This window comes from Vicugna pacos, chromosome 5, assembly GCF_048564905.1.
Source record: "Vicugna pacos chromosome 5, VicPac4, whole genome shotgun sequence".
Lineage (NCBI taxonomy): Eukaryota > Metazoa > Chordata > Mammalia > Artiodactyla > Camelidae > Vicugna > Vicugna pacos.
The window spans coordinates 8921704-9043599 of record NC_132991.1 but is presented as its reverse complement, the minus strand read 5'-3'; the positions used below and the strand labels follow the sequence as shown (position 1 = coordinate 9043599).

General features: G+C 37.2%; 1 protein-coding gene and 1 long non-coding RNA gene across 4 annotated transcripts; one reads left to right on the top strand and one right to left on the bottom strand.

The window, feature by feature from the left end:
- The first annotated feature begins 7231 nt into the window (after positions 1 to 7231).
- EPB41L5 (erythrocyte membrane protein band 4.1 like 5) lies at positions 7232 to 109102 on the top strand. Of its 3 annotated transcripts, none has more exons than XM_072960826.1 (25): positions 7232 to 7425; positions 12706 to 12893; positions 20412 to 20516; positions 27701 to 27743; positions 28732 to 28810; positions 29802 to 29846; positions 30027 to 30079; positions 33004 to 33124; positions 33256 to 33343; positions 34113 to 34201; positions 36826 to 36895; positions 41256 to 41425; positions 41672 to 41778; positions 42874 to 42901; positions 48784 to 48826; positions 49252 to 49367; positions 69560 to 69723; positions 73125 to 73222; positions 82138 to 82266; positions 86804 to 86868; positions 90652 to 90742; positions 92350 to 92424; positions 97208 to 97249; positions 97624 to 97742; positions 104912 to 109102. In XM_072960826.1, exons 2-25 carry the CDS (start codon positions 12714 to 12716, stop codon positions 104976 to 104978), a joined length of 2187 nt encoding a protein of 728 aa, XP_072816927.1. In that variant the 5' UTR covers positions 7232 to 7425; positions 12706 to 12713; the 3' UTR covers positions 104979 to 109102. The 3 variants fall into 3 exon arrangements, with proteins under 3 accessions (XP_072816927.1, XP_015095993.2, XP_072816928.1); XM_015240507.3 differs by having other exon boundaries at positions 97621 to 97742; XM_072960827.1 differs by lacking the exons at positions 69560 to 69723; positions 73125 to 73222; positions 82138 to 82266; ... (4 more) ...; positions 97624 to 97742; positions 104912 to 109102 and adding an exon at positions 52739 to 53802.
- On the bottom strand, positions 96701 to 104916 carry LOC140696328 (uncharacterized). Its single transcript, XR_012072494.1, has 2 exons — positions 104779 to 104916; positions 96701 to 97771 (listed from the first exon to the last, which is right to left on the bottom strand). It is a non-coding gene; the product is annotated as an uncharacterized lncRNA (long non-coding RNA).
- Positions 109103 to 121896: the final 12794 nt, after the last annotated feature.

The following is a 121896-nucleotide window of genomic DNA, read 5'->3' as shown; positions in this document are numbered from 1 at the left end:
TGAATGCTAAATGCGAAACTTATTTCTAGAATTACTCACACAGCGGCTGTGTTTGGTGGTGGGTCAGTAAAGAATGAAAAGGGATTTAGAAGATTAAAGAATGTCTAATGAGAAGCTCCTCCTTCGCTATGGCCACTGCCTGGTTCATCTCTTCTCCCAGCACCGGCCTCTGAACTTTGATATTCCTAACCTGAGATCTTGTCAGTCTAAGTAAAGGTCATCTCTTTATATTTCTGAAGTCAGCTTGCCTCATATATTCCCCGAGTGCAGTTAGGTATGCCATTTTACATTTGTAAGAAAATTTCTCGGAGAAAATATGAATGAGTAATTCAAGTAATTTTATATGTAAAGGAAAGCAAAAGTAAAGGTTTATGATTATGCCATGCCTCTGTTCTTATGTACATGATAATAAAACTTCAAGCTGTATTAGGAAGATATGAGAGTAGTTGCAAAAGCCTCTTCCCCATGCCCCGCCCCTAAGGATAGTGCCCCTCAAACCAATGGCAACCTCTGTTAAATTTCTAGTACTTTCTTCTAGGGAAAAAGTGTTGCACAAGCATCTGTGTGAATATATACATTTTGTTAAGGCCAAAGGGATTGTGCACTATGTTTTGCAGCTTGCTTTCTCATCTTGGAAATATTTTCATATCAGCATACTCAGATCTACCTCATTCTTTTTAATCACTGTCTTGTACTCCATCGTATGGATAGATATACCATGATTTCATTTCTTGATGGACACTTGTTTCCAGTTTATACAGTGTTGAAGTGAACATCCTTATGCAGATATTTTCATTAATCATTGCAAGAATATGCATAGGATAAATTTCTAGCAGTAGGATTGCTAGGTCATAGGGCACTTGCATTTTTAAAATTTTAATAATTGCTCTCAGAGAAGATTATATCAGTTTATGCTTTCACCAAACATCTAAGAATGTCCATTTCCCCACTTCTTATTAGGACTGATATCAAACTTAATTTATTGGCTCATCTCATACATGAAATAATATCTTATTTTGACATTCATGTATAAAGAGGTTAAGTAGATTTTCCTGTCTTTATTGATCTCTTGTATTTCTGGTTCTCTAAATTCCATATTGATACCCTTTGCTCACTTTTTATCAGGTGGTTTTATGTTTTATTTATATGAGATGTTGGAAATTAAAGAAATTAGTCATTTACAGTCACATATGTTGCAAAACCTTTTTCTTGTGGTGGTGTTTGTCTTTGACTTCATTCTTATTTGGGGTTGGGAGGTATGATGATGTTTTAATATTTTTATAAACAAATGTATTGATCTTCTCCTTAATGATTTCTAAATTTGGGGTATTTTTGCGAAAGCTTTACTCTAACTCCTTTTAATGTTCTGTCTGTGGCTTAAGCTTTCTTAATCACCATCCAAATAACCTACTCATACACTGGGCCCTTTTGTTGGAAAATAGGCCTTTAAAATGTGATGATTCTCTCTTTAAAGGAAAGTTGAGGTTTAGGTTATTTTTAACAAAACTCATATGTAAACCCAGTTTTTTTTTTATTTGTTTGTTCATTTAGTTTATGTAAAATTAAATGCGAGGGGAGGGTATAGCTCAGTGATAGAGTGCTTGCTTAGCATTTGTGAGGTGCTGGGCTCAATCCCCAGTACCTCCATCAAAAAATAAATAAATAAAAATAAAAAATGGTTAAGGTGAAAAAAAAAACCTAAATTAAAAGAAATCCTCTTATGTACTGAAAAAGGTACAGAATCACAGGTTTTAAGAGCTGGAAGAGATCTCAGGAATCATCTGTTCTAATTACCTCATTTTATAGATGAGAAAACTAATGCCGAGAAAGATTGAATACTTACTTGTCCAAGGGAGTTAGTGGCAATGTGGTCACCACATAGTAGACCATATGGTCTCCCAGTACCTTTGCAGACTCTGGTATCAAGCAATAGTCACAGGTGTGGGGCAGTCATCGAAAGACCTCCTTACTCAAAGTGTGACCCACTAATGGGCAGTGTCAACAAATTGCGAGCTTGTGGGTCATGCAGAGTCTCAGGCCCCACCCCTGACTTGAACCCTTTAACACAAGCTCCAGATGACTCATGTGCACATTAACTTCTAGAAGCCCTGAGCCTTGGCTCCTTCTCTTTTCTTCCCTTAAGTCTCTCAGTCTCATCCTGGTTTCACCATTAGGCAAACCTGATGGCAAAATGTTTTCACTTCCGCCTTTCTATTACTCAATATTATGAACTTGCCTGGAGCCATGCAAGGTTTTCCGACTTTTTTTTCCCTAGCAGGATAAAGGAGGAGTGTACACCACCAGTTCTGTTCCAGGTAATTTGAAACAAAGTAATGCATGAAATATGGATTCATGAAACATGAATGCTTAGGTCTTATTTCCTGAATTTCCAGAAGTAGGGAAAAGCCTGAGTGCTTTGGAACAAGAAGTGACTTGTCTTCAGTTTATCTTTCATGTTGCTTCTCCGCACACCTCTACTCCAGCCATCCCCCATTTTTCAATTGGCCTATGTGGCCAATACTTTAGTATGAATTAGTTTAAGGTCTTACTCCTCCCAGGAATACTTGCAAAGAGAGGAAGGGTGGGCTTTCAAACATGAGATTCTGGCTAGAGGAAGATTTAACTGAGTAAAGAGAGCATGAAACTAGGCCGAGGCCATGATCTCATTCTAGGCCGTGGTCTCATTCTGTCTTCTACTTGCAGCAGGCAGGTATTTTTGTCGCTTGATCTGTAAAATTTACATTATCTTATACGTAGTATTGTGTTTTTGAAAAAATGTTCAGGTATTTTATGTAAGTCTCTATAACGATGCTGTGAGGAAAGTGGTATCATCCTCATTTTATAGACTTAAAGTTGTTTTAGATCTTTATCTTTTAGCTTCTGAAGTGTGGGCTTTTTGCAGTACACTCATAAAATTCTCTTAGTGGTGCTTCCTGGTAAGTGTTTTAATTTATTTGATTTGTGCACATTTTTTGACTAGGTCGTGCTCGCCTACGTCCAGTGTTTGAAAAACAAGTTCTTCACGATTCCCACTCTCCCAAGGGTATTTTCTTTCCAGTGGAGCCTTTTGGAGGGCAAGGCTGCTTCACTCTCTAGGAGGACTGAATCTCATATCGGAACTCTCTCTGTCCACTCTACTCAGCATACCTTGGCATGAATGGCCCCCACCAGCGTGGACCAATTCAGAAAAGCTGACTAAGAAAGTGAAGAGCTTGGCAATCAGGATAAGGGGAGAAGATTTTGCAGACTTGGGACCAATAGCCTCAATTATTTAAAAGGTTGTGATGTGAAGGAGGGATTGTTTCTTCTTGGTGGGCAGAAGCTGATTTATGATGAAGATAATCAGGTTTAAGTTTTAGGGCTCCTTACTTGTATGGGTTCCTTCCAAGACCCTGTATCTAATTTTGAATCTTTAAGTAAATTTGTGTTATTTTACATAAGCTCTCTCCACTCCCTCCACCAATTGTATGATTTTTAGAACCAATAAAACCTAGATCTCCCCCTTTCTGTGACTCCAGAGAGCAAACTAGGACCTGAAATAGAAGCGGAAATCTAGGGTGTGGATGTTAGTTCAATAGAGGAAAATCTTTCCATGGCCAGGACTATTCCACCAAAAGTGTGTTATTCTAATAAGCACTTTTTATAGCTGATCCACAGTCATTCTTCCTAACAACACCCCCTCTCTCCTGCTAATAGAACTTGGATTTGTTCAGGAAGTTAATGGGGAGCCCTTAATCTCAGAGAGAGCAGGCCCTTCCCTAAGCCCCAGGAGTGCGATATAATCAGTCTAAACCAGTTACGGTATTCTCTTTCCCTGTGGCCAGTAATTAGTCTAAGTATGGCAGATAATCCAGTTCTGACCAGTGAGACTGCTGGTGGGACTTCCTTCCCTGAATTAAAAAGACAAGGCTTCAGGAAAAGAAGACCTTTTTCTTTCCCTTTCATTTCTGAAACTCAGGTAGGGGAGCTGGAGATACTGCACCTGTCCTGTGGCCAGTAGGCTAGAAGTGTAAAAACCATGGTCAACATACCAAGGATGGCAGAAAAGAAAAGGAGTTTATTTAGCATTGTTGAGGAGCTGAACCAATACTAGGCAACCACCTATCTTTAGATTATTTATATTAAAAAAAAACTCATTTATTTAAGCTACAGTTAATTGTATTCTTAATCACTTGCAGCCAAATCAAGAAGATAGTCTTCTCTGTCTCTGGTGGGAGGCGATTAGCAGACTAAAAAGACACTACAAAATAGGAATGTTGCAGATGGTATTTATAACTGGGAGAGAGAATATGGGGAGGTGATGAATTGTTATGAGGAATAATCTTACACGATTAGAATACAAACAACTTCCTATGATTTAGGTACTTAGGTTTCATTCCAGGTCTTCATATTTCCTTCAGTCTATAACCATCTTTCTCAACCAATTTCTCTCACCTCAGTGACAGCCTCCCTCAACCCTACTCTTGATGGGAGGTAGAAAAAAGGATTGAGCAGAAGAGGGAAATAGGACACTTTCTCTAAACCAGTGTGCTATGCAATGAAGACAATGAAGTAGGTTTATAAGTACTGACAGAAGATGCTTCCACTGTAGATCAGGAAACAGAAAAATTACAATACAGCTTTCACTGTGAAAACCCTGGATAATACTTGGAGGGAAACAACACTTGGTCGACTGAGGGGATGGTGCTCAAGACCGTACAGTTTTCAAATCAGGGTAATCAAACCCCTGGGGAAACATGAAGGCTTTCCAAAGGGTAGTTAGCTCAGATAGTTGTTTTTTTTTTGTTTTGTTTTTTAACATTTTAGTAGGGAAAAAAATGTAAACTCTTACATAAAACAGAATAGTTTTGTTTAGTTTAGATAGAAATGAGCACTGGGCAGGGGGAGAGGAAGGGGAAAGGAACAACCCAGAAAATGGAAGTGAGTCTGCAGTCAGGAAAAAGGACTCCAGAAATCTTTACTTTCTCTAAATGAGGGCCAGTAAAAGAAGCCAGTTAAAGCGCTGCAGCTGCGAATGGGAGGGGGACCTGGTATAACTTGACCCAATGAACCTGCCCCAAAGGGGATGGGTGTGCCAGAGTACAGGGAACCTGAGTTGTCAAGCAAGCAAGCAAGCAAGCAAGCAAGCAAGCAAGTAATCAATCATGAAACCAGGATATAAAAACAGGAAAAAAAAAGGAGCGGCGCCATTTTTTCCTCTCTTGGAATGGCCCGCTCCCAATTCTCGGGAGTGTACTATGTTCTACTATTTTTTTTTTCACTAATAAAAATCTTGCTTATATCATGCTTTCTATCTGTCATCAAAATTTCTTTTTTTTCGGGTGACTAAGAACCGAGGTAATTCTTATTTTCCTTTTCCCGGTAACAGTTTAATGTACCTATTACCTACTTCAACCCATGGCCCTTTCTTGTTTCATTTATAGGTCCACCACTTCCCTCCCTCCCATGCCATCATCATAATCACTGCTTTTTTATTGAGCTAAAGTTCAAAGATGACCACCAACAATCTCTCCCACCCCTGTGCATCCAAGCTGCTCTCCCATGAAGAACTGATGTAAATGTTCTATAATTAGATTTTTGTGATGGCTGTACAACTTTTTAAATATGCTAAATGCCATTAAAGTGTACATTTTACATGGGGGGATGTATCATAGCTGAATTACATCTCAATAAAGCTATTTTTAAACAGTAGAGAAAGAAAATTTCTCTAATACTCTTAAAAGAAAAAAAAAAAAAAAGAGGTGGAATCCTGTTCCCATTCCTTTTGAAACTGGTCTGGCCTTGTGACTCACTTTGACCAATAACAGGCTACAGAAGTGACACCGTGTGACTTCTGGGCATTGCCCTTAATAGGCCTTGAAACTTCAGTTTTCACTTTTTGAGAGGCCTGAGCCACTTCAACTAACTTACTAGAGAGGCCCAAGCAGAACTCAGGTGGTCTTTTGAGCCACCCTCGCTGAGATGTCACACAGATGAGTGAAGCCATTTTAGCAGCTCCAGCTCCTGTTGAGTTGCCCCAATCAACGCCACACGGAGAAGAGACAAGCTGCCCCTGCCAAGCCCCACTGTTCAGTCTTGGGCTGGGGGAGGAACAGGCAGTGTCAAACCCTAGGAAGGGGCTCTATGAGTATTGGTCTCTTCTCCTTCCAGCCTAGGCCCTCCACTTAACCCCCCCCCCCAGTGGCTCCCCACAGCCCTCAGAGCCTGACCAGGGCTCAGGAGCCCCTTCACCTCACTCCCTCTCCTCTCTGACTTGGCATCTCCCAGGACTCTTCCCTTTGCTCCCTCGCCTTTAACTACATTGCTTTCCTTGTGCAGGCCACGCACTTGGAGAGGCTTCTGCTATTTCCGCTGCTCTTCCACAGGGCCCCCCTTTACCTCCTTTAGATCTGCACTCAAAAGCCACTTCTTACTGAGACCTTCCTCCTGATCTAGCTAATCTATCTAAAATCATACCTCCTCACTCACTCTCCCTATTCCCCGTTTTTACTTTTCTCTTTGTTATTTAGCAATGCCTAACACTAATGGCTCACACTAACTACTAATACTAGTAATTAGTACTTAATTTTAGTAACTTATTTTCTGTCTCTCCTGCTAGCACTTAAGGCACAGGAGGGATCTTTTGTCTGTCTTGTTTCTTTGTTGCATCTCCAGTGTCCAGAAGACGACCTAGCCCATCTCAGGCACTTCCATAAATTATCTATGGCAAGAATGAATGAAATGTTCCCTTGTCACAGAGGTTCTCCCTGACCATACTACATTAAATAGATATCCCCTACTTCCTGTTCCCTGCTTTATTTTTCTTCATGATACTTATCGCCATTTGGCATTTTTTTTTTTTAAACTGTCTTCCTCCCCACCGCAATGAAAGTTCTTTTAACAGCAGGGTAGTAAATATTTGCTAAATGAATTAATTTTTGAACAACTGAATAGATGAAATCTAGCAGCACCTGATATTAGGCTCAGTCTGACAGCGCGAAGTCTCCTTACGATAGTACTAATTTTAGGGGCCCTCTGCCAGAGTACACTCTCCCCGAAGGCGGAGGTTTGATAGCCGGGACTGGGTTTCGGCAGCGCCCCTTTAAACCAGCCGCAGTCGCTGAGCCTCTAGCACTCGGGCCAGGTAGGGCTGGCCTGGCATCGCCCCTTTAATCGGAGTAAGGCAATTTCCGGGGCGGTGTCATTGCCCGTTTAAGAGAGGAGTGCTCCGCCTTCGAGGGCGGAGCTTAGAGGGGGCTTTAAGGGGTGGGCCGGCGGGCAGCTGGGGTCCGCCGGCGGATTAGCACGGGGTGGGCGCGCGCCTTGGGCCGCCATTTCTTGGTGTCTTCCGAGGAGCCGCCCCCTTCACAGCCTCGCGTGGGACCTCTTCCCTCTCGCGTCCGCGCCCCGAGCCCCCTTCGCCTGCGCGCCGTCGTTCCAGCCCAGGTAAGCGCGAGGCCCAGCAGCCCCGGCCTCACAGCCCGCTCCCGACTCCCTTCACGCCCTGCTTCCCACACCGCTCCGGGGACTCCTCCTCGGCCGCACTGGGACCCTGCGCTCGCGACTGGTGCTGCGGCCTCGCCCCCGGACGCCCCCCTCCCCCGACCGCCCGGTGCTTCCCCGACTGGCCGGCAAAATATTAAACACGCCGAGAGGGGAGGGGCGGCGGCGGCCAATGGGGCGAGGCCGCCGAGTTTCGGGCGTCTCCGTGCGCGCGGCGGGACCGGAGAGCCCCGGGCGAAGCCGGTTAATGTGTGCGGGACCGACCTCGCTTCCCGGCCCGACCCTTCCTCCGGGGCAGCGGGGCGAGTCTCCGGCGTGGTGGGAGGGCTGGGGCGCCCTTCACCTGCGAGTTGGCGGCTTGGTATTCCAGCTGGCGAGGTGGATGTGGCAGGTCAAGGAAAAAACACGCTTTGGATTTGTGTCAAGAATGCACTTGGCGGGGCTGATTTGCATTTGACTAAAATTTAAGTTGTTTGAAAACTGAGAGGCAGGTGTGTTCCCAGGAGTGAAGAGGTCTCCAGGACCCTCCCCACCCCCACCCGTGGCATGGGGCGGGTTAATGATGGGCTCTTTGGTGCGTAAACTTTAATTGTACCTGTCACTATCTTTCTGGTTACTAAGTCGTGTGAATTCTACTTTAAGAGCAAGAACACCTAAGTCTTTTAAACTGTTTGGTAACGTGTTGAATTAATATCAAAAGCTTTCTTTTTTTCAAGAATTAAGGGAAAATTTTCCCATAACTCCCTTGCTGTCGTAACTAACTTGTTGCTGAACCCTACCCAACATAGTAGATTATTTGTACATAAACTAATTTGCAGGGTTTTCTCCTTTTGTTAGGTGAACTTCATCAGAAAACGGTATGTTTAACTTTGCTGAATTATTGTCTTACAGACGTTTTCTGTATTGGGGTTACTGAGACAAAAGATACTAGGATCTTTATAGTGTTTGCTGTATGTTGGCATATTGCTTTATTAAAAAGCAATTGCTTGCCAAAGATTGTGTCCACCGGTCATGTATGAGAATATGCACACTTTTGAGTTTTAGATAGGTATTTTTTTTAAACTTGAGTAATTTAGGTAATAAATGGATTACTTAAATTTGCATTTTTAGGGTTGTAAAGGAAACCCTTCTTGTTAGTTCATAGCTGAAAAATTAGGAATAATAGATTAAAACTGGTATTTAAAAAAACATGTAAACCTACCATTCAGAAATTCCATTGTACTATTTTAGACAAGTTCTTTCCTGAGTGCATATTGTTGTGCTAGCTAGGTCATAGTGGTGAACAGGGCAGACTGGGTCCCTGTCCTTGCGTCTCAGTGGGGGAAATACCCAGTAAAATAAACAATTTGGTAGTTAATTACAGTTTCCTTAAGTGCTATAAAGAAAAGACTGAGGATACTGAAAGGAGAACCTAACTTAGAAGTCGGGGAATGCTTTTCTGAGGAAAAGACGTTTCAACCAGAAATCTGATGGTAGCTGTGTGAAGTAGGAGAGGGTGGGGGAGAGGTGAAGTTGAAAAGGAACATTCCAGAAAGATGGAGCAGCTAAGGTGGGAAAAAAGGCCCGCAGTGAAAAATCACTCTGAGTCTGAGTGGAAGGGTTACTAGAGCAGAGTGAATAGAAGGGAGTGGGCTGCCAGAAGGGTTAGGGACGGAGGAGGAGCTTGATCAGGGTGCAGGCCATTAAAGATTTTAAAACAAGGATCAGATTTGTGGTTGCTAAAGGTCCGCTGCTGCAGCGGGAAGAATGAAAGTGGGAATGTGGTGGTGCGGGCCGGGGGTGGGGAATAGAGAGTGAATATGGGAAAACTTTTTTAACAGAAAATTCTAAAAACTTACGACATGTTCATATATTATTACAGAAGCATTAAGTACTTCCATATGGCTCTCTCCAGAGCTAACCCCACTTAACAGTTGCATGTCCTTCTAGTCCTTTTGTGTGTGTATAAGGTATAATAAGGGTGTGTATGTATGTGTTCCACCGTAGTGTGGAATAAAACTATATTCATTTTTCTGATTTTATTTTTCACTTGTACATTTTGTCAATGTGTGTATCAGCTGTACTTTAAAAACAACTTTGTTGTATGCCATTGTATGGACCATTATTTAACTACTTGCATGTTGATGGACATACTGAAAATTTTCTTAAGGTAATTATGCCCTAATAATTCTTGTTTCTACAACTTGGAGCACACGTGGGAGTATTTCTTAAGGATATTCTACCAGAAATAGAATTGCTGTGTGAAAGAGTATGCACATTACAATTTTTGAGTATGGTCACATCTTCCCCCAAGTGGACATTGTGTGAAGGGTGACAGTTTTTCCCATATCCTTTTCAACACTGGCTACCTAGAATCTTTTAAATAAGACTATCTTATTTTTTAAATTTGGATATCTTTGGTTACTGTTGAGGTTGAACATCTTTTTAAAGAATATTTTTATTGCTTGTCATCTTTTAGAGCTTGTTTCTTCATATCTTGCCCTTTCTTTTTCTCCTGGTTGTTTATCTTAATGATTTGTGATAGTTCTTTATTAAATTACATATTAATCCTTCAAAAATTTTTTTGCAGAAAAAATTTTAAAAGCCCTTCACCCTGTTATACTATTTGGTTTTTTTCTAGTATTCAATTCTTTCACTTCTTTAGTTCATCTGAAATTTTTTTGTGTGTGTAAGTCGCTTTCATATTTTTGTAAAAAGAACCTGTTGTTTGTGGTGATGAGTTTCATAGTTCAAAATACATAGTTATTAAAATTATAAATCAGAAAGAAGCTGAGTTTTTCCTTAGGTTAACTCTGCTTGTATAGTGAGTCTGTTTTCAAGGTGTAGAATAAGGTAAAAGAAAACTTGCTTTTATAATTCATTTGCTTCCTAGGAACCACAAATTTGTAGTACATTTTGAACACTTTTTTCCCTTAAGGAAACTTTATTATGGAAAAATTCAACATATACAGAAGTAGTCAGAAGAACATAATGAGCCCCCATGAACCCATCATCAGCTTAACAGTTATTGGCCAGTTATCTGGCCAGTTTGTTTCATCTCTCTTTCCACTTAACTCCCTTCCTTATACCTTTCATCTAGCTTCCCTCAATGATAACATCTGACAATTAAAAAAAATTTTTTATTTGAATGAGGATCCAAAATAGGTCCATACATTGTGATTATTTATGTGTTTTAAGTCTTTTTGAATCTGTAGTTTCTTTTGCATCTCTTTTTTTCTTTTTTTACCCCCTTGCAATTTCTTGAATACACTGAGTTCAGTTTTAAAATTCATTATGTACATTTTCTTTGTATTTTCTCTCAGCATTTTTTAAGCTATGATCTTTGATAATTTCTCATCTCTAAAATCTGAGTTTTACATGACTCGTTCTTTAATATAGTAGAAAGACCAAGATTTTGAGTCAGAAAATCAGAGTTTGAGCCCCTCTTCACTATTTACTAAATAGCAGGCGTGGTCATTTGTTTAATTTCTGCGACCGTTTGTTTGCTCATCAGAATAAGAATACTTTGGGGAGTTTTTCTGAGTACTGAGTAAGATTATTTACTGAATGTTTGTTGTGCTTGATGAAATGTGCTGGGTGGCTAGCTATTCAAAGTAGGAATTTTGTTATCAGGGATCTTATAGTAAAGGAGACAGGCATATAAATGAATAATTAAAACCTGATTAGTGAAGTAGAAAAATATTTTCAAGGTTCAGTGGAAATGTGATGGTGGGAGTTACTAACTAGATATCAGAGAATGTTTCTCAGAGGAGGTTTGGTGGAGTTAAATTAAAAGGAATAAGAGATTCTGTGACATAAGGGTGTTATAAGTCTGGGATGACAAGTACTACCTTTTCTAGGCAGCTGAAATGAGACTGGCTAGCAAGATGCAAAAGGAGCAACGCCTGAAAAAAAGAAAAAACCCTGCAGAGAAAGAGACGAGGGCCAGATGCTATGTATTACTGCTTTGAAAACTGAAAAGCTATCTAAAATTTTTACCTGTTTTCTTCAGATATAAGCAAATGAATTTACAAATGACAAGTACCATGACTTTGCCAGTTTACCTAATTATGTGGAAATATTCATACTTGTAATATGTGTACAATAACTTCGTACGCTTTTTCATCTGATAGTATTATTTTAAAATTAACCTTTATTTTTGTAGGTTTATAAGGGTATCTAGTTGAAGAGCTCATCTGATCTGAAGGCTTCTTACATAAAAGAGCATTTTCCTGAATTCTCCTTCCTCCTCAAAGCAATGAGTTCCATGTTTTAAATAATAAATGCTACTTCTTGATTTTTAATTTCACTAATTATTTGTTGAATTCCTACTAGGCAAGATTAGTTCTTGGTTCACACCTAACTCTACTATATACTTCCTTTGAGTTATAGTTACTTTATGGTTAAAGTTAAATCAATATTAGTGTTTATGTATTATGACTAAATTATTAGCTGAGTCATGTAGTGTACTGTGATTACATTCCCTTTTCTGCACACCTTGTTTTCTCTGCAATTGATAATTGTCTTTTTTTATTTGTTGGTTAGTTACAGATATTTTTCTCAAACTCTTAGTTTTGTAAATTAAACTTTATGCAAGGTAGTTTTTATGATGTTTCCATTTTATATTTAACCTGTTTTGATTATTTGGATTAATCTGAATGTTCTTAATAGAGATAAGGAAAGAAGTAGCATTAGTTTGACATTGTAAAGAATTGTTTATATTAAGTAGCAATTTAAAATCTGAATAATATTAGAAAATTTGATAAAACTTATGTTTGAATTATATTTGTACTTTAGGTGAAATAGGTGGTTATTTTTGTATTTTTATTATGAATGCTCAGAGAAGAAATGTAACTTCTTAGGAGTGTTATTATCATCAAAGGATATCTTAGTGTATGGCATTGTCTCCTAGTGTTTGTAGGGGTATATGGTTGTTGTACGTATAATTTATTGACCCAAAAGACCAGATGAACTTCATAAATATTTGCCCTCTCTTATCAGATTAGCACCTTATAAAATAGTCCAGTAAGTTTAGAAATAATGTAAGCCATAGGTCTGTTTTATGTTAAAATCTTTAAAAACTTTGAATTAAAGTAGCTAGTTTTAATTATTTTTTTCAGATTTACTTGCCCAGACGCCCTTAATAACACCTACTAATGTTCTCAGAACTTTACTAAATCACGCCATTTGTCTGACTGCACGTTGTGGGGAGTCTTCTGATACCTTTTCTCTCCGGTTTTATAGTGACAAAAATGCTGAGCTTCTTCCGTAGAACACTTGGACGTCGGTCGATGCGTAAACATGCCGAGAAGGAAAGACTCCGAGAAGCTCAGCGAGCTGCCACACACATTCCTGCAGCTGGAGACGCTAAGTCCATCATCACCTGTCGAGTGTCCCTTCTAGATGGTACTGACGTTAGTGTGGACTTGCCGGTATGTAGATCTTGGTGACTTACAAATTCTTTATGAGGTCACTGTCTTCTTCTGAGCTTTCTACTGATAACTTCCTGTAAGAGTTAGGTAATGTTGATTGGTATGGATCAGGTGCTATTGCATACACGTACATGGATCAGGTAACATTAGATATCTGGAATGATAGTATTTCTCTGGGATTAGTGGCAGTTAACTGAAACTTTCAAATGTTAGTGCAGTTATTGTCATGAGTCATTTTTGTGTGTACTTGTGTGTTCTGTACGATGGCAGTATGTAGTGTACTTTAGTGGATTTCTCACAGTCCTTATTGAGCAGTTACTAAAGCAATGAGAATTTTTGGGAATGATGCTACATGGATACTGTAAGATTTTTAGTTCTCTGTACTTTTTTGTAATTTTCAAAATACTCTTCAGCTTTCCTCAAAACAAATATTTCCTCCACAGTTTGGTGTGCTTGTAGAAATTTTAGTGAAATAAAGTGAGAAGAAGGACTTTCTTTATATACTCCTCAGCTCTGGCTGCCTAGCTCTTTGTTCCCAAGTAGTTTGCAGGGTAGGTGTTTCATACACTGTAATCTTTATTTCAAGATTGGATTTTTAAATTATATTCAAGTTTTGGATAGTTTTTTTTTTTACTGTTATGAATAATCATAACTCACAGTGTGAAACAGTCTAATATATTTGAAAGGGGAAAGCTTATTCCTTACAGGTCTTTTTTTGAAGGGAGGGGGAGGTAGCTGTATGGTTTGCAGGGAGCTGAGTTTCTGAGCTATTTGCTAAACCAAATCTCTTTCTCATGTCTTCATTCTGTATTAAAAGATTTATGTAACTGAGCTATAAGATGTGTGATTTGATGTCATTAAGTGTTCCACAATGTCTTCCGTCCTTACAAACTTTTTTTAGTACACACTCATTTACCCAAAATGCAATTTAAAAAAATCTCTTGGTGTGAGGTAATAGCCTGGGTGCTGCAACAGTACATAGTTGAATAGTCTCTGGAAGGCCTTAAACTCAAAGAGTGGGAGATTAAGGAATTGGATAGTTTGTTTAAATGAACATTCTGATTAATTTGAATAATCTAGAATATGCTAGGTATGTACCTACACATTTTTAAAATAATGTAATATAAAATTAAGACACAGGATTTCTTGAAGTGTTTTGAAGTCATCTAATAAGTATTCATTATATTTGTACATTAGACTGGGCATTTTCAGAGTTTTTGTTTCTGAAAGACTTTAATGTGGTTAAATTTTCTTCTTATAAGGGCTTTTTAAGGGTGTGTCAGACATTCCAGTATGTGATACTTTGTGAGGATAGTTTTCATATTCATTTCTTATGTGATAAGTATCTTAAGTGTTTTGTGTACTATTCCATTAAAATATCATTTGATATGTGGTTGAAAAAGTTGAGATTGCTATGTAAGAGAGTGGAAAAAAGTTTCTTTTTGCCTAATGTTTGAAGTAGGAAGTCTCTGGGTTGTTGATGGAGAGGCTGATAACCAGGAAAATAGAATTTGAAAAGGAGTTTTCTGAAACAGCAGTGTAGTGTGGAGGAGAAAGCAGCACTAGGTTTTAAATGGCTGGTGACTGGTACAGGTCGGTTTCCTTTGCTTGGTATGCTCAGAAAGTGTGTGTGTGATGCTTGATCAAGGGCAAAAATGTTAGCTACCCTCTTATGCGGACAATTGCAGTGAAAAAACCGAGAGTTTTAGGTTAGAGTCTATGTGGAACTAGAACAATTGCCTTTTCAACTCTGCAGGTGAAATCCTAGAGTTAGTAAACTAATGCTAGATGTGTGCGTGGATATAAAATGGCCACTGCCTACTCTCCCTGCCTTCCAGCTAAACTGTCTTACTAAAGAAAATAGGCCAAAGGAATGATAATTTCTAGGAGGAAAAGATTTTCTCATTTTTTGATTTAGCTTCTCAACCAGTCTAGTATGATTCTGAAAGAAGATTTAGATTGCTCTTGGAAATTGGTGCACATGCTTACTTCCCATTAGGATTAGTCACTATTGATCGTAGCAAGCGCGTAGAATTAAGGTGATTGCCCAGGCAATATGTAAGGGATTACCTGTAATTAAGTAAAGAAGTTTAAATCTGTACACTTCAAATTAATATGTACTAGTTGTAATGGTCATTTTTTTTTTCTGTTCTTCTCAAAATAGGGGGAGGGATTCGAATACCTTCTGCTTCCTTTTTTTAGGGACCTAGTATAGTGAGAATGTCTTTCAGTAAATGATAAAGGCAGCAGGTAGAAATTTCTAATTATCTGACGTTAATTTTCTCTTTGGAAATGCCATAATAATTCCTTTGATTTATGAACTTACTGTTGTTTAGTAAATAGCCTGTATAGTAAAACTCTGCATCTTACCAACACTTGATATTATCTGGCATTTTTATTTTAGCATTCATAGTTGGTGTGAAGCAGTATCTCATGGTTTTATTTACATTTCTCTGTTTTAAGTTTTAAATTAATAGGTAATAGTTGATTAACCATTAGATAACAATTTTTATATACTTTGCTGACATGGATGCCCAAGTTCTTAAATTATATAGACCATTACACCTTCAAATAAATAAAAAAAAAAATTCCATGTTCACAAATTAAAGGTCTTAACAGTGCAGTGTTAAGATGATAATACATTCAAAACTGATTTACAGATTCAACATAATCCCACCAGAATATCAGCTGACTTATTTGTAGAAATTGACAAGCTGATTTTAAAACTTATGTGGAATTTCAAGGCACCCAGAAGAGCCAAGACAATGTTGAAAAAGAACAAAGTAGTAGGACTCATACTTCCCAGTTTTGACTTACTATCAAGCAGTAGTAATCTGGATGGTATGCTTTGCTGGAGCAAGGTTAGACACATAGACCAATGGAACAGAATAGAGAACCCAGAAATAAACCTATACATCTGTGGTCAGTTGATTTTTGACAAGGTTCCCAAACTATTCAATGAGGGAAAGAATAATCTTTTCAATAAGTGGTGCTCAAACTGGATAGCCACATGCAGAAGAAATGAAGTTGGAACCTTAACATGTACCGTGTAGAAAAATTAACTCAAAATGGATCAAAGTCCTAAACATAAGACTGTAAAACTTCTAGAAGAAAATACAGGGGTAAGTCTTCATCACGTTGGATTTGATACTAGTTTCTTAGATATGACACCAAAAACGTGAACAACAAAAGAACAAATAAATTGGACTTTATCAAAATTACAACCTTTTGTGCCTCAGAGGACAGCATCAAGAGAGTGAAAAGATTCCTAGAATGAGAGTATTTGCAAATATGTATCTGATAAATACCTAGAATATGTAAAGAACTGTTAGAACCCAATAATAAAAAGACAAATGACCCAATTTAAAAATGGGCAAAGAATCTGAACAGACATTTCTCTCAATAGGATATGCAAATGACCAATAAGCACATGTAGTGCTTGTCATCATTAGTCATCAGAAAAATACAAATAAAAACTATGAGATACTACTCCACACCAACCATAAAAGCTAAAATAAAAATGCCAGTTAATATCAAGTGTCGGTAAGGATGTGAGGAAACCTGAATCCTCTTACATTTTTTTAGCAGGAATGTAAAGTATTCCAGCTGCTTTTGAAGACAGTCTGGCAGATCCTTAAATGATTAAACATAGTTACCATGTGATCCAGCAGTTCCACTTCTAGGTATATGTCCAAGAGAATTGGAAACATGTTTACATAAAAACTTGTATGCAGATGTTCATAGCAGCATTATTTCTTTTTTAAAGGAGTAAAAAAATTTTATTTAAAGTAAAAGGCACAATACAAATCATAATTCATCAATATAAAAATTTTATAAGTGTTTAAATAAAATTGTACTTTAATTTGTTGAAAATTTATTTAAATCTTACTAGATAAGTTTATCAAAATAAAGCCATTCACAATTCCAGCACTCAATGTCCACTATACACTATGAAGAATTATTGTTATACTTAACGTTTATAACATTCAGATCCATTGTATCAGTAAAGGCCAGAAATCACACCAGTCATTTCAAAAGCAAAAACATAAGGAATTGGATGAAAAAACTGGAAAGGAGTCATGAAAGTAACATGAAGGTAGTGTTTAGAGAAGCTACCACGCCTATGGCTGGGAGAACAAAGAAGACGCTAGAAGCTTGAAGAAGGGCACTGCAGAACTCGGGTGGAGACTAAACAGGGAAGGTGGCCTGGCTAGTGGATGTGAGGATGCTGGTTCTGGAACTGCAGCAGCATTATTCTTAATAGCCAAAAATATAAACAACTTAGATGTCTGTCAGCAGATGATTGCATAAATGTGTTATATCCATGTAAGGGAATACTACTTGACCATAAAGGAAATGGTACTGTTACATGCTGCATGGATGAACTTTGAAAACATTATACTAGATGAAAGAAGCCAGTCACAAAATACCACATATTATATGATTCCATTCACATAAGAGTCCAGGATAGAGAAATCTCTGGGGGTGGGGGAGTAGAATAGAGGTTGATTAGGGCAGATGGACGGGGAGAGAGAGGATAGTGTGAAGGGTGGTTGGGGCCAATAGCAAAAAGATATGAGGTTTCTTTTTGAGGCGATGAAAGTGTTCTAAAATTGAAGTGATAGTTGTACATATTTGTGAATGTAATACCTTTGAATTGCATACTTTTAATGGGTGAGTGGTATGGTATGTGATTTATATCTCAAGGCTGTTTAAGAAAAAGAATGTATGGATTTTTATATACTTGTGTTTTATCCCACTTAAGGTTTTTTGGTAGTTAAACAAAAATTACATACAGGTTTAATTTAGAGATGATATGCTTGACTCATTACAGGGGGGAAAAAAGCAAGCCTAGAGATTGTACAGGGATAAAGGCACAAGTAACAAAGGCTGCACACCAGTAGTGGCTGTAAGTTTGCTGTGGGAGAAATACTTTGTACATGGACATGGGAGGGGAGAGAATGAAGATTAGAAATGAGTAAAATATGGTTTGGTGTGGGAGTTATATTGATTGTGTAGAAGATCATGAGAGGGTAATCAACTCTCCAGGGGAGAAGGAGTAAAAGAATGAAGTGGGGAAAAAGCTTCAGTGGGATGTGCTTGGAAGCTGTCTGTCAGAGGGTTTAAAAGAATTATTGGGAACAAACATATTTGAGCTCCTGTAGTCCCTTATGCCTAGCAAGTGCTAAATAAATATTGTTTGGTTGTTGGAGGGAATGCATAAAGGGAAAATGGAGGATTGCCATGAGATTTGGCAGTAAAAGGAAGAAGGAAGTAACACAGCAGCTAGAGAATGGCTGGATGGGTAGATCTGAGTTTGTTTAAATGTGTAGGGGAAATGTTCCTCAGGAATTGGTTTTATATACACAGATAGAGATGACAGGATGAACATTCTTGGAGGAATACCATCTTTTGCTGAGAAAGATGAAAGCCTAATAGAAGGATGCTGTCTTCTGAGTCTTAATCTTCCACAGAAGAGGATATGAAGTGAGGATTGGGTCTAAATGAGATGGTGACCTGGATTAATTTGTTAGGAAAGAAAAGGATATAAGTAGTAAGCACTGGTCTAGATGTAGCTGAAAAATGAATTTGTAATGGGCCAGAGCTGTGTGGATCTATGTTTTCACTTTTCCTTTTTCATTTGGTTTATATTCAGTGGCTGCGAGGGGAAAGGGTACATGAAAAATGAGTAAGATCCTGACCTCGGAATCAGTGATTCCATATTCATATTCTATACACTCTGGCCACACTGGATCTTCTTACTATTTGCCCAAACATGGTGGACCATTTTACAACTCCTCCCTTGCATTGGGTTTATACTAATAAGAATTATAAGTACAAAGTAGCACAAAGGGAGGAGGATTCATTGTGTGGCTTTTTGAAAGTAACATAGATGTACTGATTCTTGAAGTCAGAATCAGGAATTCATTAGCGACCTAAAGGGCATTCTAAGCAGAAAGAATTGCATTTTGCTAAGGCTCAGAGGTATGACTTACTGGGGAAATTATAAGCAGGTAAAAATACTGGATGGACAGGAGATAAGGCTGTAAGAGTAAGCAAGGAACAGTTAGGAAAGACTGTTTTATGCCTTGGAATCTACTTTTATCTGTAGAGGAAGAGAAATAATTGAAGGATTTTAAAGACAGAGAGTGACATTCTGTTCTGCAGTTTTAGGAAGAATCACATTGGCAACTTCTGCCACTTTGTCTTCTGATTCTTGTCTGTCTTGAGTCTGTCTCTTTCCTCAACCCCACCATAGACTGTCAAGATTTTATGTATTTCTTCATTTTGTTTTTACCTAAGGTGACCGATTTCTGTTAACCATTCCAGGCTGAATGTCAAATATGAATTCTTCTGAGGCCTTCATTGCTTTCAGGCAAACTTAACTCATCCTCATTTCTTTAGCATTTTGTTTATACTGCAAGAATAGCACTCATGTTTATTGTGTTTAAGCTAGTTTTATATAATTTTATTCTTAGTAAGAACTTTGTGATTGCTTGAAGGCAAGTAGTATAAGCATATTTATCTATATACCTCTAGCAGCTAATACATAATAGGTGTCTGTCCAGTAATTGTTGAATAGAGTTGATGGTATGTCAAAAACATATTTCCTGTAAACTATTAAGTGCATAATGAAATGAAAAACCCTTAAGAGAGTATGGAATGGGAAAGAAACAAAAACACTAATTTAGAAAGATACATGCACCCCAGTATTCATAGTAGCATCATTTTCAATTGCCATTTGCAGCAACATGGATGCACTTGGAAGGTATTATGTTAAGTGAAATAAGTCAGACCGAGAAATACAAATAATATATGTATCACTTACATGTGGAGTCTAAAAAATAAAACAAACTAGTGAATATAACAAAAAAGAAGCAGACTCACAGTTACAGAGAACGAATTAGTGGTTACCAGTGGGGAGGGGGCAATATAGGGGTAGGGAAGTAAGAGGTACAAACTACAAGGTATAAAATTAGCTCTAAGGATATATTATACAACACAGGGAATATAGCTAATATTTTATAATAACCTTCCATTTCTGTATTTGCTATTCCCTGCCCTAGATTCTTTCCCAATTTAAGACCGATCTTCAAGTCTTCACTGATTATTATAGTCTCAGTGACTCTTCTCTAAAATCAGTCAGCAAATAGTTCAATATGACTTGTACTTAGGTGTTCTAAGTTTTCTTCTTTTCTTTCCAGTTACATTATAAAGCTCCTTTAAAGTAGGGACTCTAAAAATTGTCAAGATAAGAGTCTCTCCTTGCACACAGTTTAGATAGAAAGTAATATTTGTTGATTGATAGGAAGTAACATTCTCCAGGAAGGCACATAGTAGATCACAAATTCTCTTTTTGGCCTTAAATGATTTATTGGAAAATCGTGGTATCTTACCCATTACCTGCTACAAGGTAATACTTTTGGTATTGCAGGTAATTTTTTTAAGAGATCTTGTATAACTAAAAATATGTTAATCTTATAAGCCACTTACTGGTTTATTTTCTTGCCATTTCAGAAAAAAGCCAAAGGACAAGAACTGTTTGATCAGATTATGTACCACTTGGACCTTATTGAAAGCGACTATTTTGGACTGAGATTTATGGACTCGGCACAAGTAGCAGTGAGTAGCTGTTTTTTGGAGGCTCTGAAATGGAAAATTTCAGATGATGTGCTAAATGCTACAAAGCTATTTGTCCTTAATGTGTTCTTTTTTTGTGTAATTTTCTTACTATGGTCTGAAGCTTTGACCCTGTGCTTCAGAATAACCCGAGGTGCTTTTTTTTTTTTTTTAAAGTGAGTTCTGGCCCTAACCCAAATTACTAGAGCATAATCTTTGTGGATGAGGCTTTGAAATCTTGACCACTGGATTGATTCTTGGGCACACTAGAGTTAACACTGTGTAAGGGAGAGAATGCTAGGATGGGAGTTTTGTGGGCTCTTGGTAAGTGATAGAGGAGTTTCTAATTTGCAATTTAAGGTGAATGGCCTAAGATATCCCTAATATCCCTTCCAGATCTGTGATTCTGTATCTATAGATAGATGTTCTTTGTTTGACTTGTGCATTTCAGATGAGATAACAGCATATGTAATATGGTAGGAAGTTGGAGACTTTTTCAAAGAATTGAGTACTTTACTAGGATATGACTGGAGGGTACTTGAAAGAGTAAGTAGTAAATTAAGATTAGAAGGTGGATTAGTGGCCATATCATCTAAACTGAATGCCGAAGTGTTAGTAATAGATTGGCACTATTCTCTGGTAATTGAGATTAGGAATTTTTCAAGCAGGGAGGTTATATTTTGCTTTAGGAAGTTTTACGTAGAAATACTGTGTAGGATTATTTGGAGCAGGCAGAGATTAAAGTCAGAGAGAGTTAGTGCAAACACTTTGGAGAGAAAAGTAATATTACAGCCTGAAACACTCTACACTGGAATTTGACATAACGTTGTAAAAGGATTATAAATCAAAAAAAAATGTTAAAAAAAAAAAAAAAAAGCCTGAAACAGGGCACTTACAGTAGCAGGGAGAGGCGCGGAGCAGAGATGAAGATACCAGGACATTAAGCCTTATTTTCTGGAAGGCTGACGGGAGATGTGTGTGTATTTAGTAACACAATAAATGCAGTGTTTAGGACCCATATGAACAGTATATATAATAAGAATTCTCAGGTTCCTTTTGGAGTAGGTATGTGGGAGTAGTTTTGGTGTGATTAATTAACTGGAATACCTCTATAAGACACTTCACAAAACTCACATCACTTGGAGATCAACTCCTAGACTGATTTTATAGAGCATCTTGGCTAAATTTACAGCTGTTAATAATGTTAGTTGCAGTTGTTTTCTTGATTGCCAACTCCTCTCCATTTAAAAAAATTAAGCATGAAGATTTAGGTATAGGTTATTGGTTAGGTTATTTTTGGTACAGCCTGCAGCTCATTAAAAATGGTGATATTTTAAAGTATACTAATTGACATGAATCATGTAAAAATACGAAGGGTTACAAAACAGTATAATTGAATTTTTCGATTTTTAAAAATCTGAATTTATGCTCACACATATACATGAACAAATTTGAAAAACTATTTCCCATAGCTGCTTCTTTTTAATTCTAACTGCATTAGTTATATTGATTTGCACTTTCCTAATAGAAAACATGTGAGCATCTTTCCATGTACTTATTTGTCATTTGTATATCTTTTTTGGACAGTTGTCTATTCAGATTCTTTACCCACTTTAAAACTGGGTTATTTCTTTTTAATTGTTGAGTTTTAAGAGTTTTTATTTTGGGAGGATACTAGACCCTTCTCAGATGCATGATTTGTGAATATTTTCTCCCATTCTGTAGTGTGTCTTTTTATTTCCTTGATAGTGTCCTTTGCACAAAAGGTTTTAATTTTGATTAAGTGTTATTTTTCTACTTTTCCTTTAGTTACGGTTTTAGTCATATTTATAAAACTGTTACCTATTCCATGGTCACAAAGATTTACACATGTTTTCTTCTTCATCCATTTGGAGTTAATTTTTGTATATGCTGTAAGGGTCAAACTTCTGATACCTAGTGGTCCTAACACCATTTGTTGAAAAGATGATTCTTTCCCCATTGAATGGTCTTGTCATGCTTACTGAAAGTCATTTGAGCATAGGTATATGGGTGTGTTTCTGGATTCTCTATTCTGTTCCATTCACCTATGTGTTGATCCTTATGCCAGCACCACATTGTCTTGTTTACTGTACCTTTATGGTAAGTTTGGAATTGAAAAGTGTTATAGTAAGTTCGGAATTGAAAAGTGTGAGTCCTTCAATTTCATTCTTCAGTTTTAAGATTGTTTCAGCTCTTTTGGGTCATTCGTATTTCCATATACATTTTAGGATTAGCTTGTCCGTATCTGCCAAGAAAGCAATTGGAATTTTCACCAGAATTGCCTTGAATCTGTATATCCATTTGGGAAGTACTGCCATCTTAATGATAAGTCTTATCCATGAGCATGGACCATCTTTCCATTTATTAAGTCTTTATATTTCTTAAAATAATGTTTTATAGTTTCAGCTTATATGTCTTTCACCTCCTTCGTTTAATTTATTCACAGGCATTTTAATCCTTTGATACTATTGTACCTATGATTGTTTTCTTAGTATCATTTTTGGATTTTGTTTGGATTCTAGTATATAAAGTTCATTTTTGTATGTGTATCTTGTATCTTGCAACTTTGCTGAACTTACTAGTTTTTACGTGTTTTATGTGTAAGATTATGTCATCTGCAAAAAGGGATAGTTCTACTTCTTCCTTTTTAATATGAATGCCTTTTACTTCTTTTTCTTTTCTCCTATCTCTTTTACTTGCCTAAGCGCTCTCACTAGAACATATAGTAAGATGTTAAATAGAGGTGGTGAGGGTGTACCTTCTTGTCTTATTCTTGATTTTAGGGGAGAAAATGTTCAATCTTTCACCATCAAATGATGTTATCTGTGGGATTTTTATAGATGCCCTTTATCATTTTGAAGAAGACCTCTTCTATTCCTGTATTATTTATTTTATTTATTTCTTGGTGGAGGTACTGAGAATTGAACCCAGGACGTCATGCATGCTAAGAAAATTTTGGGGGGTGGGGAAAGTAGATTTATTTATTTTATTTATTTCTTGGTGGAGGTACTGGGAACAATATTTTTGTTAAATATACATATGTATATAATCTGTATTGTGACACACACACACAGGTACAGATATTTGCTAAATAAGGAGGAACTGTTCTGAAAAAGTGTATTTCCAAAATAGATTATGTGCTCTATGTCCAGAGAGTGAATATATAACCTACCTAAATCACCTAGATTTCCATTATAAATTTGACATTTTTAGGATCCTAAGAAAGTGTATTAATAATACACAGAAAGGTATAATGGAAAATATATTTTAATGGCTCGTTTGAGTCTTCATTTGGAATGTCTTTTAACACAGACTTTTAATGCCAAAAGTAATCACCTAGATAGAATAAGAATCTAGAGTAAATTGAAGTATTTTCAGTTAGATTACAGCAGTGCAATGTAGTGATCTTCTGTTTTCATGGCATAGATTTTCAATATTTGTTAATTGTTCAAAATGTTAAAATTTGCTTTAAAAGAATCCTTTAATTCAGAGCATAAGTCTCTACTCCTCACAGGTGAACTATTTTTTGCAGAGGCAATTGTTTCAAAAAATGGTTAACATTTCTCTGCATTAAGTTCTTTGCTCTCTGGCAAAAGTGTTGGTGCATTTCTTTAGTAGGGCCATGTGGGTGGTTGGAAATCGGGGATCATTCATTTGAAGAGCTGTTTACAGACTGTTTGGCTATAAGGACTGGGATAAGGGTGTGTGTATGTTAGTGTTTTGGAATCTTCCTAGGTGATTCTTTGTTTGGTTTAGTGATGGCTGTTACGTTTGTGATTGTATGTTATTTATATTTTAAGACACCCACATAAGTAATTGTTCTTTCATGCCTAGTTCAACAGAATGGAACAGTTTTCCTTTGAATTCTAAGTTTACCAACCAAACTTTAAAAGTAGGAAATTAGAAGGAATTTGTTCCCTTTTTATGGTACATGAGGAAAGAACCATATTAGTTTCACATTATTCATCCAAAAATCTGTATCTGCATGTTCTCACCTTTATCTTCTGTTGTAATTTAAACTCAACTCCTGAAGACCCTGATTCAAGGAAAATACTATCAGTGCCTGTCTCTGAGCTCTGAATTTTCCAGTCCCTGGGTTTGGAATGTGGAGGAGATGAAAGAAAACAGACTTGAGAATATGCAAACATGAACTCAGACCTTCCCCAGAAGAACATCACCAGGAACTCCCCCAGCTCCTAAATTTAACTTTAAAATTTGCTTGAATCTTTATCTGAGTTTTGGGCTGTTTTAAAGGAGGGCAGTGTAGAAGCTATTACATGCCGGTAGAAAAGGGACTAAAATGCCTACTTGGAAAAAAACTGTGGTCCTTTTCTCACCAGGATGATTGTATGTTTAGTGTGCTTCTCAGAAGAGTAGGATGCAAATTAGAGATTAAAGGTACATTTATGAGACTAGCCTTAAATATTCTTAAACTGGAAATTTGTAACTGTCTAAAAAAGACTTTAGGTTCTTGAAATAGTAAATGATCTATCTTAGATTAATGTTTCCTTCTCAATATTCCTTAAAATTTATTCTGTCAAAATTTATATTTAGCTTCTTGATTTTCAGTCCATTGTTAATTTCTTTATTCTTTACCAACACATGCAGTTTTTTTTTTCCTTTTATGTTTGAAAACTCTGGAAGGAATCAGAAAACAATAACATCCAGAGGGGAGTAGTGTTTGTAGTGATAGAAATTGGCTGTATGGGGGTATTTCAGGGGTTGAGGGGACTGTTGACCATATACCTTTTAATACTGCAAAAAAAAAAATTAAGCCATATGAATATATTACTTATATAAAATACTAAAATAAGGGATCTATAATTACTGTTTTAAGTAATAATGTGCTTGTAGAGTAAGCTGATAATATAGGAAAGCACAAAGAAAAATTATCACAGCCGTCTCAACCACTTAGAGATAACACCTCTGTTACTGTTTTGTTACAGATTTTGTCTCAGTCCAAAAGAAAAGGCACGTTTATGTACACAGTTGACCCATGAACAATGTGGGGGTTAGGCATACTGACAGTTGAAAATCCGCGTGACTAACTTTTCTAAGTCAACCCTCTGTATAAAAGGTTCTGCATCTGTGAATTCAACCAGCCAAAGATTGTGTAGTACTGTATTATGTGCTTAGTGAGAAAAATCCTTGTATAGTTCAAACCCTTGTTGTTTAAGGGTCAGCTGTATAAATTTCTACAATTTTGATAAAACAATTTAAAATATGTTGTAATCTGCCTTTTAGAATTTTAACAATGTATTATGATTTTCCAGATTCCTAAGAGTTTTTGCTTTCATTCTTTTTAATTGTTGCATTGTTGTATCATATTGAAATACTTTATTTAACCAATTCACTATTGTTGGATATATAGATTGTCTTTATTTTCTGATATAATTCCTTGTGGGTTAAATCATCCATAATGATTTCTGAATGTAGAATTGCTGAGTCAAAGACACATGGTTATTTCTAAGGCACAGTTAAATTGCCTCCTGGAAGGTTTGTGCTCATTTGTACTCATTATGGTATATGAGAGTCCCCCCAGCTGAGGTTATGTGAGACTGCCCAGGTGACCAGCCATTCACTTATTAATTCATTGCAGTATAATAGATGGAACCTCAAGATAGAGCAACTCCCAGATCCATGATTGTGTGGAGAAAACAGTCTAGGGCACATAAGCAAATTTTATCTCATACCCAGTATGTGATTAGCATTAGGCTGTAGTAGGCATTTTGCACAATTAAGTCTTTGATTTTTGAATATTGTATTTCTGGGCTTGGCCTGATGGATGCACTTTACACTGTCCTAGGTGAAATATTTTCAGCTGATAGGTTGAACTGTGTTCTGCTTTTTGGCTGGCTTAGCATTATATTAATGGATGGATGTGTAATACTGAACACTTGCTAGATTGAAATATGCTTAAAAGTGGATATCCACCTGAATTTACTGAAAGACGAAAGATGGCCAAGTAGCCTACACATATAGATCCAGAAAAATATCACACAGTATTTAATTGCCTTTTGAATTGTTTATTGACCATCGTATTTCGACGTGCCAGAGGTACTTTGCCAACACACTGGTGGTTCTATGAATTTCACTTTTGGATCTTGGCAGAGAATAGGGAGAAGAGGCTAGGCAAATAATTGGCAAGAAAAGCAGATGGTTATAAGTCTTTTAACAATGCAGCCTTGTTTATCCACTCTTTGCCTATCTGGATTTCTGGGACTGGATTCCTTTGCTCTGTGAACTAGCTAGCACAAGAGCACTCCTTTCCTGTAGGGTGCTTGGAATTGTAAGCATGCTGAATAGAACACAGTCATGTGTATCTTAGTGGGATGAGTGCATCCTGTCCCTGTTAGAGCTTGGTGGTGTAAAGGGATTAATAATGAGAAGTGAGCTGGGAATGGTTTATCAGTGGACGTCTCTGGAATTGGTTCTTAGGTCTGTTTGTGTTTCAGAGTGAAGAGGTTACAGAAATCAAAAGTCTATTACTCTTAAATTGTCACAACTTTTTAAACTGACTATAACTCAAAAAAAAAAAGTCTATTACTCTTGAAACCAGAAGTCTGCTAATCACAATGTTATCATTTTTTATTTGTAAAGCAAAGGAGGAAAGACTGCTTATTTAATGGATAGGGGCTTGGTTATGACAAAGAGTTTAATTTTATTGTGCAAGCTCTTTCAAAGACTACTACTTTGAGTAGTATCTGTTTTGTAAAATATGAGTGACATTTTTTCACCAAATTTGGGGTCATGACCGGTTAATAAATCTCACTTTTTTAATTACAAGAATGAACCAAGCACTAGAATATGAGGATACTTTTCTTCTGTCTGATTGTACCATTTTTGAGACTTATCTTTTGGGGAACAGTGAGAAAAACTAAGGGCAGAATTTAGAATATCATCCTGGTTACTAAGAGAGCAGAGGAAATGTTTTAAGAAGTCATATGTCTGGTTTTAGGTCTTTTTATATTCATATATATCATAAGCTTGCTGTAGAGTCTGGGCAGGTTAACCTCCTTCCCCCAAATTTTCAGTCTCACTTTTATTTTTCTCTTATGAAATATTTCCTTATGGTTATAAGCAAACGCATGATGAAAATTAACTTTAATAATTAAAATGTTAAGTTCTCTCATCTGCTTAACAGCTAACTTTGTTTTTATTTTTAGCATTGGTTGGATGGTACAAAGAGCATCAAAAAGCAAGTAAAAAGTAAGTATTGAAAAAATTGTGGAAAAAAGTGGAACTCCAATTATATATAATTGTATATTATTAAACTTCTGATTTCTAATAGTTAAAGACATAAGAAATCATATTTCAGATGAGTTTCTTACATTTCTACTTTCTAAAAATAATTTCAATCTGATATACTGACCCATCTCTTAAATTATACACAGTTGATGGTAATCTGAATTCAAGTGCCTTTAGTTTGTACCCAGGAAAAGGCTTGCAGTTTGCAAATGAGATTGAGTTTCCATGAGATGCTTAACTTTTATGTAGTAATTACTTATGTTAGGATTTTCCTGTTTGGCACCTGCCTTACTCTAGAAAATCTTTCAAGGCCTTTAAGACTAAATTTTTTTTTTTAAGGAATCAAAAGAAGCAATTCACATAAAATGTCAGTATTATTCCTAGTGATAGTCAGGGGGAAAATACCAGTGTCCAATCCATAATCTGTCATGTTTTCTGTTAATGGAGATATCAGGGCACCTCAACTCTTTTCTTTACAAAATAATGGGACCACTGAGAATATAGAGGTTAGTGAAGTAGGGGAAGTGAATTAGAAAGTATGTGGGGGGATTTGCCATGTGCCATTAATAAGGTAGGCATTCCTCCGTGCCCTCAAGAAATACAGCTCTGTGGATTTTTAGGGCTGTTAGAGTGCATAATCAAGACTTTTATTTTATTTGATATCTTTGGCCCTAAACTGTTAGAATTAATCTGGAGCTGTCTGTTCTCAGGAGGACAGATGACTGGTAGTAGGATATGATGGCTGGCACATTTAAAACATCTGTTGATTGCTCTTGTGGTGTTGGGTTTAATCAAGCCCACAGTGTAACCCGAACTATTGCCACAGTAATCTGTTACCTTCTGTACACTTCAGTAGATTTTTGACAAATTACCGACTGAAAATTCTTACTATTTAAATAGCTGTATTTAAAAAATTAAAGCCTTTTTTTCTTCTTTCCCCAAATGGCAGTTGGTTCACCCTATTGTCTGCATCTTCGAGTTAAGTTTTATTCCTCAGAACCAAATAATCTTCGTGAAGAGCTAACCCGGTAAGACCACTATCTAGAGTTGTGTACAAGAGTAAAGTTTTGGGCAGGCTAGCTGAAGATGTTGGAAGATTGTCTTTATAATTCTTTCTAGTTTACAAACAGCTAAAAATGGTTACTTTGCCTCTGGTAATAAGACATCAGACAGAAGAATTTCATTTTAGGGCAGTATTATTTTAAGTGCAGGATTTTTTTTTCTTTGTTTACCAGTTTTCAAAATAAAGAATTAGTTCTCTAGCATCCACTAGGAAGTTCTTTCTTTAAATTGTCATTATCAACTCACAGATTTTAAACAGGACTGATGTGTTTCAATACATTACCATATTATGTTTATTGATATTCAAATGATCTGTCTTTAGTCACTGGGAATTACTTCGAATTGGCTCCTGACTTTACCTATTGAAATGCCATTGATTAATGAAAAATGTTAAATCTTGGCTTTGCTTGAATAGTTTTGAATAACTTTGAATATGTTATAAACACTTATTTTTATTTTGTCTTGGCTCCTTAGTCTTTATTCACTGACTCAATTACAAATCTGTGACTCATGAGCACATACTATTTTTTATTAAGTGAAAACTTGAGTTGCTGAGTCTCTTTGGAAGGGTTTCCTTTTGAACACTCTGCTAATGAATGAGATTGTAGTTATTATCCATATGTACAGAGCTGTATCCCTTTATTTATAAGGTGGCTGTGTTGTCAGAGTAGGATTAAATCAGATCACAGAGCTCAATGCCAGGAATTCATTTTAAACCTTTTCTTTTAAGGTGCTGTACAGTACTCTGTGGCCTGCTATTCCTTGCTGCTATCATGTGGACATGCTGCCATCCTCCTGATGTTTATTGCCTCCTTTTTCATATTCTTTTTTCCTTTACAGACTTTATTATGGGTAAAATTCTATAATTAAGGATATTTCTTGTCCAATTAGACAGCAGGATTATTTTTCACAGCAGATTATTCTATTTGTATAATTTATACCTTTTACTTTTCTTAGGTATTTATTTGTTCTTCAGTTAAAACAAGATATTCTCAGTGGAAAGTGAGTATTAGTTTAAGGTAAACCACATTTTCCTGACTAGTTGAAAAATGATTCTGAAAAATAAGTTTATAGTTATAAATTATGAAAAAGAAATGTCCAACATAAAGCATGTATTTCCATTTATCGTAAAACAAAGGCTGTGAAATTGTCTTGTCTAACAAATTTGTGTTTTGGTCTCAGGTTAGAGTGTCCTTTTGAAACAGCAGTTCAGTTGGCCGCTTACAATTTGCAAGGTAAGCAAGTTTTACCTTGACTGTTCAGAGTAATGCATAATTTTTCTATATGTGTGTTTAAAGGATTTCAAAAGATTCAAAGTGATGTCCAAGAAAAGAAACATCACTGTTGTATAAACTTGTATCAGTATCCAACTCTGACTTTCACTTGTCTTGGAACGTTGCCTTTTTTTCCTTCCCTTTCGCTTTATTTGCTCCTTTTCCATCTAATAGTGTTTTCAAAGAAAAATTGCAGTCTACTTGATAATTCAATAAATATTAGGATTGGACCCTCAGCTAATTTTTTTCCACTTTCTGGTAAATGAGACGAAAGAAAAACTCGCTTTTTTGTACCTTGTTACACTGATCAAGTACTGTTAAACCTAGATATTTTCTTCTGAAAAATGAACATTTTAGGAAAATTATAATTTCAGTCCTTATTTATAAGATGGAAAGAAATATTCTGATTGGAGTACCTGCATATACTAGAATAAAATTAATATTTAATGATTATTAAGATATTAATAATTTTGTGCTTTTTTTTGGGTGATTCCATATTATCCCCAGTCTCTCTAAATCAGTAGTATTTATTTTCCATTGTATGGATAATAATAAGACTTAAGTTTTCATGGTAAGCCTAGTAGTTTGCTTATTTTGTATTTCTCCTATTTTAGAAAGCATATTTTCCTGTTGATAGAGGACTGGTGACTGTGTTAGCGGATAGAGAGACCCCCAAGTTGGAAAGCCCATGAAACATGTGGGCAAGCCCCTCCACAAATTTGTGGGTCATTACCTGCCGATTGAGACAGAATTGTCAGTAGAGGCAGAAGGACAAAGTGAAAAAAAAGAGCTGCTTTATTGCTCAGAGAAAGAAGGGGAAAAAAGCACACACACAAAAAAAAAAACCCCAAAAACTTTTACAGAGAGCCTTCAACCAGCTCAAGACAGCTCCAGCCCCCAATGGAGCCACGAGGTCTTTTATTGGAAAGCTCTGCCATCATTATCTTCTTTCTCGTGATGCCAGTCTTCTATTACTGGCTCCTTCCTCCCGAGCTCAGCCCTAATTTAAAACTTTGGCAGGAAAAAAGGGAACAAAGAGATACTGGGGTATGCCCTTGGAATTGATGCCGCAGTTGTGGAACATAAAATGTCTTGTATGGCTCTGTCCTTGGAATCAAGGTACCAGCTGCGGGATAAGAGAAACAATGTGTTTTTTGTTTGTTTGTTTTTTTGTTTTTAAACTGCCTGGCACTTTCCTTCTCTTGTTAATCAGCCAGGGTCAGTAAGCCTGCCTAATCACATCTCTCAACTGAAGGAAATTTCTGAACTTCAAAAATGTGCCACTAGTGTAAATTGTTATGTCTGCCTCCATCTACTATTGCAGTCTGTCTCCAGATTAAAACATGTTTTCTCATCTGCAGAATGTCAAATAGATACTAGTTTGAAGTGTGATGCCTCCTAGCGTTGTAATAATCACAAGTGTATAATTGCATGCGTCTTCTTGAAAGCACATTTTTTTACATTTTATTAATTGCTGTATGGAGTTGTTAATTCTAAAACTCAGATCTGCTGAAAAGCTGTACTTTTAAATATTTGTGTTCCACCATTTATTGCTTCATGAATTCTGTCTGTGCCTCATTGTGTAAGTTTCATGACAGCCAAAGTATATGCTTCTTGAAAATAATGATTTTTACACCTTTTCGTGTATTTAACAAAACACTCACTCAGAGTAATGCCCACTAAATACTTATTATTTGATTAATGCATGTGGCTCTATTATCTCTTAATCCTACTTATCAAATTTTTTCCCTAAAATATCTTTCCTGCTTTTTCCTTGATCCATGGCACCCTTATTTTTATGATTCCTCCAAACTTCATGGTATGTCTTATGCATCTTTTTTGTCCCATGTATAAGTTTACTGAATCCTACTGGTTATTAAGGTCCTTAATAATAAATCTGCTGAAGTATTATTCCTATCTTCAAAAAATGATCTCCTTGCTTCTCATTTATGATTTTCTATCTTAACAATAATTTTTATCACTTTTCTTACACTCAAGTTCAGTTTTTCTGTACCATTTTAGTATATATCCTGAACAACATTATGTAGCAAATTTGGTTGTGATCCAGACAGAAGAGCAATTTCTTTAGCAGTAAAGTGGGTGTGATATTTTCCAAAGTTGTTGTGAAGTTAAATGACAATATATCTGTAATATGTCTAGTGTGTGGAGTAGTTGCTCAGTAAACAGTAAGTTAATATCATTTTTATGATTATCTCAAGGCAGTTCTCATGTATTCTTTTTTCTCCACAGCTGGTTTTTTCTTTTATCACAATGAAATATTTTAAAGGAAATATTTTATATTTCTAAAGTATAGAAAATTAGAATCATTGTTTTCCCTCCTTCCCCAAACCCAGTGCAGAAATAACCACAGATGGGTACATAAATGTGCATTGTCCAGTTTCTTTTCCTGCTGCCTTCCTTCACCAAGTACTTTTTAGTAATTTTTCTTTGTTTTATATCTTACAGTGATATTTGATGTCAGGTACTGTGCATATTAGCTTCTTAAAATATGCCAGCTAATTGTTCTTTAAGGATTGCTAAATATTTTTGTTTATTCAGTATAAGATGTGAAGGTATTTCTCTATGGAAGTCTAAAAGAGGTTTTCAAAAGCTAAGCATTATAAGGTATGACTGAATTAAGAAAAAGACTTTTAATTGAAAATACAATACCAACCACAAATACATGATTTGTGTGTACAGACAATAAATCATGAGGCTAAGCTAGATTTATTTTTGGTAGTGGTCTGGGTGTTATGAATGCCTGGTAGTTTAAGAAAGAATCTTTCTAATCTTCTTAGCAATTTTTACTAATGAGTATTAAAGAAGGATTCAGCAGGAAGTAGACTTATTAACAAAATATAACTTTGTTAAAATTATGTTTATAGCTGAACTTGGTGACTATGATCTTGCTGAGCATAGCCCTGAACTTGTATCTGAGTTCAGGTTTGTGCCTATTCAGACTGAAGAGATGGAGCTGGCTATTTTTGAGAAATGGAAGGAATACAGGTACTTGACGTTTAATCACACTTTAACATCACAATAGTGGTTTCGTATTTGTTTTCTTCTATCTCTATGCTTGATGTAAAACTCATTTATTATTTCTTACTATCTTAAAAATGATTATTTTTAAATTTCAGAGGTCAGACACCAGCACAAGCTGAAACCAATTATCTGAATAAAGCCAAATGGCTAGAAATGTATGGGGTTGATATGCATATGGTCAAGGTGAGCACTGTGTTGTGATGCTTTTTAAAAAATTGACTCCTTCAAGATTCAAGGTAACTATGGAATTTTTCAGTATGAGGGAGATTATGGAGTTTCCGTGGGCTAGCACTGGGTGCTTAAGATGTAAATAAATGGTTATGATGATTGAGATTAAATACGGAATGATGAGAATCACAGAAAAGTTTATCATAAGAAAGAAGAAAAACAACCAAAATCTCAAAAAAGGCATGTCTGTGCTTTTAAGTTTTTTTTTTAAGTTCTTAAAGCACTTTTTATTCTTTATAAATTCCTGTTCATATCACCTTATGTCATGTAAGCTGAGTAGGCTCTGTAAAAATGAACATAATTTTAGAAGTAAAGTTGACAATTTGGAAAAAGTTTCTTGAGAGGACTTTGAAAAGCTGTAGTATAATATAGCTTGTGTAGTGATTTAAGCCATTTTTGGTTTAAGAAGCTAAATTTTCCCAGAAAGGCAGTCTTTTTCAAAATTTGTGAATTAAATAGTGACTAGAATATGGGAAGAATCTGGAAAGCTTTGTCATGGCAGTGGAACTACCTGTTTTCAACAAAGTGTTTCAGTGAACTAGATTTGCATGAATTTTTCTGAGAATGTGGTTCTGGTGGTTTTAGTTGTTGAAAACTCCTTATGTATTAGTATTAGCCTGTATATAATTAGAATAATTCAATGTGAAAATAAAATTAAATTGTGTGAAAATGTGAAACCTGTTTCATGCAAGTAAAGCTAACACGTTTTGCTCTCCTTAATTAGGCTAGAGATGGGAATGATTATAGCTTGGGACTAACCCCAACAGGAGTTCTTGTTTTTGAAGGAGAGACCAAAATTGGCTTATTTTTTTGGTAAGCAGACTTAATGTCAAAGATAATTATTTTTGTATAGTTTTTTGAATGAGTTAAAGCACTTATATGATGTTAATGCATAAAATAGAATGGGAAATCAAATAGTTCTGAAAGGCTTAGAAATGAATTTCAGCTCTCTCCTGTCATACTTATATTCATCTTTAGTCCTACTCTCCAAGGCAGTGAGGCAGTTTTTAAAACTCTTCTAGTTGTATTTTCCATTATTTTCAAGCTATGTCAGAATACATGCCTTAATAAAAGTATTTTATATGTGTATTAAACATTCACATGGCCACTCTCTCCCGTCATGTAGTTATGTCGCTGTTTTTAGTATTTCTTGTTCTGCAGTCTTTTTCCTCCCTACTGCTTATTATGTAAGAGGAAGATATTAGCACTTTTACCCCCACTTTGAAGCTATGCTTCTCTTTCTGTGTCTCAACTTCTATTGTCCATACTTTAAATTATATTTACTTTTACATCAAAAATATTAGTTGGATTTCATAACAGTAATTGAGTTTTTCAGGTTTTGTCTGGTCATTTCTAAAAGCTGAAAATTAGAAAATAACATTTATACTATTGTGTCTTGGTTTATATTTGTGTAGGTCTTTGTGTAGAGCTTAGTGGTGTACTGGTGTTACATACATGGGCTGAGGATGGCTCTTGTACATTGGTCCCTCTGTTTACTTCTTCACAGCATGCCAGGACTGTCAGCTCAAACTCTGCCAGTGCCAAGCTCAAATTCTTATACATTCAGTTGCTTTAAATAGAGCCCAGCAAGTTTAGTTTTAGCCATTTAGAACCTGCCTGGTGTGCGTATCTCACTGCAAACTGCACTTCACATTTGTTAGCCATAGAAAAGCAAATCCTGTAGCTGTAAGAGACCCCAAACCACTTCTGCCCTTCAGAGCTCTGTGGCTCAGAGGCTTCTCCTGTGCTGCTGAGTGACATCGCCTAGACACATAAGCCCCCTCTCTGATTGTCCTCCCTCCTGGGAGTTCCCTTACTCTTTTCCCCTCCTAGGTAGTGGCCCTGTTGCCACTTTCTCTGGAAGGTCTCCTGCTATGAAGGATGTCCCCACTTATGCAACCCTGTGCAAACCTATCAATAAAGCTCGTGCAGTACTGCTATCTCCTGGTCCTGTCTTTATCAGCTGTGAAATCCTTGAACTCAAAACTGGGATTACATTTCCTTTCTGTATAGTTTTTTTTTTCTCTAGTACTTTTAGCTCTTGTGCACCCCACACATCTTTTTAAATGACTTGCCTTTGTTTTAAGTTTTTTCACATTTTCAAAGGTTGCATGAAATGATTCTTTTCCAGTTGGAACTGTTTGCTCTTCCAGGCTGCTCTACAGCTTTTTTCTTGGGACTTCCTTTCCCTTTTTTCTCAGGAATCTGTGTCTTCTTTCCATATTTTCCTCTTTCTTTGCTTTATTTTTTCTGTTTTATACCTTCAAGTAACTGCCTAAGAAAAGGGTGAATGAGGTAAATTATTTGAATCCTTGAATGCCTTAAAATGGTTTATTCTTCTCGTAAACTTTCTTGATAATTGGACTAAGAGTGGAATTTTAAGTTGAAAATTATTTTCCCTTAAAAAGTTGAAGATCGTATTTCATTTATTTTTGCATCCAAGGGTCCCTCCTAGAGACTCTCTGGGAGACCTGAGTGTAACACCTTTATAATTGTCCCTTGATGGGTGAGAAAGCTGGGCTGTGTATTTACCCAGCCCTATAGTGTTAATTCTCTGACATTTCCAGCTTGTCCACTGGGCACATGGAACATCCTTCGTGGCCAAAGAATGTGCTAGGTAGAAAGATAAAGTATCTTTTGTACTGCCGTACAAGAATCAGCTGAATTAATACATTTAAAACACTTAGAGTATGTGACACTTAGTAGGCATTATGTATTTGTTACACTTACGTGCTACATTCTTCCCTCGTATTACACTTATTTATTTACTTATTTAGTACAGCTCTCGTAAACAAGTTATATTTTATAATTGTATTTTAGATAAGTTATATTTAAAAATTAGAGTGAGAATCAGGTTTTGACATTCACAGTTCATAGAAGTACGGAGTTAAATTTGGTAAATTGCTTAGGATTTTCGTACTGGTGGGAGATGGAGTTGGAAAGTGGGCCATAAAGTGAGGTTTAAAAAAATTTTTTTTAATTGAACATATCTTTAACCAAAATTGCTATAGAAAATAGAGTTGAAGATCAATAGTTTGGTTTTTTAATCCCTTTTAAAAAGCTTTAGTTTTTCCTTTATCCAATTCCTGTGCTGCTGCTTTAACATTAGGCTTAGAGAATCTCTTACACCATAGTAAGGGGCCTATGAAATACATGTATATGTATTTCTTCATTTTCTTTTTTCCTTAACATTTTTGGTGTCTTACATATGAACAGCTTAAATTTTTTCAGAGGGATTGCTTTTGAAATTTTTTCTACTATCTGAACTATTTTTTAGATTGGGAGCTTTTTCACTGGACAGTACAGGTTATGTTTATCCTCTTAACCAGTTTTCAATTCAGAAGTTAGATGATTAATGTGCTTGAAGTAACAACAAATTTTTTTCAGTTTAGAGTACATGTATTTTAAATCTGGCTGTTATTCTCATATTGTTATAGGCCCAAGATAACCAGGTTGGATTTTAAGAAGAACAAATTAACTCTGGTGGTTGTAGAAGATGATGACCAGGTAGGAATTATATTGTATTACATATTTAACAAGAACTGTGCTAAGTGGTAACTTAAGTATCTGAAAGGGGAAATGCACTTCATTTTATAGAGCCATAAGACAGAAATATAGTATAACTAATAATTTAATTAAATAATTTCCTACTTTAGGTCACACAGTCCTGAAACTATAGTTTTTTACCTTTAAGATTAAAGATTAAATAAAAGACTATTCTTGTTTCTTTGTTGATAATATATCTTAAGTGTATAAAAATTACATTTATAAATGGCTTTGTCCCTTTAGTACTTGATTAAAAGATTAATCAATAAGAGCTACCTAATAATATTCTTTAATAAAGCCTTTTATACTAAGGATTACCCTTTTTTTGGTTAAATTTAGTTCCTGATTGATGCTCATACAACATGGATACATCTCAAATGAATTATGCTTAGTGGAAGAAGCCAAACTCAAAAGATTGACTGCCATTTGTATGACAACCTGGGAAAGGCAAATCCGTAGGAATAGAGAATAGCTCACTAATTGTTTCGGATTAGGGGAGTGAGGAGCCTTGACTGCAAAGAAACAGTACAGAGAATTTGGGGGAATTAGAGAACTATTCTGTGTCCTGATTTTGGTGGCGATTGTATGATTCTGTGCATTTTCAAAACCGACAAAATTGTGAGTAAGTAAAAACAAAGTAATTTTACTGCATGCAAAGTAATACATTTGAAATGTACATGGATATACATAAAAGCAAGTAGGCACATGTTAAAAAGATTTGTATGCACAATGAGGTGTGAGTAGGGCTACTTGACAGAACCTAAAAGAAGATTCTGAAAATTAGAGGAAACAGCTGTAAGTTTTTTGAAAGTTGCAAGTTTTATTACTGTTCCATGCAAAGGATTGCTCTGTCACACAGCTTAGAAGAAAATCAGAGACAATAATAGAGCATTTTAAAAAGAAATCTGTTCATGGCACAGATGATCATTATACTGTCAACAAATGAGTTGAAAATGATTCAGAAGAGGCAGATTTCACATCTAAAAACGATCTATTTTACAAGTATTTTCCTTTTTATGTAAGCACAGATGTGATTAAATGTTACTTGTATCTAAATCTAAAAGAATCATTCAAGAAGAATAAAATATAATTTTATGTGATAAGGAAATATGGTCATAATTTAATTGATGATACTTTTCTTTCTGGGCCATAAAATAATTGTGCATCTTACAGTTGATGACATTTTAGATTTGATTTAATATAGTATTCGCTTCTTGGTTATCTTTTTGAAGGGTATTTTACAGACTTATACAGGCAAATGTGTATATCAGTTCTTTTTTATACACAGGACTCCATGCTTATACACTGTTCTCTTATCCTTTTTTAAACTTCACATTGTAACTTGGAATGTTTACTATATTGGTTCTTAATGTTCTTCATTCTTATAAAAGCAAACTAAATTGCATAGTATTTATGGTGTACCTGAATTTATTTGATCAATTCTCAAAGAATTGACATTTATTCACTATATATAATTAATTTGTAATTGGCAAGTATCTGTGCGATAATTTCCTAGAGATGGATTTGCGAAGTCAAATGGTTATGTTCACTTGTCCTGAATATAGAGAGAGCCTATCGAGTTGCATAATTTTCAGTGTACAGGGCTGTTTCCTTAGAGGAAATTAATCACATTTTCACCTGAAAGGTGAAAAGTGGAATTTCATTGTAGGTTTAATTTTTATTTGTTATTATGAGTGACACTGCATATCTTTTCATACGTTTGAGTTACTTGATTTCCTTTTCTCCAGACTTTCTGCTCCTATCCTTTGACCATTTTTCTTCAGGATTATTGGTTTTTTTCTTACAAGTTTTATCTTTTGTCATGGATGTTATACATATTTTATGTAATTGTTTGTCTTTTAACATTGCTTACTGTGGTTTTGCCATGCACTTTAAGAAATTTTAAATAGGGAAATTTATCAGTCTTTTATGGCTTCTGGGTTTTGTGTCAGAAAGCTTTTCCCCTTTTTGAGGTTATACACTTTCCCATGACTTTTTCTATGTGTAGTTGTTGCTAAATATCATTGAAGTATAACTTACATTCAGATAAGTGTGAAAATAATGCACAACTTGTTGAATTTTCTCATACACTGATATGATCAGCCCTGGGCCGAGGAAATAGGATACTACCAGAATTATGGAATTTCTCTTGTGCTCCCCACCAAGTACAGTTTCCCATGGGTAACCTCTCTCCTGACTTTAACACCATAGTTTAGTTTTTGCCTATATTTTGAACTTTATATAATGAAACTTGACTGAATATTCTCTTTGTGTTTTGCTTCTTTATTTTATCATTTTATTTGTGAGCTTTCTGCCCTGTTGTAGCAAGTAGTTGTAGTTGGCCCATTCTTAGTATCATATAGTATTCAGTATTATGAATAGACTGGTTATTTATCCATCCTGCTGTTGATAGACATCTGAGTTATTTTTAGTTTTCGGCTGTTAAGAAGAGTGCTGCCATGAGTACTGGGATATGCATGTGTTTGGCTTTTGTGGATACTGCGAAACCATTTTCCAAAGTGTTTATACAAGTTTGCTCTCCCACCCGCAGTGTGTGAGAGTTCTGTTCTGCTTGTGTTTGGTATTCTCTTTTTTATTTTAGCTGTTTTGATAGTGGAATCTTTTGGGGGTTTTAGTTTGCATTCCTCTGTTGACTAGTTCAGTTTTGCACTTATGTATACATTTATCAGATGTTTGAATATTCTTTTTTATGAAGAACTTGTTAAGATCTGTTGTTCATTTTTCTGTTAGGTCATGTGGTTTTTTCCTCATAGGAGAAGTTCTCTATATATTTTGGATATCAGTTCTTTGTCAGATACATGTGTTGCTACTACCTTGTGCTCCCTGGTTTACCTTTTGACTCCTTTTAATTGTATCCTTTGGATAAATAGAGGGTTTCAATTTTAATGGAATAATTTAAATAGGAGGTTTCAATTTTAAAAACAGAGGGTTTCAATTTTAATAGAAAAATTATACAATATTTCATTTGTGACCAGTAAATTTTGTGTCTTAAAATGTAGGGATCTTTGCCTGTATTAAGGACATTAAGAAACTACATATAGATATGAAGTATTTTTAAATGATAAAGTCATTTAAATTACAAAATATATTCAAAATATACTGGAAAGTACCACAAATTATAAAACATATCCATTTCACTCATCTCGATGTAGCATTTTTTTGCATTCTTGCTTCAGATCTCTTCTAGAAATACATAAATTAATAAGAGTGTATTTGATACAGCTAAGGTCTAAGCCCCAGCTTGTCCCTTTCTTCCTCATTCTTGGAGGATATCATTCTCATATTTTCTAGTGTTTTGTAAATATAACCATATCATGACACATGGTAGAATGTTTAAAAATTTACATATGTATGTATATTATATATAATATATATAAAATATGTCTGAGGGCTTTTTCTGCAGCTTGCTTATTTTACCTAAACAGATGTAGATCTAGTTCATTCATTTTGACATATAGATAATATTCTGTAATATGAATAAGTAGTAATGCAGTAGTTCATCTTTTATTCATTTATCTCTATAGTTTTTAAATAGATCATTATTTACTTGATTGTCTTGTTTTGGACATTCAGGGTTTTGTACCAATTTTTACTATTATAAATGAGACTGTGAAGAAAATCTTTGGGTATAAATTTTGGTGTTTAGAAAATCTTTTTCCCTAGAGACACAGTATAGCTTAGTTGTTAACAAATATAGCTCTGGAGAATGAATGGTTAGGTTTAAATTCTGGTCTCCTCTCTTACTAGCTTTGTGACATTGGGCTTAATTTCATGAGCCTCAGGTTTTTTAATCTATGAAATGGGGATAATGATAGTGTCTACTCATTAAATCAATTCTTGTGAAATTCTTAAAAAAGTGTCTGTGAATGTTAACTAGTATAATTAGCTTCCTGCAAGTATTTAACTAGTAATTAAGTAGCATAATTAGATGACAAAGAATGTGGCCATTTTTAAGGCTGTTACATATATATAGTGAGACCTTATATGATCCTTTAAATTATAATTAAATATTTATTGATAAATATGGCAGATAAAGGCTCATTTTTTGTATCTGAGAAATGATATCAGTGAAAGTAGAACACTTAGGAATAATTTTATATTGGCTGAGAAAATGGACAGCTTGATTTTAATTTGCCTTTTTTTGGAGATAGCTATAAATAATGTTGGAGTTTCAGGAAACAAACTAGATGCTTTATTATTTGATTCTTGGTATTGCTGTGGTTGTATTTGTAGCTGTGTAGCAGGGGACAGGACTGTTTGAGTTACTAATTACCTCTCTTAACATCCATTTCTTCTTCAGGGCAAAGAGCAAGAACATACATTTGTCTTTAGACTGGATCATCCAAAAGCATGCAAACATTTATGGAAATGTGCTGTGGAGCACCATGCCTTCTTCCGCCTCCGAGCCCCTGTCCAAAAGAATTCTCACCGATCGGGATTTATTCGATTAGGATCACGATTTAGATACAGGTTAATGTTTATAGCTGCTTGCGACTTCTTTCATTATTTCATAGAGGCCAGAAAATTACCCCAACTCCTCATTTTACAATTGTATAGCTGAGGCATAGAGAGATGAAGTGGTTTGCCACTGTTTTCCAAGTTCAGAATGGTTCTTTTAGGGAGAACCTCAGTGCAGAGTTTTTCTCATTTATGTGTATCTGATTACTGCAGGCTTCGTGTTCTCTTACTCTCAGTAATATGCCTCATGTATTTTAGTGGGAAAACTGAGTATCAGACCACAAAAACCAACAAAGCAAGACGATCAGCGTCCTTTGAGAGAAGGCCCAGCAAACGATACTCTCGACGAACTCTACAAATGAAAGGTGAAACGCAGCCCTGTTTCGAAGGACTGTTCTTGACAGCTCATCCTGTGCTGGTATTGTTTCCTTGAGAGGAGGTTATCTCAGTCTTAAGTCTATTCCAGTCAACTAAAGTGCTCTTAATTACTGCATTGGGTTCTAGCATAATCAATTTAATAAAACACAGGAGGAAAAACTGCTTATACTGTTGCTGAGATTAAACTTTATACTAATTGTAAGTCAGACACTGTGCTGAGTTTGTATTCAGTTTTTGTTTTTACTGTTTTTTAATTCTTCTCTAGAACAGTATTTTCCCTCTCTTTTTGACTTCCAGGTCTCATTCACAATAGTCTCTTAAATCCCCTTAGGTTTTTTAAAAAAAAAAACACATTGGTATATGATGAATACATTTTAAGTAAACATTATTTTGTATTATAATAATATTAAAGATTCTGTTAAGTATAATTTTTAAATTTAATCATCAGTGTACATCATACATAGACATTCCCAAATTCATAACTGTTACGTGCTGTTCAAGTTACTTGTGTAATAAAAAGAATGGTTTACTTTGATGAATAAACTAAAACTAGTGTTTGGTCTCACAAATCTGAGTTTACATTAAAATACAGATTGAATTTTAAGTTTGTCCAATGTCAGAGTCATCACCAGTTACCCAAGAACGACTGCTGTGACCTGATGTTTGGCAGTATCAGTTTTTAGAGAAACTGATTTATAGCCATAATTTTTGATGTGCCTGTAAATTAATAATATATAGCTATAAGTGAAACCACTTCAATTTGTTTAAAACCCTAAGTTACCTCTTAGACTCCGCTGATGATGTTTCATTGTCACTGAGCTCACTTTAGAAGCTTGCAGGTGATTCTGTTTCCAAAAAAAAGTGTATACTTATTTTATTGCTTTATTTAAAAATGGAAATAATTGTCATTATTCACTTTAATGATGTGAACGCTAGAACCCTTGTGAAATGAAGATTTTTAAATCTGTAGTTGGGAAACAGCTTACAAAGCAATTAATCAAGATTTACTTGTGAATAGTAAAGGAGTTTACCATGTAGGAGCAAACTAATGGGATTTCTTTTTTTTTTTTTTTTTTTGTCAGCAAGTACAGCAAAACCTGAAGAACTCAGGTGGGTAATGTCTTACAACTTAGGAATTAATAATAGAATGTTTTAACATTTATGTAGTTCCTGTCATTAAACAGATATTTGTTGAAGATCTGTCAAAGATTTATTAACTTGTCCCTGAGCATTGTGGATATTAGCAGGGAACCGATAAACACATAGTGCCAGATAAAACTGACACAAAGAAAACTAAAGCAGTTTTAAAGAAAAAGAGTAGAGTTGGCTAGATGTGCTATTCCTAATGAGAATGACATACATTTGTTATTGACATGTGAATGAGGATATAAAGATGAATAAATTATGGTTCTTGCACACAAGTAGGTCAAAGAACAAAGATTGTTTTGTAGGTAAGCAATTCATTTTATTCCTGGGATAAATCCTGCTTGGTCATGGTGTATAATCTTTCTTTATATTATACATTGCTGGATTTGGTTCACTAGTTTTGTAGATTTGAGTGTCTGTATTCAGCAAAGATATGGTCTGTGGTTTTCTTGTAATGTCTCCATCTGGTTTTGATATCAGGGTATTATTGGCTTCACAGAATGAGTTGGAAAATGTTTCCTTCTATTTTTTGAGAAGAGTTTGTAAAGAAAACTTCACACAAAGAAAGATGGCAAGAAGACTTTAATGGTGAATTCTACCATTTATTTAGTCATCTTGCCATCATTCTTTATGTGAAGTTTGTAAGTTTCCAGTTTAGTTTCTTGTAATTAGACTATTCATAGTTCATTTTTCATCTTGAGGCAGTTTGGGAGTTTGTGTCTTTCTAGAATTTGTTCATTTATCTGAGTTATCTAATCTGTGGTACACAGTTGTTCATATTATTCTTTTTTCATTTTTATTTCTGTAAGCTTTGTGGTGATGTCCCTCATTCATTTCTGATTTTAGTAATTCGAGTTTCTTTTTCCCTCGGTCAGTCTGGATAAAGGTTTGTCAGTTTTGTTGACCTTTTCACAGAACCGGCTTTTGGTTTCATCAGTTTTCTCTGTTCCTCTATTTCTTATTTCATTAATTTTCACTCTGGTATGTTATTTCATTCCTTCTGTTTGCTTTAGGTTTAGTTTTCTCTTCTTTTTCTGGTGTCTTTTAGGTGGAAGATTAGATTATTGGGATTTGAGATCTTTAGTCTTTTTTACTATAACATTTATTTCTTTTTAAATATTACATTTATACCTTATAAATGTCTCTCTAACTAAGCACTGCTTTAATCACATTTTATAAGTTTTATCTTGTACTTTCACTTTTATTCATCCCAAATTACTTTCTGGTTGCTCTTAGAATTTCTTCTTTCACCCTTTGGCTACTTGGGAGTGTGTTGCTTATTTTCTACATGTTTGTATCTTAAATTTTCCCCTTTCTCTCTCTCTCTCTCTTTTTTTTTTTTTTTTGTAATTTTATTCCATGGTGATTGGAGAACATACTTCGCATGACTTTGATCCTTTCACATTTATTGAGACCTGTATTATGGCCTAGCATGTGATTTGTCTTGGAAAATGTTCTGTGTGCACTTGAATGTATATCCTCCTGCTTAGTGTAATGTGCTATAGATGTCTGTTAGGTCTGCTTGGTTTATACTGTTGTTCACTTCTGTTTCATCACTGATCTTGGCCTGTTCTATTTATTATTAAGTATGGAGTCTTAAAGGCTCCAGCTATTGTTGTTCAGTTGTCTGTTTCTCCCTTCAGTTCTTTGTGCTTCATGTATTTTGGGCTTTTTGTGAAGCATGTATATGTTTATAATTATTCTTTTATTATAAAAAAAACTTTTTTTTTTTGTTTTAAAGTCTATTTGGTCTGATGTAAGTGTTGTGAGTCCAGTTCTCTTCTGGTTGCTTTAGTATGGTTCATTTTTTCATCATATTTGGGAATTTTTCACTCATTATTTTTCAGGGGGTTTTTTGTTTTGTTTTGTTTTGTTTTGTTTTGTTTTTGCTGCTCCTCTCTCTCCCTCTCCTTCTGGGACTCCCATTACACATATGTTGCTATACTTGATGGTACCCACAGGTCTCCGAGTCTGTGTTCATTTTTCCTCATCCTTTTTCTCTTTGTTCCTCAGACTAGATAATCTCATTTGACCTATCTTCAAACCACTGATTCTTTTGCCTGCTAAAATCTGCTTTTATGTTCCTCTAGTGAAGTTTTCATTTTAGTTATGGTACATTTCAACTCCAGAATTTCTTTCTTTCCTTTATTTTTTTCCAGTAATTTCTGTGTTTATTGATATTCTTTACTTGTGGACATGGTGTTCGCATACTTTACTTTATTTCTTTACATTTGGTTTCTTTAGTTCTGGAGCATATTGGAAATAGCTGATTTAAACTCTGGCTTGCTAGAAGAGAGTTCTGTCTTCTTGGCCACACTCACCTGGAGTACACCTTCCACCACACTGAACTTGGGAGAATGGGGCAGGGGAGTAAATTGTGCCTCAAATGTCAGCCTCATCTCTAAGATATAGTAGATTTGCTTGAATAAATGTTTCTCCACTTGATGTATGGCTTTTAATGATTTTTTAAAAAATAATTTGACCAGCTAAATATTTGTTTTGCTGGGGAGAGGGTCTGCTATTGTCCTCAAACCACCATTCTAGAATCAGTTAATTTTAATAGTGTATATATTACAATGTATAGTTTCATATAACGCTTCTCAGCCACTGGTATGTATCAAAGTCTCCGGGAATGCCTGTTAAACTGTTAGATTCAGGACATACCCACAAATCTATTTTTTTTTTAATTTGTTTATACTTCTATGTGGTGGATGTATAACTATAGCTCATCAAAAGGAGAAGTTGTTTGTTTTGGGGTACTGAGTATGGTCAGCCTTACCTTGAGATATCCCATTCAGTTTTTTTTTTTTCCCAACTTAGGAAACCATTAAAGCCAGGCTGCGATAAGTGATTCATCACAAAAGCACTCTGCTTTTTGAGTAAGGATTCCCCTGAATTCCCTGTAACTGTCAGTAAGCTGTTAAAGATAAATAAATGGATAGAGTAGGGAGGAAGTCTGAGGGAGTCTTTCCATTGTGAATTTTTAATTAGGTAAAAAACAAAATTTTCTGCCTTTTCTGAGCTATACATTTTAATTTTCCTTAGAGTTATTTTTAAGCTATGCTTTTAAGAAAAATGGAGAAATGTTAGAGGTGTTCTTTATATTTAAAGTATTTTATTCGGTTTTGTTTGCTTATTTGTTTAATGGATCATGTCCTGCTTTCCTGAAAAGGAGGCTGGGACAGAATATTAGAGCTTTAAGTGAAGAAGATTACCTGGTAAAATTAGCAGAAATGTAAACAAAGCATTCAAGCAATGATATGTAGTTGAAAAATTAAGGCTTTAATTTACGGAAGTTTGTCCTTCTTTAAAATGTTCTGAAATACACATTTCTGACCAAAAAGTATGATTATATAGTTTCTTTCCTAGAATTAAGATTAATTTAATGTAAATAACTAAATGTTACTGTATCTTCTCAAGTGATGTTTTTGGCTATGGAAAATGCAGCAAAAATGGGATATTTAAGCAGTGATACTTTATTATTTTTTAATTAGGATAAATTTTTAGGAATGCAACCCAGCCTTCCTGCAGGCTATTGAGCACTACTGGTAACAGTGCTTGAGAGATCCTGAGCTTGGACTGGCATGAATGCCCTTTCATTCTTGTCCTTACAGTTTTGTTTGCGTGGTCAGTTTTACTCCAGTGAACCATGGAAAACAGTACTGTTTGAAAAAGCACAACTCTTTGTCCTAAAAAGCTTCTTGACCTTATACTGTGCTTACTTGAATAACAGGTTTTTAAATTGGCTGATGTTAGTTTTCCTTGTACTATTTTCTTTCTTTCTAACTACTCCCTTGTGAGTCTTGACTAATATAGAGTATCTTAAGAGGTGACATTTGAAAGGCTGGTTCACAGTTCATTTATTAGTACTTTTTGCACAGGCTTAACAGATAGAGTCTTGAAGACAGAAGAGAGGAAAAGAAGAAATGGTGGAGGAAAGATGAATAGAGAGGGTATAAGAGCAAAATTAGTCAGTTATTGCAGGTAGTCCTTTGAAAGGGAAGCTTAGATTGGGTCAGTAATGAGAAGCATTTGCTCTTTTCATATTAGTGGAGGTGAAAGAAAATGTATAACTATAACAAAGTAGTGCTTTCAATATTTCAAATTGTTTCAAAGCAGGGAACTGGAATCCAGTTAACATCACTTAGTATAAGCACTTTTTTCTCATGTTATATTCATCTTTTACTTATCACCTACTGGAATCACTCCCAGTTAAAGGAAAAGCTTCTGAGAGTAACCCAGGGGACCATAAAGTAGTGAGTCTAATTTCCGTCCCAGACGGTTGGATGAGATTTCATTAATGTTGGGAACTATGAGTTATTTAATGTAGCATAGTATATTCTAGGAACATCATGGTCAGTACAAAGAAATTGTGCCTGACAGGTACATTCTTTACACTGGCTTTGGCAACAGATGTACACTACACATTTTTTTAAGATTTTTTTTTGTTGATTAGTTGTATTTGTCACTGTCCTTTGTGCTTTGCTAACATTTATAAAATCCTCCTAACAGTCCCATGCAAATAAGGAAACTGAGGTTCAGAGAGCAGAGCTGGGGGCACAGTTTGGATTTGAACCCAGGCAATGGCAGTGCCGGTTCTGGTGACTTAACTTGTAACAGAGATGTAGTTAATAAGAAACAGGGTATAAACTGGGTCTACTCCTCATCACCCAATTTTTTAGCAAGGCCTCTTCATTCCTGAGTTCGTTCTTATTGGTTGTCTTTCATTATCAGATCAACATCACTTGTTTTGTTCTCATTTCTCTAGGAAAGGCTCCTGTATCCTGTATTCAGAGTTTGTTTTGTGTTTTGAGAAGCTTTGCCCGTTTTTGTTGTTGTTGTTGTTGTTGTTGTTGTTGTTGTTGTTGTTGTTCTACTAGAATGGCATCTTGGCAGGTGTAATGTTCTTTGAGTATTCCTATGGAGAAGTCTGTGCTAACCTGATGCTGGCAGTGCTTTGCTTTTAAGTCTCCTTAGGGTACCTGAAGTATTCTTTACTTATCCTTGAAGGTCAGTAATAAAACAATGAAAATTGAATGCATTTAATTCTGTATCTCATTTCCCTGGAACAGTGTTCTCCTTAAATCCGTAGATTATTTTCTCACTTTGAGAGAATTTTTTTTTATAACATTGAATGTATTTTCAGTTCTTAGTTAAATTCTTTACCTTAGGATACTAGCTATGCTCATAAGCATAGAAGGTCTGAAGTCAGTAAACTATTTTTTTTTAACTTACTCTTTTGTGGTAGTATCTCATCTTTGAGTTCTTATCTCATTGAATATTTGTTCTTTTTTTTAGCTGTTCTGAGGTTTCTGTTTATTTTGTATTATACGTTGATTTTTTTAAAGTGCTTTTTTTTTTGTTGGGGAAGGTAGGAGGGGAATGAGTGCAGCCTAAACTGAAAATTTAAAAACGTGTATACCTCATTTGGAGGAGAAGGGTATACAGAGAAGTTTCTGACTTTGAGTTTATACTAAAGCCTTTCAAGTTATAAAATGCTGAGCTATTGCTGACACCAGAAAATCTTGAGTGGGTAGGAATATACAAAAGAAGTGACAGGTAAGTTTATGTGGATATTTGTGCTTGATGCCTTGTATTTAATGAATCATTTGTGCTGCTGTCTTTATTTTGTCGTCTTTGACAGACATTGTCCAGCAAATAAATAAAATTAGTAGTGAAGTGTATATCTAAAGCACAAGTGAAATAGAGGTATATGGAAATGTCAAATGAGCAGAAAAGCAAGTGTTTGCCTGTAGGTATGTTTGCTTTTATAAAAGCAAATGTTTTCTGGACATCTTACATTCTTAGTTTTATGTGCCAAGGGTAATTTTTTTTCCTCATTACAGTGTGCACAATAATGTTTCAACTCAGAGTAATGGATCCCAACAGGTAAGACAATTAAGGCTTCTGAAGCACTGGAACACTGTTGTTAATTATGACAAACTGTAGTATTATTAATTGAATTTTCACAGTGGCATAACCTTGGGAAAATTTTGTGCATTTTCTTTTTCTTATCTGTAAGATGGCTCAGTAATGTGAGACCTGTTATTTTATTTCCTAAGACATTGTAATAGAACAGGTATTCTATAAAACAATTTCTGTCTCTGTAATTTCTGTAAAATGAACAAAATACTAATGTACAGTTAAATTATTATCTACCTCTAAGGTTGACTAGATCATTCAAGTGTTTATTACTATGTTTACTATTATATCGGTTCACTGTATAGATAGTTTCCATGTTAATGTTCTATTTATTGGTGAAGAGATCTTTTTATCTAGGCAAAATAGATGATTTTTATAATTTGTGTCCAAAGGCTTGGGGTGTGAGATCCACTCTGCCTGTGATTTCTTCTGTTCCCTCTGGTCCTGTGCTAGTGGAGATCGAGAATCTTCCAAGGAGTCCTGGAGCAGACCAGCATGACAAGAAATGGTTTGTTAACTCGTTAAACCAAAATAAAATACTGCTTGCCTGATAGTATTCTGAATCCCCAGCCATAATCTTAGAGTACTTTAAATATTATTGAAAGCAAATTATTCATATTTGTAAGCTGAAAAGCAGCATATTACTGAGCAGTCGTATGGGGATGGGAAAAATAAGGGGTATAGATGGAGAAGAGAGTGCAGCTGTCTACATGAAGAACATCATTTCTCTCCTTACTTTGGTTAGCATGAGCTGAGTGGGTGCTTCTGTGTTGAAAAAGCCTTCAGTGCCAGGCTATAGACCTTTTCCCAGATCCATAAGGATAATATATTTGTTAGACGTTATTCCACACAACATGCTGCTGCTGCTTTGGATGTGTTTCTTCATTAAGAGCTGAAGATAAAGCCAAAAAGGAAACGTAATATAGTTCAATATAAACAAAGCATGAAATACTCCATGTGGGGGGAATCGGATGACAGGGAAGATACTTCATTTGTTTAGATTCCCAGAGTCTTTTTTTTTTCTTTTAGATTAATAGTAAGTACATAAATATGGATACTTTGTGGCTTATTGGGATTAATCAATAGGGTTCATCCTTCCCCAAATAAATGTATGTGGCATGGGAGGCTCCTTGGGAATTATTTGACTGAATGCCATGTTGGTTGCATCATCTGTTCAAGTTTGGTGTCTGTTTATGAAATGAACTTTAATAATTTATAGGATTTTTCTCTTTTTCTCTTGCTCTTAGTTTGTGTAGTACCTGAAATCTAATGAGTTTCTGTGGTGATCTCAAGGTTTTGGTCAGCTTTCTGTGCAACCAGTTCTTCCTTCATGGTGGTGGGTCAACAGTGGTTGGTGATTATTTTCAGTCTTTGCTATGTAATTGTTTTTCACTGTTTATTATGGCTGGAACTAACTGCAAGGTGCTTTGCTTTTGATGGTTGGGCATATTTTTACTTCAGTTCCAAATAACTTGATTATTTTCCAAGATTAAGGGGATTTCCTTCCTCCCTCCCACACCCCTGCCCGTGTTTTCCTTAAGGAAAATCCTTTTTTCCCCTTTCTGCTTGAGAGTGTGGTGCGGGAGTGCTTTGTGTGTGCATGTGGGCACATACTTCAAGTATAAAGACTTCTAAATGTCAAATGTTGGTCTATTTTTTTAAGCCATTAAAAAGTTTCTTCAGTTTTTTACTGAAAACACAGCTCCGTTAGCAGCTATATTTTATCTCTTTGATGTTGGCAAGGAAACAGTACTGAGACTTGAACTATAAAAGAACTCATTTAATACATGCTTACCTTTTATATTAGTATAAAATGAGAGTTTAGTGTGTTTGCATCTGTATTATGACACTAAATCTTTAGTTTTCCTGTTTTATTTTAAAATTTTTTGGTAGGGGTAATTAGGTTACTTTATTTTGATTTATTAATTTTTAATGGAGGTACTGAGGATTGAACCTAGGACCTCGTGCAGCCTAACAAGCACGCACTCTACCACTGCACTATACCCTCCCACCCTCCAGTTTTAATTAATACATATTTAATTCTGTTTAACTTGATTTGTTAGTCATTACTCAGTACCTTTGATGCAGCCTTTGAAAAGAGAATATTGTATCAGAGATTATTGAATATCAAGAAAAATGAAAAATTTGGAGCTGTATGTCCTTCCTTTGTGTACTTGTGCTGAGACCTCCTTTGCTGAAATGGAGTCAAATGATGATCCTCAAAACCTAGTGAGCCTCAGTGTATGTTAACAGTGGCATGGAACTGAATATGGAACTGACCTGGCTTGGAGCTAATGGATTCCCCAGCCTTAATTTAAAATGTATTCTACATTTCATTCTTTGTTGCTGCATGCTTTGATTCTTACTAATACTTTTACATAAATATAAAACAGTCCTCCTTTAGAAAGTGATAAGTTAATAAAATTTGGAAATGTGATAAGTTAATAAAATTTAGAAATACTCCCTAGGTTTGAACAGTTGGCCAGAATAACGGACTAGTCTATTTCTGGCAGATAACTTTTAGCCAATTTAATCTATACCTACTCCCTGTCCAGTTGTTTAACTTTTTCTTGCTGGTATCTTCTGAATGACATCATTATTTCAGTGAATGGTTTGATATGTTAATAACGTAGAATTATCTAATATTGAAACTGTCTTTTGAGAAATAATTTATGTATTTTAAATCCACGAATTATTTATAAACAAAGCTGAATAATATTTGGAAAATCTTGCATATGTAGGGGAGAACATAAACCTAATTTAATTTCCTAAATTTTCATAGACCCTATGTTAAGGATTGTGAATTTTATGGGTTAGAGCGGATGAACAACTTATATTTCAGTTGAAGGAAAGATGATTTTATTGTAAAAAAAAGGTTTCCAAGTTTGTTCTGAAAAATCCTGTTAGCTAATTTGTTTTTAGTTTCCTTAAGGAAAAAAGGTGAAGATTCATGTTTTGGTTGAGTTTGAAAAATACTCTCATTTAAAAATCTTATTCTGAGGCATTTTCTTTTTTTTTATAATTAGGATGATTTTATTTTTCCCTTTGTAGTTATCTTAAATATGTGCTGCCCTTTTTGCCATGTCACAAAACCTTGGCACATGTTTTCTTTCTACTGGAGGACTCTGATCATCTCTAACCAGGAGCTGCTTGTGTGCATGTTTCACTCTCCTACTTTCATAGGCTTATTTATATCGCTTATGCTTATCTAACTATTTCCTGGAGGGGGCTTACAATGTTATCACATTATCTGTACCTGTTGAATTTCATTCTGAGGTCCTATAAACTTTGATTATAGAAGAAACAGTGATTGTCTCCTTAATTGGACACATTGATGTAAAATTACATGGCCTCTGTGAGGGTAGATTTTTATAATACTATTTCTGAATTTTGCTTCTTGGATTTCAGTTTTCTGAAATCACTTGATTTGTGAAATAACTTTTCACAATCGCCCTTTTCTGTATACGGCTTTGTCCTTATGTAGAATTGTCCTTTCAAAACACTTGAATTAAGTAGATTATAAATATTTTTTCTTCTCATTAGAACCTTAAATGACATTTCTGCTTTTAATTTTGATAGTGACATCAGGGACAGATACAGTGTCTTGCTATCTGTGAAATTTCCTCTTTATTTAATTCACTTAACTGACTGATTTCTTATACATATTTCCATATTGACATTTTCCATTACATGTAACTTTGTAGGTTTTCCCCTCTTTGTTTATCTTGAATGTTATTGCATGGAGTAGATGTTGATAACTGCTTGTAGCACTGGTGCATGCTGGTCCCATTGCCTTTCTCTTTTATTACCTCATACACATTCATTTTCTCCTATTCCTATTGACTAACTGTGCTCCCCTCCCACTCCCCAACCATCCAGGCTCTCTGCTGCCAGTGACTGCCGTCAACGTGGTGGAAACCAGTGGAACACAAGGGCCTTGTCCCCACCCCAGCCTGCACATAGAAACTACACTGACTTTGTCCATGAGCACAATGTGAAGAATGCAGGAGTCCATCATGATGGTCATTTTCCTGGCCCTGCAGCCATGACTGACATATGAGTGTTAAGTCTCTTAGGCATTGGGACTCTTTGTCATGGAAGTTGATGGTATACATTTCCTAGAGTTTACAGAGGATTGATCACATTAGGAAAAGTTGGGAGAAGTTATTTTTATATTTAATCACTAGTAGGGTAGTGTTGTTTGTAATTGAATTCTTTTGTGAAAGGGAAAAGGATCTGAAGGAGCTATATGCCATCAATGATAATGACATGTGTTTTTGTGTTGAAAAGGATATGTATATCATAATTTTGGAAGTTTTTTTTTAATGATTTTAGCATGTTAACACATCACTTAGAAGATGTCTCAGGAGATTTGTGTTTACCAACAAGCTGCCCATTATCACACAACTACATGCCATACAGATAGATTGAGGTTAAAAGAATCAGACATACTAAAAGCTCACACAAAAGGAAGAATTTTCAGGCATAATATATCAGCCTTTGGTGATATTTTTATAAAACTACTCTTATATAGTATTTTTTTTTTCTTATACACTATTTATAATTCTTTTAAAGTAACCCAGGCTTTTATTTCAGTTAAGTGCCTAAGATTCTATAGTTTTAATTAATGTAATCTTAAATTAAGAACTTACTTTCTAATAAATACAAGTATTTTAAATTACCAGAAGGTCCAGAAATCATATTAATGTAACTCATGTAGAGAGATAATTCTGAATGGTTACTTTTGTGTGATTAACTGATTAACCAGTGGTTAACTAAATGGTTACATTACTACTGAACGGTTGTACAGAATGAAACATGTATTTCACTTTTGTCTTTTCATTGTTCTTTTATCTCATGCATCTAGTAGATTTCCCAGGTTTGCAAATAGCCTCATAATCTGGCCTTGTACAACCTTTAAAATAAAGTTCTGAAGCCAAAACCATATCACTTTTAATAGGTTATCACATATCATTTTAACCACTTTCAACTTTTGCGTATGTTACTATTTTTGGTCCTTTATTAATTTCAGAATATAATTTTATAGTTGGACAGTAAAATTGTCTAAGCTCTTTGCTTTTAATTATAGAGACAAATTAACTGGAAGAAGTATATTTCTGATGTAATAGGAAATGATATAAGGGAAGCATTTCTTTTGTCTTTTTAGAGTTTTAAAATTTTTAAACAAAATTTTCAAACTTTTAAACTATATGTATGATAATTTGAAGATGTTTTATAGTCTGAGGATTTATCATACTTCAAGATAATGAAGCTTCATTATAAATAAAGTAACCTGTTTACCATCCTTCTCACTACAGAGTTAGAGGGCAGTCTTATCCATCTCTGCTAGACATAGATGAAGGTTTTAGAGGACCTTATTACTGGATTCTTGGTTGCAAATATAATATAGCTTGTCAATAGAAGACATAACTAGAAGTAAGTAATATTTACGGAAAAATTTATAGGCAGGTTTCAGTGTGAATTTAACACAGTCATACATAAGGGGCTGGGTGCTGAAAGTATTCTTTAATGTATCCTCTAAGTAGGAACAGGTACATAAGTAGCCCAGCTCCCTACCTCGGTAAGTCCATCATCATTTAGTGTGCTTAAAAATGGCCACTAATATTTATCTCTCATAATTGTTTAAGACGTTCCATAGCTCGGATTCTAGTTGTCAAGTACTATCTTCAGTGACTTCTTTCTTAAAGGCGTTAGAATCATAAAATTTTAAGTACAGAAACTCTAGTTTATGCTATTAAAGGAAAGCTTTCATGGGTGTGAGTATGATTAAGAATCTGCTATTTCTCCAATAGAAACCAAAAAGGGGTATAATAACACTACAGCTTTCCTTATCTCTTAGAAGGTGCTGTGGTTTGACTTCTCTCACTTTAAAATTAATCTTAAAAGTCTGAAGGTCAGACTGCTAATGCAGTGCCTCATGTATCTTATCAGAATCTTAACTTTGGGAAATATGGAAAGATTATAATTGAAGAATAAGATCTTTAGTTTATATTGAAAGTGGTCATTTTTGTACTTAGAATTAAAGTTAATACTGTTACATTTAAGTGATGGGAGAATCACATCATGGTTTTTCTTTGTTTGAAAACCTTGTTATAAAATAGTTTATATGTAAATTCCTGATGATAGAAACTGGGTTGGAGGGGTGATGGGGGAAGACAGGAAAGGGGTTAGGGGAAGTTAAGGGCTAAGACTGGAAAGTAGTAGAATCAAATTTGTCTATTTTATAGAAATTCTTATAATGATGCAGGATTTCATATCAAATATTATGAATATTTGTTGTTGCTACTGGTATTTTCAAGATGAATATACAACTTGTTCCCAGAGGTATGAAGAATTTACAGGTAGCTCAACCTAAATTAAATAAATTGTCACCAACTTACTTATATTGTGCATTTTATTATGCTTTAAGGGGTCAGCGATCCTACATCCTTGATTAGGGAACTAATATAGTCTAGAAGCACCTTACTTGGTTACTGTCCTTTTGATCAGAGGGAGCCGCCAGCCTAGAACTCCAAGACCATGTGATTCAATTTCAGTGCTTTGGCTAATTTTACTTGGCATAAGTCATTTTAAAATCTTGAATTAAGTTGGTTGTGTTTCAGCTGCATTTTTGTAGGCAGAGAACCTTAGAGAAAGACAGCAAAGCTAGTGACCTTCACACTTTCATACATGAAAATACTTGAGTTCTTTTTTTTTAATTGAAGTATAATCAGTTACAGTGTGTCGATTTGTGGTGTACAGCATAATGTCCCAGTCATGCATATGTTTACATACATTTGTTTTCACATTTTTTTCGCTAAATGTTATTACAAGATATTGATTATAGTTCCCTGTGCTATACAGAAGAAATTTGTTCTTTGTCTCTTCTTGTATTTATAGTGGTTAACATTTGCAAATCTCAAACTCCCATATATGAACTCTTTAGGTCATTATTTCTTTTGATGGTAAAAACATTTCAAAGGCATTTACCTATCTCTGAGTATAATCTAACCTTTATAATCTTGATAGTGTAATCGTAGATATACTTTTAAATGAATTTACAGAGAAGAACAAACTTCATTTGTCCTACTATGTATATAATATCTATATTTTTAAAGGCAGCCAGTTTACAAATATTGTAATATCAATATAATTCAAATCACTTTTTTTTCTTCTTTTTTTTTGAGTTATAGTCAGTTTACAATGTTGTGTCAGTTTCTGGTGTATAGCACGGTTTTTCAGTCATACATGAATATACATTCAAATCACTTTAAGGGGACTTTTTGATTCATATCTAAAGTATTGACTCAGAAAATGTTGCTATTTATAACACTTGGGTCAATGTTAACAGTGTTATTGTTAATATTGTCTGATATGTAAAAGGTGCCATGTAAACATGTCAGGTTATTAAACTGAAGTGTCTCCTGAATGGAGAACAGGGAGGGGGCTTGCTTGTTTCATAGGATAAAAGGATTAGCTGAGCCTTAATTATGTAAGTTTCTCTTATTTACTAGATTTTTGCATATTTGCTTGGTTGATATGTTAAAAATTATTTTGATTTAATAACCCTGCTTTATAACTTTCATGTGTCCTAATGTCACGTATGTCATATGTCCATCTTGCCAAACAGTACAATAGAAGAAAGGGGTAAGGAGCAGAGGATTATGGTGTTTCAGGGTTTCAGGAAGAAGAGTATGGTGGAAATGACTGGCTTTGCAGGCGTAAGAACACTAATCCTCAGCTTTGATCCGTTTTACTTCCCTATATGTTCACAGATGTAAACTGAAAAAAGTTGGAAGATGGTTGTCCCATCTTCCAGAGCAAGCAATGTAGCATGCTCTGATGGTGGGAGTAGTAATCATTTGAACCATGGTACTTTAACTGTTTGGGTCCAGGCAAACTCATTTCTAAACCATTGTTAATTGCTTTGAAAGGGTATTATTTTGTGTGTTAGGGTTTGAAAGTAATATCACGTTGCTTTCATTTGTTTTATATCCTTGGCATATAGGGCTTGTATAGATTTACAAAGATAAAATCATCTTGCACCAGTAACATTTAATCTCTTTACCACCACATGCTTCTTATATTTTTAATATAAATTATACCACATCATCAGTTATACCTTGCTTCCAGAATTTGTAAATGCTTGCATGTGAGATGCTTTTATGTAAAGGACAGAATTTGAACATAATTTTGTGATGGGGAAACTCCCTGTCTTTCTTCATCTGTCTCTCCATATGCCTCTGTCTCTTGCCTAAAATGTGATTTGTCAGGTCTCTCCTAGGTATTATGAATCACGTGAATTTAGCTATGATATTCTTCTTCAGCTCCCCTTCTCCAAGAGTCTAAAAATTTCCCATCCTCTGTTCATATAAAGTAACTTTTACTTTAGTCACATGAAATCACTGTGAGAATTTTGTCCTCCTGAGTTGGCATTAACCTTGGTGGCATAGATACTAGGACAGGAGGCACAAGGAGGATGTGTTCTGTCACTTTTTCTTCATTTCTTGACCATTTCTAGTTTGTTATATACCCTTCAGCTGCTTTGAGCTCTTTGGGCTGGTGAGAAGGATAATAATATTGGGCTCAGAGAATTAGTGAATTGATAAAGAGAAAAATTCAAAGGAAATTGATCAAAAGAAAAAATGTTTCTGTGGCTTTTTAAATGATACATTTTAATTTTTATGCTTAAGTGGGGAAAACAAGTGTTCCTGTTATTTCCAAAGAAATTGTTCTCACAGATGTTTTGTTTTTAGATAATTACCTAAGACTCTGCTCCTAACAACAAGCTGTAGCCTTAATTCTAGTTGATGGTGCTTAGTGAACTTCATACATTTTGTTCCTGACAACTGGCCAACATTTTGTTTACATTGGCATGGAGAAGAGATACCTGACCTGGAGAACAACATTCTCCAAGGAATATGACTGAAGACTCCCTTAGTGGTGTAATAAACCTATGTCTCCTCCTCCGAAAAACAGGTTCAACAGCTGCAGACCTTACTTCTTGTTGAAGGAATTCTTCTTTGTTTTGTTTTTAACTAATTTTAATAAAGAAGAAGGAAATGAGATATACCAGTATATGGTTAGGATTCATAAAACGTTGCAGATTTCTTAGTAAAAATTTAGTCCATAGACATGACTGATGTTGTTATAGTAAAAGAAAAATATTTTAAATTATTAGGAATGGAGTAAAAGAATCAAAGTAAGAGATGATAATAGGAAGCCAGTTGCTGGTGTGGTTTTTTGTTTGTTTTTTGGTTTTTTTGGTGAAACTAGTTAGAGGAGTATCCAGAGAAATCGTGGAAACATCCCAGCATGTAAAATATCACTACAATATATATGATTACATAGAAGAGTTTCTTATGACAAAGTTGTGTTGGTAGCCCAGCAGTTAGCTTCAGTGATTATTTAATTGCAGACTTGCTAGGAGTTTGGAGATAAGACCCACTTTTAACAACTTACATTAATTCTTTTTTGCTGTGGAGCTGATTCTTTCTTCTAGCATAACCTTTGGAAGTCTTTAGAAAGACCTGGGGAGATTTGGGTACTCTAGAATATCCAGGTTATCACTTTGATTGGATCTTTACAGTTATGCTGGAGTAATAGTCATTAAAAATAATTCAGTAAGTTGGAAAGGCACTGAATGTCAGTCTGAGGAGTTTGGACTTGGTAAAGAGACCTGAGGCAAACATTGCAGTTTTTAAGTGAAAGATCTTGGGAGTCATATTAGTGTCTCCTTTTTTGATTCACCTCATTATTTGCTGCATACCTACCAGAGTACCGCTTCCTTCTCACTTTCGTATACACAGTCACTTATAATTACTCCTTTGCATGGACCCTCAAATTTCTTGACCCTTCCCCTGTGGTACACATCTAGTTTAATCCTGGATAAATCCATTTCTGTCTACTCTGCATGTAGATGGTGAATGTGAAATGCAATATTGTTAAATGGTCTTTCTTTAATTTTTGGCCAGTAAGCTCAAGTTAGGTCTTCAGTGCTATCTGAATTCTTACCATATTTCCTTAATCTATTCATTTTCCCACTATGCCAGCAGTAATTTCTCCTCTTTGAAGCCTCTACCGTCTCCTCACTTCTCACTTTTTTTAATATATTTTTATTGAAGTACAGTCAGTTTACAGTGTTGTGTCAATTTTTGGTGTACAGCACAATGCTTCAGTCATATAGGGACATACATACATTTGTTTTCATATTCTTTTTACCATGAATTACTGTAAGATACTGAATATAGTTTCTTGTGCTATACAGTATAAATTTATTAATTTATCTATTTTATATATATTGGTGAGTATCTGTAAATCTTGAACTCCCAATGTATCCCTTCCCACCCCCTTCCCCTACTGGTAATCATAAATATGTTTTCTGTGTCTGTGAGTCTGTGTCTTGTAAATAAGTTTGTCTTTTTGTTGTTGTTGTTGTTTTTTAGGATTCCACATGTAAATGATATCACATGGTATTTTTCTTTGTCTTTCTGGCTTCACTTAGAATGACATTCTCCAGGTCTATCCATGTTGCTGCAGATGGCATTATTTTATTTTTTTATGGCTGAATGGTATTCCATTGTGTAAATATACTACATCTTTATCCAGTCATCTGTCAGTGGACATTTAGGTTGTTTCCATGTCTTAGCTATTGTAAATTGTGCTTCTATGAACATTGGGGTGTGGATGTCTTTTTGAATTGAGGTTCCCGCTGGATATATGGCAGGAGTGGGATTGCTGGATCATACGGTAAGTTTGTTTTTATAGATTTTTGAGGACTCTCCGTACTGTTTTCCATGTCCCTTCTTCTGAATATTTAATTTAATGACTCATTTAATTTCTCATTTCTCAGAATACGCTGTTATAGTTTCATAAGCACCTTCCTTTCTGTCTTCCAGCACATTTAATATACTTATTTTAAACTCATTTTTAGATTGTATTATCCTTTCTACTTACTCAGATGTAAATTTTCCCATTTCTTGGGTTCCTTTGGTTGTCTGTCTTAGCATCAGATTTCTTTACATGCTTTGTAGTTTTTTGTTTGAGTTTATCTTGTCTTGTTTTCTTTCAGTGGGTTTCTTTTCTTTCCTTCTTGCCATGCTAACCCTTTCCTATAAGGCAGTTTTGAAATTGCCCCAGCCCTGACTTTTTGAAGTCTTCAGCTCTGAAGGTCTTATAGTAGGATCTTTCAGAGAAATTGTCTCCAGTCCTTGAGCCAGGATATGGTGGTTTGATTGTTGGTTGCACTGATATTTCTAATTCTTCCCTTCATTTCAGGTAAGCACTTTGCTTTCATTTGAAATTGAACTTGTGACTTGCGCTTTTTTAGCCTCTGTTTGTATCTAGAAGATACAGTTCCCTGGTTTCAAGTAATCAATCTGACTCTTGTTCTCTGCCTCACAGGAGGTGTCTCATTTACTCCAGGGAGTTGGATTTTTGATTCCAGTGCCTATTTCCACTCTCAGCTCCCTGAGTTCCTCCTGGCTTGAGCCCAAATTCATTCCTGGGAGTTTATCACTGTTGTTTTTGGAAATGGCTGAGTCCTCTGCCTTGTTTTTCTATTAATTGCTGTCTTCATCTATACAAGGTCAACTCCTGTTTTCTCTTTCTAGGCCATCATTTGTACCTATAAAGACCATCTTATTTTTAGTATTTAAAGCATACTTTAAGTTGCAGAAGGTCCAGTTCTAATCTTACACCAATTTAAAGATTTCCCCTTCCCCCATTCTCATTCCCATGGTGGTGGTGGTGGTTTGTTTTAATCTTCACTTTCTCCCACTTATTCTCATGGTACTTACTTTCAGGGTTGACAAAGGAGAAAGAGGAAAGGGGGCAAAGCCATATGTAAATGATGCTGTTGTAATCCAGCTAGGTGTCATGGCATAAATACAAGTGCTAGTTCTTTTGTGCTACACATTAGTACGTGTTTTTCAGAGGCCTTCATAGAACCCATCACTTCCCCCAACATAGGCAGTACACTTCATATTTCATCTCTTGCAACACGTTTTCTCTCCCTTATTGCTGGTTCAGCTCTTGCCCATGAATATACTTTTATTGCTTGGGTCATCTTACCCTGGGACATTTTTCTCATGGGTGGAGTTCCACTGAATGGATTTTAAGCTGGACTTAATCCTTGGCTCAAGGGAAGTTCATAAGTTTTTTCTTTTCTCCTAGCTGCTTATTTTGGAAAACTTCAAGCCCACACGAAAGTTGAAAGAATAGTGATGAATAGCCATATGCCCTTTCCCCTAGAGCCTTCACCTGTTAATGTTTTGCCTGTTTGCTGACATTTATTTTCTTCACTAAACTAATTGAGGATCACAATGCAGACATATTACTGTATTGCTTAATACTTCCTTTTGCATGTATCTTCAAAACTAGAGACAGTTTTGTATATAACGTATTTAGTATACTCAGAAATGTTAACATTGTTCTAACACTACTATAGTTCATGCTCAGATTTTCCCAAATGTTTCAGTAAATGCCCTTTATAGCATTTATAAAGGTTTGTAGCTTTTTTCCTGCCTGATAGCTGTTTTTCTGCCTGATTCAGTATTCAGTCAAGATATCAATTAGTTTTTCATGTTTCTTTAATCATGAAAAGTTCCCCAACCTTTTTTGCCTTTCATGGCATTGACATTTAAAAAAAAAAAAGTCTGTGCCAGTTTCTTTGCAGAATACCTCTCAACTTAGATTGTGTAGCTGTCTTATGATTAGATGAGGCTAAAATTTTTACTAGTGTTTTGGTTAAAGTGATGCCCACCAGATTTCTCTGTAAAAGTACCTATTTCCCTTTTAATCTGTGGAGTGTGATTTTGAGACTGAATGGATATCCTATTCCCTAAAAGTCTTTTTATCTAGTGGTTTTAAGCATCCATTGATAATTTTTGCCCAAATCAATTATTGTTATTTTGCTGTTTACAACATGGTGACTTTCAACTCTGTCCTTCTTTCTACAAATACGAGTCGGCATTCTTCTGTAAAAGAAAGCTTTCCTCTTCTCACCTTTAAAGGAAATAATTTGTTATTAGTAGACTGGTGAATTTTTAAAAATTATCATCCACTCCTGTTGTTCATTTTGATGTGTGACTTAATCCAAATTTAGCCTGTGGGAAACTGTGCATTCTTGCCCTGCCAAACACTGTAAATGTAGCTTTTCCAACAGCTGACCATACCCCCAACTGCCGCATATTATTAAGGTAAGCTCCAGTCAGCTCACTGAGTTTGGACCTCGCTGTGCTGAAAGATGTACTTCCCTACATGGGAAATACATTTACACATACTCTCAAACTTAGTGAGTTGTACATTACAGTTTTCTAAGCGCTCTCCCAATGCCACACCTGACATGGGCCTAGTAGTTTCTAATGCTCAGCAACACCCCCACCACGAAGTAAGATGCTGTTCTCCTATCTTACAGATTCTTTGAGAGCCTCCATTTACGTGATGTGATTTTGCAGTGCCCTACTCTCCTGGGGAAAGGAAAAGTGCTCTCTTGTCCTTTGAATACCCTTGCAGAATGTCCCTTTGGATTTCTTATGTTTTCTTTTATGTCCTGGATAATGTAGTACTCTCAAGTTCTTTTTAGTAAGTCCTGCTCATCTTTAGAGTGTGAGATGATTTGTTTCCTAGGACTGCTGTTACAACTGAGTGACAACAGAAATTTTGTCTCACAGTTCTAGAGGCTAGAAGTCTAAGAGATCATGGTATATAGGCAGGATTGCTTCCTTCTGGGGGCTATGAGAAACTGTTCTGGGGCTCCCACCTAGCTTCTGGTGGTTTGCTAGCAGTCTTTGGATTGCAGAATCATTGCCTGATCTCTGCCTTCATCTCCACATGGCCTTGTGTCTATATTTCCCCCTTTTATAAGGACATCAGTCATACTGGATTAAGTGCCTACCCTGCTCTAGTATGATCACATCCTACCTTAACATCTTCAACTATCCTGTTTCCAAATAAGATCCCATCCTGAGGTGCTGGGCATGAGGTCTTCAACTTATACATTTGGGTGGGGGGCACTGTTTAACCCATACCATGAGTATTTTTAAAACCATTGTTCTTAAATTCTTTTATATGTGAGCTTCTATTTCATTTCTGACTCATGGAATTTTTAATCTTATTTTTTAATACTATGGACTGAGTATTTGGGCTCCCCCTACCATTCATATGCTGAGATATAATTCCCAGTGTGACAATGTTTGCAGGTAAGACCTTTGGGAGGTAACTTCCTGAAGGTGGAAACTCACAAATGGAATTAGTGCCCTTATAAAAGAGACCCCTCATTCCTTCTTCCATGTGAGGACACAGCAAAAAGACAGTTGTCTGTTAGCTAAAAAGAGGGCCCCTCACCAGACACCATATCTGCTGGAAAGTCTTTACAGCTTATAGAACTGTGAGAGAAATTTCTGTTGTCAGTAAGCTACCTAGTCTATAGTGTTTCTGTTATAGTAGCCTGAACAGACTATACATGTGTAGTTAAAAAAATAGTTTGTCATGTGTCCACATTAGGACCACAGGAGATGAACTTCTACCAGTTCTCATATTCTTGTCCAAAAATATTGATATCCATATTTCTAAAAATTTATGATGAAAATTTCAAAATTATATAAAGATAGAACATATGATGACCTGCAGCATTCTCATCAACCAGCTTCAACAAATTACAATATTCTGCCTCTTTTCTTTCATTTGTTCCCTATCACCATCTTTTCTTTTGATACTGTTATCCTTATTTTTTTTTTTTAAAAGCCTCACAAGTTAACACTGATTCACCCTTAGGAAGGATAACAATTGGACCAGTAGAAAAAGGCTTGAAAATGAGCAGATGAGATGGTTTTACATTAATAGATTTTTACAGTGTTCAAGATGAAATGTTCCTGAAGTGCCTTTACTGCAGTGGTTTCCAAATGAGTTCTAGTGAAGAAATTCTTCTAATTAAATTTATCTGGGAATGACAAATAAAATCCCATGAGAAAGCTACCATGTGGATACCAAAAGTCTACCACTATTTCTGTATTTTCTGTAAATCATGTAAGTCTGGAATCTTTGGGCTCTGTAGAACACATTTTGAAAATGAAGGAAAAGCGACTTGTCCAAAGTTGTACAGCCAGGTAGTTGGCAGAGATAGGACTGGGACACACATCTCTTGACTTGTGTGTAAGTTCTTTTTCTTTGTTTTTACTTTCTCTTAACAGTTTGCAAAAGAATTTCTTACTATTTGGGTCAAAGACACGGTATATAATTAAAATACAGACATCATTTTCCTCTAGGAAAGCATGTCACTGGCAATTTCTTTCCGCCTAGTATTAGATCAACAAAATAAGATGTATACAAACTTTGAGCATTCTCAGGGCAGGTGAATTGGGTTGAGAGTCTCATTCTTTAAAAAACTGGTAAAATAGAATATTTTGGATTTCTGGTTGAATTATTTTAATTTCACTTTCGTGCTTTCATTGCATCGATATATACAATTGATTTGTGGGTATTGATTGATTTTGTATCCTACAAGTTTGCTGAACTAGATTAGTACTTTCTAGTTTGAAAATTCTGTACTTGGTTAAGGTTTTTTTTTTTTAAGCAACTTTGTTTTCTATTTTTATATATTATAAAATTCATTTATTATAAGCATACAATTCCACAATTTTTAGAAATGTGTAAAATTGAAAAATCATCGCCACAATCTAGTTTTAGAACATTTTCATCATCCCCAAAAGTTCAAACTTTATAAATTTAACTTTCCTAGACACTTTATATAAATGTAATCATACAGTATATAGCGTTTTATGTCTGGCTTCTTTCATCTAGCATAATGTTTTTGAGATTGATCCATGTATCCTAGTATGTTCCTTTCAATTGCTGAATAGTAATCCATTTTATGGATATACCACATTTTGTTTATCCATTCACCAGTTGTTGGAAATTTGCATTGTTTCCATGTTCTGACTGTGAATAATGTTATGAGCATTCCTGTACATGTCTTTGTGTGGACATAGGGTATTGTTTCTCTTGAATAGGTTCCTAGGAGGAAAGTTACTGGGTTGTGTAGTGAATTCCTATTTTAACTTTTGAAAAAATTGAACTGTTTTCTGGAGTGGAAATGCATGAATGTTTCAGTGTCTCCACATCCTCTCCAAAACTTGTTTTTTCTTTTTGATTATAGCCATTGTAGAGGGTGAATAGTGGTATTTCATTATGATTTTGATTTCTGTTTTCCTGTGCGCTTGTGATGTTGAGTGTCTTTTTACGTGCTTATCAGCTATTTATAGATTGTTTCTGGAGAAATGTCTATTTGGCTATTATTGTTTTAAAAGTTCTTTGTATATTTTGGATACTAGTCCCTTATCAGATGTATGATTTACAAAAATTTTCTCTTAATCTGTGAATTCTGTTTTCACCTTCCTGATAGGGGTATTTTTTTTTTTTTGAAGTTCAGGCATTTATTTCATTGTGATGAAGTCCAAGTTTTTCTTTTATGGATGGTACCTTTGGTATCATATCTAAAAATAATTCTGCCAACCCAAAGTCAAAGACTTTTTTCCCCTATATTTTCTTTAAATATTTAGTTTCAGTTCTTAACGTTTGACTCTGTTAACCATTTTGATTTAACTTTTATGTATGGTATGAAGTAAGGGTCTAAATTCATCTTTTTGCATGTATTTCTAGTTGTCTTGCCACCATTTGTTGAAGAACTATCCTTTTGCTGTTGATTTGTCTTGGCAAAAATCAACCATAAATGTAGGGAATTCTGGACTCTGAATTTTGGTCTGTTAATTTACATAACCTGTCATGATTTCTGTGGCTTTATAAAGCAAGTTATACCTTGTTCTTTTTGATCCATGAGTTAAATTTAGAACTGCATTACATAGTTTACAAATATTTGGAGATTTCCTAAGGAACTTTCTATTTTGGATTTCTAATTTAATTATGTTCTGGTCAAAGAACATACATACTTTGTATGATTTAAATCCTCTTGAATTTACCAACTGTTGTTTATGGCCCAGAATATGGTCTGTTTTAGTCATTATTCTGTGTGCACTTGAGAAGAACATGTATTTTGATGTTTTTGGTGGAGTGTTCTATAAATATCAGTTAGGTAAAGTTGTGGTTAGTGCTCTTCACGTCTACTATATCCTTGCTGATTTTCTGCCTGCTTGTTCTATCATTAATTGAAAGAAGGGTATTGAAATCTCCAACCATACTTGATTTGCCCTTTAGTCTGCAGGTTTTTCAGTTTTGGCTTCATGTATTCTGAGGCTCTGTCATTAAGTTCATAAATATTTAGGATTATTATGTTCCCTTGATTAAATGACCCCTTTATCCTTATGAAATGATCATCTTCATTTTAAGTACATTCTTTGCTCTGAATTCTACTTTGATACCAGTATATTCCCTATTGCTTTCTTTTGACTAGTATAGTATATCTTTTTCTATCCTTTTATTTTTAATCTCTTTGTTTCTTTATATTTACATTGTGTTTCCTGTAGGCAGCACATAATTGGGTTTTTCTTTTTAAATCAACTGGCAATCTCTACATTTGAAAATTGCTATGTTTATACCATTTTCATTTAGTATGGTTATTGATATGAGTGAGTCTGTCATATTGCTATTTGTTTTCTATTTGTCCCATGTTTCTTGTTCTTATCTTCCTCTTTATTAATCAAGTGGTTTTTTTTAATTCCATGTATGTCCTTTTTTCACTCTTTAGCTGGAACTCTTTGCTTTTTTTTTTTTTTTTGCTTTAATGGTTACTTTACCATGTATAGCTTTAATTTATCACAGTCTATTTTCAAAGGGTGTTAGGGCATTTCATGTATAGCTTAAGAACCTTACAGTAGTATCCTTCAATTTCTTCCCTCCTAGCCTTTTTACTATCATTTTCAAGCATTTTACTATCATGTATGTTTCAGACCACACGTCGTTCATTTTACTTCTACCTGTAAGTCTTCCTTTAACATTTCCTTAATGCTGGTCTTTTGGTCATGAATTCTTTTAATAAATGGCAGTGATTTTGTCTTTTTTTTCTTCTTAAGATATAATTTGCATACCATACCATTTACCCATTCAAAGTGGGCGATTCAGTATTTTTAGCACATTCATAGAATTGTGCAACCTTCATTACAATTTTATTTTAGAATGTTTTTGTCCCCCCTAAAATAAACCCCATATTTATTATCAGTTGTTCTGCTCATCACCTATTCACCCATGTGGTGTGGGAGGGATTCCCCCACCCTAAATACTACAAGATGGCCAAAAACACAATGCCCTGCACTGGACAGATGAGAGAGACAGCAGTTTATTAGACACATACACTCATGGCTTAAGGAAGGAGGAAATCTCACAACGTACAGGGCCATGTGGGTGTTTCACTTGGAAGCAAAGTAAACAAACATGGGCTTTGGGAGGCAGGCTTTATAGTAACATGAGAATGAGATGACCCCTGGTTCCCACCAGAGGTTGTGATTGGCTTGTCTGAATAGTACCACAGGCTGGCAGAGAAGTGAAACTTGTTAGGTTAAGAATCTGGCAGGATGCAGCTGATTTAGTTGATTGTAGAACCTGGAGGGGGAACCTTTTTGACTGGGAGGGAATATCTGGTGAGAGCAGGGAAACTCATGCTTAGGCCTTTGGGGCCCTATGAGGCTCAAGGGTGTCAAGGCAGCCCTTAATACTGAATTTTCATCTCAGACTTTACACCAGGCAGTCAATCCCCATTCCTTTCCAGCCCCTGGCAAACAGATCCACTTTCTGTGTCTCTCTGAATTTGGCTGTTCATTTCATGTGAATAGACTCATACAATATGTGATATTTTGTGTCTGGCTTTTTCCCTTAAGATTGTTTCCCAGGTGTCATAGCATGTGTCAGTACTTAACTCCTGTTATTGCTGGTTAGAATTCCACTCTGTGGATATGCCACGTTTTATTTAATCCATTCCTCAATTGAGCATTTGGGTTGTTTCCACTTTGGGGCTATTATGAATAATGATGCTGTGAACATTTGTGTACACATTTTTGTGTGGATGTTTTCACTTTTCTTTGGTATATACCTAGGTTTTCCTTTGTTCAGAATTTTTTGGCTTGATATAAAATTTGGGTTGATAGGTTTTTTCTTTCAGTGCTTTTAAAATATTCCTCCACTGTCCTCTAAGTTGAATTATTTCTAATAAGAAATCTGCTATCATCCTTGTCTTTTTACTTCTTTGAACGTATAATGTTTTTGGATGCTTTTAGTAAGTTTTTCTTTTTATCATTGGTTTTAAGCAATTTGGTTATGATGTGCTTTGGTGTAGTTTTCATCGTGTTTCTTATATTTGGCTTTGTTGAAATTCTTGGACTTATAAGTTTATAATTGTCATCAGGTTTTTTTTAAACATTTCAGCCATTTTTTTTCTTCAGATATTTGCTCTGTCCCACCCTCACTTTGGGACTTCAGTTATTCATACAGTAGGTTGCTTGAAGTTGTCCCACAGTTAACTTTGATATTCCTTCATTTTGGTGGAATTTGCCTCTGTGTGATTTTATTTTGGATAGTTTCTACTGCAATGCCTTTGAGTATCTTTTCTAAAGTCTAGTGTACTGTCACTCTGTTTCAATATATTTTTCATCTCACATATTGTAGTTTTCATCACTAGAAGTTTGATTTGGGTTTCTTCAGTATCTTCCAGTTTCTGCTTAACTTTTTGAACATACGGAGCACAGTTGCAGTAACTGTTGTAGTGTCTTTCTCTGCTATTCTAACATCTGTGTCAGTTTCTATTGATTGATTATTCTCTTTAGTATGGGATTTCTTTTTCCTGTCTCTTTGCATTGCTGGTAATCTCTGAGTGGATGCCTGACATTTTGAAATTTACTTTGTTGGATGCCAGATCATTTTGTCGTCCTTTAAATCTTGAGCTTTGTTTTGGGGAACAGTTGAGTTACTTGGAAACAGTTTGGTCCTTTCAGGTCTTACTTTTATGTTGTGTTCTGTCCGTTTGTTGCCATGCTTAATCTACATTTATTATTCTCCATTACTGCGGCAAGACCTTCCTAATACTCGGTGCCCTTGAGTTATGTTTTTACATTCTGTCCGTGGAAAGGAGCATTGTGGTCCAGTATGAGTGTCACTAGTATTTTCCCAGCCAAACAGGATGAAAACCTTTTGGATAGTCCCCCCAACCCCTGCCCCCAGCCTCAGGGAGTTATGCACATTCCCTGATTAGTACTCTGCTGGATACTTGAGGGGGCCTTTCTGTAGACCTCCAGGATTCTCTCCTTGAAGCCTTGCTCTCTCCTGTCTGGTATTCTTCCTATGAATTTCAGCGGCTTGTTCTCCCTGGATTCTCAGCCTCATCTTCTCAGCTAAGGGAGGCTTGTGTGCTCTCCCTCATTGCAATCTCTCGGCACCACCGCATGGAAACTCTCTCAAAGCAATTTCATTTGTTTTCCGAAACTCCGAATCATTGACTTTTGTTGTCTGATGTCTGATGTCTTGAAAATAGTTTATTTTTTCCCCTTGGGTTATTTCAGTTGGAAAGATAAATTCAGTCCCTTTTATTTCATCATGGATGGAACAGAATCTGCCCCAAAGGATTTAGACAGATGAATAAACCAGTTGGGATATGAACTCTTAAATGAGTTTTTTTTCCAACAAAGATTTTTGTTAATATTTTAAATTCTTTTCATGATAAATTTCTTGGTCTAAGTAAGTTTTCTGTTACCTTTACAGCTTGCCTCTGAAGATTGATTTGCTAGATAGTCCAGACTTACTGGAAACAACCATTGATGATGTAATTGGGACACTTGACACTATGGACACATCCCAGGCACCAGATGAAATTAACAAAACCACCAGGCAGACTGGATCAGAGGAACCTGAAGTTGAACACGGGAGTAAGTAAATGTTCTGTATAACATCAGTGACGTTTCTTTATTTTACTCCCCTTTGAAATGAGCTGTGTAAGTCAGTTCCTCCAATAATATTTTATGCATCAATGTCGAATTTGAAATTTTAATGTAGAATAGTTATGCCTTCTTGCCTTTTTGGCTTAAGGGTCCATTGAAATATTTATGGTCTTACATAATTGAGACCATTAAACATTTGTATTATTTATTAGTGATTAAACATTTTTGAATTTTCAAATTTGCTTTTTGTTTCTTGAGTGAAAATTAAGAAAGAAGTTTCCTTAAAGATTTTTTAGGGCACAGTATTGAATAAATGTTTGAACATTCGATTAACTCCTAGAAAGTATTTTGTTATTAATGAGGGTTGTTGTTGCCCAAAACCACAAAAATAAATAATTCAGAATGCATGCTGCTTTCCTTAACTTCTTAAAAGGTTGAAAGGAAACAGTAGATTGCACATTGAAAAATTCTATGTGAGTTTGGTTTGACATTAAAGTGTAAACTGTCTTTAAACAGGAAGTTTCTATTGAATTTCAGTGTAAAGTGTGTTCATTTAAAAGCAGCTTATACTTACGTGACTCTTGCCAATTTTGATTTCTATTGCTAAAATTAGACTCCATCTTTAAACAGCTCATGGGAAATTGCCTGTTGTCTCTGAAGAGTGTGGAATACAGCATGAGTGTTTGGTAATTTACACAGAAGTGTTAATGAGCAGTTACACAGTGCTTCTGGTTAATAGAACATGCTGAAGTAATAATGGTAATTGGCATTAAAAATTTGTTCCCTAAGTAATCACTACAAATACACGGTTAAACAAATGTTCTGATATATCATAGTTATGTTTTTATTGACATCTACCATGTTTAAATTGTGCTTGTGAGTTTGAGGTCAGGGAAACAAATTTATTATGTTGATAATTTCAGAATGGTATTCTAATCTGTTTGTTTTTTTTTTTAAGGTAGTAGTCAGTTATTGGATTAAGAAAACTCTCCATTACTCCAGGCACACTTTGTTTTATTGCACTCTGCAGATACTGTGTTGTTTACAGAATGAAGGTTTGAGGCAACCCTGCATTGTTAGATGGTTAGCATTTTTCAGCAATAAAGTATTTTTTACTTAAGGTTTATACATTGTTTGTGTAGAGTTAATGCTATTGCACACTGAATAGATTGCACACTGAATAGACTACAGTATAGTACAAACAAAACTTTTATATGTACTGGGAAACCAAAAAAATCATGTGACTCACTTCATTGTGGTAATCTGAAATGGAACCTGTGATATCTCTAAGGAATGCCTACATTTCTCATGTACTTTCTTTGCAACAGTTTCTTTTGGTTATTTTGTAGTTTCCACAGCCCTGCCCTGGACCCTGTCTCTTGTTAGAAATGATCACTTTGTCACTGGCAAGATGTGAGATGTAACAGACCAAAGTCATTAGGATTTAGATTCAACCAGAAGCAGGAGTTACTTAATACAAAGTATTTTCAGGGTTAAAATAAAAAGTATCTTTTAGAGGATGGCAAGATTGATTTTATTTACATTACATTTTATGTCCGTTATATGAATTTTTAAAGTTTTTAAAATTCTTTCAGTGCTGCAATAGTACTATATTAGCAAACAACATTTACTTAGTACATACTTTCAAGGAAATTATATTGGTTTTGGGGAATATGGTAGAACAAACTAGGGATGCCTAGAAAAGAAGAGCTCAAATGATATGTAACAACTTCAAATATTTCAAAGCCTGTTATATCAAAGACTTTACTTTATGTCATTTTATTTGTGGATTTAGATCAGCAATTTGAAAGTATAGGGAAGCAGATTTGGAATCAGTATAGGGAAGAATTTTTTAACTGCTTCAGGAATAGATACCTAACAGTGAGGGAGCCCTTCATTCTACTGCGCAGCTTAAATGCTATAGAGGTTGTGGCAGAAGAAATTGTTGCATAGTGTAGGAGTTTTATTAGTAACAGTTCAGATGTATAACATTTGCTCAGGGTCAATCAATGTAAATAAGGTTTTGATGTTAAGAATTAAGTTCTTATAATCTTGGTATCCAATTTATTCTGTATTTTCTTTTGGTTGTAATGTCAAAATCCTGATTGACCTAGGTAAGTAGTTATAAATGATAACTTTTTTTTAAAAAGTTTATCCTAGAATCTCAGGGTATTTCTCAGCTAAACAGAAGGTAGGAGAAGAAGTTTTATTTGAACCAATCTCCCTCCCAAACCCAACAGTACTAATTTATCAACATAAGCTAAAGCACTGTGATCTGAACATCATGTTAAAATTTAGTGTCAAATAATTTGAAGCATAAGAAAACCAGGAGGTGGCAATTAAGTAAATAAATGCGTATGGAAGATTTTGAGAAGATTAGTGTTGAATTAATGATTGTTAGTTTTGTTTGCACATTAAAATCACCTGAAGAGTTTTAAAAACTACCTACCGATGTCGGAAAACTACCTTCAGAAATCCCATGTCATTGTTCTAGGATCAGCTCTGGGAATCAATATTTTTTAAAAGCTCCACATCTAATTCTAATACGCAGCCAAGGGAAAGATTTACAGAGCTAATTGATGGACACTTTTAAAAGATCCCTTTGACCAAAAGGAAATGATTTCATAGTTGTTCCCCCCTTCTACCTGATTATATAGAAATTATTAGGCATTCAGCAGCTTTTTTGTCAAGTGGACAAGGTAAAAATTCAAACTCATACCAAATTAGTCCCTGCAAAATAAGATTATTACAACTAATAGTTGTTGATTAGAGTTCATTTAAAGCTGAATTGTATTTGTCGTATTATCTTTTCAGTGGTTGGAGGATTTTATTTGTAAAGTGTTTTGCAGCTAGGTGGAACACAGAGAAGATAAAATGCTTGTCCTGCATCACACTTGATGTTAACAATAGGTATATATTGAGTCAGTGAATGAATCAGTGTATGTCCTTCATCTGTTTGCTCCACATAAGTTTAGAAAGCAGTGTATAATCAGGGCCAAGGGAAGAAAACAGCAAAGTGCAAAGTTTTGGCAGGAGGAGCTTGGGTTGTGGTTATGGAAGGAAGAAAGGATCATGTCACACATGTTCTCTGCCTTTTCTTCAGATGTTTTAGCTAGTAAGCTTTCTTACCTACATATGCTATTGAGATTTCATATCTAGTGGCTTTTTAGGAGCAGTTCAGATACAAGGCAGTGTTCCTATTTAAATTAACTCTCCATTAATTTGCTTAAGAATTATCTGGATATAGAAAGAAACTTTATTCTGTGGTGATCTGGATTATTACCTTTAACTGATGGTAACTGGTGTCGGGGCGAACAAAAGCTTAAGTCTATACCCTCATGACAGCCTAGCAGACTAAGGGGCTATTTTACTTTTTTTTTTTTTTCCAGCATCAAAAGATGCCTCAGAGAAGCTCAAACACCTTGAGATGGAAAACAGTCCTTTGTCGTCCCCTCATTCTAACATCAATGTTAATATCAACAACCAGGTATTCAGATTTCTCCTTTATACCTGTCACACATCTCCAGACTTCCCAGAAATCTTTTCTATCCAAAGATAATACTTTTTTTTTTCTTTTGCTAGGAAATCTGTCTGTGCTGAACTCTTATAAACCTGGTTTATCATTTAAAAAGGTGAAATTTGTGAATATTTGGGGGAAGGGAGGTAACTTGACATTAATAATATATTGTCACCTCATGATTTTTTTTTAACACAGTCAAAAGTGGTACAGTTGTTAAACTTTTTATTTTGATTCAGCTCATTCCTTCTCTAATTTTGTCCAATGAGGATCTTGATATAATTGAAGAACTTAGTTGAAAGCCTTTTAAAATTATAAAAAGATTTGTTCGGAAGGGAACTGCTCTGTAATAAAACAAGAAAGCGAATAGAACTTCAGATGCTTAAGCCTCATCCCTCATACCTTTCACATGACGTGGGCAGGGTGAGATATATTTAAACCAGTTAAACTTCAGTTAATTGTTTGACGGTAATTAAAATTTTTTTCATACTTCTACATTAAATAACTTACAGAGATAACTAAAATAAATGGAATGGGATAAAAATTATTAATTGTATCAGTTCCCAGATGTCCTCACTAAGTGGAAGAGTGAATTTTAGGTAATGATCTGGAGACAACCCCCTTTTTTTCCTATATATAGACAACAGATAACAAGGGTCTGTAGAATGAATTTTGTTTTGGTTTGGTTTTGAGAGGAAAGGGAAATATCTGACTTGCAGTGTTCTTTCATCCTTGGATAACTAACTGGAATTTCTTCAGAGACCAATATGGAGTACAGAGTGATTTTCTTCTTACATAGTCATTGTTAAAATTGTTCTTTTTGAATCCAAGTCTGTCTTTTTTTTTCCTTCTGTATGTTTTTCTTAAAAATGTCTTTAAGAAGCTGATTAAATTTCAGAAAGCCTTTCATTTTTTTAATCCCTCAGTATTTTTCAATTGTTTCCTTTACATTGTCAGTTTTATGTTTGTTTGTTGTTTGTTTATTTTTTACTATCTCTGTAAGGTAGGGGAATGCAGAGTGAGAGACAGAAGGGTTAATTAAAAACTTTAGATGGTTGGCAATTAATTTGACACAAATTTAGTGGAGGTCTGGAATGAACCTAAAGAAGAATGAAGCCTGGTAAATCCTGGAGGAGTCGGCAGGGTGGGGAGAAGAGTGACTTATACTGAAGGGAGTCATGGAAATTCACTGAGTAGCTGCTTACTCTTTTTGTAAAATTCCATGTGCATTTTGCTATAACTTAACTGAGCCTCTGAACCAGAGGATCTATTAAATTAGTTTTGAAGCCTTGAAAAAAATGAGTGTGGGTTCAGGATAGGAAAGAGAATAAAAGAATGGGTTAGGCAAAGGACGGTATGCTGTTAAGGAGTATTTTGGTGTTCACATAGCTAGGAAAATAATAGCTAGCATTTGGTGAGTGCTTACTCAATGCCAGGCAGGAATAACAAAAAAAGAATTCAGTTTTGTATCAGCTCCACTAACTAAAGTAATTTTAGGATGAAAAACCTACTGTAAATAAAATATATTGTTCTAAAACAAAGTATCAGTTGTTGGATGGTTAGCTCTAAAAAATAGGTAACTGAAAAGCTCTGAGCCAGCCACAGAGTCTTGAGGCTCAGACTAGCACTACTGACAACAAAGTTGACTTCAAATTCATGTCCGAAGAACCCATTTTAAAGGGATCTCATACCCCATCAGACCTGCATTACCCAGGATTGATACAGTCTCTTGAGAACCCGATAGATACACTGTTGATCGAGTTCTACAAACCTGTTTATTGTTTACTTTGTAAGATAGAAAATAATAAATATTGTGAAGAATCCAAGAATGACAAAATCTTGGCCCTCAGGAAACTTAGACCTGTCCCGACTAGCCCCATGGAAGTGTTGCAAATGGCCTTCTCTAGTGAGCACCTCCTATTGCAGATCTCATGCACTAATGGAATTTTCTGAGGGTAACAGCTGGGAAGTACAGTATTTGAAAGGGAAAATCAGAATCCATGAAGACTTTAACAGGCTGGAATAAAGGATTGGATTTAAGAATGTATAGTGTGACAAGTCTGACAGAAATGTAGGATCAGGGTAGGGAGGTAGAATGTAACAAACATGTAAAAAAATGTTTGAGAATATGTAAATGGAGTATGAAGTGTGGCTCCCAAACCAACAGTGTTGTATTGACTGAAAGGACTTACAAAGTGAGATCCAACCATAGCATTAAAAAGTAAGAGAGGTACCACTCTTTAAAAATGACTTAGGAAAACTAAAGCAGTTTGAGAAGAAAAGAAATATGGTGAAGGGTCTTGAAGCAAAGTTACAACTGAGAATCTCAGTAATCTCAGGAAAGAACACTTCAGTTATCTCAAGAGCTATAATGTGAAAGAGGAAATAAAGTAACTTGTTTTTCAATAGCTTCAGAGAAGAGTTAAGGCCAACGAGAACATTAGAGTTATGCAGATTTCATATCAACGTAAGAAAGCATTTCCTAAAATATCTGCAAACTGAATGAGATGCCTGAGGAAGCAGCAAATTCCCCAGTGTGGGAAGTTCCTCAGGCCAAGGCTAAATTAATCACCTTTTGAAATATTTTGGTGGTTGGATGAACTGATCGTTCTTTCCAACCCTGAGATGCCCTGATTTTAAGTGTCATTGTTGGGATTCTTCCCTCTTTCATGGTGCCTCCTTGTTTAGAAAGTATTCACGGTGTCTGCCTGACCTGTGTGTTTGAAATCCTTTAGGGCTTACTGTGTCAAGATCTACAGATTTTTCAGTTACCTTCATCCTCTTAATTACTTGAGACAATTCCAGGATTTTCTTTATCTTCAAATTTCATTTCAGGAATCTTTTTTTTTTCTTGTTCTTTGATCAGCAATCAAATTTTTTTAAAATGCTTTAAGTAACAAAATCTAAACTGCATTTATTAGTGAGGATGGGGGCACAATTAAAGCATGAATGGCCCTTAGTAACTAGTCTTTTTAGGGTGAAGGATTTAAAGTACAGCATGTTGACTGTGTTCTCTTGACCGGAAGTTGGCAGCCTGTTTAATTTAAAAGATCAGTAAATATTTCAGTCTTAGCAACTGAAGTCTCTGTCTCTAGTCTCTGTCGTTTTACTCAACTCTGCCATTATAGCATGAAAGCAGCCATATAGGGATAAGCATGGCTGTATTCCAGTAAACTTTATTTACTATAACAGGTGATGGGCCAGATTTGGCCTCCAGGTTGTACTTTGCTGACCCTTTCTCTTGTTAGGAATTTAATCTGGCAGCAGGTTGCTACCACATATGATTTGGAATGATCTTTGTCATTTTTACTCTTTTGATTTTCTTTGTATACTTAAAAGTATAACCAGAAAGTATATCAAAAACCAGAATCTGCACTCTGAATAAAACAAAGTAGAAAGGTGAATTTATTGTGAGGGTTTTGACCTGCAAGCTTGGAAACTCCGGGCTTGGGAATAGTAAGTTCCGAGTTGCTCACCAATCAAGAGGTTCTTGTGGGATAAGTACAGAAGTTATTTGTTTTTTTGTTTTTTAATCAGCTGATTGGTTGCTTAGTGGTCTTCTTTCTTATTTGGATCAGGGTAGCTGAGTCAGGGAAACAGGGAAGTCCAGAGATGGCATGAACAGACTTCAAGTATGGGGATTGGCTGGTGTTCTCTGCTGAATTCTGAGAAGAGCTGTAAAAAAGATTAGGTTAAGTTTCCTTTACGCGCCTTCGTTGACCATCTCCATTTTGTCCCTGCCATAAGTGACTCCAAACATTTTAGTTTGGTTTAATAAATAGTTACTTTCTTTCCTTTTATCCTCAGTTTGGACACACAAGGCATGGTGATAGGTCTAACTTCCCTTTGGGAAATGGAGGCAATCTTCAGACATTAGCAGTGCAAAGGCCACACTTCTCCAGGGATCAACGAGCTGTTGCCTATCATGTAACTTGTTAGTAGAAATGATACTTTCACAAATGCAAAGGCAAATATTTCCTATTTGACAGTAGTTGCTGTAGAGGAGGAAGTAATTTTCCCTCTACCCTTAGTTCTTGGCTGAGACCCCTGTAACAAAAGACAGATTAATGAGAAAAACAAACAAGTTTATTAATATGTATACCTCCCATAATATTGTAAATCAACCGTACGTCAATAAAAATGAATACATAAATTAAAAAAAAGTATATGTATACCTCCCATATACATGGGAGATACCAGGGAAAAAGGAGTAACTTTCAGAGGTGGAATTCAAGCTAAGGACCATATTCAGCTAAAGTTAAAGAAAAAAAAGTGTAGTGGAGAGTAGGAGGAAAAGCAGGGTAAATAAGTGTGAGGCTTGTTATGCAGATTTAAACCCTTGCTTTTCAGTGACAGGAGCTGTCTGCAGGGATTACATCTGTCCTTCCTGGTGGAGAGGGAAGGAGCAACTCCTTTGTAAATTTCTGTCCTGCTTTTAGGCAAATAGGGGAAGAACAGAGCTTTTCTTGTATCTGTTTCTTCTCAGTTTCCTTCAGCTCAAAATAATCTTGATGCCAAAGTGACATATTGGGGAATGGCATATTCTCCTACCCCCCGTTTCCTTGACTTTTTCAGCTTAGAGAATAGTTACTAATAATATTATACTAATATTGTTGAGGTTTTTTAAAAAATAATTTTTAGAAAGTCTAGAAATCAGGCTATCATTCTATTGGTGTCTTACCATTTTTTAGTTTATATAGTAAGCTAGTTCTAGAAAGTTCATATCCCTTTTGTCATGGTATCAGGCATTCTTCTGGCTTCATTTAGATCCATTAAACAGTTTAAGGGGAAGAAACAGTTTATAAAGTGGTTAAAACCTTTGTGTATATTTAGTATATATTTTAAAATATATTTAAAATATGAGATAAATTGTATCTACTGTTCTAAAGCAGGATTCTTAACTTGCAGATCATGGATCTACCCATGAATAATTATGAGGAGCGCCTTAAACCCTATAAAATTGAATACATATTCTTGTCTTTGATTCATTTATATATTTTTCTGGAAAGTGGATCCAAATTTTATTAAATTCTCAAAAGGGTCCATGACTCAAAAAAGGAGTGAACCATACCAACCTTAAAATAACTCTTTGCATCTCTGCAAGGTTATAACTAAAAAGAACTTCACTTTAGTTAAAAGACTTGTACAATTTTTTTAATTAAACAATTTCAGCTTTTCTTAGGCATTTAAAGAAGGAGCTCTGAGAAATAAGACTTCTCTGTGTGTGTAAAACAAAAAAAAAAAAACATTTTTCTTTTGGGTTTTACTGTTTACACTAATTACCTTCGGTATTTGACTGTGTCAGTGCCCTACTGAAAGTGTTCACATTTCCTAGCCAAGATTGTTTCAAGAGTGGCTTCGAGTCTGTATTTGATGGCATTCTGGTTGAGAACTTGAAACCAAGTCCCTCTAAAGCTAAGTTCCCCTGCTGAGTTTATAATTAATCTCTTTATCCAAAACCTTTATTCCCTTTTTTGTCCCGTCCACGTTTCCCTCGGGATTGAGGAGTATCACAGAAAAGGGGGGATTGAAACCAAGCAGAGTGCTGTGGAGTCTTCCCGGGTACAAAAAGCCTCTTCATGTCCCCATTCCTTGTTTGTAGAAAAAAGGCTTTAGTCTCCTAGGCTTTCCCTGAGTTCCAAAGAGCAGACTTCAGTCAGTTAATGATTTAGACAGTAGAGTCACAGGACTCCTAGTTCTTCCTGAAGGGATGCAGAAAACAATCTGGTGCATATCTTTTGAGTTGTTCTACGGAAACTCAGACCCCCACCCAGGTGGAAAATAGTGACTACATGCTGACCACAAACACAGAGACCCCACACTGATTGGAACCAGAAGGTTGAGATTCTGGAAACATCACCCTGTTACCTCACCGTCGGCCAATCAGAAGGAGGTCCACAAGTTGATCATGCATCCTATAACCCTCTTCCCTAATGTTGTCTTTCAAAACCCTTGTCTAAAAGCCTTGGAGGAGTTCTGGTCTTTTGCGCATGAGCTGCCTGTTCTCCTTGCTTAGTGCCCTGCAAGTAAACCCTTACTTTGTTGCAGACACCCACTGTACAAGTTTGGCTTTCTGAGCCTCGAACACACAAGCCCTTGCGCATAACAGACTTAAGCAGACTTTGGATCGACTTAAGCTCCTAAGCTGACTCTGACAGCTGAATGACTCTGCTCTACAGTAGAGGTCAAGCATCTGATCATGTTAGAACAGGTCTAATTTGGGGGGTGTTTAGGAATCAGGGTGTCTTTTTAATTCTTTTGGTCTTCTGTTTGCCACATTTTGGCCATCTGAGGCAGATATATCAGCAGCAGAGTAACTGGCTGTCACTGGATTTACATGCCTTCGCAAAACAGTGTGAAAAGATTGTAAATCTGTTACGTTCAACTTGTATTTCACTATTTTTTCCTGTTGTAAACATACAAGATAATTGTACAAAGCACAGATTTTTAAAAAGCAGAAAATTATAAAACCTTTATTATCCCACTACTAAGAGATAACTGCAGTTAACATTTTAAAGTTATGTACTTCTAAACATTTAAATGTGATATATATTTTGTTAAAAATGCAGCATCATTGGTTTTTTTAAACTAATCGATTGTAAATCTCTTTATTTCAACAACACATTATAGATAATATTTAAACTGCATGTGTGTCATCATTGAGTGTATTCAGTCTCCTACTAGACATTTAGATTGTTGCTAATTTTCACTGTTGTAATGAGTGCTGTGACAAAGAGTCTTACAAATAAATATCTGCAATCATTGATTATTTTCCTGGGAAGTGGAAGTGTTAGGTCAAATTTCAGGCATAATTTTGAAGTCTTTAATGCTTTTGCAAAATTGCCTTCCAGAAAGATGGTAACAATCACAGGTACTTTTACATGTGATATGTGTATTGAGTTCTTGTTTTTGTAAAAGTTTTTAACATAAGCAGAAAAAGAAGTATCTGGCTATGTCTGATGCAGATTACTCTGGGAATCTTGTGACAGCAAATATAAATGATTAGCAAATAATCTCAAGTCTGCAATGTAATTGTCTCTGAAAAGAAAATGTCAGCATTTGAAGTAGCATGATATTTTCCCAGGTTTACTGAGATATAATCAACAAGTAAAATTAAAATATACTTAAGGTGTACAACTTGATGATTTTGTATAAATATGCGTTGTGAAATGATTCCTACAGTCAAATTAACTAACACATCCATCACCTCACAGAAGTTACCTTTTTGTTTTATTTTGGTTTTTGGTGAGAACGTTTAAGGTCTGCTTTCTTAGCAGATTTCAAGTATAAAAAAACTATATAACTGTGGTCACCATGCTATACGTTGGGTCTTCAGGATTTATTCATCATATACTTATACCAGCCTCTCCCTATTTCCCCACCCCTTAGACCCTGGCAACCATTCTCCTCTCTGTTTCTATGAGTTGGATTTTTTTTTCTTTAGATTTCACATTTAATGGAATTTTTTTTTAAGATTCCACCATGCAGTATTTGTCATTCTCTGACTTAGTTCCCTTAGCATAATGCCCTCCAGCTTTATCCATGTTGTTGAAAATGGCAGGACTTCCTTCTTCTTAAAGGCTGAATAATATTCCGTTGTGTGTGTATATGTAAGTGTTTATGTGTGTGTGTTTTACATTTTCTTTATCCAATTACCTGTTCATGGACACTTAGGTTCCTTCTGTTTCTTGGCTGTGGTGCATAATGCTGCAGTGAACATGGGAGTGCAGATACCTGTTCAGGATAGTGATTTTGTTTCCTCTGGATACATACCCAGAAGTGGGGTTGCTGGATCATATGGTATGAACTAGCCATGGCTGAAAAAGGATATAAGGTCTTCTTTCTAAAGATTAGGAAGTTATAGGTATATATAGAGTCTAGTACAAAGTAGTGATTCTCAAACTTTTATGTGAATCAAATCACGTGGGTAAGCTTGTTAAACGTTCAGATTTTGGGATCCCACCCAGAGGCAGATGTGTGGAGACCACACTAAGGAAAACCGAATTAGAATATACACATTAGTTCTATCTTTTCAAACCTAAAGGTGGTGCAGTATGTAATCCCATTAATGGTAGCTAGTCTGTTTTACAGAACAAAAGCTGTATCTGAGACTAGGAAAATACTTACAGTGACTGAGGTATTTAGACCAGTGTTAAATGGTAACCATATAATAATAATGGTAATTGTTCTTATTATTGTCATTCTTTTTTTTAAATAACTCTTTCGTTTTCATTGTCTTTTTTTTTCAATTTGATTTTTTTTGATTGAAGTAGATTGTCATTCATTTTAAGTTAGGTAAAATATCAGTTGTAGTGCAGATACGTTAAATTTATTAATTTGCTTTTTCTCATTTCTTTTTGTAATAGTTAATTTATATTATTTTAATTATGATCTTCATTGACTGCACTTGTGCTTTATTTTCTCATTTTCTTAAGTCTACCTGAGAGTGTCCTCTTTGTGGCATTATAACATAACCTCAAATACATCTACCTGCTGACAGCTCCAGAATTACAGGGGTTACTCTGTGTAGGCCCCAACCTAAAATCCAGTTGAAATGAATTACAGCAAACAGCACAGGTTCTTCATGTGTGGTTTAATTCAGGCATTTGTCCCAGAGAGTATAGTTGGTTATTCAGTTGCTTAAAGATAGGAAATTGGGCTAGATGATTTCTAGGGGTCCTTACCAATTCATATTTCATATTTGTGATTATTGAGCCTTAGTTTGAAACTACTTGTAAGAGTAGTTGACATTCCTGAAGTTAGGATGTGATGCCTAAGACGACATGATTTCCTGATTGTCTGAATATGATCTTCAGCAGTCCCTTTTCTATTTCCATTTAATTTTAACCGGTCAGAATTGCTTACAGTCTATTTTTAACATCTAGGAAGAAGTGGTGAAGTTAACTGAGAAATGTCTTAATAATGCCATTGACAGCCCAGGATTGAATGCCAGGAGAGTTCCTCCTGACTTGAAGAGTAACATTTTGAAGGCTCAAGTAGAAGCAGTACATAAGGTAAGCTGCCTTTAATAGAGTCTTGGTGAAGAAAAAAGGAGCAAGACACTTGGAGTCAAGAGACCCTGTAGAACAAATAAAATACATGAACATTAAATGTGACTTACCTAGCTCATGATTAGAGTAGTATCAAGAAACATGCTCAAGATGGCAAAATACCTTCCCCACTCTAAATTCTAATCAAGCCAGATTAAGAGGGGTCAGTCATGGAATGAAAAGATGAAAGATATTCTAGGATATAAGAAATAAAAAAAAAAGTCAATTTCCTATAGAGGCGAGTCCCTAATATTTGCCACTATTATAGCCAGAAAATCTAGTTATTTTTAGGTCCCTGTCAATTGTAAGTCTGTGACTTTAGGTCTTTTATCAATTTGCCATTTTCCCACCACCCATCTATTCCCTAATTCAGCAAAATTATGTTGGTATTAGCAACAGAGTGATAATTAGAAGGTGACAAGTTGGTTGACATAAGGTAAAAGATGCAGTGGGTAGGGACCAGCATTCATGAAGCTTATGGCATCCATGCTCTCAAAATACGCTTTCCCTTGGCTCTCCCTAATTTTCAGATTTATCCTCCATGCTAAAAGCAGGACCAGGACTCCTACCAAGTCCTGTTGTCAACTAAATTTTAAAATATCCTGTTTTTGAGAAGGTGCTCTTTACCCATCCTGTCCTCAAGCACAAGCCTTGAAGAGAACTGAAAAGACTTAAGGAGTATTATTCATGCTTTCTATCTACCTTCTCTCCCCAGTATAAACATAAAACATTATATTTACATATAAAAATAAATATAAAATATGGCAATACAGCCTCTGAAATCAAACAAGTTGCATTTGAATCTACCACCTACTAGCTTTGTGGCTTGGCAAGTTAATTTCCCTGAGCCTCAGTTTAATTATGTTTAAAAAGAAAGAATGGCTTTCCTGACTACAACGTCATGAAACTAGAAACCAACCACAGAAAGAAAAACAAGAAAAAAGCAGTTATATGGAGACTAAACAACATGTTACTAAAAAAAACCCAAACTCAAAGAGGAAATTTAAAAATACCTTGAGACAAATGACAGTGAAAACACACCCATACCAAATCTATGGGATGCAGCAAAAGCAGTCCTTAGAGGGAAGTTCTTAGTGATACAGGCTTTCCTCAAAAAATAAGAAAAATCTCAAACAACCTAACCTACCACCTAAAAGAATTAGAAAAGAACAAACAAAACCTAAAGTTAGCAGAAGGTAGGAAATAATAAAGATCAGAGAGGAAGTAAATAAGAGATTTTAAAACAATAGCAAAAAATTTAAAAACCAAGGTTCTTTGAAAGGGTAAATGAAACTGAGAAACCTCTGGCCAGGCTCACCAAGAAAAAAAGAGAGAGGATCCAAATAAACAAAATAAGAAGTGAAAAAGGGTAAACAACAACCAATAGCACAGAAATACAAAAAACCTTAAGAGAATACTGTGAGCAATTACATGCCAACAAATTAGACAACCTGAAAGAAATGGACAAGCTTCTAGAAACATACAGCCCACCAGAACTGAATCAAGATGAGACAGATAATTTGAACAGATCAATCACTGAAAGTGAAATAGAATCTGTAATTTTAAAAAAAAAATAACTCCCTGCAAACAAAGGTCCAGGACCAGATGGCTTCACTGGGGAATTCTACAAAATACACAAAGAAGAACTTGTACTGATACTTATCAAACTCTTCCTAAAGACTGAAGAGGACGGAACACTCCCAGACTCATTCTATGAAGCCGCCATCACCCTGATACCAAACCAGATAAGGCATTACCAAAAAAGACAATTACAGGCCAGTATTTTTGATGAATATAGACGCAAAAATTCTCGAGAAAATATTAGCAAACAGTATCCAACAACACATAAAGAAGATAATACACCACAATTAATTTGCGTTGATCCCAGGATCACAAGGATGATTCAATATATGCAAATCAATCAATGTGATACATCATATTAACAAAAGAAAAGACAAAAACCACATGATTTTCTCAATAGATGCAGAAAAAGCATTTGATAAAATTCAACACCCATTTATGATAAAAACTTACCAACAGCCGAGACATGGAAGCAGCCTAAATGTCCATCAGCAGATGACTGGATAAAGATGTGTGTGTATGTGTATACACACACACACAATGGAATACTTACTGCTCAGCCATAAAAAGAATAAAATGCCACCATTTATAGCTGCATGAATGGACCTAGAGATTATCATACTAAGTGAAGTAAGTCAGAAAAGGAAAAGACAAATATATATCACTTATATGTAGAATCTAAAATATGACACAAATTAACTTCTTTATAAAACAGAAACAGACCCACAGACAGAAAACAAACATGGTTACCAAAGGGAAAAGGGAGTGGTGAGAGATAAATTAAGAGTTTGAGATTAGCAGATACAAACTACTATATATAAAACAGATAAAGAACAAGGCCCTACTGTATAGCACAGGGAAGTATATTCAATATCCTGTAATAAATCACAATGGAAAAGAATATGAAAAAGAATATATGTATATATAATTGAATCACTTTATACCAGAAACTAACACAACATAAATCTAACTAACTGTACTTCAATAAAAAAAATTTTAAGTGATAATGTTAATAGCTACCCTAAGGTGAGTTATAAGGATGAAATAAAATAATGAATGTAAAGGACATGGAACAGCTCCTGGAACATAATGAACATTTAATAAGTGTTGATCCCCAATGTTGAAACTACATGTTGTAGTAGTAGTGTTAGTAACAGTTGTTGTCGTTACCTTACATTTCAGTTATACTTTTGGATCTGTCTTGATTCAAACAGGAGAGAAATAACTTGACTAGCCCTAAATTAAAGTTATAGTTAAAACTCGTCCCACAAAGAAAAATTCAGGACCGGATGCCTTAATTGTTAGAATCTACCGAACATTTAAGGAAGGAATAATAGCAATTCTACACAAACTCAGAAAAAAGAAGAGAAAGGAGTACTTCCGAACTCATTTTATGAGACTAGTATTACCCCAATACCAAAACCAGGGAACAATATTACAAAAAAAGAATCTATTAAAAAAAAATCTATAGACCAATACCATTCTTGAACATAGACTCAAAAGTCCTTAACAAAATATAAGTAAATCATGCTCAACAATTTATAAAAAGGATAGTACACATGACCAAGGAAGGTTTATCTCAGGGAAAAATAAGTCGGTTTATCATTCAAAAACCAGTATAGTTCTACATACTAAAAATAAGGAAAATTGTGTTAATTTATATAGAAAGGTATTTCACAGAATTCAACACCTGTTCATGGTAAAGGCTCACACAAACTAGGAATAGAATGGAACGTCTTCAGCCTGATAAAGGGTATCAGTGAAAAAAATCTACAGCTAATATCATACTTCATGGTGAAAGATACATCCCCTGAAATAACTAAAGTTAAAAACTGACCATCCCTATATTGGCAGTGATGGAGTGCCTGCAATGCACATTGCTAGTAAGAATTTAAAATGTTACTAGTACTTTAGAAAAGAGTTTGGTAATATATTAAACACATACTTATCATATGACCCAACAGTTCTACTTTTAGATATTTACTCAAGAGAAATGAAAACGTAGGTTCACACAGATACTAGTACACGAATGTTCCTAGCAGGGACATTTGTAATAGCTAAAAACTAGAAATAATCCAAATATCCATCAACAGGTAAGCAGATAAACAAATTGTGGGATATCCTTACAGTGGAATGCTACTCAGTGCATACAAAGTAACAAATTAGTGATAAAAGCAACACCATGGGTTAACCTCAAAAGCATCATGTTACTATAAAGAGGTAGGCACAAAAGATAGGTATTATGATTCCATTTATGTGAAACTATAGAAAGTAAAGATCATTATTTGCCATGTGTAAGGGATTTTGATGGGATTGCATTGGAAGCCTCATGGGTTCATTTTAGGGGGAGTGGAAATGTTACATATGCTGATTGTAGTGTTGATTTTGCACGTGTATATATTTTTCCAAAATTAATCAAATGATACATTTGAAATGTATTCATTTCACTCTATGTAAATGGTAACTCAATAAAGTTGAAAAAACTGACCTCTCGAATTTTTTAGAATTCTCTTCTGAAATATTCTTTGTATTCAGGGAAAAACAACCAAATATATAGCTTAACGTCTATTTTTTTCTTTTTGTCATGTAAATTAGAAAAATTCTGGCACTGAATCTTTCTGGATTCTGTATATATTGACTAACATAGCATGGTGTCTTAAGTAATTGAGAGCTGTGTAGTAAGGTGTATGAACTTGTGCACTAATACATTGCAGTGGAAGCTTAGATTATTCATTTGGGTATGGGGTAGGATTGCACTGGGTGCAGAACAGGTATTTCCAAAGATAAGGTATAATTATAATTACCTCTTTTTATAACTGAAACAAATCGGTATTTCTATTTTTATTGGAAAGTAATGCAGATGTCTTACTACTTGAGTATCCTCAACAAAGATTTAATTTTTATGATTTTATTTTCTTAGGTTACAAGAGAAGAAAGCTTATTAAGTCATAAAAATGCCAATGTTCAGGATGCTGTCACAAACAGGTACAGTTTTGGGAACTGAATTAAATTGATGTTCTTTTCCTCTTAACTTTCTTTTAAGGGGGTGCTTTTCTCTCTCTTTCCCAGTCTGTGACCACGTGGTTTCAGAATATCTGTGTGAAGGATAGCTTGAATTCACTCTTTTATTCACTACTTAGCTTCTTAGAACCTAATTTTAGGTTATTTGAAGATACTCCTAATTAGTCTTTCTACATTCTCATTCTTCTTCAACTGATTCAAACTATAGCGCAAAAACAGCCTTTAAAGATATTTTTCATCTTACACCTAATGAGGAATGTATATTATTTCTCTTAGGCAGGGTAGTTAATTGTAGTGTCATACTGCCTTTGCAGTGGTCTTGTTCTTATAAACTTTCTTACTGTGAGCTGTCGCATTATTCAAGCAGATTTCTTTGCTGTCCCTCTGAGTTCCTCCTGCCTATCTTTTCTTTAATGGGTATTATGCTATTTATTTGTCTTACTAGATTTTTATCCCCTGCTCAGTGCCAGTTGTTTCGTTCAGCTCTGTGTAGCCAATGTTCTTTGCTTATTTGGTGCTAAACATTGTTGAATGAATGAATGTGTTTCTTTTTCCGTTATTCAAAACTTATTCCGTGAAGTTTTCTAATTAATTCTGGTTCACTTCCAGGTTCTGTAATCAACATAGCATATAGCATATAACACGCTTTGTATAAAGGACTTTACAGTTACTAAACAAACATGCTAATTGGTGATCAGGGTAAAACTGGAATTACAAAGTAATCTTTTAATTAATTCTATAAATGAATTTGTCCACAACATTTTAAGTACCATTATTATTAGACCTTTTAGAGTAACCTTATCAAAAAATTTCTTTTTTGCCAAGAGAAGGATAATGATCATGTAACTACCCTGTTGTTTAACAGAAATTTCATTGAACTCTGGAAGCTAGAAGGATCTTAGAATATGTTTAATTTTCTAAATGGGTGTTGGTGTTTTGAATAATCTATTCTCTTCCCAGGATTTAAAATGAATCCTTTAAAATATGCTTAAATTCTTATATAAACTTGAATCTATTTCTGGATCTTTTCCTTTTCCCCATACCATACCACATTTCTAAAAATTTGCTTTACCCCTTTTTTGAAAGGAAATATTTCAGGCATAGTGAAAACTATGGAGATTATATAAATACATATCTGTGTACCAGATGTCAAGCTTTGTCACATCTTCATATTTTGCTGCAGTAGATTTTGATCATTTTTCTTTTATCTTTTTTATTGGGTTATAATTCTCATATATTTGCTCTTTAGAAGTATGCAGTTTAATGCTTTTTAGTACAATGACAAAATTGTGCAATCCTTACCATTATCAAATTCTCTAATATTGTCATCACCCCTAAAAGAAACACTATGTCAATTTGCAGTCTCTCCACATTCCTCTGTTTCCAGCACCTGGCAACCACTCATCTACTTCAGTTCGTGTAACTGAAATTGTACAAGATGTGTCTGGTTTCTCTCATTTAACATAATGTTTTTGAGGTTCATCCATATTGCAGCATGTATCAGTACTTCATGGCTGAATAATATTCTAATGTGTAGATATACCACATTTTGTTTGTCCATGTGTCTGATGGACATTTGTGTTGTTTCTACTTGTTGCTATTATGAATAAAGCTGTTATAAACACTCACATGCAAGAATTTCTGTAGACATGCTTTCAGTTCTCTTTAGTACATACCCAGGAGTAGTGTTGCTGAGTCATGTGGTAACTTTGTTTTTACCTTATTGAGGAACTACCAAATTGTCTTCCAAGACAGCTGCATTTCCCAGTCCCACCCGCAGTGTGTGATCGTTCCAGTTTCTCCATACCCTTGTCAATGTTTATTATTCTCCATTTTAAAAATGTATACCCATCGCAATGAATGTGAAGTGGTGTCTCATTGTGGTTTTGATTTTCATTTACCTAAAGAATAATGATGTTGAACATCTTTTCTTCTTTGGATAAAAGTATTCTGATCATTTATTTTTGTAGTGACAACTTTATTGAGATAAAATTTCAAATACCATACAGTGCAGTTCACCCACTTACAGTGTACAGTTCAGTGTTTTTTGTTTTGACATTTGAATTTTAAAAAATCATCCATGGTTTCTTCATTTTGACTGCTACAACATATGCATTCTTTTATTAACGGACAGATGTTTGTTCCAAATTAACATTGTGTAGGTTCTTTCTTATACACACATGTTGTAAATACTTTTCATCTGCTATTTCTTGTGTTTTGCAGCAGTGTAAACTACATAGGACTCATCTTTTCTTCCTTTCTTTCTCTTTTTTTTTTTGGTTTGGCCTCAGGATTCTTTTTTTAAAATTGAAGTATAATTGATTTACAATTTATATTTGTTTCAGTTGTACAATATAATGATTCAGTATTTTTACAGCTTATACTCCATTTAAATGTATTATAAATTACTGATTATATGTAAATCCTTGCAGCTTATCTATTTTATACATAGTAATTTGTACTTTTTAATCCCCTACCCCCATCTAGCTCCTCCCTTCTTCCCTCGCCCCACTGATAACCTCGTTTGTTCTCTACATCTGTGAATCTGTTTCTGTTTTGTTTTATTCATTTGTTTGTTTATTTTTTTAGATTCCATATATAAGTGATAACATAATGTATTTGTCTTTCTCTATCTGACTTATTTCACTAAACATAATACCCTCCAGGTTCATCCATGTTGTGGCAAATGGCAAATTTTAATTCTTTTTGTGGCTAATATTCCATTGCATATTTGTGCCACATCTTCTTTAGATTATAAAGAAGTCCACTTATCTGTTGTTGGATACTTAGGTTGCTTCCATATCTTGGTTATTGTAAATAATGCTGCTGTGAATTTGGATGGGGCATGAATCAAAGGTAGATGATGGTCTTTTGGCTTTTTCCCCTTTCCTCCCTGGTGTTGAAGCATCTATAAGACTATTCCTTTTCTTGTTATTCTTACCTGGGGTTAGACATCCTTGTCATTACTGCTGGGTCTGCAAGTAACAGATCTCTGGCATCCTCTCACCTGGCTTGTCCTATTTTCATGTCTGGAGCACTCTCGATGTTGCTTCTGCCTTCTGCAGCAGAGCCCTCCAGCTTGTGTCCTTAAAAGGTGGCTTCTCCTTATGGTTTCCTGACTTGTTTTTTCATATCTCAGGTGTTCTATATAATTTCTTTCCCACTGAGCTTTCCCATTTATGTATTTGATAACAGCTTTCAAAAATCAGTCTATTGATCTGTCTTTTTTTGTGTATGTCTATCTTACCTTTTTTGTGTGTCTGTCTTTTATATAATTTCTCTAGATTTGATGCTTTTTGGAGGAGACTGTAGCATTTAATCTGTCCATAATTCTGAGATCATCCTCTTCTACTGTGCATTTCATAGTTTTCAGGATTTCCTCAAAGCTTCTGAACTACTACTGACACCCTTTATTGGTTTTGAAGTTATATGAATTTTTTCTTTTGTTAAAAATAAATATATTCTGTCATTTCATTGAGATTTAGGAAGGAAGTAAAGTAGTCTACAATTTTGATCCATCTGTGAATGAGTCCGACCTGGATATGAAAACTGTTATATGGTGGGTGGGGAAGGGGTTCACATCGGTATATGCGGGCAGCACTGACTGCAGTCATGCTCCTCACAGATGTGATTTCTTCTTCCCCTACATGAATTTGTTATTCTTTCCTATAAGCCTTTTCTTTGAAAATGCTTCCTGTGCTTCCTGTGTAGGTCCTCCATGATGTGAATTTATCTTTTTTTTCTTAGTGCTGTATTAAAAGAGAGTACTGTGCCCCTCCCTGAAGAGTCTCTTACTCTGATGCATACAGCACCTGCAGAAAACGGTTCTATTCTAAAGGTAACAGTTACTTTTACTTTTCAAGATTTCTTCCAAAGATCCTACTGAGTTAAATCCTGAGTATAACCAAGGACATTTGGTGACTTCTGACTGACACCAGATCTTAAGGTATGGGAAAAGCATTGAGCCTCGGTTCTCTTGGGAGAATCCTATTGTGAGATCCCTCACAAGAGTATCTCAGGGTTTCTTCTCCAGTTGTTGTGTTACTTGTTGGTATTTTTGTTTTTTTGGATGATCTCTGTATTTTTGTTTTTTGGATGTTGGCTGTGCTTCCCTAGTGTCTCAAACAGTACATGGCATATAGCAGGCACTAAATAAATATTGATTGATTGAAATTACTTTTCTGAGATTGTATTGTAATACAACTAGCTTATCTCAACTCTTGCCTTTCCTGTATCCATTTGCCACACACATAAAAAGAAAACATTTGAATATGAAAACAAATATATGTATGTATATGCATGACTGGGACATTGTGCTGTGCACCAGAAACTGACACATTGTAACTGACTGCACTTCAATTTAAAAAAATAAAGAAAAAATTAGAAACCACCTGTATTCCCACTACCCAAACACAGTATGTAGTTAATATTTGGTGTATAATTTTTCAGACTTTTGGGTTTGGAAAAAAAAACCAACCTGAAATACCTTCAATCAGGAGATTCCTTTCTGCTAATTAAAATTCTAAAAAGATACATTGGCATCTTGACTGATCCTTGAAAATTCTTATGTGGAACCTGAGATGTTTTTGAAACAGAGAAGGACATTTAGTTCAAAGATTTTTGCGTATTGTACCAGACAACACGCTAGGCTTTGAAAATTCAAAAATGAATGAAACATGGCCTCTTCTTTCAAACTGCTTATAGTACAAGTGGAGAGAGAATTTTAACACACTGTGGTAGAGATATGCACAAGCTATTTTGGGGCACTGACCCAGGCCCCAGGTTAGGAGGGGCAGATGTGAGGAGAGAGAACAGGTTTTTCATGTGTATGATTCAAATTAAGTTGACATTGAACAAGAGATGCACCATGGCCTGAAGACAGATAGATAGACATATATAAATTAAGGGCCTTTTTTGTTATGTACTACACCTTAGATACTTATTTCTCTTATTTCCAGATGGGAATTTTATCTTTTATCCTTTTAAAACCCTTCCTATCCCCCCACCCCAGACACACACACACTGAAGTATAGAGCTCTGTTTCTATAAGGTGTTTCAAATTCTAATTAAGTAAAAACTATTAATTAACATTTATGGGGGGTAGTTTATATTATATTCTTGTAAACAGTGAAGCATCCATACATATGGATAAAGAAGCATTTGAAATTCAGGCATCTCCTTTACTCACTGTCTGCTGTGGTGAACCTTTTACCTCTTTTATCCAGTTTAAGAGCTGAGAGCCAGAACAGTCCTAACCCTACCCAAGTTTTGTCTCACCAAAAGGAATAGCTATAGGAAAATTCAGGTAACACTTTAGCTTTTTAAAGTTTTGCTTGCAGGTTAGATTCCCCTCTAAGCAAAAGTGGAATCACTAACAACCACGATTCCTGAATGTCCCTGTTTGTTGAATGGGTCACTTCATGCATGTGTACTTTGTCTTCATAGGACGCTACTGATGAATTGGATGCCTTGCTTTTGTCTCTAACTGAGAATCTAATTGAGCACACAGTCACACCTCAGGTAAGTACACTTTAAAACAGCAAGATGGAAAGTCATTTCTGTCTTGAAAAATGTTCCTGCTAGATTCCAATTTTTGCCTTTTCAACAATTTAGTAAAACTTTTCATTTAATAATAGTTTCTATTTCAGTAACCACTTAGCATTGCCTTTCTAAAGTACTACCAATTTGAATCTGTGTGTCACTGAATAGTAACCACGTGTTACCGTAAGCCTGTTTGTAAATTCAGCACCATATTTGATAACATGAGAGGAACATGTGGGGATAAACCAGCTTCTAAAGAGTTCAGACAGTAAGACATTCAATTTTTAAAAAACACTTACAGAAAGGTGGGAGCGTAAGAATGTTTGGCATTAAACATGTCAATCATTATTTCAGTTTGGGAGATGGTGTGTTAAGTAGTGTGACCATAATACAAATAAGAAACAGTTCCTTCCCTCCAGAGACATACAAACAAGGTGGGGCGAAAGGTATATAAATAATTTATTTAGTGTCTTATGAGCGATATGACAAGAATTGCTGTGGGAACTAGATGCCTTTCTGAACCCTTGGAAGTACAGATGGTACTTTGGTGCTAGATGTTTGCTTAGACCATTAGTTCTCAAACTTGGGTGTGTTTCTGAATTACGTGGAGAGTGTATTAAAACGCAGGTTGCTGGATTCCACTCTCAGAGTTTCTGATGTGGTATGTGTGGGGTGGTGCCTGAGAAGCTGCATTTCTAACATGTTCCAGGTGATGCAGATGTGGTCTGGGAACCACCCTTTGGAACCACCAGTTTGGGTCAATAAACAAACAGATTTTACCAAAGGATAAGAATTAATCACAAGTCTGGAAAAGTGAGAAAGCAAAAAATAAAGGGGATATTGGCAATATTGAGCCATAATAATCCTTTAAATAGACAAAAGAGGTAACTTCTAAGATTAATGCAAAATGACCTGAAGCCCAGAAGGAATGTTTGGGGCCTCACTCAGAACACTTACTGCACGTATTCAGTCTCGTAAGTGGGTAGGTGATAACAGTAATGAAAATCAGTTTGATTAAAAATATTTCTTACCATTAAAACATTTTTTATTCCCTACAAATTGAAAGTGTTTTTTTTGTTTTAAATTAAAATTGAGAATATTTATTTTAGACTCTGTATGTGAGCCATCTATTCTATGACACTTACCAATTTTTCAGTTGTTAGAACTGTAATACTCATCTAATAACTTTAGCTTTTTCATTGATTTTGATATGTCATAAGGCCAGTCCAGAATCATCATGCAAGTGTTCTGCTGTTTTTGCTTGTTAATTCTTTCACATGATTTTTAGAAAAACTTTGTCAAGTCTCACCCCTCTGAAAACCTATGAATTTTTACTTATAATTGCATTAAATTCATAAATTAACTTGAGGAAAGAACTGATATATTTATGATAATTTATCTTCTTAGCCAAGAATACAGTATGTTTTTTCTCATCCAAGACTTCCTCTTTTTCTAAAAGTGTAGTTACAGTCTCCCTAGTATGAGTTCTACATTTTGCTGTTTTTGTTATTTCCAGGTCCTTCATGTTTTTTTGCTATTGAGATTTTTTTCCCAATTATATTTTAAGCTGTGTTTAAGAAAGCCATTGTTTTCTGAAAGTAATTTAAACCTTTCATCAATTATAACAGTAAAGCTGTAAAAAAAAAAGTTACAGATATTTAAATATAGTATGCATTTTATTAGGAAAAGTGTTTTATTATCGTATTTTTGTGTTTATCTAGGTTACAATTACCATTCTCAAGCAGTGTCCAAATTATAATTATAAAATTCCATCTTCCCAGAGAGGAACAAAGGCAGAACCTGAAAGTTAGAGCAGGAATATCCATTACTAAGACTAGGGAGAAAGTTCTGGAAAGCACTAAGATTCTTGTCACTTTGGGAATTGGTGAAAATGTAAAATAAATTTGTGACAAGAAAGTATCTCTAAGACCAAATAAGGTAGTATCCATTTTTTTAAATGTTGGGTGCCCCAATTAAATTAATTATATATCTCTCAGTCAGAGTATCTTTTTAGGTCCATGCAACGGTTCTCTTTTATTTGTTTTATTTTATTTCAATTTATCCTCCAGTCCCCACTTCCATTTCCCTTTTCCTGTGAGGCACCCTTTTGCTTTATTTGGTATATATCCTTCCAGGCCACCTTTCATACATTTACTTAGATAAACATCCTTATCTCTCTCAAGGAACAGTGGGAGAATTTGGGATATTTACTCACAAGTAGGATTGCGGGGTTGCATGCTTATGTGAATACTTAATTACACTTGGTATTGCTCCTTGCTTCCAGAATGGCTCCCACAGTTTATAGTCCCATCAGCAGTGCACACATCTTTGCTGCTTCTCTCATGTTCTTCCTTAAGCTGTACTTCATGACTTTGTAATCTCTTCCATCTTTATGAGTTTGTCGCATTGTTTCAATTTGCATGAATTAAATATTCTATCTCCTCCATTATTTTAATGCTGATTTAAGTTTCTTCTTTGAGCCAGTTACCTATTCATATCTTTTGCCCATTTTTCTGTCGTGTTTCCTGATTTTTTTTTCTTGCTGATTTTAGGAGTTTCCTGTAAAGTCTAGATACTAATTCCACGTCAGCTTTAGATATTAAAAGTATTTTCTCCTCATCTGTGTATTAACACATCTGAAGAATTTTTATCACAGTATCATTTGTGGTAGGTGGCGGGGAGATAGAGACAACCGGTGTCTATCACTGGAGAGATGAGTGAGTGAAACAGATTTACATCCTTCATGAACAAAAACCTTTCATTCTGATGGCACACATTCTTTTTTTCCCATTATGGTTTGGGGTTTTAAAAAATCCTTCCTCATCTGCTTCACCCCCTGAGATCACAGAGGTAGTCTTTTCTGCTTTCTTCTATTAGCTATAATTTTATTTTACCTTTCACATTTAGATTTTAACCCATTTAAATAGTTTGAGGGTTTTTTGGGGGGTGGGAGGAGGTGTTGTAGTTTTGATATCACCCAACTTTGTATTTATCCATATAAGGAGCCAGTTCTCTTAATGTTATCTACTAAATAATCCTTCCTTTCCCAGTTGGTTTGTTATTAACCTTTCTATTCTCTTCCATTGGGCCTTTTCTTTTCTGTTCTAGTACTACTGTGTTTTTATTACTCTGGTTTTGTAATCTGTTTTAACATTAGTATATCCTTACTTATAAATTTTAGCATCAATATGTCAGATTCCCCCCGCCCCCAATTCTGCTGGCACTTTAATGGTGTTTGTATTAAATTTATTATTTTAGAGATAACTGGCATTTTTATGTCTTCTTTTTCATGAACATGATATATATCTATTTTCTTATCTTTATTAGACTCTCTAAATGTTCTCTGTAAGTCTTCTCTATTCTTTGTTAGGTTGAATCCTAAATACTTTATAGTTTTATTGATATTGTGAATGGTATTTAATTTTTTACTGTTGAATTCATAAGTTGATTTTGTGTCTAGCAAACTTGCTGAATTCTTTCAATAGTCAATCTCCTGATTCTCTTGAATATTCTATTAGTTTCTGGGGTGTATTTAATGTCTACAGTTACTGATTAATCCATTTCTCACCTATTGCTGGATCTTTTGATTTTTTTGTATATTTTGAAGATAGGCTGTGGGATGCATATATATTAATGGTAATTATACTTTCTTGAGTTCCTCTTAGCACTTTAAAGTGTCCTTCTTTGCTCCTTTTTTCCTCTTTTTATTTCCCCTTTGATAAAAACTTGATAACCTTGCTTGCTTTTAAGCTTGTATTGCCTTATATGAAATTTCCTGTCATTTTGTTTTCAGCCTTTTCTGTGTCTGTTGGTTTTAAGTGGACCTTTTATGAACAACATTTTGCTGGATCTTGTTTTTTAAATCTTTTTTGAGTCTCTATCCTCTGTTTGATTTTAAATCCGTTTATGTTTACTGTAATTATGGTTATTATAGATTTGTTTCTGCCATACTATTTTTTTGTTTACTTTTATTATGTTTCTTTTTTCTCACTCTTATTTCCTATGGTAAAAGTGCATTCTCTCAATATTGATGAGGAAGTCATGTTTTATATTTTCTTTTGGTGGTTACCTAACTTACTAAGACCTGGACTTAACATTAATTTTTCTTACCAGCATCTGTGGCCACTAGTGCAGGGACTAGTCTAAATTTCCATGAAATAGGGGGAGTTGGGAGTTCATTAGATTATAATTCTACACATAGAAGTAAGATCTAGGAAATAAAACATTAAAAAGAATATAACAAAGGCCCCATGAGTCAGGAGCAGTATGATGTTTTTATTGCTGTTTTCTACATGCATAATTAGAAAATGAACTGTATATCGACAGGGTTTTGTGTGTGTGCGCTTTTTTTTGCTGTCCATTTGAATTAGTCATAATCCATTGTTGAGAATGCTACTAAGAAGGCTATGATTATTTGTAATGAACTGAAATTTCAGAAAATGAATAAATGTTAAATTAGATGCTAGGAATGAGGGAAATTTCCTGTTAAATGACCTGAAAGTAGTAGTAGCATTCATGGAGTATTTAGTTTTTAAATTAAACAGATTCTCAAACTTTTGACAGTTCCTTAAATGGTGATACATGGCATCTGTGTTGTAGAAAAGGATCTTGGATTCAGAATCCATGTTAGCTCAGGGGACACCATTAGGAACTGCTTCCCGCCACGCCAGTGCATTCCATACTAGAGGAAAGCATTCTGGGTATAATTATGAAAAGAAGTCAGTCTTCCCTAAAAATAAATAATGTATAACATTTATTTTAGGTATCTTCAGCGTCAACAATCACACCCCGTTGGATTGTGCCAGTAAGTTAATGATATTTGCAATTTTTCTTTTGGTTACCCTTTCAGAGTGAGGCCTAAAGCAAGTACCAGGCTCTTAGTTTTCCTTAAAAACATGGAGTCATTATCAGTGCTCTTTTAATTGAACTTAATGGCTTCAAATTAGTGATTTATGTTTTCTCTCTGTATATGCTTAACGGTGCTGCCAAAAACAAAAATAAAAATCTGATGTGAAGGATGGTAAGAAACAAACAAAAACAAAACAAAACAACTCTGATCATGAAAATCATCTTCCTTATTCCTGTAAACACTAGAGAAGATGATTTGGAACTGAAGTGCTGATTATTGGGTAGATCTTGTCACCTTTGCTCAGATGTGTCGTGTTTCTTCCTCAGCAGAGCACTGTCCTTTCTAAAGGACTTGCAGGAAGTGGATTATCCTCGGTGGGGAAGGAGGGACATGGTGGTATCTCGCTGATCTCTCCCCCAGCACCGTTCTTGGTGGATGCTGTGACCAGGTGAGGAAACAATTGCAGTTCTTAGGCATCTGTTAGGAGGGAAAAAATAATAATAAAATTAATTATACTTAAAGCAATAATGTCAATTCTTTAATTAAACTTAATTGTAACTGAATAAATCTTTTCTTTGTTTATCATTTAGAATAGTATTTTTTCTTTTTTTCATGTCAGTAGCAATTTTCTACAAAATTATGAAGTAGACCTTATTTTTTTAATGAAGTCTTCATTAGAGAAAGATGTTAACAGGTTTATCTTTAAAAATTTATATTTGTTTTAAAATTGATTTATGTTTTTTCCTATCATGCTTTACTATCATATTGTCCGTCAGTACAAGTGAAGAGGCACACATAAGGGTGAGGTAGGGAATTCCAAAGGTGGGAGCGCTGAGAGAGCTTTTACTGAAACCTATTGCAAGCTCATTTTAACATACTGCTTGCCACAGACAGAAGCTGGGCTCAAAAGAGCTTTTGTTCAGCATGTAGTTCTTCAACTTTAAAAAAAAAATTTATTTTTAACTTTCTTTTTGGTGGGGAGGTAATTAGGTTTGTTTATTATTTACTTAATGGAGGTACTGGGGGTTGAACCCAGGACCTCTTGCATGCTAAGCACGCACTCTACTGCTAAGCTATGCCCTCCCTTGTAGTTCTTCAACTTATAATTGTTAGGACCAAAACTGTCCCTGTTTTGCAAAAGATTTATGGGTGCTCATTTCTCACCTCAGACTTTTTCCTACTATTTCTCATATCCACCTGGTGCTGAACATGTAGGTCAGTTGAAGTGTAGATGCTTTACTAATTAGAGGGGAAAAAATCCTAATTATAAAGGAAAAATTATTGGAAATGATTAATTTGAGAGAAATTCATAGTTGCATTTTAACATTGTTCTCTCATCTCCATAGTCCTTAAAGTAATATAATTATTCACTTATCAAACACTTCCTGAATGTCTGTTATGTACCAGGCACTGATTATATCTGGCACTGAAGATAGCAGTGAACAAGACAGGCATGGGACCTGCCTCGGGAAGCTTACATGTAGTTAGTTGTCAGATAGCACTTTCTACAAACTTAATAAGCTGTTTTCTTAAACGTTTCTATGACTATTAATTCCCATTGTAAAAACAGAGATTATGTACAGAGGACTAAGTAATAATTCTTTGTAATTGAGTGTACACAATAAAATGTGAGTTCTTGAGGGTTCCAAATTAGAAGTTACAGATGACATCAGAGCTTGTGTCCATTCCCTGCCAAAGCAAAGTAGTCATTAAGGAATTAGATAAAAAATGACAAGTAGTACACCTGAAACTAATACGGTGTTGTATGTCAGTGTTGCAATGAAGAAAACATGGCAAGTAAATTAGTGAAATAGAATCCAGAAATAAACCCAGACAAACACAGTTATCTGAATTATGAAAAATGGTGGTGTGGTGCTGAAGAGGAAGAATGGTCTTTCAGTGAATCAGCTGGAAAAGTTAAATATCCTTGTGGGAAAAATTAGTCTTTTTTATTGAAATATAGTTGATTTACAGTGTTATATTAGTTTCTGGTGTACAACAAAGTGATTCAGTTTATATATATATATACACACACACACACACACACAAACACACATACACATACATACATACACACACACTCTTTTTCATGTTCTTTTTCATTATAGATTATTACAAGATATTGAATATAGTTCCCTTGGCTATACAGTAGGGCCTTTTTGTTTATCTATTTTATATATAGTAGTTTGTACCTTCTAATTCCAAACTTCTAATTTATCCCTCGACCCCTCTTCCCCTTTGGTAATCATAAGCTTGTTTTCTATGTCTGCGAGTCTGTTTTGTCAGTTAGTTCATTTGTATCATTTTTTAGATTTCACATGTAAGTGATAGCATATGATAATCTGTCTTTCTCTGTCTGACTTACTTAACTCAATATGATCATCTCCAGGTCCATCCATGTTGCTGCAAAGCATTATTTCATTCTTTTATTTTTTATAGCTGAGTAGTGTTCCATTGTATGTATATGTAAATACCATATCTTCTTTATCCAGTCATCTGTTGATGGACATTTAGGTTGCTTCCATGTCTTGGCTATAGTAAATAGTGTGGCTTGAACTTAGGACGTGTGTATCTTTTCAAGTTGGAGTTTTCTCTGGATATATGCCCGGGAGTAGGATTGCTGGATCATATGGTAACTCTATTTTTAGTTTTTTAAGGAATCTCTATACTATCTTCCATAGTGGCTGCACCAAATTATATTCCCACCAACAGTGTAGGAGGGTTCCCTTTTCTCCACAGTTTTTCCAGAAGGAAAAAATTAATCTTGACCCAACCTCATACTACATGCAAAAATCCATTCTAGATTGAATACAGATATAAATATGAGATGTCCAGTAATGAAGCTTTTAGAAGAAAATATAAGCAAACATCCTTGTGGCCTTGAAACAGGAAAAGATTTTTTAAACAGATCACAAAAAGCTTTAATCCTATAGGAAAAAACTGATAATTTGGATTTTGTCAAGAACTTGTATTCATGTAATTTCAGGCACTCAAAAAGGGAAGCTACAGAGTGGGAGAAATCCATTGCACTCCCTCTGTCCCTCTGATTCTGTCTCTGTCTCTCTCTCTCACAAAGTACTTACATCCAGAACATCTAAAGAGCTCTTACAAATCAATAAGAAGAAAACAGCTCAATAGAAAAATTGGCAAAAGAGATGAACAGGCAGTTCACAAGAGGCTATCCACATGGCCAATAAACATACAAGATGGTGTGCATCTTGACAAGTTATTGAGAAATACAAATTCAAACTACTATATGATACCACTGCATACTACTAGAATGGCTAAAGTGAAAAAGACACATAGTACCAAGTATTGGTGAAGACACAGGGCAGCTGAGACTGTATATTGAAACTGCCATGTTGGACATAGGTTTGGTGGTATCTACTAAACGGAAAATTCTCACTCAGCAATTTTGTTTTTATGTACATACCCAGTAGAAATACAAATATACATCCATCAAAAGATGTGTACAAGAATGTTCATAGCAGCTGTATTTATAAAAGTTCAAATTGAAAACTTAAAAGCCCATTAGCCGTCAACTAGACAAATGCTAGACCAGAGCGATGAAACTTAATCAACTCTAACTGCAATATAGCAGTGCAGATGAATTGCATAAACATAATTATTTATTGCTGTGCAACAAATTACCACAAGTGTAGCAGCTTAAAACAACACACGTTTATATAATCTCATTTCCTTGTGGACCCACGAGTCTAGTTACAGTTTAGCTGTGTCCTCTGCTTCAGAGTCTCTCACAGGCGACAATCAGGGTGTTGGCCAGAGCGAGGTTCTCATCTGAAGGATCAGCTGAGGAAGATCTCCAGTCGTGGCTGTTGACAGAATTTAGTTCCTGAAGGGCTGTGAGACTACAGGCCTCAGTTATTAGCTGGCCCTTGGCTAGAGGCTACACTCTCAGTTCTTGCCGTGTGGACTTTTCCACTGTAATTGCTTATTTCAGCAAAGCAAACAAACCAAGAAGGCAGTAGAAAGCCTATTAGCAAACCAGAAGCTGCAGTCTTATATATAATATAATCATGGATGTGACAGCCTGTTACTGTTGCTACATTCTGTTGGTTAAAGCAAATCATAGGTCCTGCCCGTACTCACCGGGAGGAGATTACATAAGAGTGTGAATGTCAGGGGGGTGGGGGTCATTGGGGGTCATCTTAGAGTCTCCTCACTATAATAATGGTAAGCAAAATAAAGCCCAAAAAGAAGCATAACTCTTAGAGGTCAAAATGATGGTTACCCTTGGAGTGGTTAGTGAATGGAAGGGAGCCCAGAAGGAACTTTCAGGGTGCTAGTAATTTTCTGTTTCTTGATCTGCGTGCTGGTTACAAAAGTGTATTCGGAAGGGGAGGCTATATCTCAAATGGTAGTGCACATGCTTAGCATGCATGAGGTCCTGGGTTCAATCCCCAGTATCTCCATCAAAAAAAAAAAGAAGCTAATAATAAATAAATAAATAGATCTAATGACCCCCCCCCAAAAAAACTATTTGGTGTGCAAAGGGTCATCAACATATAAACTCCTGATGTGTGCAGTTCAATAGATGTGTGTTAAAATCAACTTTAAAAATGGTAATAGTGATGGGGTTGCATCTACAGATTCAGATGTACTTGGGGTGTTGCTGTGTAAAATTTTATTTCAAAAGTATAAAGCCCCAGGGACAAAGCACAGGAGAGGAGACAACAGCAATTGAGAGAACTGAACAAGTTTTGGAAGAAGCTCAGTGATAAACAGGTGGTAACCAAGTTAGCAGAGAGGAGAAAACAAATCTAAGTCTGAAAAGGGACGGGGTGGAAACTGAGAAAATGAAAAGCAAGCCAGTTCACGCTGCAGTTCACACCCCAGAAAGGCTCAGGAGTGGGTGGTACCCAGTATTTGAGAAGATCGGGATACAAGGTGAGGCTGAGAACATGCAGGCTGGTTGAAAGTTTTTACACCCATTTAGACACACTCCCTCCCCACCCCACTGATGCTGGTGTGATTCTGGAGGTTTCCCTCTGGAGGAGCTGAGCAAGAGAGGCTCTGGATTTGGGAATTTCTGTTCAGAGTAAGGACTGAACTGAAAACAGGGAGGTTAACTCAACATTCACACACTGAGGAGTGAGCCCTCCAACCTTCATTCTTTTTTTCAGCTTCAGAATCCTGTTGGCCAAGTGTAAATGTCTCAGGGGAGAAATTAAGAGGATGATTCTCTGGAGAAAGTGATCAAAGAGAAATGGCCCAGAGAGACTTACGTTTGTGGGTCCCTGGATTCAGCTGCCAGAAAGTCAGCCTGTTAACTCTGTCTGGAAGCCTGTTAGTTAATGACTTTTTCCCATGTATACACAGACGGCTTCCAAACAGCATTCCAGTGCTTCATTCTTAAATGTGAACAGACTGCTTCTCTCTTAAATATGAAGAGAGCCAAAGATTATCAGATGTTTGAGGGAAGACCAAAGGAGGTAAACTTGAAAAAGAAACAAAGAGGAAATACAGGAATGTGAGTATCAAAAACTTTGTAAAAATGGTAGTGTAAGAAGGAAGATACTGCATCCATGCAACAATAACAGGAAATTAAAAGAGAAAAGGAATAGAAAACAAGAAAGTTTTCTTAAATATTATTAACCATGTTAAAAATAAAATTTAAAGAATGCGTGGAAGATAAGACTGAGGAAATCTCCCAAAGAGTAGAACAAAAGATAAAAATTGGGAGAGAAAAGAAAACTGGAGGATTGGTCTAGGAAGTCCAGTATATGAATCACTGGAGATCCAGAAAAAAAGAAGAGAGTGAATAAAAATGAAAAGAACATGAAAGAAGGAAATCAAGATTTCCCAGAAGTACTTGAATTTTCAGATTAAATGAGCCTACCGAGTACCCAGTACAGAATGAAAATAAACAACGCCAAGGAGCATCATGAAATTACAGAATAGCAAAGTTAAAGGATGTAAGTCTTCAGAGGACGAGGCAGGTGAGGGGGCGGGGAGTACATGTAAAGGACTGGTAGTCAGAATGACAGCAGTTGTGCTGAAAGCCAGAAGATAATGGAGCAATGCCTTCAGAATTCTGGAGGAAAATCATTTTTCACCTAGTGTTTTACAGGCAAACTACCAATGAAGTGTGAGATTAGAATAAACGCATTTTTAAACATAGAGTTTTTCTAAAATACATGCTTCTAAGGCAGCCTTCCTCAAGAAGCTACTTACTAGAGGATGTGTTCCATCAAAACAAGGTGATTATCCAAGAAAGAAAACATGGGACCCAGGAAGCAGCGGAACAGGAATTTACCAGGAGGAAAGTGAAGGGAGGTTCCAAGCAGGTCTGGAAAGGATCCTGTACAGATTTGAAGAGGAGAATCCAGAGTTCCCAGAAGGATATTGCCAAGAAGAAAAAAAAAACACATGGCCCACCCCCAATTTTTAAAAATTATATGACATGTCTGAGCATTCACACTGAGAACAGATCCATGGTTCTATTTGCAAGGTTAAGGGGAAGTGAGGAACTATAGAAAACTGAGCAAGCAGTTACAGCCCCAAAAAAGGCAGCTTTTTAGCTCAGGGAAAACAAATTGTACAGGAAAAGAAATACAATACACTTATATTCAGTTGTGAAAATACGTACTTATAGCAGACACTGAATATTAACATGATTTAAATTGTTCAGAAAACTGTTGTAAAGCTAGGAAGGAATGGTTGTAGGCCTGGTGAGTGGAGTGTAAAAATGTCAGGGCTTCATAATTAATAGCAGGAAGTCATTGTGGAACCATAGGGCTTTGGCGAGTAGCCCTACGTACCATGTGATTACCTGGAGGGCTTGTTAAACACAGCTTACTGGGCCTCCTCTCAGAGTTTTTGAGTCAGTCCGTCTGGGGTGGGGCCTAAGAATTTGCATTTATATCAAGTTTCAGGGACTGTACTCTGAGAACCAAAGATCCAGAACAGTGAAGGAAAATACCAGGAAAAACAGCTGGCATTGTCTGTGTGGGAGAAGTGGAGAAGGGTGATACAAGTGACTGCTGCTTCCTTCACATATCTTGATAGTGCCTGACACGTTAAACTCTGTCCTTTGTATTTTGATACTGTTGTGAATTTCTATGAAACCAAGGTAGGTGTTGTTACATCTTTGCACCTCTGTTCGTGCTCTTCACCTCCAGCAGACTGTTGGGCCCCCAGGCAGAGCCCGTATACTTTTTATTCTCCATGTAGCTCTGACAAAGCAGGTCAACTGGTGCAGGAACTCAGACACAACCACCCAGGTCTATGGAAAGAAGCCCAGGACAGCCCACTTCCCCTGGTATTTTCTGAACATGTTGCTGTCTTGATATTCCTAGTAATAAACGTAACTCATTACGAAATTAACTGTCTAGTGTATTTTATTCAAAGAAGTAGGGGAAATTGATATCTTTAGATTTCATTTCAAGAAGGAATAACGTCAGTTATCTAGAACATGACCCTCTGTGGAATAGCTCACTGCTAAATTAAGTGTTACTACATACTCATTTGGGTCGGTGATTTTCTTTACTCGGCATGCTCCATGTGGCACTCGTGGAGAAACGCCTGTTGCTCCCAGCGCAAACGGTTTTCTTTTCATTTCAAAAGAGTGAATAACTCATTCTTTCTTCCTTTTAGCTCTGCTCCAACTTTGGCTGAAGAAACCACCTTGAAGCAGAAGTGTCTGCTGACGACCGAGCTCTGAGGGGTGGCCGGCCCCTCGCCGGTGACTGGAACGCCCGTCACCCCCAGCAGTCCGTCCTGAGTCCCATTTCTGCTGCAGCGTGTTGGGTTCCGGAGCTTTTTCTTTACTTGTGGGTAAAAAAGCTCACCTAGATTTGGCTTCAACTCCGTGAAAAAAAACAGCTACATTTCCGTCCAGCTGGAAGGGTTTAACTACACTACACATTTGCCCAAGTGAGGGTATATGATCTTTTATTTTCTATAAAGTTATAAATTCCTGAGACAAGGGAATTATTTCCCCTGTGGTTTCCTTCAAGCTCTTGGCTCCACCCAGTGGTTATATTGTTCACAGCACCTCCATAAGTGGGCTGTCTGGTAGCCAGCGGCCTTTTGAATGTTACTTCTCTCTCTGATATCAGGGTGTGTCCTTGATCTGAATGCCTGTTAAGAGAAATTGTACCTTCCTCTGCATTACCTGGAAATCAGGAATTTAGGGAATTAATGAGGACACTATGTAGGTCGGTTAACTACTATTACTAAAGAGAAGTTTTTAGCATAGGGAGGGTTTTTAGATGTCTCCCCTATTTCTGACTTTTTGCTGGACTAGCTAATAATCCAAGTTTACATTAAGGTAAGATAAACCTTGGAAAGAGCTACAGAGAAACCAGTTGCCTGTCTATAATTTTTCCAGCCCCACCTTCCCACAGGAAGCACACTTGCATGTACCACAGACACATTCTGTAGCTTTTCAGTGGAAGGGGCGGGGGTGGTGAGAGAGACCCTGGGGCATTTCCCGTCCGGCAGCCACACTCCTCCCAAGCCCTGCAGACCCAGGGAGTGGAGGAGCCGCGCAGTCCTTTCTAGGTGCCTGTTTGGGTGTGGACTCCATTTCCTCTTAGTATAAGCTGAACAAACTTAGAGTGAGTAAACTGAAGGGGGAAAAAAGTACCAGAATAGAAATAGGGAATCGAGATTAGGGGGGATTCTGTTTCTTGAACACCTACCACATCTGAAACTAAACACGACATGTTAGAACTCCCATCTCAGTTTACATTAGGAACTCAGTTAAAAAGAATTTTCTACAATTTCCTCTTCACTTTTGGTATATATAAAATATTCTGAATGTTAAAATAGTGCATACTAATTATAGAAAATAAAGAATAAAAATAGTTACTTGCAATTTCAACACCCAGAAAAACCCTATTTTAGCTTTAAAACTTTAAAATGCGTAGCGTATACCTCAGTTGTGTGGGGAATGAGGGCGATCTGGGAACCGTGCTGAAGTTATCAACCCCTGTTACAAGAGCTGATGTTAAACTGTACCGCCTGGAGTTTGTGTTTTGGTTTTCTGGCCTGCGGTGTGTGTATAATTGTTAATTTATGCTGTTCACCATAAAAGAATATCCAGTTTTAAGATCTTTAAAACTCCATGGTTTGGACTATACTACTGGGTTCCCCATAGCATAATCCTGTGCTCAGGCAAACGCTCTAGTGTCTGACTAGAAAGCACAGGAGTTGTAATCTTGTGCTGTTTCCCAGGGAGCTGTAGAGGTTGGAAAGCACTTTTGCACAAAACAGCTTTGCTGAAGGAAAGAAAGTTGGCACTTCTTGTTGGCTGCTTCCTCTTAGCCGCTGTGCCGAGCTTGTGAGTTTCATTGGCAGAGCTCTTGCCGACTCTTAATTGTAAAACAAATTTTCTCACAGCTGTAAGTGACACCTAGAACCAGGAACTTGACCCAGGACATGTTGGACTGGACATCACATTTTCAGTATAGTGCTAACCCAAGAAGTAAAAGGTTAAAAGTTGTGCTCTGGTCACAGAGCACTTTCTCGATTTTGGAATTAAGTTGCTGAAAATATTCTGTAACTTCTGTGTCTTCAGATACCTGTATCCTTGCCTGTCAGAATATTGATAGAGGCTTTCTTAAAATTCATTTGAATCTCAAGCTAACAGGACATTTTTTCTCTTGTCCTGACAAGAAGTGGCAAATATGGAAATTAATACTTTAATGATTTGGCCATGACAGAATAGATAGCTGTTAAGTATAAATTTCCTTTTGTATCTGCTACAGGTGCCATCCCCAGAGCTCATCTGAGTGTGGAGCGAGGGCAGGGCAGGGCTGAGGACATCTGAGGCCGTGTCAGAGAGGGAAGGGGAAACGTCTGTCTCTGAGGAGGGAGCAGCAGGTGTGAGTCAGTGAGGCGTGCTGGCCACGAGTGAGACTGGAGATGATCCCTTTAAGGAGGCAGGCCGGTCACACTGAGGTAGGAGTAGGGTGGCAGGAGGGACAGCTGTGGTGTCACTAGAGGCTGGTGGCCCTCAGGGCACAGTACCTGATTACAGAGATTGTAAAGTCCACCTGTACCTCTGAGCCATCTGGTGAACTTCAGTACAGCGCTGCGCCTCGGAGGAGATGCAATAGCCCGACCAGCTGTCAGAATGGCAGCTAGTTGGGCAGGAAGGTTTTCTGTATCTGCAGAATGTTCCCGGGCAGTAGTACGAGAAAGCCAAGGAGAAACATCGGCAGCGTTTAATTAAGTCAGGAGTAATGAGAACATGTTTGAAAAGAGCAGGAACAATGGTTTATTTGAGCGCTCCAGCTAGAAAGCTGTCAGCATTACTCCCTCAGAAGGCCGCCTGGAAGGGATTTACAGCTGAGATAACAGACCCCGTTTGGCAGAAATAACCGAAGGCTGCTTTAGCCACAGGCTCAGCTCTGTGGTTCCTTTCTTTCCGGATTTTCCAGGGCCAGAGTTTGCTCTGGTGACTCATGAGGAACAAGGATGCTAGGACTCGGGACTGAGCAGATTTTAGGCGGGTGCTGAGAAAGTGGGGGGCTTCTTTTGCCCTCTGACTGTTGCTTCATTGCTCTGTGAGGATCTGTGGCTTTCCCATGGTTTATGTTTTAAGAAAAAAAACGTATTAAAAATATTACTTATAGTCTCCTGACTTTTTGTCTTTACCTTTTTCTACTGTGTCACAGTCCCAGGTGTCGTGTGGACAGTTAAGGATGGAAGCCCTGGGGGTGTTCCCTGTATCCTGACTGCTTGTTCTCTTGTGCTTCTCAGCTCTGGCTGACACTGTGCCTCTAGACAAGCCCCAGAATGAAAGCTCAGGTGTCACTTCAGAAACTTCCTTAGAGCAGAATTATTTGGCAGTCACTTTCACATTTTTCTACCAGTAAGGGTCTTGAGAAGCCAAGTTCTCATCTTACTTAGAGCAGGGGCCAGCAGACGCTTTCTGTGAAGAGCAGAGAAGGTTGGTCCTCTCTGGTCACTGCGGCTGCCAGGGCACGGACACGGCGTGGGCAGAGGTGAGCTCAAGGGCTCAGCTGTGCGCCAGTGCAGTCTTTTGGGCGATTTCAAGGTGGCTCCCTGGTCAGGTGGGTATTCAGATCGATTCTGCTGATTGTCACTTGGAGGCACCTGGCAGGTTTAGACATCGGCGTCCTCACTCACAAACGGACGAGATGCGGTCGTGAGTCTCCCACCTGACAGGCTCTGAGGTCTCACCATTTTCTGACTAAGCTGCCCTCAGCCTTTTGGTTGCTTAGAAACCTGGAATCTTTTAATGTATGACATACGAGTCTGTATTATTTGTTCTTTCTTCCTCTTAAATTTTAAACACTATGGTTCTTGAATGATCAGAAGAAAGTTGGAAGCTCTTCCTACCTGTTAGCCTCCAGGATGAGGATAGCTGTTTGGATTATGGAAACTTGCCCTGAGCCAGACTCTGCTGGGTAACACGTTGGTGGCGCTGTGATTATTTCCAGTTCAAAGAGGGAGGATCCACAAGTCACTTTATCACACTGATGGAGGCAGTAATTCAGTCCCTTTCCAGGATTTCTGTTTATCAGAGAGGTGTTTTGGCACAGATCCCTTGCCCTTTTTATCTTCCTATCTGGAAATGATAGACAGTTATAAGGACCTCACTAACGAATTTGTGTTTACTTTTTATACGTGTAAAGCTTTGCAGTAGCTTTTGAAGTGTAATTTATTTTTATATCAAGTGCACTATTCGTTCAATGTGTTCCACGGTTTTATATGACTTATATTAGAAGCACTCTGCACTGAACTGTGAGTTGTTTGTACACTGAAATGACAACTGTAGATGTGACCACAAATAAAGCTTTTGTGAAACACTCATGTTTTTACGAGCTGTCCCGGTTTCTTGGAAGTGTAATACCTACATGCTGGCCTTTTTCACTCCTCAACAGAATTGTTAGGTAAGAGTTGCTGTCGTACAACGTGAAGGGGCAAATAGAAGCAGTGAACAGAAGTTACACCAGTCCACAGTGTTCATGTTAGTATATATGGTGTAAATTTGGGCGTGGAGACATTTTGAAGTTGGGAAACCTCATTGGTCATACTCTGCATATCCTGGAAGGCACAGCGGTGATTCCCAGGAGCAGCGTGGTACAGCAGAAACACGGCTCTACTGCTTAACGCCCATGAGATCCTGAATAATTATAGTTGATCCTCGAACAACGTGGAGGGTGGGGTGCCTGCTCTTTGGGCAGTGAAAAATCCACGTATCACTTAGAGTCAGCCCTCCGTGTCCACGGGCTCAGCCAACCTCAGACCATGCAGTACTGTAGTACATTTTTTAAAAATTCATGTATAAATGGACCCATGCAGTTCAAACCCGTATCATTCAAGAGGCAACTGTATTTAACCAACTTGTGCCTCGGTTTCTTTGGATGACACATTCAGTGTGCAGCCAGCATCAGGTGGAGGGTAGGCAGACGTCCTCCACCTCCTCCAGGTTTGCATCACGTCGCCCAGTGAGGGGCCGCGCTGCCGTGTCAGTCATGCGGGGCAGTCGCACAGCGCTGTGGGATGTTGGCAGGGCTTCTGAGGAAAGTCATCTTTCCCTCTCCCCCCTTCCCCTCTCTGCCTGGAAGACAGGCAGCTGTGGGCCTAGGAGAAGCCTGAGCTATTCTCTGGCGCTTCAGGAGTGCGGGGAGAGGCTGAGCCCAGGCTCAGGCGCCTGTGCCGGACGCTGTCCTAAAAGGGATTTTTGGCGGTAAGCAGGCAAAGTTGCTCCAACTTCACGACTCATTGGAAGGACACGGAGAGCTCTGAACCGACAGGAAGGTGGGCGGGCGGGCAGAAGTGAAGGGGAGGAAGCTGGGCTCCATCTCCGGCAGGAGCAGCACGGCCTCTGCCTATTGTTCACCCCACGGGCTCCCTGCCCGCAGGGAAGGGAGGGGGTACCCGACGACCAGAGCATCCGCAGAAGGATCCCCGCACGCCCCCAGGAGGGGCTTCTGTGGTCGGCACTGGGAAGAGGCAGGAGGGGCCGACAAGGTGGCTGTGGAGTTCAGAGGCCCAACGAGGAACACATTGGTTTAGCGGCGCTGTGGTGGCTTAGGGTGATCTGTCCCAGCAGACACTCAACCACCTGTGCTTAGATTCCAAACCTCTCCCCCGCGGGAGAGCCCTGGGGGGCGCAAAGCAGGCCTTCTCTCCACAGTGGGGTCGCACCAGCACACATCGGTTGCACGACGCAAAGATAAGGGCTAGCTCCAGCTCTCAAGCCAGGAAATTAGGATGTTGGAGTAGAAATAGATTTTCAAGATGACTGGGTCCCAGCTCCTCAGTGCACAGATGAGGAAACAGGTCCAGCGAGGGGAAGGATTTGCCCTCTGACCACGGGCCAGGGGCAGGGATTCAGGTCTGGGCTTCCAGGACACCATCCCCCTGCCGGCCTCAGTGGGCTTCCCCCACAAAGGCTAGTCTCACGTTTCCTGCTGAATCCCTGAGGCCCTTACTCCCTGGATCCATAATTTCCACAGAAGTTTGTATCAAGCAAAGCCTTCTCAGAATAAACCTACATACTTCTGCCACCATTCAGAGCCCCAGAGGTCCTGGGATAGCCTGTTTCTCTTCCATGTGATTTGCCACTGTTGGTCTTTTTTTTTTTCTCTGTACAAAAAATCTATTTTAATATATTGAAGAATCACCTGTTTTACCTTAGCTCCTCAGAACTTATTCTTCTTATATCTGAAAGTTTGTACCTTTTTTTTTAAAAACCTCTCCCCATTTCCCTCACCCCTAGCCCCTGGCAACCACCATTCTACTCTGTTTCTATGAGTTCAGCTTTTTTAGATCCCACATATGAGTGATAACATATAGTATTTATTCATTCTCTCACTTATTTCACTTAGCCCAATGCCCTCAAGATCCATCCATGTTGTTGCAAATGGCAAGATTTCCTCTTCTCTCAAGGTTGAATAAGATTCCATTGTGTGTGTGTGTGTGTGTGTGTGTGTGTGTGTGTGTGTGTGTGTACACCACATCTTTATCTGTTCATCTGTTGACATTTAGATTGTTTCCATATCTTAGCTATCGTGAAAAATGCGACTGGTTCTTAATCTAATCTTAGGAACTCTCTTGCAAGTCTGGACACGTAGGCAGTTCTGCACACAATTCCACCTGCTTGCTGACCTCCTAGGAATCCTCAGGTTGGAAGCCCCAGCTCTGGACTAACTGTGGGCCGAAGGAGGCATTGGGAGTGGAGAGCGGGGAGAGAAGGTGGTTCTACTTGGGCAGCTGCGGGCTCCTCTCACAGGGCCGTGCTGTCTGCAGCCCTGGGCGGCGTAAAAGCTCAAGAAATGCTTGCTTAAGGAAGGCCTGAAGGCACACAAAGTTCTCAGCCTAGAATATTAAAGAATACAACACTTTAAGTCAACTATTTTACATGTTTTCATATTGAATTATGATAAAGTATAAGTAGACCCTTTTGGAACCCTGTCAGTCAGCCCCTCTGCCTTGTCTTGTAAATGGGGGTGAGACCTCCCTCATGGTGGAGGTTATATGAGTTAGTGCTAGGATCCCTCAGGGCGCTGATGCCTCCAAGTCCCAACAGCCCAGGTCTCTGCCTGGACCCCCTCCTGCCTCCATTTGGATATTACACACGCATCTCAGACTCAGCATGTCTTAAGCCAAATTCAAAGTGTTCTGTCATACAAATTTGTGCTTGCCAAGGGGGCGGGGGGTGGGAAGGGATACACTGGGATTTCAAAATGTAGAATAGATAAACAAGATTATTCTGTATAGCACAGGGAAATATATACAAAATCTTGTGGTAGTTCACAGAGAAAAAATGTGACAATGAATATATATACATGTTCATGTATAACTGAAAACTTGTGCTCTATGCTGGAATTTGACACAACATTGTAAAATTATTATAAATCAATACAAAATGTTGAAAAAAGTATAAAGTGTTCTGTCAAAGCTTCCCTCTGCCACACTTGCCCAAGTCGCTGCTTCTCAGTGGTCCTGGTCTCAGTGAATTGTTTACCTCCCCTGGATTCCTCTTTCCCCGCCAGTGTGCGCTCAGTCAAGTCTTGCTGGGCTTGTCTCTGAAATGCCTGTTTCTGCCCTGACACTTGCATCATCCAATAGCTGCCCGCTTCCCTTTCTGGGACCGGGTGGAAAGCCCCGGCCTCTTTGGAACCCATGCAAAGCAAACCTACTTTGCGGTTCTCCTGAGAGTGAGTGCACGCAATTTTGAGGTGTTCTTTTGAGTCAGCAGGGGTTTAGAGTGAGGTGAGTGGGATGTCTGGAGCACAGAGTTACTCCAGGTTCATACAGGCGCCCACTATGCACTCATACCACCAGGAGAGTAAGGACCTCATTACATTTTCCACCTGAGCCCATCCCTGCTCCTGAGAGCTGGATGCAGGGCCCCAGATCAGAAAAAGTATCTGAGGATCGGGCTTGGGTTATGCTTTTCAAAGGCAGCAGATCCCTTTCCACCCCATCATGCCAACCATTGAGTCTCACTGCAGAGCCTGGAAGTGGGGGTGTGTATCTGGCCTTGCACAGACCCCCCCCCCGAGCAGCCACAGTGGCTGTTGCTGGGAGCAGAGCCCAAGCTCAGACAAGCCTAGGGGGCTATGCCAGGACTGTCTGGCAGCTTCGGGCAGAGGGTCCCAACCAGGGAAAATTCTTGCTGGGCTGTGATGTCCTTAGTGACCACACGGGGGCGCTGCTGCACTGAGAAGACATGGCGAGTCCCGCCGGAAGGAAAGCTCTCTCTTCGAAGGTCACTTCCAGTTTGCAGGAGAGCAGCCCCTGGGGGGTGTAAGTGAGGCCCGCCGGAAAATCAGTGAGAACGTTATTGAATTGGATGTTGGCCCAGACGTGCCCAGGTAGAGTTTATTCACCTTTAGAAAGAGAGAAGATCAATTCTGATTCCTTCTCTCCAGACAGGGAGCACTCCCAAGAGCGGGTTGTCCCAAACACGGTAGGATTTCACTGACCTCCAGGCACCGGGTCGGATCACGAGCTCCAGGAGCTGCACGCTTGGTTTGCAGCCCAGTCCTAGGGAATCATCCTTCTAGCCCGCGATTCTTCTCTCTACCACCCAGGGCTGCCTGGGCGCGTCCTGTGCATCCCTCCCCACACTCCCGCTTCCTTTCCCAAGATCCCAAGGCTTCGGGTTTCCATGGAGCCTGTGAGCTTCCTTCCCACGAGGAGAGCCACCCAGGTCTTCAGACAGGCCTAGTCACTCTGGTCACTTGCCACACTCTCTTCAGAAGGTGATACATGACTTGTGGGTCACAAGGCTTAATCTTTGTAATCAAAAAAGGACTTTAAAAACTCTTTATTATGAAATAGATCACACATACCAAGAAGTCCACAAGCATGCGTGCACAGCTTAGCATCTTATTATTAAACAAATGCTCCTATAACCACCCCCCAGGTCAAGAAGAAGGATGTCTGCCCCCTTATCCAGGTCCCTTCCCACCTCCCCACTCCATACCCCAAAGGTAACATGGTCCAGCATCCCTAAACAGCAGAGTTTGGTTTTGCCTGCTTTTGAACTTCACGTAAACAGACTCGTACTGGTTGCATTCTTCCAGACATCTTCAGTTGTATGTTCCTCAGTTCATTCAACAACTATTCACTGAGCACCTCCTATGCGCCAGGCTCTCTCCTAGGCGCTCTGGACACAGCGGCGACCCCACAATGATCGTGCCTTCATGAAGCTTCCGCACCAACAGTGCCTCCAGAGTGGTCCCGAGGCCGTGCCGACCGCAAGGGCGACAGTTCTGCCTCTGCAGACTCTGGAGCCTCCTCCTGGGTTCTGCTCAGTGTTGGAGAGCTTTCTCCCTCCCTTCTCTCCAGGCCCAAGTAAAACCCGCATCTGTTTTTGTCAACTCGTTTTTCACAGTTGCATCCATCCTTTGCTCCCTGGACTTGGCTCTAAATGATTTCTAATTGTTTCAAAACATCAAATCCTCTCTCCAAGGACAGGCATTTGCCACCCTGAGACTGCCCAAGTATACATCTGCAGTGACTACGACCCGCCGGTGCGCCGCGGGCGCGGGCAGAGCGCAGGCGCGCACGGCGGGCGGAGGGCTGGCCGTCCCGGGGTGGTGCCGCTTCCCTGCCTCAGCTCCCGCCGTCCCACCCAGGTGTGCGGTCGCCTGCGGGCTGGGCTCCCGGAGTGCCTCTCTGCGCTCACCAGCGACAGACCTCGGGCGTCTGTTTAGGGCACAACCGGCCGGCAGGTTGTGAAAGCACCCGAGCGCTGTAAGCACCGGCGGGGCAGCCCCCCACCCCACCCCACCCCAGCAGCTACTGGAGCCCCCGCCTTGTCCTGAAGAGGTCCCGACAAGTGCCCAGTCCCCGCGCCCCGACGTCACGTGAGGCCGTCCCTGGAGGCCAGCCACCCCTGTGCCACTGTCCCCCTCGCGTCCTGTACTCCCTTCCTTGCCCTGGAGAGGACAGTTAGCACAGGCCCGGGGGGACACGTTGGAACTGAGAAAAGGGCTTGTCCTGGAGCAAAGAAAGCCAGGTGTGAGCCTGCCCTGCCTGCCCCGAGCTGCGGGCCGGCATGCGGTGCGGTGGCGGAGGGAACCCGGGGCCGCCGGGTGTCTCCATCCAGCAGGGCACATCCGCCCCCAGGATTCCGGGGTGGGGGGTAAAGCCACGTCCCTAGAGAAGCTGAGGAGCCCCTGACACCTGGATGGTCTGCTGTCTCAGACACACCTGGTGTTCCTGCGGGGTTCCTGGGTTCCCACCCTGTTGAGGGTGAAGTCCCTTCTGTTTGACCCGAAAGGCAGGCAGGTGGAGCTGTGCTTTTCCGTCCCCATGTGCAGCCAGTCCTGAGGTGGGCGAGCAATAGGGAGTGACTGAGCATCTCCCAGGTGCCAGGTTATTCTGTGCAAGGACTTCTTATGTCCCCGTCAGTAACCCCAAATCTCCCCACCACTCACTCACTCAACCCTAGGAACAGTGACCCAGCGGACATCACACTGCAGAATGCACAGCAGAGGTTCCCAGGCATCAGACCCTGAGCCCCAAGTCCAGGACGTCCTGTGCCTGGGGTTTCAGAGGAGGCTCGGGGTCATTCCCTGCCGTGAGTGGAAAAGTCAGGTTTGGGGACCACTGTGCAGAAACCGCAGGGAGGGTCTCCCTCTGGTGGCTGCTGGGTTGTTCTGGCGGTTGTGTCCCTCTCTGTCACTGGGACACAGGAGCACGGGGTCTCGAAAGGCTGTTTCCCTCTCCACCTCAGACACCCAGGGGTGCAGAGTGGGACACTCAGCCGCCCTCTGTCTGGCCCTCACTGATGGTAGGAACTAGGGAAGACTGCGAGACAAGGTTTCTTGCCTCCCCTCTGGCCACAGACCCAAAGGGGAACTTGCAGGCCGGCCGCTGCCCCAGGCTTGGGCTCTGTATTAGCAGGTGCACAGCGGGGGCCTGCAGGGTTGTGCAGGCAGGCCTGGGCGCCTTCAGTCGGGCACCCTCTAACCTGAGCTGGCGGAGAGGGCCGGGGCAGGGAGGGGGCCTGGCTAGTAGTGTTGCAGAAACAGCTCTGTGGTCACCTTTCAGGGGAAGAGCTGAGACTGGCCCAGCCCATAGGTGAGAAGTGTCCAGAGCAGGCCAGGCCAGAGGCCAGCTGGGACTAGGTCTGGAGACAAGCTGCCTGAGGCTCCCCGTGGCCTCATCTCCCACTGAGGGTCAGGGCTGCCACCGCCACTGCCCCAGGGGACACCCTTGGGGTGTGGTTTGGGACAAATTGCTCTTTCTCTGAGGACTGGGATGTGCCCACGGATGTTCTTGCACGAGAGAGTTTCACCACAGCCTGAGCTGGGCCTGGCTGCAAAGGTGGCTGTCCTTGGGGCAGGAAGAGGTGGCTGCAGGAAGAGGAGAGCTCCCTTCAGGAATGTAAGGCAGGCCCAGCTGGTGGTGAGGTGCTTTGCCATGAGGTGACACTGTCCTAAGGAAAACCACTGTAGCGAGCTGACCCTCAGCCGTCCAGAACAAAGACCCTGCCTTCACACCTGGGGCGTCAGGCCCAAGCCGAGGCCCAGAGCACAGCGTGGCCTGACCCAGGTCCCTGAGCCAGCAGCCTCCTCCAGGGCCAGGCCTGCGGGCCTGGAGGCCAGTGGATGAGCCCAGTCTAGGGCTGTGGGGTTGAGGGGGGCCTCTGGGGGACACACAAGTCTCTGGCTGCATCCAGGAGCCCTGGACTGAGCAGTGGGTGGGCCTTGGGAAGGACTCCAGGGGCACAAAGGGGTCGAGGCTTCGGGGCAGGCCCCCCAACTCTGATTCAGTCTCAGCCATTGGGCAAGGGTGGGAGGCAGCAGAGCCCTATGTTCTGCATACTCTTCAGGGGGCCTTTCCTAGTCTCTCTGAGAGCCACAGAGAAGCCATCTGCCCCTACCCCTGCCCTCTGGCCTTCCTCCCCACAGAGGACTGACTTGTCAAGTCACCACTGCTCTCCTGAGCGGGGCAGGGGACCCACGGTTGTGTGAGTGGTTCTGGGTCAGCTCCCCTGCCCGGCCCAGCGCCCTCCAGCCCCAGGCACCCCCTGTCCAGGTGCAGGCTCCCCATTTTCCCCTCCCCAGCTTTCTGTCACTATGAATTTGACTACTCAAGGGACCTCATATCAGTAGAATCACACAATGTTTGTCTTTTTCTGACTGGCTTATTTCACTCAGCATAATGACCTCAAGGTCCATCCATACTGTTGGATGGGTCAGAATTTCCTTCCTTTTGGGGACTATTATTCATCCCATTGTTTGCACAAACCACATTTTGTTTACCCACTCCTCTGTCGAGAGACCCTTAGGTTGCTTCACCTGTCAGGGAGGAAGAAATTTTCCTCTCTCCTTCTAGGTTCTGGCTGATCTAAGAATTAAACTGACATCAAACATTAACAGGAGAAAATCCAACAAGTGCTTAATAGCAGGTAGACATGAGAGAGACCCAGAAAAACCGGGTCACTCGCCAAAATGGCCAAAGTCCTCACCTTAAATACCATCCTCAGCTAAAGGCAAAAGTGGATGTTGACGTTGGGAAGGGTCAGTTATGAGAGGTTGCCAGGGAAACCCAGGAAACAAGGGCAAGGTTGTTTAAGTCCTTACCTTCTCCACTGATAGGAATTTCTAAAGATTTGGTCATCCTGTCTTCCTGGTACAGTGAGGGAGACACCCTCACAAATGGAGATTTCCCTTATAAATGTCAATGTTTCTTATAAAAGGGCAACTCTTACTTGATTTTCAGTGTTTTCCCCATGTCTGCTGTTTCTTAGAAAATAATCAAATAATTAATATGCCCCAAAGACATATTTTGGGGTGGCAAATCCTGCTCCCCCTACACCTTTTAGCTATTGTGACTAATGCTGCTGTGAACGTGGGTGTGTGACTATCTGATCAAGTCAATGCTTTCAGATCCTTGGGGTATAAACCCACAAGTGGAAATGCGGAGTCCTGGTGTAGTTCTTTTTGGAGGGACCCCCAAAATGTTTTCCGTGGCAGCCGCATCATTTTAAGTTTTCCATCAGCAGTGCACAAGTGTTCTAATTTCTCCACATCCTCACCAACAGTCACTGTTTTTTGTTTTTGTTAGTTTTTTCTTTTTTATATAATAGCCATCCTAATGGGTGTAAAGTGGTATCTGATTATAGTTTTACTTTTTATTTCCCTATTGATTAGTGATATTGAGTACATTTTCATGTGCTTATTGGGCACTTGTTATATGTTCTTTGGAGAAATGTCTAGTCAAATCCTTTGTCCGCTTTTAAATTGAATTGCTTGTTTTTTGTTGTTGTTGAATTTTAGTAGTTCTTTATATATTCTTGATTTTAATCCCTCATTGGATATATGATTTACAAATATTTTTCTCCTTCTGTGGAATGCCTTTTCACACTGAAAATGTCCAATGATGTACAAAAGTTTTTAATTTTGATGAAGTCCAGTTTATCTAATTTTTTCTGGTGTTGCCTGTGCTTTCAGTGTGATATCCAATAAATCATTGTCAAATCAAGTATCTTGAAGATTTCCCCCTATATTTTCTCCTAAGAGTTTCACACTTTCTAGCTCTTATGTTTATGTCTTTGATCCATTTTAATTTTTATGCTTGGTGTAAGTGTACAACTTCATTCTTTTGCATGTAAACATCCAGAAATAATTTTGCTTCTTCTGTTCGAATTTAGATGACTTTTATTTCTCTTTCTTGGCTAATTTCTTTGGCTAGAACTTCCAATATTATCCTTGTTTTTTCCTGATCTTAGAGGAAAAGTTCTATGGACTGAATGTTTGTGTCACTCCTCAAAATTCATATGCTGGACCCCTCATCCTCAATGTGATGGTGTTTGGAGGTGGGGCCCTTGGGAAGTGATTAGGTTCAGATGAAATCATGAGAGTGGAGCCCCCGTGATGGGAAAAATGACCTGATACAAAGAAGGAGAGACATAGATACCTGCACCTATGCACCAAGGAAAGGCCATGTGAGGACAAAGCCAGGAGGAGGGCCCTCACCCAGCACCCGACTGGGCTGGAACGCTGATCCTAGGCTCACAGCCTCCAGAACTGTAAGAAAGAAATATTTGTTGTTGAAGCCACCTGGTTTATGATCATTTGTTACAGCACTCAACTGAGGCAGAAAGCTTTCAGTCTCTCCCCTCTGAGGATGCTGTTAGCTACGGGTTTTACATCCATGGCCCTTATCCTGTCGAATCAGTTTCCTTCTATTCCTACTTTGTGGAGTGGTTTTAGGCAAGGGCATTGAGTTTCATCAGATGCTTTTTCTGCATCAATTGAGACGAACATGTGTTTTCATCTTCTTTAATTTTTTTAATGTGATATATTACATTAATTGATTTTTGTATGTTGAACCTCACATCCAGGAATCAATCCCTTGGTCATAGTGTATAATCCTTTCAATATGCTACCGAATTCAGTTTGTTGGTATTTTGTTGAGGATTTTTGTATCACTATTCATAAGGGATATTTGTCTGTAGTTTTCTTTGCTTGTAGTGTCTTTGGCTTAGGGTCCTGAGCTCTTGACATTAACTTCCCAAAGACTAGAGCCTTCATTCACGTGCTTGTCCCTAAAACTTGCAAACTTGCATCACAAAGATGCCAACCAGTGTTCACTTACTGCACTTTTGCTGGGGGCCCAGCCCATAGGAGCCTAAGAGACATGCTAGGAAGATACTGAGAGGATAATTCAGTCTCTGACTTCAATCTAGAGGTTTCAAAGTTTCGTTCAGGGAAACTGGGCATATGGGAGGTCAAAGCTGTTTAGATAATATTGAAATACATTTTCTCTTTACTTTGTTGAAATTTGCACTGATGGTGGATAAACAATGGTGGGTAAACCTGGGCACCTTAGGAAGATCAAGGTCATTGACACCAAATTGTACAAGGATTCCACTGCCACTTGGTGTGGATTTGGGGGAGCCTAAAGCAAGGTTTGGAAGTGGAAGAATAGCAAAGGCTCTGAAAAACAGAGTTTATAAATTTGAGCCCCAAAAGGAGCAAAATAGCTGCTACCAGAAATGTGTATAATTTTCAGTCTGTTGTCATATTGCTTAAAAGGCAAACAAAAGTTAGAGATTTACTTGACTTAACAAGCATCCTCGTTCATCTGTTATTTCCTGGGGCGTATGGGCTTCATGTGCCACAGGAGAGCCACTCCCCTGGAGGACTAAGCCTTTCCCTGTGTGTGTGTGTGTGTGTGTGTGTGTGTGTGTGTGTGTGTGTGTGTAGGGGATCAGACCACTAGGAAGCCTGGTGCCTTGTGAAGGGAGAGCAGACATGATCAGGGTGGTGGAGGACAGTCTTTGAAGCAGCTGAGGATCCTGAGGGCCAGAAAGGAAAAGCAATCAGAGATGGGGAGGCATCAAAAATAAACTTGGCTTCATAGTAGTAACAGTCAAAATAGCCAAAAGGTAGAAACAGCCCAGTTGTTCATCAGAGGATGGATGGATAAACAAAACATGGTGTATCTGTACAATGGAATAGTATTCACCCACTGAAAGGAATAAAGTACATATTGCAGCATCGATAAGCCTTGAAAACATCATGCTGTGTGAAAGAAACCAGACACAAAAAGTCATATGTTGTATGATTCCATTCATATGAAAGATCCAGTACAGGTAAACCCTTCCATAGGGCAGAAAGCAGATTAGTGGTTGCCAGGAGCTGGAAGTTGGGGGGATGTGCTAATGGATATAAGATCTCCTTTGGGGATGATGAAAATGGTGGAACTAAATAGAGGTGATGATTGCATAACATTGCGAAGGTACTAAATTCCAGTGAACTGTACCTTTAAAAAATGGTTTATTTTATACTATGTGGATTTCGCCTCAATAAAACAAAAACCACTGAAGTCAGAACAAGGAAACTACCAGGAGGGAGGACTGAACACGCATTATGATAAAGAGTAAATTCACCAAGAAGACATAGTCATCTTAAACAGCAATGAACTAAGCCACAGAGCTTCAGAACACTGGGAGCCAAAATTAACAGGAGTGCAAGGAGAAGTATATAAATCTCAGTTAAAGTCAGGGATTTCACTACCTCGTGTAGTATAAGTGCCTGACAGCTTGCTTTTTTTAATCATAATGTAAGTGCCTGACATTAAGCTCTTCACTGCCAAAGCATCCATTTCAAAGACACATTGCCAGCTACACCAGATAAAGAACCAGGCCGCCCCACCCATGACGTTCCCCTTTAAGAAAGCACTGGGTGATGTAGATAACTGACTCCAGAGTGACACTGCTTTTCCCTTCTCACACTTCAGTTCCTGCTGTTACGTTTAAATTCACCAATAGTGAACCCATGGAACCTTAGGCACCACACTCTCAACCCCAGTAAAGGCAGAACCCCAGGTCCTGTTCTCTCTCTTTCTCTCCCTCTCTCCCTGCATCTCTGGTGGCCCTGGGTGTGCCATGTACCTTCCAAGACCTGTGAGTAGTAAACCTTGTTTTTGCAAAGGTCCCTGCTGGTGGTTGCTGAGGTGCACCTTGCGGGCATAGTAAGAACCACAAGGCCTGTCCAGCCACCGCACTGGCCCTGGTGGTGGTGGGGGTAATGTCTGTGGGGGCTCACCACAAGTAGGACGGGCCCAGGTGAGTGTCCTCAGGCATTCCTGGCTGACAGCATCACTATCAATGGGCTGAAACCAACACAAAACAACTCCTCGCTCAATAATGAGCAAGTCTACAGAAAATCCAGATGGATATAGACACCTTGAACAACACTATGTACGACCTAACTGACATTCATAAAACCCTTCACCCAGTAACGCTAGAATACATATTATTTTCTAGTACACACTGAAAATTTACCAGGATCCTGACCATTAAACAAGTCTTAATGAATTTTAAGAGATTCAAATCATACAAAGTATATTGTGTGACTATAATGGAATTCAGCTAGAAATCAATGACAGAAGGATGTCTGGCAAACATCCCAAGTATTTAAGAAGGAAAGAACCCACTTCTATATGACTTACTGGTGAAAAAAGAAATCAAACGGGAAATTAAAAAGTGTTTTGAATTGAATGAAAAAAAAAGCACAAAATCTCAAAACTTGCTGGCTGCAGCTAAATTAGTAAACAGAGGAAAACTTACAGCACTTAATGCTTATATTAGAAAAGGAGGTCTCAAATCAATGACTCCAGATTAC

Excerpts from the sequence above, each read along its gene's own strand:
- EPB41L5 (XM_015240507.3), top strand. The coding sequence starts at position 12,714 with ATGCTGAGCTTCTTCCGTAGAACACTTGGACGTCGGTCGATGCGTAAA. Across the intron at positions 28,811-29,801 it reads CTTCGTGAAGAGCTAACCCG|GTATTTATTTGTTCTTCAGT; the intron begins GTAAGACCACTA and ends TACTTTTCTTAG. Across the intron at positions 29,847-30,026 it reads CAAGATATTCTCAGTGGAAA|GTTAGAGTGTCCTTTTGAAA; the intron begins GTGAGTATTAGT and ends TTTTGGTCTCAG.